At 50.2% G+C, this 107,830-nt stretch overlaps 1 protein-coding gene and 1 long non-coding RNA gene across 3 annotated transcripts; both read left to right on the forward strand.

Moving 5' to 3' along the window:
- Positions 1–2,179: 2,179 nt before the first annotated feature.
- On the forward strand, positions 2,180–36,443 carry OLFM1 (olfactomedin 1). 2 transcript variants are annotated; one of them, XM_077787912.2, is made up of 6 exons: positions 2,180–2,709; positions 16,689–16,838; positions 22,425–22,580; positions 24,932–25,151; positions 31,070–31,176; positions 34,621–36,443. In XM_077787912.2, the coding sequence occupies exons 1-6, from the start codon at positions 2,644–2,646 to the stop codon at positions 35,293–35,295; spliced, it is 1,374 nt and encodes a 457-aa protein (XP_077644038.1). In that variant the 5' UTR covers positions 2,180–2,643; the 3' UTR covers positions 35,296–36,443. The 2 variants fall into 2 exon arrangements, with proteins under 2 accessions (XP_077644038.1, XP_021399259.1); XM_021543584.3 differs by lacking the exon at positions 2,180–2,709 and adding an exon at positions 14,201–14,600.
- Positions 36,444–36,889: 446 nt separating this feature from the next.
- On the forward strand, positions 36,890–90,496 carry LOC144247408 (uncharacterized). Its single transcript, XR_013341112.2, has 3 exons — positions 36,890–42,055; positions 44,918–71,679; positions 83,809–90,496. It is a non-coding gene; the product is annotated as an uncharacterized LOC144247408 (long non-coding RNA).
- The last annotated feature ends 17,334 nt before the right edge of the window (positions 90,497–107,830 follow it).

A 107,830-nucleotide genomic window follows, 5' to 3' on the forward strand; every position in this document is an offset into this window, starting at 1 on the left:
ACCTTTTATTTCTCTTGGTTTCTCTGATTTGTGCCCTGGGAGTGGAGCTCCTTGGGGCAGGGCTCTTCCCTGGAGGAAAGACCATGCAAGGCCTCCCCCTCTGCAGCTCCAGCTCAATAATCAATAATAATATTCATTCAGAAATACTTCAAAAGAGGAATCAATTAAACCAACTGCAGGGCTGATGTTTTTGCCCAAGTGCAAGCCACGAAGGTCAATAAAACCGGATGTGTATAAACCCAAAGGAGGGGGGAAAAAAGAGATTTCCCCCTTGGTGCTTTGGGGAAAAAATCCATTTCAGAGCCATGTCTGTGTAAAACAAGCTGGGGTTTCATCTTTGAGGTCTGAAATCATCCTCCATGGGCACAGCAACTTTCCAGGTGAAGTGGAGCTGCTTGTTGAAGGTTTTTGTGTGAAACGAGCTCTCATTGCTGGGTCTGCCTCTCTCCAATCTATTTTAAGCCTTGGCTGCACCTGGAGCCTCCTGAGCTGCAGCAGCCTCGTGGGCAGGCTTGGTCAGGAGCTGCTCAGGTAGGTTTTGAAGGCACTTTAAACACTGAAATACCCACAGAGGAACTCTCTCCTCCTCCTCCCTCTGAATTTGGGGTGGTTTTTTTTGTCCTGCTGTGATCCCTGCCAGGGGGAAGGCGCTGCCTGTGGAAATCAAACACTCCTGGGGTGCCAGGGGAGGAGGTGTTCAAACCCTCCACTGATGCTTTTGGCCTCCTTGTGCTGCTCTCCATAAAGTCAGGAGGAGTTGAATGCTTTTTTTTTAATATCTTCAGCTTTTATGGGCTCTAAAGCACCGAGTTTAAAGCAGGTGCTGAGGGAAGTATCTCAGGAGTATCTCTGTGGGACAGTCAGACATTCCAGCTGCTCCATGGGCTGCTCACTCAAAAGGGATGGGATGATTATTCCCTGTCTGGAGCTGCTAAAACCCTCCCAGGACTGGCACAACTCTCCATTAAATATTTGCTGATGCAAACACACAGAAAGCCTTTTCCAGTTTGCTCCCAGCTCAGTCACAGCCCTGCAAATTTCCTGGTTCCTGCTGAATTCTGTGGTGCCAGAACTTGGGAAGCATCAGCTCATCCCTGCACAGATCCTGCTCCACTTCCAAGGGCTCCAGGTGAAGAAACCTTGGAGCAATAACGGGGGGAAATCCTCTGCTGGGGGCTCTGCTAACCCTGGACAAGGAATTTGGGTTGTGTCATTAAATAATCATCACCAATAATTATCTCTGGAGCAGGGGGAGGCGATGCTTTTCACCCGCAGCACCACAAAATAAAATATCTCATGATATTTATGGGGTCCTGGAAGAAATTTGGGATTGGGAAGCATTCATGGGGGGGTGTGAGAGGGAAAAATGAGGGGCAGAAGCTGCCAGAGAGGGGTGGGCACTGCCTGCAGCCCCCGGGGCACGGCAGGTGAGGAGAGAAGGATTCCCAAATCCCCCCGAATCCCCCGGGAGCTGAGCCTGGCACAGGAGGGAGCTCGGAGCCTTCCCGGGGGCTGCTTTGGGGTTCTGGGGGGATCAGAGCCCTGGGCACCCCCCTGGCCCCGAGGGATCCCCGGGAGCGCAGGGATGGGAACTCAGGATGGGGATTCAGGATGGGAACTCAGGATGGGGCTCAGGATGGGGATTCAGGATGGGAACTCAGGATGGAGATTTACAATGGGGATTCAGGATGGGGATTCAGGATGGGGATTCAGGATGGGAATTCAGGATGGGAATTTAGGATGGGGTTCAGGATGGGACTTTACAATTGGAATTCAGGATGGGAATTTACGATTGGAATTTACAATGGGTATTCAGGATGGGAATTCAGGATGGGAATTCAGGATGGGAATTTACAATGGGAACTCAGGATGGGAATTTACGATGGGAATTTACAATGGGAATTCAGGATGGGGCTCAGGATGGGAATTCAGGATGTTTTTAACCCCCTGCTCCCCGCGGGGTCCCCGCAGCCTCAGCCGCGCTCCCGCGCCTGCTTTTCCCTGCTTTTCCCCCTCTCCCTTTGCCGTGTTTAGTTAAATTTCCCCCGCCTTACTTGATGTCACATCCTGTTCCACAGCCATCCCCTGCTAGTAGCCAGCCCTACCAATTCCTTTCTTTTTCTTTTTTTTCTTTTTCTTTTTTTTTTTTTTTTAAATCCCTGTCCTCTCCCCATCACCCCCCTTTTCCAGGCAAACTTTTGGCAATAGCAGAGATAATCGCTGCGTGCTCCGCTGAATTCCCCTTCGCAAATGTCTTTGGAGCAGGGGAGCCATTAAAAAAAAAAAAAAAAAAAATTAAATAAATTACCAGACAGCCAGCACCGAGAGCAGAGGAGAGAAACTGAGATCCCAATAAATATGCAAAGTGAAGGCTCTGCTGAGCAGATTTCTGGCATCGCATCCCGAGGGTGCTGAGAGCAACACGCAAAATCAGGCTGGGTTTTTTTTGCTATTTTTTTTTTTTTGCTATTTTTTTTTTTTTAAATAGCGTTTCGTTGTGTATGTTTTTGTTTTTTTTTTTTAAATACAAATTAAAATATTCATAAGAATAAAGGAGCGAGGAGGCAGCGAGGCTCGGGGACGGCGCAGGGGAGGCTCGCCCGGAGGAGATCTGCATGCGAGGCGCTTCGAGCGGAGCGAGAGATGCAACCGGCAAGCAAGCTGCTGACCCTCTGCCTCCTCATCCTGATGGGCACAGAACTCACCCAAGTAGGTGCCATCTCTTCCTCTTCCCCACTCCCCCATCCTCCTCCTCCTTTCTCCCCCAACGCCATTTTCTGCTCAAGCCCGGAGAGCCGCCGGGAGCTGCCGCACCTGCCCAGCATCCCGGGCATCACCTGGGCACCGCCCGGGGGCACGGGCCGGGGGCTCGCCGCCCTGGCACCCCGGCCCGGCAGCGCCTGGGGGGCTGCGGGACCCCCGCTGGGGCTGGGAGCTGCCGGGAGGAGGTGGGAGTGATGTCCCCTCCTTGTCACCCTCGCGTGCTGCTTTTAGGTGACATTTAAATGTCCCTTGGTGCACTTTGTTCATCCCCCTCGCTCCACTCCACCTCCTTTTTTTTTTTTTTAATCTTATTTATTTTTTTTTTTTTTCGCCTGGATTTCCATGCTTTTCTCTGCTGTCCCGGCCCCTGGGTTGTGTGGAGGCTCCCAAAATCCATCTCTTGCAAGTGGAATTTAAAACTCCATTTGACTTCTTGAGGCTGGCTGGGGAGAAGCAGGCAGGGTGATTGTCTTTTGTCTTTTTGGGGTTTTTTTTTTCCACCAGTCGCTGAGGAAAGGAAGGAAAAAAAAAAACAAAGTAATTGCAAGAGGATGCTCCAGATTGTGGGGTTAATTGTGGCGCTGCCTGGAAGCACAAAAAAAAAAAAAAATAAATGAAAAGGAAAGAAAAAGCAGCTATAAATAGGAGGGGAATGGAGGCTTCTTAGTGTAGGAGCAATTAGCAGCTGGGCTCTCATCCTGGATGCTTTCTGGAGATTATTTTCCCTTTTCTCCCAGTGACAAAGCTCTCCCTGCCACTGCCCTGCTGCTGAAGTTTGAGCCACCAAAACCTCCAGGGATTTCTGCTGCCCCCAGAGCAAGGAGAGCCCAGAGAGGGGAGGCTGAGCAGGCCGGGATGCAGGAGGGGGAGGAAGGTGAGGGATCCCGGGGCTGGGAGGATGAGGAGGGGTGGGGAGGAAGGAGCAGGAGCCCATTGTGTGTGCGAGGATGCTGAGGCCGCGCGCATGCGCCGCGCTGGACAAAGAGCCAGGACCACCAGCACGGCAGCTCCTGGCCACCTGGGCATGGCTGGTGGTGGCCACCGTGCCAGGGGGGTGCCAGGGGTGTCCCTGGACTCAGTGTCCCTCCAGATTCCCCCCAGGGGCACAGGCTGGGTGGGCACCTGGCTGCTCTCAGCCCCTGGCCGGCCCTGTCGGCGTTGAGCTGCTCTGGGGGCTTTTCCAAAGGGGAAAGCAAGGGGAAAGCAAAGGAAAAGCAGGGGGGATTGAAGGGGGAAACCAAGGAAAAAATGGGGAAAGCAAGGGGGAAAGCAGAGGGAAACCAAGGGGAAACGAGGAGGAAACCAAGGGGGAAACCAGGGGAAAAATGGGGAAATCAGGGGGAAAACCAAGGAAAAACCAAGGAAAAAATAGGGAAACCAGGGGGGAAATCAAGGAAAAAATGGGGAAATCAGGGGGAAACCAAGGGAAAATCAGGGGGAAACCAGGGGGGAAAACCAAGGGAAAATCAGGGGGAAACCAGGGGGGAAAACCAAGGGGAAAGCCAGGGGGAAGAACAAGGGAAAAGCAGAGGGAAACCAAAGGAAAAGCAGGGAAAACCAAAGGAAAAGCAGGGAAAACCAAAGGAAAAGCAGGGAAAACCAAATGAAAAGCAGGGAAAAACCAAGGTTTCTGCCCTGCCTGCCTTTCTCCTCTCCTCGCTCCTTGGTGACTGCAGCACCTCAACTTTGGCAGCAACTTTAAATCAGGGTGGGCACGGGGAGCCCAGCCCGCCCAGCCCCTGGGCAGGGAGCCCTGCCCGGCTGCTGGCACGGGGTCTGAGCCCTGCTCAAGCCGGGCTGGGCTGGGCTGGGCTGGACTCACCCTGCAGTGCCCAGCCGGGCAGGTGCCCGTGCCCTGCCCTGTGCCCGCTGGCTGGCCTGGCGCTGCAGAGCCCTCCCGGAGTGCCAGCTGCAATCCCCAAATCTGCTTTTCTGCCCAGCTGGGTGCCAGGCTGCCGTGGGGAGCCCCAGAGAGAGCCTGGGGGGGCTGATCCCAGCAGCTTTCCCTGCTGGTGCAGAAGGTGCTGCTGTCCCCTCCTGTCCCCCGCTGCAGTGACAAGGGAGGAAGGGCTGGGGACAGAGCTGGAACGGGGCTGGAGGGGCGAGCAGGGGAGCCCTGCTGGAGGGAAGGGGGCTGTCTGCAAGGTGGGGGTGCTGCAGCACCCTGGGGTGCCCTCCCAGCTGGGAGGGAGGGCGCTGGGGGCACAGGGGTGATGCACAGCCCGGGGGCTGCACGCCTGCTTTGCTTTCGGGTGGTTTTACCTGTGTGTGGCAAGGGGGGAGCAGCCCCTAAACCCCCCCAGTTCTCTGTCCTGTGCCTCGATGCCCCCTTGGCAGGGCTCAGAGGGTGGCAGGAGCCCCACAGCGAGACCTGCACGAGGCTCTGGCATTTCTTTGAGCTGCTTTGTGCCCCGGCCTCTCCACGGCTCAGCATCCCACCCTGAAATGCCCCACTTTGGTGGGGTGCAGCATTTGGGGTGCTGGGCTGGGGGGCAGGGGTGCTCTGGGCACCCTGGGGTGCAGCCCCTGCCTCTGGCCGGGCACTCAGCCCTGGGCAGGGCCAAGTGTGGGGCTCCCCGTCCTTGTCCCCATCGTGGGGACACCCAGGGCAGCTCTGCTGGTGTCCAAGGAGGAGCAGAGCCAGCTGCTCTCCGAGGATCTGCGGTGTGCTGCCAGCAGGGCAGAGTGTGGGGGGATGTCTGGCTGGCTGTCTGTCTGTCTGACCCGTCCTTTTGTCCTTTTGCTGGGGCATTTCAGTGAAAACCTCCTGGTATTCCTCAAAGTTTCCTCAGCAGCTGTGCTCCCACATCCCTGGTAATTCTGGGAGCGACACCTCCCTGGAGCAGGCAGAGATGAAACACTTGGGGCTTCTGCAAGAGGGAAAAAAAACCAAAAAAAACCACCCTAAAATATTAATTATCTTCATTTACCCATTGATTTTCCTAAAAGAACATCAAGTCCCTGGTTTGCAGGAGAAGGGAGAGCCCTGCCAGGGCTCAGCAATGCCCAGCCCAGCTCCCTTCTGCCCGTGCAGAACTTCCCAGTGCCCAGTTTGGTGCCCAGACTCTTCCTCCCCCTGCCAGGGAGGAAAAAGGGGTAAGATTGAGCTGCAAATCTGCAGCCTGGAGCAGGAGGCAGCTGTCTCCTAAACCAATTTGTGCCTCATCTGGCTAACTTCAACTGGAACCAATAAAAAACAGAGGTAATTTCCAGCCCTGGGTTGTATTTATTGCTGGAGTTATCAGTCCTTGTAATCAGTATTAGCATCATACGTAGTACAGAGCTAATTACTATCAGAGGGAATTAAACAGAGCAGTGGGGGAAGCTCCTTCTGCAGCTGGGAGGGGGAAGTGTTGCCTTTGCTGTGCAGGGAACCAGGCTGGGACACCCCAGCAGTGCCCATCTGGCATTTGTGACTTTTTGGGATACCTCAGGCAGGCAGGGGAAGGTGGGCTTGGAGAAGCAGAGACACAGAGATGTGCCTTGGGGCCAGCAGATCCCAAATGTGGGGGGACAGCAGCTGGAAATTCTGGTTTTCCTGCCTTTGTGGGCTGGAGCTGTTGGATGTTACTGTTCTGCTGGAGCTGAGCCCTGCTCCCAGCCCCCAGACTGGCTTTAGCTGGAGTCCTGACCCTTTCCCCTGCTCAAAACCCTTTTCCCCTGCTCAAAACCCTTTTCCCCTGCTCAAAACCCTTTTCCCCTGCTCAAAACCCTTTTCCCCTGCTCAAAACCCTTTTCCCCTGCTCAAAACCCTTTTCCCCTGCTCAAAACCCTTTTTCCCTGCTCAGAACCCCTTTCCTCTGCTCAGGGACCTTTTTTTCCCTGCTCAGGACCCTTTTACTCTATTCAAGACCCTTTTACCCTGCTCAGAACCATTTTTTCCTGCTCAGGGACCCTTTTTTCCTACTCAAGACCCTTTTACTCTGCTCAGGGACCTTTTTACCCTGCTCAGAACCCTTTTTCCCTGCTCAGGACCCTTTTTCCCTGTTTAGGACCCATTTTTTCCCTGCTCAGGGACCCTTTTACCCTACTCAGGGACACTTTTATCCAGCTCAGAACCCTTTTCCCCTGCTCAGAATCTTTTTACCCTACTCAAGACCCTTTTACCCTGCTCAGAACCTTTTTTCACTACTCAAAACCCTTTTACTCTGCTCAGGGATTCTTTTACCCTGCTCAGAACCCTTTTTTTCCCTGCTCAGGACCCTTTTACCCTATTCAAGACCCTTTTTCCATGCTCAGAACCCTTTTTTTCCCTGCTCAGGACCCTTTTACCCTATTCAAGACCCTTTTTCCATGCTCAGAACCCTTTTTCCCTGCCCAGAGGGACAATATCAGAACTGTCTTTACTAGAAAGCAGCACAGGGAACAATTCTTCCTTGGGAAGTCACTCTGGGACTGGAGGCATGTTCCTGACCCAGGGAAACGTGCCCAAAAAAATCCTCCAAAACCAAAAACCTGGGCTGCTTTTAAGGTCTTGGCACCTGCTGTAGATCCTGGGCTTAATGACAAGAGCAGCTTTAGCTGAACACCGATTTAGGAAGGGGATGTTTCCTTCCAGAATTCTTCTTCCCAAAAAAAGGAGAGTTTGCAGAGGGTTTTTCATGCAGTGTCCAGAGCTGGGAGTTCATTTTCCAGAGCAGCTTGGGTTTGCCTGATCCCAAAATGTGGTTGGCCCTGGAGTCAGAAACGATTTTCACACGGAATTTTAGCAGGAGCTGGCAGGGATCCCCTTCATGGTCTTAAATTGCCACTTTCTCTCCTTCCTTCACTTTTATTTCCTGTCCATCCCATCATGAGGGGGAAAACTCTGTGATCTCCTGGAGTCAGGTTTGTGCAAAAAAAAAAAAGTTACAAAAAACAGGCAAAACCCTCGGGATATTTGAATTGGGACCCAAAACTGAGGGGAACCCAGTGCCATTTCTTGTTGGAAATTTTTTTGGGGTTTTTTTCAGGCTTTTGGGGGTTTTGGGGGGGTTTTGGGGATTTTTTGGGGGTTATTTTGAAGGGTTTTTTTTGGGGGGGTTAGAGGATTTTGGGGTTTTTTGAGGTTCTTTTGGGGGTTTTGGGGGTTTTTTGGGGGGGGGGGTTGGGGTTTTTTGGGAATTTTGTAGGTTTTTTGGGGGATTTTTTAGGGAGGTTTTTTGGGGGGTTTGGGGGATTTTTTGTGGTTTTTCGGGGGGTTTTGGAAGAATTTTTTGGGGTTTTTTTGGGGTTTTTTTTTTGCGGTGTGCTGTATTTACAATAACATGCCAATGTAGCATCCCTCAGTGGGATGTGACAAACATTAAATACCAGAAACTCCCTGGGCTGCATTTACAAGAACGTGCCAATATCTGTCACCTACGCTGGACAGTGTGTCCCCAGCCTGAACCAACAGAAAAATGCCAACACCACAGTGAGACATGGAGGGCGTGAAGAAGGAGAAAAAGGACAAGGCACACCCAATTTCCTCCATCTTGTCCCCTTTGGACCCCTCATCTAGAATCCTAAAATTTTACTTTTGCACCTGTGCCACACTTAATTATGACTTCTATCAAACCCTCAGAGCTGGTAATTCATGCTGTAAGATTGAAAACTCTTTTCCATGGCCAGAGATCACAGCCAGTGTCTCTGGGGGCTCTGTCCAGGGGGTCCCAGACCTGCCGGGTCCTTGCAGGGAGGATGAACCCCAAAATGCCCAGGGCACCAGCCAGGCCTTGGGGCTGTAAAATCCACCCGGCTGAGCCTTAGAGCAGGAATTCTCTGCTTGGGGCTGTGGTAAGACATTTTTCTTCCTTTCAGGATTTTTTTTTTATAGAGGTGTATAGGGGTTTTTTAGGTGTATAGGTTCAGGGGTGTTTTTTTTATAGAAAGAAATGAAAGAGAAAACAATTTCTATTTCTGCCCCTTGATTTTTTTTTAAATTTTTTGTTTGTTTGGGGTTTTTTTTGTTTGTTTGTTTTTGTTTTGTGGTGGGGTTTTTTGTTTGTTTTGGGGTTTTTTTGTGTGTTTTTTTTTTTGTTTGTTTGCTTTGGTTTGTTTTTTTTTGTGAGTTTTTTGGGTTTTTATTTGTTTTTTGGGGTTTTTTGGTTTGGGTTTGGTTTTGGTTTTTGGTTTGGTTTTGGTTTTGTTTTTTGTTGGTTGGTTGGTTTTTGGGTTTTTTTTGTGGTTTTTATTGTTTGGGTTTTTTTTTTATTGGAGGTTTTTTGGGGTTTTTTTGTGGTTTTTTTGGTTTGTGGTGGGGTTTTTGGTTTTTTTTGGATTTTTTTTTTTCTTTGGTTTGGTTTGGTTTTTATGGGGTTTTTTGGGTTTTTTTTTTTTGTTGCTTTTTTTTTTTTAATGTGGAAACGTGTCTGCAGAATTGTTTACCAGCAAGTTGTGCGAGAGAGTTTCCTACAAGAACGCAAACTCGGAAAACTTTAGGAAAACCTTAAAAATCACTGCGACTTGGGCATCATCATCCCCAGCAAAATTTGGGAGCAAAATTTGGAGGAATTTGGGCACTTTTTCTCGGAAGCAGCCAGGAGAGGGAGACAGTGACCGCCGTGTCCCCGCGCTGCCACCCAGGAATTGTCACCACTGACCCTCGCGGGGTCCTTTGGGCACAGAGCTCTGGCCTTTCCCTTCCCAGCGGCGGAATTTTGGAATTTTCCACCCAGCAGCTAATTTGGAATTCCCTCTTCTCTGCTTTTATCTTTCTCTGCGCGGAATAGATGAATGCAAAAAAAAAAGAAAAAAAAAAAAAAAGGATTTTTTTGTTCCCTGAGCAGCAGGGGAGGGATGGAGGAACCTCGATTTTTTGGGGGCACCTCCCCAGCTCTCGTGGGAGGGGACAACAAAAACAGTGACAGCAGAAGAGTTTTCTTATTAAAAAAAAAAATAAAAATAAACCAAACCCAAAGTGCCCAGGGGGAAGCTGAGCTCCAGCAGTTCAGGGATTCCTGCAGATGTGGTGATGGAAAAGTGGATTTTTAAGGACCAGGATCCAGCTGTGCTCTGGAAAGCCCCACCAGGAATCCATCAGGTCAGACAGGGCCACCTGAGGTTTTCCTTACTGGTTTCACCCTGAGTTCCAGCATGAGGAAAGGCAGGAATCCCACCTGAAATTCCCTGGATTTTTGGTCAATTTATTCTTTTTTTTAGGTTTTTTTTTGGTTGTTTTTTTTTTTAATTTTGAATTTTGGGCTTTTAAAAGCAGGCAGATGATCAGGGTAAGGCAGAGTTTGTGTTTGCACGTCACGTGTGCCAAAAAGTGACAAAAGTCATTGTCCTGCTGCTCCTCACCACACACCACCAACCCCAAATCCTCCCCCTGCACATCCCTAAAAAAGGGCAAGGATGCTCCTGGGACCTCTTTTCCCACCAGATCTGAGCTTTGGGGCAGCTGGGCTGGGTTCAGCTTCCATGGTGCTGCCTTGGGGAAGGCTTGGGACCCTTCCTGCTCCTGCCAGGTTATTTGTGCATTATTAATTTTCTAAAAAGGTCTGGATTTTTGATGTCCCTCCTTTAACTCCCTTAATCTCATCAGAAAAAAAAAAAAATTCCCCCAAAAGTGCTGCTTTTAATTCTTTCATGAACACTGTGAGGGAGAGAGAGAAAGAAAATCCCCCAGGATTTCTTTTTTCCCCCCATTTTTACAGGTGCAGCTCCTCTTTCAGCTGACATGAAGGGGTTTTCTGCAGGGAACCAGAGCAGTTCTGCCTCCCTCCCTCTGCCAAACGCTGGGAAAACATTCCCAGTAATGTTTGAATGTTTTAAAGGGACCTGTGGCTGCTGCTCCTTTTTCTGTGCTTTGCTGTTTGGAGGAGCTTTAATCATGGCAAAGCACTGGAAGGGGATGGGCATGAAATCACCTGCCTGCCCTGCTGGGAAAGGAGGTTTTAGCCCAGCTGGCACCCAGGGCAAGGCACAGGAGGGATTTTTATCCAGGAAAAGGCACAGGAGGGATTTTTATCCAGATCAAACCCAGGATGAGGCACAGGAGAGATTCTTAAATTGAAATACTGAAATATCCACAGGATTAATTCCTGTGTATGCGTCTGGAGCAGACAAATATGAGGGATAAAATTCCCTGACCAACTCTGCTCCCAAATGGACCTCGGGGTGATTGGGACATCAGCACCTGGGTGTTTGATAGGATGGGAAACCAGAGGGGCAAGCAAGGCCTGGGCTGCCCTGAGCACAGCAAGGAGCTGGGAGAGCAGGGATTTGGGATTCTTCCTAAAAGTGGAACCATTCCGAGGTTTTATTTCCCTGTGGAAGCCGTTCCTGCCCCCGCAGGTACCACCCTGCACGCCCAGCAGCAGTGCAAGGGATGAGGATGCCTGGGCTGGGCGAGGCTGATCCCAGGGAGTGGGGGCAGCTGGTGGTGCCCAGAGCAGGGCAGGGGGTGCAGAGGGCAGCAGGAATTCCCCCCTGACCCCAGGAGCTGGAATTCCTTCCTGACCCCAGGAGCTGGAATTCCTTCCTGATCCCAGGAGCAGGAATTCCTCCCTGATCCCAGCAGCAGGAATTCCCTCCTGATCCCAGGAGCAGGAATTCCTCCCTGATCCCAGGAGCAGGAATTCCTTCCTGATCCCAGCAGCTGGAATTCCTTCCTGATCCCAGGAGCAGGAATTCCTCCCTGACCCCAGGAGCAGGAATTCCTTCCTGACCCCAGCAGCAGGAATTCCTTCCTTATCCCAGCAGCAGGAATTCTTCCCTGACCCCAGGAGCTGGAATTCCCTCCTGATCCCAGGAGCAGGAATTCCCTCCTGACCCCAGGAGCAGGAATTCCCCCCTGACCCCAGCTGGGCAGCAGGAATTCCTCCCTGATCCCAGCAGCTGGAATTCCTCCCTGATCCCAGCAGCTGGAATTCCTCCCTGATCCCAGCAGCAGGAATTCCTCCCTGACCCCAGGAGCAGGAATTCCTCCCTAACCCCAGCAGCAGGAATTCCCTCCTGACCCCAGCAGCAGGAATTCCTCCCTGACCCCAGCAGCAGGAATTCCCTCCTGATCCCAGGAGCAGGAATTCCCTCCTGATCCCAGCAGCAGGAATTCCTCCCTGACCCCAGCAGCCGGATCAGGGCTGGGGCTGGGCAGCTGGCAGGGCTGGAGGGAAGCAAGGGGCGGGCTGGGAGCTCGGCGGCCGCAGCCTGGCACAAAGCAGCTGCCAGTGCCCGGCTGTGCCAGGGGTGCTGCAAATGCAGGTGAACCCCGCGGGAAGAAATGCTGATGTCTGACTCCAGCTCAGGAGGCTGAATGATTTCTTTATTTTAACTATACCATAATACATTGATATACTGCTTAAAGGAGATACTAAAACTACAAATCCGCTTTTTCTAACTACCACATGTAACTCACAACTCGTGACCCTGAGAGTCCAGCCCCAGGTGGGTTGGATTGACCACCAGGCTCAAACAATCCTCACCAGAATCCAACCCAGCAATCACCCCAGGTAAACAATTCTCCAAACACATTCCACATGGCAAAAACAAGGAGCAGAAATAGAAATTGTTTTCTCTTCTCCCTGTGCTCCTCTACAAACAAATCCTGAGAGAGAAGAATGAGCTGCCACAGCACGGGTTTGTCACAGGGACAGCAGCGCTCCTGCTCAAACTCCTCTCCACTTCTCCACCTGCTGGAACTGCTAAATGTGCTTTATTTGAGAGGGATCCCAGCCCTCCCTGCAGCAGCTGCACTGGGCCCAGCCTGGCTGTGCTGGGATCATCCCACACCCAGGGCCACCAAGGTCCTGCTGAGGTGGGACGGGCCAGCTCAGCAGGGATGGCATTTTGGGGCTTCCTGCTTCCCCGCTGGGATGTGCTCTGCCCATCACACGGTGCTGGATGTGAGCAGGCACTGGGGGGTCACAGGAATCCACACCATGGGAACAGCAGCTCTGGAGGGGTCGGACTGGGGCTGGTCAGACCCCAGTGGGAATGTGGCAGCTCCCAGGGCCAGGCCATGGAGGAGCTGAGGCTCTTGCCACGGCTGGGGCTGTGCCACAAGCAGGGGATGTCACTTCTGTCCCCTGGAGTGGGACAGGGGATTCACTTCTGTACCCTGGAGTGGGACAGGGGATTAATTTCTGTGTCGTTTTGCACAGGGAGTTCCCAGGTTCTCTTAGGGAAGGATGCAGGAGCCGTGGAGTTGTGCTGGGGGGGAGATTTGGCTTCTGAAATCACTGGGGCAGTTCTGCAAGTGGCTTTGGGACAGCTGAGTGGTGACCAAGCCCGGGTGACATTCCAGGCTGTGTGCATCCCTCGGCAGGGAATTCCCGTGCTGGGAATGAGGCAGGAGCAGGGCTGGCAGTGACCTTTGCTTTATCCTTTGTGCTGAGGAGGTCCTGTCGTGGCAGGACGTGGCGAGGTGACAAGCGGGGGTTTGGGGGATGCTGTGACAGCTCTTTTGGACCTGGGGACCGCAGGGGACCCGCAGGGGTCCCCCAGCCCGCGGGTCTCTGCGGGAGAGGTGCGGTCACTGCTCCGGCTGCCCTGGGTCCTGGCACGGCTCCTCGCCGCCGCTGTGTCCCGCTGTCCCCGCTGTGTCCCTCTGTCCCCTCTCTGACCCCCCTGTCCCCCCTCTGTCCCCTCTGACCCCCCTGTCCCCCCCTCTGTCCCCTCTGTCCCCCCTCTGTCCCCCCCTCTGTCCCCTCTGACCCCCCTGTCCCCTCTCCGTCCCCGCGACCACCGAGCGACCCCGGCCCGCAGCGCCGCCCGCAGCCGCCAGAGGGCGCCACAGCCCCGCAGCGGGGGAGCCGCGCCCCCCAAAATCCTTTTCCATCTCCCCAAAACCCCTTCCACCTCCCCAAAATCCCTTCCATCTCCCCAAAACCCCTTCTATCTCCTCCCCAAAATCCCTTCCACCTCCCCCCCAAACCTCTTCCACCGCCCTCAACTTTCCCGCTCTCCTCATTCCCCCACCCAGTTTATCTCCACAAACCTTCCCTCCCTGAAACCTTTCTCTTCCTTTCCCATTCCTGTTTGCCTCGGCTCAATCTTTCCCTCTCTCCCCAGTTCTTTCCTTTCTCCCCAAACCTTTTCCCTCTGTTCCTTTTACCTCTCCCCACATCTTTTCTCCCCAAATCTTTTTTTCCCTGATTCTTTTACCTCTCCCCAAATCTTTTCTCCCCAAATCTTGTTTTCCCTGATTCTTTTACCTCTCCCCGCATCTTTTTTCTCTCCTTCCCTCCACTTCCCTATCCCAAATCTTTCCTCCCCATAATTTTTCTTCTCTCCTCCTTCCCCAGACCTTTCATCTCCGGAGATCTTCCATCCCCAAACATCCCCCCCCCCATCTTCCTCCCTCCATCCCTCCCCTCTCTCCTCCCACTCCCATCTCCCCAAACCTTTTTCCCCCCTCCCTCCCCGCACTCCGCCGTCCCCTCCCTCTCCCGGTGTCGCCCACCGCAGTGTCCCCGGCTGGTTGGGCGCTGCCGGTCCCGTCCCGCCCCGGTTCCGCCTCCCGCCGCCGCTCGCTCCGGCTGGGGCGCGGCGGGCGCAGGGCTCAGCCCCGCTCGGCTGCGGCTGCACAGGGGCACAGCGGGCACAGGGGCACAGCGGCAGCGCCGGCCAGGGCGGCGGAGGAGGAGGAGGAGGAAGGAGGAGGAGGAGGAGGATGGGCCGGCGGCGAGCGGCGGCGGCGGCCGGGCGGCAGGCGCAGCCCGAAGGCAGCGGCATGGAGCCCGGTGCAGAATGAAGGGTGCCTGCCGCCCTCCCCCGCAGACATGTCTGTGCCTTTACTCAAGATTGGAGTCGTCCTCAGCACCATGGCCATGATCACCAACTGGATGTCGCAGACGCTGCCCTCCCTCGTGGGGCTCAACACCACCAAACTCACGGCGGCCACGGGCGGCACCTTGGACCGCAGCACGGGAGTAAGTGCGGGGGGCTGCGGGCTACGGGGAGGGCTGCCCGGGGCATGCCAGCCTCCCGGGGCATCCCCGGGCATCCCTGCATCCCGGAGATCCCTGCATCCCGGGGCATGCCAGCCTCCCGGGGGATGCCAGCCTCCCGGAGCACCCCCGCATCCCGGAGCATCCCTGCGGCCGCTCCCCGCCCGGCTGTCCCCCGGGCTGTCGCATCTCTCCTCGCCCAGGTGTCCCCCCTGCAGGATCTGCAGTCGGGGCAGGCTCGCCGCCCCTCGGGGACATCGCGGCCGAGTGTCCCCGCGGCGCTGCAGGAGCGGGGATGGGGCGCGGAGGGGCCGGGGATGCTGGCAGGAGATGGGGGTGACGGTGCAGGGAGCGTCTCTGCCTCTCCCCTCCTCTCCTCTGCTTCAGCCATCCCTCGTTCGTGCCTGCGGGAGGCTCGGCCGCCCCTGCGCATCGTCCCTGCAGCCGAAGGGATGCGAAGTTTCCCTCGGGGCCGCTGCAAAGCCGCCGGGAGAGCGGCTGCGAGTCCCGGGCGGCTCCTGCGCTGCCCGCTCCGCCCTCGGTGGGATGGAGATGCAGCCGGGAATTCTCCGTGTGCGGCTGGACATCCCCTGTCCCTGCTCTGCCGCAGGGCTGGGGCTGTGCCTGAGCTTCCCACTTTGGGAATGGCTGGGAAAATCGTTCCAGTCTGTCTGTCTGTCTTCCCTGAGAAGGGAAAATCGGGCACCTTCCTCCTGCAGGCTGCACGCTCGTGTTTTCTGCCAGAGCCCCGCTACTGCAGCTCTGCTGTTCCCGGACTATTCGTGTAGTGGTTGTGCTGCTCAGTGAATGAAGCTGGGATTTTTTTTTTTTTTTCCACGTTGTCAGGGTTTATGAGATCAATTTATTATTTTTATTTTGTTTTTCCCCGGTAGTTTTAGCCAGGAAATCCAATTGTGCGTCTGCCTGGGCATGTCTGTCAGCGTTGGGCATTTGCGAGGTGATTTGTTCTGTAGCGAAGCCGTGAAAAGAACCTTCCCCCTCAGGCTGGGGACACGGTGACACCCTTCAAAGCGCTCCCAGGCTGGTTTGGGATTAAATAATGGAGGGAAATTAAGACCGGAGAGGGGAATGCGCTGTTTGGGGTGGGCTCCGTTCCGCGGCGTGCCCCAAGGACTGCATCCCATCCCCGCTGGAATTCTGCAGGGCTGGGCTCCGGCCTTTCCCTGCCTGGCACGGAGGGCAGCGATTGCTGGGGAGGCTCCTCATGCCCGGGGAATGTGGCAGAGAGGGGGAACGGAGCTCGGGGTGTCCGAGACTCGGGGGTGTCCGTGACTCAGTGTCCATCCCTCCCGGTGTCCGTGCCTCCCGGTGTCCGTCACTCCCGGTGAGCAGAGGGCACTGCTCAGCCCTTGGCAGGACTCTGTGCCCTCCCCAGTGGCTCGGTCCCTCTCTTGTCCCGGTGCTCGGTCCCGTCTCTCTTCCGGTGCTCCGGCACATCCCTCTCCCGGTGCTCGGTCCGTGTCCCGGTGTTCAGGAACATCCCCCTTCGCTCCCTGTCCCGGTGCCCGGTCCCTCTCCCAGTGCTCCGGCACATCCCTGTCCCGGTGCCCGCTCCCTGTCCCGGTGCCCGCTCCCTGTCCCGGTGCCCGCTCCCTGTCCCTCTCCCAGTGCCCGGTCCCTGTCCCGGTGCTCTGTCCCTGTCCCGGTGCCCAGTCCCTGTCCCGGTGCCCGGACCCTGTCCTGATACCCGGTCCCTGTCCCGGTGCTCTCTCCCTGTCCCGGTGCTCTCTCCCTGTCCCGGTGCCCAGTCCCTGTCCCGGTGCTGGGGCACACCGAGTGCTCGGTCACCGCAGCAGGGCAGGGGCTCCCCCCGGGCTGTGCTCAGCACTCGGAATTTTCGCTGTCTCCCCGTGTCCCCTGGCGTTGCCTTCGCGTTTTCCGCTCTTCCTCTCCTTTTCAGACCCTTCTCCGCTCCGTCCCCAATCCATATTTTTGCATTCCAAGTGAATTTTGCCAGCCAGGCCTTCGGAGGAGCCTCCAGCTCAGCTCCGCTCCCATGTCCATCCTGCTCCCCTGCTTAATTAACCCATCTTTCCCTGTGTTAATTAGGTGTTGCCTACCAACCCAGAGGAAAGCTGGCAGGTGTACAGCTCTGCCCAGGACAGCGAGGGACGTTGTATATGCACAGTGGTGGCACCTCAGCAGACGATGTGCTCGCGTGATGCCAGGACAAAGCAGCTGAGACAACTCCTAGAAAAGGTAAAGCTTGGCCCCTGCTGGCAAAAGTGGTTCTGTTTGGTGGGGTGGAAACCTGAGCTGAGCTTTGGTTTCCAGGGAAAAGCCCTTGGGATGGTTTTTCCATGTGTAGCTGTCCCTGTGTGTGTAGTGGGGAATAATCAGCTGCAGGCAGGAGGAGAAATCTCTTCAGTGTTTTCTGAGAGGAAAGCCTGGCCTAAGGTCAAGGGAAAACTGCTGAGATCAAAGCACCAATATTGAACCGTATCTCTAAAAATAAATTTTAAAAATACATTTTTTTTAAAAATCCCCTTTTTTCATTCCGTTGGCAGAAGCAGTTTCAGCAACAGGAGAGGAGAGAGAATTAAAAGCCTAAAGCCAAGCTTTCCTAGGCAAGGTGCTGTTAAAAAGGTCAAATAAAACCCTGCAAGCTGTCGCCAGCAGGTAGCACAGAGATGACACTCAGTGGTTTTCTGCCTAACGTTGACATCCTCTTGATTGGTTTTTAATAGTCTGCTGTCCAAAAAGATCAAAAAATCTCATTAGGGAAACATCCCCAACAACAAGGAATTTTCCAGATAATAGATTTCAGTGAGGAAATGCTGTTTCATGTGAAATTGTGCTCTTCTCTTGCAAATATGAGCTGGCTCCTGTGCTGGATATATAATTAAACCCCATCCCCTAATGCTATATTGGCCTGTGCCGTGCATGACAAAAGAATTTTCATCCTGCTGCTTTGGGGAATGCTGCTGTATTAATTCCCTCTAACAATATTAAACCTCCACTTAACTGATTTCCCCATGTGCTGAGGACAATAAAACCAGCCAGGAAACATTCAGCCCTAAAACAATTCTTTGGGTTGTCAGAAGCTGCTAAAAATAATCCCAAGTCAGGCTTTTCTTTCTGGCAGCAGTAACGCCCCAGGTGCATTTGAGAGGCAGCAGGGTTTATGAGCAGCTCAGAGGTGCTCCCAAAACTCTTCATCCACTCTGAAAAATCAGGATTTGACCCGATGCCCTCTGCTGATGGGCAGGAGTTGGGGATGGGAGACCTGGGATCACATCAGGAGGCTGGAAGTGCTCCGTGGGGTTGTTTTTTAATGCAGCTCTCTGGCTGCCAATGGAGAAAAAGTGAGGGAGGAGCAGGATTTCTGGGCATGTGTTGTGGGAAATGTTACCTGCCTGCTAATCTGGCTGCATCTCCCTCCCACGCTAACCTAGATGAAAAACCCCAAAATAAGGAATAGGCTCTCAGTGCCAGACATCTGATCTTGATGGGGGCTGAACTGATAATCCCTGGAGGTACAAACAACAGCCAGGAAGGACTTCAATCCTGAAAACTCCTTCCCTCAGCTGCCATTGTAACCCCAGCTTTGTGATGGGGGGAAATTCTCCTGCTCTCTCCCTGGCAGCAGAGGAAGCAGCACAAGGTGTCAGGGAGGTAAATTGTGTTTGGGTTTTCCAAGGAGCAGATGTGGGATTCACCCATGGAAATGATGCTGCATGTGTGTGCACACCAAGAAGCAATTCCAGCACCTTCAGGGGAATCTCCCTGCAGAATCTTTTGGGATTTCGAGGTTCAGAGCTGCCACGCTCAGTTGATAGGGGTGAGGATCTGTGTAGGAACTGCAGTTCCTGTGGCTGCTGGGCATCCTGACAGGCTGGGGAGGGGAGGGGAGGGTGGCCAGGGCTGCACAGAGTGTTCAGCCCATGCTTTGACACTCGAGGTGCCTGAGCTCATCCTTGGCTGGGCTGCACAGAGTCCTTCCAGCCTCCCGCGTGCAGGGGCTGAGTCCAGACCTTGGATTGCACCCAAGGCACCACCTCAGTCCTGCTCACCAGCATCAGATTGTGTTTGATCTCCAAGCAGAATCTGATTGATTGATTGATTGATTTGTTCTGGCCCCGTTATTGGGGACGACTTCCTTCTCTGATGGTGAAACCATTCCTGGTTTCCTGCCAATCCTTCCTCTCAGCCAGTGCTGATTTCCAGATTTAACAGTGCTTTTTGTTCCTCTGATGGTCGCTCCCAGGTGTCTACGGGGAGACATCTCAGCCATCACTGCCTCCTGCAAACCTTATCAGATGAACTTTTCATTTCCTGAACCATCAGCTGAGTCCATTTCTCTGCTGATTTTTCCCCTAAACATTGAAAATCTCCCTCAAGATTCCTCTTGCTGTTGCTCCATCAGTTTGTGCAGCTGCCCAAGGCTGAAGGTTCAGCTGAAACCCCAAAGCTGGGCTCAGCTGGCAGGAAAGGCTGAGGCACAGGGATGCTTGAGCAGGGTTTAAACCTTGGATTTGACTTTATAAACCCCACTGAGGTCATCAGGCCAATACTGACTCCCTGGGACTCTGCTTTAATTGTGAATCAACTCGTCAAAACAGGATGACAAGAGCAGCACTGGAAGAGCTTCATTTGTATTAATTTCCTATTTCAACTGCTAAAAATAACTCTTTCCCCCCAGACAGCCACAGGTATCTGTCTCACATTATCTTGGTGAAAATGAGATTTCAGGCTGAGAGAGGAGGCAAAAAGCATTTTCAGGCGATGTTTGAGGGCTGCAGCTGATGGATGGAGCTGAGGGAATTTAAGAGGCACCATCCTTGGGCCTGAGTTCATTAGAGCACTTCTGTGCACGCTTCAGCCTGAGCTCCAACGGGCTCATTGAAACCTAATCATGTGCCAGAGCACTTGGCTGGATCAAGGGCATAATATGCTCATGAGGGACAGCAGGCAGATCCTCAGCTGCTGGAGCACAGGGATGTGCCAGGGATGTGCCAGGGATGTGCCAGGGATATGCCAGGGATGTGCCAGGGGTCTTCCAGGGATCTCAGGCTCACTCCTTACAAATCTGGCCCAGATCTTGCCCCATGGAAAACAACAGGGACAACAAATACCCACCCTGGGCCTGTGAAATCCTCCCCAGGACAGGCCAGCAGCTCATTTTAGGCATATCTCTTCGGAGGCACATGAGGAAGTTGTTTTCCTCTGCTTCGGGGAGGAGCAGAAACACTCCAGAGGTGTTTGAGGGAGAGATGCTCTGAGAGCAGAGTGTGTCTCTCCCTTCCCACCACCTGAGAAAGAGCCAAAGGAGCCCCTCCAAATTTTACTGAGCAGGCTCAGGTATTGTTCTGTCATTACAGAAATGCTCTTTTCTGATTATTTGCAGCTGGGGTTGGGCACTAGTGGAACTAATGGGATAAATTTTGCATGAGCCCTACAAGCAGTGACATCATCCCTCTCTCTGCTCCTTGCAACAATTCTGCTGCTCAACTCCAAGGATAGGCTGGAAAAACAGAATAAAAGCAGCTTGGCAGCCCAGCCATGCTTGTCTAAAGCTTCTCTTCTCCTGCCTCGGGGCACAGAGAGGTCTCCAAACTGCTCCACATGCAGCCCAGAATTAACACCCACCGAGAGCTCACATCCCCTGAGGGGGCACAGCTTAATGGGAGCTGACCAGGCTCAGGCTGAGCTCAGAGTTGCTCTTTTCTCCTCTAAACCTTGCTGTGCACTCCCCTGCTCCTCACACCTCCCTGGGCAGGTCCTGGTTCATCTCAGAGAGCACAAATGGCTTCACCTTTGCTGAGGAACACTCTGGCCCCCAGAGCACTTGGTACAGAGCACTCCAAAGCCTGGTGGCCTTTGCCATACAGGTCATCCACACATTTTTTAATAGATCCCTGCAATAGTTTCTGTGTTGCCCTGCACGAGCAACGGGCACTGTGATGGTTTTTCCAAGCTGGAAGGGCACAGTTGGCATTTGCCCTGCACAGGTGTCCTGCCTTGCCCTCACTCTGCCACTCCAGGTAAGTCCCAGCCCACCAGAGTGGGATTTGCCAGAGGAAATGTGGGATTTTCACTCCTTGCCAGAGGGAATGGGGGATCTTCACTCCTTGCCAGAGGAAATGTGGGATTTTCACCACTCCTTCCTTCCCCACGCCAGCTTGGCTGCGGCGAGGACGCGGATGGGAGCGGATGTGGCACCCATGGGGGGACGGGGCTGGCTCCTGCTCGGGGATGGCTCAGACACCCACACCTGAGCTGGGAGCTGGGACAGGCTGGGAGCAGGCTGGCTCCAGAGCCAGCCCTGACACAGCAGCAGCAGCAGCAGCAGGCTGAGTGCCTGATTCAGCCTGGGTGCTGGTTCAGCCTGGGTGCTGGTTCAGGCTGGGTGCTGATTCAGGCTGTGTTCCTGGTTCAGGCTGTGTTCCTGGTTCAGGCTGTGTTCCTGGTTCAGGCTGGGTGCTGATTCAGGCTGGGTGCTGGTTCAGGCTGGGTGCTGGTTCAGCCTGGGTGCTGGTTCAGGCTGGGTGCTGATTCAGGCTGTGTTCCTGGTTCAGGCTGGGTTCCTGGTTCAGCCTGGGTGCCTGATTCAGGCTGGGTGCTGGTTCAGGCTGTGTTCCTGGTTCAGCCTGGGTGCTGGTTCAGGCTGGGTGCTGGTTCAGGCTGGGTTCCTGGTTCAGCCTGGGTGCCTGATTCAGGCTGGGTGCTGGTTCAGGCTGTGTTCCTGGTTCAGGCTGGGTGCTGGTTCAGGCTGGGTGCTGGTTCAGGCTGGGTGCTGGTTCAGGCCGGGTGCTGGTTCAGGCTGTGTTCCTGGTTCAGGCTGTGTTCCTGGTTCAGGCTGGGTTCCTGGTTCAGGCTGGGTTCCTGGTTCAGGCTGGGTGCTGGTTCAGGTTGGGTGCTGGTTCAGGCCAGGTGCTGGTTCAGGCCAGGTTCCTGACTCACTTTCCCCACGGACGTCATCGCGGCGCTGGCACTGCCGGGGTGACGTGGCGGTGGCAGGAGCAGCGCCCGTGGGCTGAGCCCCGTCACGTCCCCACCCGTGGGACAAACACTGCAGAGCCCTGAGACACGGCTCGGTGCTAAAGAGAAGCTGACATCAGAGCTCGCTCCACCTCTCCCAGCCCGGAAAACGGGAGGGGATAGATATCTTCATAAATCAGATGGTGGCCAACCTTCCAAATCAGGTCAGCCTCGCTGGCGGGGCCCTCCCCTCCTCACAGCTCCAGCTCGTTTTCTCACTGCCAGCCCAGCCAGGCTCCCCAGCCAAGCTCCTGCATCATCCCCCAGCGGGGCCAGATGGGCTCGGAGCGGGAGGGCACCGGCGGGTACCAGCCCTGCCCCGGGTGCCCTCCCTGCCGCTGGGCTTGCCCTGGCAGATGCTGGCAGAGCAGGCTGGGTGGGCAATGAAATTCTGCTGGGTTTGTGCTCAGCAGGAGATGGAAATGTGCACCTGGGCTGAAGCCTGTCCTGCCAGCCAGGTGTGCTGCTGTCGCCTCTGAGCCCTCCTCGTGCCACAGCAGGTGCCTGGCAGAGAGGCCAGCCTGAGTTTAACCTCAGCCTCATCTCCACGTTGGATTGCTGAATTCTTCTCTTCAGCACGGCAACAGCAAAAAACAAAAAAAAATTCATTTATGAAACCGGTTTTGCTGTGTTTTAGAGCACGGGGTCATAATCTGGGAGCTGCTGTTGATGAGGCAGTAAATAATGCAGGGGCTGATTGCCCTTTAGCTGTGCTGAGTGTGGGGAAAGGTCAGCCTTGGGATGCAAGGGGGGCTGCCTCGCTGCTGGCAGCACCTTCTTAATGAGTCCCTTCTCGTTTGGCAGGTGCAAAACATGTCCCAGTCGATAGAGGTGTTGGACAGGAGGACTCAAAGAGACCTACAGTACGTGGAGAAGATGGAAAACCAGATGAGGGGACTGGAATCCAAATTTAAGCAAGTGGAAGAAAGCCACAAGCAGCACCTGGCAAGGCAGTTTAAGGTAGGTCTGAATTCCAAACTGCTGCGGCAGCTGTGGCCAGGGAATGGTGGGCAGGGGCCACTGCAGCCCTGGCTCCCTTCAGGGCACCAGCTGTGGGCTCCTGCCTGCCCAAAGCACAGCCAGACCCAGCTGTGGCCTCACATCCTCAGCCCTGCTTCTTGTTATAATAGGGTAAATCACAAATCTCTGTGCTCCCACACCCGCCTGCGTGCCCGAAATTGGGGTGATTCCATCAGGGGGGTCTGCAGGGAGACACCTGGGTGAGGTGGGTTCCCCTCTGTGGCCAGGCAGCTTCTCCGTGCCATGCCCAGCACCTATTTCTAGGGAAAAAAAACCCCAGGAACTGGGGCTCCCTTGGCATTCCTGCAGAGTGTGGCAAACCACAGTGAGCTCTCACCAAACCCCATCTGCCCTGGGGGTGGCTGGAGAAAGGAGTTCATCAATCAAACATCACCCCCTCTGAAAAAATACCCCAAAAATACAATTATTACAGCTGTCCTCAGTCTGGCCAACTGCACATCTCAAGGATTTGGTCCAATTTTGGGTGTTGGCAGCAGAGGCAGCACCTTTTGATGGTTTTGTGTGGTGTCGTGGTGCTGGGCAGAGGGGGAGAGGAGCTGCAGCCTCTGGAATGCAGCTGGCACTGGGAGCAGTGGCCAAAGCCTCAGGGAGTTGCTTGAGGATGAATGAAAGTGCCAAAAAGATGTTCTGAGCAATACTGGAATCCTAAATTTTAGCAGCGCTGTGGGTTAATAGATATAAAAAAATCAAACAGAAAAGATTTCTGGTGGAATTTGGGGACTTTTCTGATCAGCCACCCAGCTGATCCCACCCTCATTTGCAGGCAGCTGGCTGGTATTTTAAAGCAGATTTTTTTAATGCTAAATACTGAAATACCATGATTATCTCATAAAAAGCTGGGAAGATGGTTCTTAAAACTTTTCACCAACTCCACCTCCTCCGCTCCCCATCTCCAGTTACTGCAGGACCCTAAATTTAGCTCTGCAGTCTGGATGGAAGGACTTGAGCATGAGTTTCCTTTATTTAATTATTTCTTTATTTCATTTATTATTGTTTCCCCCCCCCACCACCATTCTGATGAGTTCAACCCTCCCCGTTGTCTACCCAGGGAACTTTAAATGAAACAAAATTAAAACATTCCCCAGGTGCAAAGCGCAGGAGGGAAAAAAAAATCTCATGGCTTAAATAGGAGGGGATGGATGGGAAGAAGGCTGAGGAGGAATTCCTGATCCTGTTCAGCCCCAAAAAAAGCTTCAGGACTGGCAGATGTCACAGCCCTGGGTGCTGTGAGTTGGCCACTGTAATTTGAGCAGCACCAGGGATTTTTGGGTGTTGTAACATGCTTCACTAGGAGTAGGTGCATGCATATCAATGTCTACTCATTAGCTGCTGGAGCAAAGCATCTGCAACAAAATGCTGCATTCTGAGCCTTTAAATGAGAAAAAAAAAAAAAAAAAAAAAAAAAAAAAAGAAAAAAAATTTCTGCAAAATCCATCTGATAATGAATTTTATTTTTCTGTTCCGTGCTTGAAATCAGTGAGGAATTTTTGTCCAATTTGCTGCCAAAGCAGCATTTGAAAGAACAGCCACAGCATTTTGTTCCTGCTAATGCCAGCATTAAACTGTGAGTGTTTTAGAGCTCTTGTGTTGGTTTTTTTTCTCTCTTTAGTGCCGTAAGAGTATTTGTCTATGAATGGCTATCTATATAAGGCAGGTTAGTGAGCTAGATCCTCAACAGTATTTCATTTTCTTGCTTACAGGGCTAACTAAAAAGCAAGTTTTTTCAATGCTGCAGTGACTGAAGAAGCAGTTCACTCCCATGTAACCATGAAAAGAGGGCCACAGAGCATTTTGCACCATGCATTGATTTTTTTGATTATTTTCCAAATTAGCACCATATCTCACTAAGGAACCTTGAACCACACAACCGAGATCTTCCTTTGCATGCAATTGTAGATGCATTTCATGAATAGTTTGAAACCCTTGTCAATGCATATATATCTTATTTTCTTTTATTTTTTGGAAAGAAAAAAAGAAAAAAAAAAACAACAACTCTTTGTGTATGTGATCTGAAGCATGTAACCCTAAGATGTTGCATTCTAAAAATGACAAATAAAGGCCTTTCCCAAATATTTTGGTGTTCTGCAGCCTGTTTAATATGTTCTTGCCAAGACATCATTCGGACCAAAAATAATAATTGAGCTAATTTTAATGCTAATAATTGTGGGATATGTGAACATTTCGCTCCCATAGGAAGCACCCAGGTCAAGGCAGAGTGTTGCAGATTTTTGCACGCATAGCACTGAACCGAGCTTATTTTAACCTTGCAGGCAATAAAAGCGAAAATGGAGGAACTTAGGCCTTTGATACCAGTGTTGGAAGAGTACAAAGCCGATGCCAAATTGGTATTGCAGTTTAAAGAGGAGGTCCAGAATCTGACGTCAGTTCTAAACGAACTCCAGGAGGAGATTGGCGCCTATGACTACGAAGAGCTTCAGAACAGAGTGTCAAATCTTGAAGAAAGGCTTCGTGCATGCATGCAAAAATTAGGTAGGCTCAGAACCACCATGGTGGCTCCAACGCCACCGGCGCCAACGCACGCATCCCGGCCGGAGGCAGAGATGCCCCGCTGGACATCTGGTGCCGTGCCCGGCCGCGAGGGATGAGCTCCACGCAGCCAGGGGCGATCCTGCCAAGAGTTGTGCCACCAGGAACATTCCTCCTGGCAGCGGTCCTGCCCAGGATTCCTGGCAGGAGCAATGCTGCTGGTGGTGTGAGCGCTTCAGGATCCTCCTCCCCTCCCAGCGGGCGCGTGGGCGGCGCTTGCATAAGCGGCAGCTCACGCTTATGCAAAGCCAACACTTGCACCCCTTTTGCTTCTGCATCCCTGGACCTGGCCCGTCAGCAAAGGGCTCTGCTCGTGGTGGGGGGTGTGTGGGGCTGTGCCTCGGTTTCCCTCGGTTTCCTTTCTTTTGTTTGTTTGGTTTTTTTTTGCATCTTGCCAATCCCCCCGGAGCAGAGCATGAGGAGCTGGCGCGCGGTGCGGTCCTGCCCCTGCGCGGGATGCGAATCCTCCCTCTCCCGTTCCCCGAGGGAGCGGGGAGCCATTGCCACCAGGCTGCTGCTAAACCACCAGGGATTCATCTCTGACCTCCTCCAGAGGCTTTGCATTGACTGAAACTCTCGGGGCCGTTGTGGGGAGGCTCGGCTGTCCCCAAACCCAACACACGACCCCAAAGACAGGGGGAAGGAGGAGGGCGCTGCCTTCCGCAGCCGCAAGGACTCTCTGCGCCATTTGTTGGGCCAGCTCTGACTTGATTTAATTTCTCCTTCCATTATTGACTTTCTTGCCACGCCATTTAGATAATCCAAACACATTAACTGCTCTGCAGTCTATTTTGGTAGCACATACGAAATTACACTCTCAGGTAACTTCACGGAAGATCAGATCTCTCCTGAGCACTTGATATCCTTGGCAAGGTAACGCTTTGTTTCTCTCTTGGCTCTGCTGCTGGGGTTGCTTTTGCTGGTTTCTAGATACCTCCACACTGTGAGCAGCCACCTCCCCTCCATTCCCTCTGCATTTCCATCCTCTGGTTCCTTGGACATCCCTTGTAGGCTCCATCTCACCCAGAGAGTAAAATTCCCATTTAAATGTGGATGCTCAGAGTATTTGAACAAGCCAGGCACCGAGGCATCCTTGGGACGGGTAAAACTCCCCTGGCCAAGAGAGACCAGAGCTTGATTTCTCATTAATTAATAAGTGCTGGTGCCCCAGGTTTGGTTTGAGAGCAGGACAGGCTGGGGCTTTCTGCCCCTTTCTGTTGACCCTCACCCCGTGCTGGTGACAGGGAGGGCAGCAGGGTTGGGCAAGGAGGGAAATTCTGCCCTCACCCTCTTGAACTTGCCCCTGAAAGCCTAATGGGGACAGGAACAGGCAGGGCTGGTCCCCAGCTCCTGGAGCTGTGTCAGGTGGGCACTGTGCAGTGGGGATAAGGGAGGATGAACAGATAAGAAGGAAAGAGAATTAAGGAGAACAGGCCCAGGAGGGTGGGGTGGGCACACACAGACCTCCTGGCAGCCCCACATCCCCTGCACATGGATCCTCTCAGGTGCCCTAGGAGGGATCCCCTTGCTGCACCCAGAGCCTTCAGCCCATCCCTTGAAGATGAGGAGGAGCTGTGGGTCACAGGGACAGGGAGCAGGGATTTGAGACTTCAAATCTGGGGACAGTTCTTTAAACAAAGCCATCCTGTCCCCCTCTCCAACCAGGGAAGCTGGGACAATCCTCCCACTGACCCTGGGCACACCTTAAGGAGTAGCTCCCAAACCATTCAGAGCTCCAAAAAATGACAATTTGCCCTTGGACCATTAACCCCTTCTGCTCATCCCATCCCCTCACGCTCCAGTTGGGACCAGTAGCCCAGGTAAGAATGAGGCAGGTAGGAATGCTAAGCTCTTGCAGATAACCTTGTCTAGAAACTTTTGGGTGTTTTTTAAAATCTTTTTGAGTCTTTATCTGGGTTTTTTGGCTTCTCCCTGCCCTTGCTCTCTCTCTGGGGTCAGGGCAGCTCTTTTGCAGCAGCCCTGGGTGCTCACAGAGATGGATTCTGTGCCTCCAAAGGCTCATCCCAGAGGATTTGCTGCTCACTCAAGATGGTGATTTATTTGGTCACTTAAAAGAAACAGCACAGATTGAATTTCCAATGCTGTTTATCTCTCTGGCATGTAAACCACTGGAAATGGCTGCTAATTGAGTTAAATTCAGGTAACAGCCTTACAAATGCTTTGCTGCCACACAATGAGGCCCTGATTGCTGAGGAATTCACTTTGCTGCAGGTTTTCTGCTCAGCTGGGCTCTCTGATGTCTCAAGGAGAAGGTTCTAGCTGGGATTTGCTGCTCCCCTGGAGTGTGTGTGTGCCCCAAACAGGCTCAGGGAGCTGCTGCCACAAGCACAGGCCAAGGGGAGGGGAGGGATGTGCCACATTCCCACCCCGTTCTCCTCTCCAGGGAGCTCTGAGCCTTGGCAGTGCCTTTTCCTCAGCCAGGGTCCTCTTTTGCATTTTGGGTTTCCTAAGCGTTATTGATGGATCAATAGTGAAAACACTTCCTGACCCTGGCATGTGTGTGGAGGGGAGAAAAAAATCAATAATGGCAGGTTCAATCTGTGTTTCTGTTCACACTCCTAAAGATCCCTGTTTATACAGGGATTTTAGCCTTTCCATCAGTATTCCTAGGAGGAAATGAAGGGCTTGGCACTCCTTGGATCTAGGGGGAATTTAACTCGGGCAGGACAAGATTTCCTTGGGAAAAATCCTGGTGCAGGGATGGGGATGGAGCCCCATCCCTGATGGGTTTGGGATGGGGATGGAGCCATCCCTGTTGGGTTTAGGATTGAGATGGAGCTCCATCCCTGATGGGTTTGGGATGGGGATGGAGCCCCATCCCTGTTGGGTTTAGGATTGAGATGGAGCTCCATCCCTGATGGGTTTGGGATGGGGATGGAGCCATCCCTGTTGGGTTTAGGATTGAGATGGAGCCCCATCCCTGATGGGTTTGGGATGGGGATGGAGCCCCATCCCTGATGGTTTTGGGATGGTCATGGAGCCCCATCCCTGATGGGTTTGGGATGAGGATGGAGCTCCAACCCTGATGGTTTTGGGATTGAGATGGAGCTCCAGCCCCAATGGTTTTGGGATGGGGTGTTCCCAACCAGGGAATAGAGATCCAGGCCCAGCTGAGCTGCCACAGCCCCACCCTGGGGTGGGATCAATCCTGATCAATCCTTGGCTCCCTGGGGAGCTGGAGCAGGACGATCCCGGCCGTGGCAGCAGAAGCACGGAGCCCAGGAGGAGCTGGTGCCCGTGCGTTGGTGGAGGAGCTGCTGGGAGCTGCCAAGCAGGACCCGTGGGCAGGATCCAGAGCTGGAGAGGAGGGGAGAGCAGAATCCACCAGCTCCTGCTGGAAAATTCCTCGTGCTGCTGAAGGAAGGGGCTGTGTGGGGATGCATTTCATGGCAGGCTGCAGGACAGAGGGACACGTGGGAAAAGGCTGATTTGTGGCCAGGAGGAAGGATCTGAATAGCTCTGGGTGAAGAGGAGTGAAAGCAGCTCCTCTGTGAGGCCCTAAAATCTGCTCCCCACAGGTTTGCCCTGTCCTGGACCCCTGGGTGAGCACCAGGATGTGCTTTTCTGTGGCACAGTTATCCCTGAGTGATCTGGAATTCCCACAGAATCCCACACTCCTGCCATCCCAGCAGGACGGGGGGCTTGCAAAAGGCTCAGCTGCTGATTTTGTGAGTGTGCTGTGGATCTCCTCAGGTGGGTGAGAATCCCAGGGGCTGGAGTTGTCCATGCCTGGGTGGCAAACCCAGCAAAGCTAACTCAGGATCTTCAAAATCCGTGTTAAATTCCCCCCAGCAGCCCGGGCTGGGTTCACAGCAGGAGAGAGAACAACCCTCCTGCACTGCTGAGGAGCTGGGCTGTGTGTGCCTCTAGCTAAACGTGTAGGAGATGTTGCAAACAACACTGCTTTACCCTTATCAGCTGCTGCTTTTTTTTTTTTTTTTAACCGGGTTGTTTTTTTGGTTTGTTTCTTTTTTTTTTTTAATCAATGAGCTTTTATAGCACGCTCCTCTCCAGGGAAATGAGAGGAAGAGATAAAGTGACAGCAATGTAAGGTTGTGATAATGGAAGGCAGATCTGGGATTAGGGGAAGGCTGGACCCCTGCAAGACATTCACATTTGTTATTTTAACCCATTGCATCTCTTTGCTCTCCCCCTGAGCTGAGAGGTTTGGGGTGCAGCAGGCAGGAGGGCAAATTCCTGTGCCTAATTCCCAGCAAAGCTCTGCTTTTTGGGGGCACCTCTCTTGATCTGCCTGGGTCTGGAGGCTGTGGGGGCACTGATGGTGCCCTTGCTCATGTCCTGCTGGTGCACATCAGGAATCTTTTCCTCTGTTTTGTGCCCTGGGCTAAGGGGATCCCTCTGACCACAGCTCGGAGCTGAGGCAGGTGGATGTGTCTGATCAGGAATTACAATGCAGGTGAGAACAGGCCAAGGAGAGAGGCAGCTGAGAGGGATTGCAGAGTTCTGGGAATGCTCAGGGTGTAAAATCTATGATTCCATGAAGGTCAGGTTGGACAGCAACCTGATCTGGTTGGAGACATCCCTACTCATTGCAGGGGGCTGGACTAAACGACCTTTAATGGTGCCTGATAACAAACCATCCTCTGATTTTACTTGGTAATTTGGAGCAGGGTGACCTTGTCCTGAGCTGGCAGAGCTCTCCCTGTGTTCCAGCAGCACCTGCAGGGGCTCCCACCTGCAGCCCAGCCCTGGGTCCTGCTGAGCAGGTACTGCAGTGCAGCTCCAACACTGCACCCAGAGCAGCTTCTCCACCCCAGCACTGCCTCCTTCCCCTTCCCCAGCCTGCCAGAGGCTCCCACACCAAAAAGGAGAACTCAGGAAACCCCTCCTGAACTTCAGACGGTGCCTGTCCCCCGTTGCCTCTGCCCTGGATGTGTCTGGGTTTTAAATGAGCTCTCCCTGCCCAACAGGACATCCCCCACCAGCCCCAGTCCCTCCCGAGGCATCTTCATCTCTTCACCTGTCACTCCTCACTGCACTCACGTTAAATTTTGGTGGGGCAGGGAACCAGAGTGGCAGCTTTGCTGAAACTTGGAGATATTTTTGGGAAAAGGAACTGGGATGTGGCTGCACCTTCCATGCTGAGGCTGCGGCATCCCACATCCACAGACAGAGCCAGGGCTGGGAAATGAGCTGGAGGAGAGGAGCTGCTGCTTCCCCTCGTATTTAGGGCTTGAAAACCCAGCAAGGCGCTGAACTGGCTCCCTGAATTCAGCAGATTTGGAGCACCTGAGCGTGCCTCAGCCCTGGCTGGCAGTGCTGTGCCCATCCCTGTGCTGGAGAGGCTGAGCTGGGCAGGATTCCCAGGACAGCATCCTCGGGATGCTCCCACCTTCGTCCTGCTGCGTTGGGGTTCCTGTCCCAGAGCTGCCTGGAGGATCCATCAGTGTCTCCTGAGTGTGTAACACAGGGAAAGCAGCTGATAAATGATCTTTGCAGGGAGGAGATTTACACTGTGGGTCGTTTTCCACCTTCCTCTTTTCCCTCCTCTGCATAACCTGTAACAAACGCGCATTTCCAGCAGGGCTGCAATGGCCACGGCTGCCTTTTTATCTTGGCTGCAGCCGCTGGATCAGAGCAGCTCTTCAGCTCCTTCCTCCACCTGCCCGCTGCTCTCATTCTCCATTCTGTGCCACTCGCCAAGGAGCTGCAGCCAAGCTCCTTTTCTTGGGGACAGCGAGAAGGACAATTGTCATTAAAAGGTGTGAAACAAAAGCATCCCACACTTGTTCCTGAGCTGGTTCCCTGGAATGAGGAGAGGGTGGGATGGTGCCTTCAGGGGCTGTCGTGGTGCTCACCAGCTTTCCCCTCTTTTCCAGCCTGTGGGAAGCTGACGGGAATAAGTGACCCGATCACAATTAAAACCTCGGGGTCCCGCTTTGGATCGTGGATGACGGATCCTCTGGCTCCTGAGGGAGAAAACAAGGTAAGGCTGTGACAGCATCACCCGTGTGCCTGAGGACAGTGAATATTCATCCCAGCCCAGGCTGTGCCCTGGGAAACCTGGGGAATGTCCTCCTCCAACCCCCAGGGCTCTGCTGGCAGCGGGATGGGGCTGAGCATCCCCCAGGGAGGGAGGATGAGGAGAAGTTGAGCAGCCCCTGCACTGCTCCCTGTCCTGGGCAGGTGAATGAGGGTCCATGGGCTCAGAATTGTCACCACGAGGTCTGTGCTGGGGGGAAAAAAAAGCAAGTTTTGGGTTTCTAATCTGTGTTTGGCAGCCAGGAGGCAGCTGGGGCTGAGCAGAGGGAGCTGTGGTCCTGGTCCCTGCTGCTCTTCTGCTGGCAGCACCTTTGATAATGTCATCTGCCTGCATTTGCCCTCCATCCTCCAGCTTCATTGTTGTGAGGAATTAACTGACTGCAGCCAGAGAGAGAGATTTGTTTTGCTTTGTTTTGGTCTTTTATTTTTTTCCATTCAGACCATTCAATTTTGATCCCAAGAAGGTAGGAGGCCAATAACTGGCTGAAAATCAATCCCAGCTCCCCATGACTGATGGAATGGAAAATATCTCGAGTGTTTGCCGAGGATTTGCAGGCAGCAAAACAAAACAAAAAGCACAAAGCTTGGCTGCCTGTAATTCCCTCCTGCATGCAGCATCCTTCAAAGGATAAAGGCACCAGCAAGGGCTGGATCAGGGCACCTATTTTGGGATCTGTGTCCTGGCATCAGCTCTGTAGCTGAGAGGACAAGGGATGCTCTGGAGAAGTCACCCCTGGGTGGTTTCTTTGAAGGTGACTTGAGTTGTCAGGCTCTTTCCCTCCAGCAGCCAACTGGTTGGCACTGGTTCCCCAATTCAACACCTCCATATTTTACAGTTATTAAGCAAAATTTCACCTCCAGCCCAAACAAAACCCTGCTTAGAGGTGAGATGGGAAGGTTTTACCCACATCACGTCCCATTTTGCTCAAGAGAGGGGACAGAATCCTCCCCTTCAGGCTGTGCTTGCTGCTTCCATTGGCACTAAGACAATTTTCAGCTGAAGCTGGTGGTTCAGATGCTAAAGATCCTCCCGTGTGTTCAGAGAGTTTTGTCTCAAACCATTATTTTTTGGTATTTTTTTTTAGCCACGCCTTTTTCTGCAGTATATTTTTGTTGTACAAGTGGGCTGCAAACCGGAGCTGGAGCTTCCCGAGCCTCTCTGTGTATTTAATATATGAAACCTGCTGGGAATTTTATTAGGAACACACCATTAAGTGAACTTCATTGGCTGCTCAGCAGAGTGGGAAAGTGAGGATGGGCACTTTATCATCCCCAGCTCCTGTCCCCGAGCCCCAGGAGGGCTTTGGTGTTCCTGTGATCATTTGTTCATGTCATGAAACCACGGAACACAACTGGGACAGATTTGTGAGTGCTGTGGGAGCAGCAGGTGGATGCTGAGAGCTGGGATTGCTGTGTGTGGACAGGAGGAGGTTGCTCAGAGCCTGCTGCTGTGCTGGGACGTCGTTCATCCATCCATCTCTGCTTTTCCAGAGCTTGGAATGCTCGTGGGTCCTGCAGCCCCTGCATGGGGACACAGGGCTCTGCTGGGCTTTAAAAACTGAGCACAACACATTTGCATGTTGAATTTTTAACACCAGGTAATGAAATGGAAGCAGCAAAGAGAGAGTCATGTTTTGGATATTTTTCCCCTATAATTTCCCAAACTGGTTCCGCTGAAGCTGAAGTTCCACTTCCAGCTCTGGCTGTTCTCTGGTGCTTTTGCAGCCACCCCCAAAGCCCACCAAGGTTTGGGGCTGAGGGTCAGAGCAATTTGCCACGTGTCCATTCCCCACCTCTGCAGCCTCTCCAGGGAGGTAAAGACAGAAGGTTGAAACTCCCTCCAAAGTTTTTGGAAACCCCAGTTGACTTCCCAAAGGCAGCTGCCAAATGCTGGGCTGCCCTTCTCAAAACTGATGATCACACCCCAGACACAGAGCTGTCAGATTTTGCAAGGGGTTTGCAGAAGAAATCTGCACTACATCACCCAAATCTGCAGCCTTAAAGGCTTCCCTCTTGCTAAATTTACCTTTTCTCCTTCCTAAATTTACCTTTTCTCCTTCCTAAATTTACTTTTTCTCCTTCCTAAATTTACCTTTTCTCCTTCCTAAATGGCTCTTACAGAAAGCAGCTCTCTCATTTTCAGGCAGCAACTGCATCCAGAATGTCAGTGGTTGGCTGGATATTTCTTGTGGATATTAACTGCACAGCTTGGTCATTTGCCTCGGAATTGGTTTCATATAACAAAAGCTTTTTTTTTTTTTTTTTTTTAAGGAGTCTAGACAGTGTCCCCAGTGAACTGGCACTTAAATGATGATCTAAAATCTCTCCCCAATCTACCCAGAGCAAGATTTAGATGTCTTTGTCTCTTATATCTCAGCAGCCTCGCTTTAAGCCTTTGATGCAGCACTGTATGATTTTTAAACCAATATGGACTTTTTGCCTGAATTTGCCTGACAATGAGTGATTGCATCCCTCGCTCCCGCATTCCAAATTAATGGAGTTGTGCACAGCAGCTGCTGTAATTTACTGAGTGCTACCGCGGGAAGCAAAAGCAGCAGCAGCAGCGACAGCAAATGCTGGGTTTAGCCAGGGAAAAGCTGCTAATTGCCCTCGGAAAGGAAGGGTGGTGCCAGCCACCAGCATTCCCAGGAGAGCACTAAAGCCAAGGAGATACCAGGTTATCCCCCAGGGAAAGCTTTGCTGCTCGGTTGATTTCTTGGCTGATTTGGGGCTCCAGAAGTTGGGGGTATTTCTGGATGTAGGGGACAGATGTTGCCTGGACTCAAGGCCAGATTGGATGGGATTTGGAGCAGCCTGCTCTGGAGGAAGGCGTCCTTGGCAGGGATGAATTTTAATCTCCATTCCCAACAGTTTTATGACAATTCCATGACTCCTGGATGTAGGAATGTGCCCCCTGTTGACAGAGTAAGCAAGCTGCCCTTTGTCTCCTTAAAAAGGGCAAAAGCCCAGAAGTTTCTCTCCTCAATTTGGTTAAAAGGCACCTCATAGGACCTTGGGGACTTCACCTCAAACTTAAGGATAGCCAATTGGACAGGAGCCAAAAAGTCCTGCCTAAGCAATTCCCTAGAAAAAGAAGAGAACGAAAGAAGTAAATCGCTTTTGTGAAGTGTTTTAGCAGGAGCAAGAACCTCTTGCCCTGGCTCAGTTTTTCCCTATAAAGAGGTTTTTTTATTTTGCCTTTTATTAAAACTTCCTTGTTCCCAACACTGTCACAGGAGCCATCCTGGCTACTTTATGGCACTCGAGGTAGCTGAGCTACCAAGGGTAGGGTGTTTGTGTATATGAGAGCATGAGAACCTGGCTGTGGATTTCTCCTCAGCGGTTGCAGAGGTGATCCCTAACCCCGGCCCGTGTTTGCGTTGCGCAGGTTTGGTACATGGACAGCTACCACAACAACCGCTTCGTCCGCGAGTACAAATCCATGGCGGATTTCATGAACACCGACAACTTCACCTCCCACCGCCTGCCCCACCCGTGGTCGGGCACGGGCCAGGTGGTCTACAACGGCTCCATCTACTTCAACAAATACCAAAGCCACATCATCATCAGGTTCGACTTGAAGACCGAGACCATCCTCAAGACGCGCAGCCTGGACTACGCCGGCTACAACAACATGTACCACTACGCCTGGGGCGGCCACTCGGACATCGACCTCATGGTGGACGAGAACGGCCTCTGGGCCGTCTACGCCACCAACCAGAACGCCGGCAACATCGTCATCAGCAAGTTGGACCCCAACACCCTGCAGAGCCTGCAGACCTGGAACACCAGCTACCCCAAACGCAGCGCCGGCGAGGCCTTCATCATCTGCGGCACCCTCTACGTCACCAACGGCTACTCGGGCGGCACCAAGGTGCACTACGCCTACCAGACCAACGCCTCCACCTACGAGTACATCGACATCCCCTTCCAGAACAAGTATTCCCACATCTCCATGTTGGACTACAACCCCAAGGATCGGGCTCTCTACGCCTGGAACAACGGGCACCAAATCCTGTACAACGTCACCCTCTTCCACGTCATCCGCTCCGACGAGTTGTAGCCCGGCCTTGGTTCGAAACTGGGTTTAGAGCGGGGGGGAAAAGAAATAAATAAATTCAAGTGAAAATTTAAAAAAATAATAATAATAATAAAAATGAAAAAAAAAAAAGGGAGAAACTAATTTAAACAAAAATGCTATTAAGGAAACATACTTTAAATAAGTAAACATATAAACAGCTGCCAAAATTAAGACCAACATCATGGAGGATTATTCAGCATAAGCCTGACAGATCAGCATTACCTCTACATTTCTAGAAGTCTGGCCCTGTGTTATAGACTCACGAGCAACCGTGTACTTGCAGCTGGAACTGCACTCAGAGAACCACTTCAGTTTGGGGTTTTGTTTCGTTTCTGTTCCGATAGCAAACCTAGAGAACATCCTCAAGCAGTAAGGCAATGACTGTTGGAAGTTCACCCCCGGGAGCCTCGCTCTCCTCCGTGTGTGGGTTGCATGGACATTCCCCCGGCGCCACGGGCAGCTGTGATGGATGTGTGGAAAGGAAAAGCAGGAAAAGCTGACCCGTGAGGAGCTCTGGCTGTCTCAACAAGACCCATCACAGGTTAGTTTTCTTTGCCTTCCATTGCAGCTACTGTCTCTCTCAACTGTGTTCTTGTCACTTAGATTAACTGTGCTGAGACCCGAAGTAGCTCATGGATCTGTGTCTTAGTAACTTATTAAACACGATGGTTTAAGTATGTATTATGAACAAGTTGTTGTACCCATATTGTTTGAACTTATGTATTCAGCAACTATATTGTATAATGTATGTCTGTTATTTACCAGAGGTGGCAAAACTTTGTATGTCCAGTTTATGCAATGAATGTTGTAAATGCAATGATGTAGTTTGGATTTAATAAATGATGGTTTTTTCGTTTCTAAAAAGGCAAAAAAAATTAAAAAAAGGTCAGTGTTCACCCTTATACACAGGTAACCAATTTCATGTTGATAATTACAGGAATATTCTCTTACTGTTATCTATCTACATAGCATTATGGTGGTTGGAAATCGCTTCCATGGAGATTCTGTGGCAGCAGGTTCCCATGGGAAGCTTTGTTTATGGAAGTGTGAAGGTAATTAATTTTTTTTAAGAGGAAAACTTTGTACTATCCACAGTTATCTAAGGAACAATAAAACTATTAGGAGACTTCCCTGCTTTGTTTGTTGTCTTCTCTGTGTGAGGGAGACAGTGCAGGGGAGGGAGAACAGGAATTTTTTGGGATAAATGCTGAGCAGCCATCCTGAGTTTCCTTCCAGGGAATATTTCCTGATGTGTAGCTGGGGCTGGGAGGGTGGAGGGTTGGCTCTCTGCTCTGTAGGGATTCCCTCCCCATTTTCATCTGCAGCAGCCACTGCTTCAAGGAGATAAAATCCTGTGGCTGCTCCTGCTGTGGGCAGGATCCGGCCATCCCCTCAGGGACTGACAGTGTCTGGTGTTGGTGCCACCACAGGAGGAAACCTCATCACCTGCCACTTCTGTTGGAGCTGCAGACACTGCTTGGGACCCCCGAGAGCAACTGGATCCCATTCCTTCTTGGATTCCTGGAGTGCTCCCCACCCTGAGTTTGCTGCAGGCTTGTGCAGGTAAAAATCTCCTTTATTTAACTTGTTCTAAAGAGTGACTGTCACAATCAGCCCTCCTGGTCCTGCCAAAGCAGGGCCCTCAGGGGGTACAGGATGCTCTCAGGTGGGAGATGTGGGGTGTCATCTCTCTTTGCTGTGAGATTTGGGGCCCCATCTATCTCTGGTGTGAGATGTGGGGTCTCATCTCTGTGGGAGACATGAGATCCCATTCCCCTCAGTGTGAGATTTAGGGTCTCATGGCTCTTTTCTGTGATATTTGAGGTCCCATCTCTCTCTGTGTGGGATTTCAGGTCCCATCTCTCTGCTGCTGTGAGATTTGAGGTCCCATCTCTCTCTGCTATGATATTTGAAGTCCCACCTCTCTGTTTGTGAGATTAGGGGTCCCATGTCTCTCTGCTGTGAGATTTGGGGTCCCATCTCTCTCTGCTATGAGATTTGAGGTCCCATCTCTCTCTGCTGTGAGATTTGGGGTCCCATCTCTCCCCTGCACCTCCAGAAGAACAATATTTAGCAATTCCCCCTCCAGCCAGCTCCTGGTGAAGGGCCAGCACCTTCCCCAGCCGTGCAGGGAGCCCCCAGAGCTGGATCTGGAGGGCAGCTGGGCCATGGTCCCTGTGCAAGCTGCAAAGGCTCGTTGGGGTGGTGTTAGCTCCTCCTTGCCTCTTCCCCCACAGATTGGCCACTTTTAGCACCACCAGCAATGACAAGTTTTCAGCCAAGTGGCCCAGTGAGGCTCAGCCTCTGGGCTCAGCAGATGGATGGTTTAGGGCCCTGGGAAGGAGCAGGGATCAGCAAGGTCAGGAAATTGAATCTCAGCAATCGGTGTTGGCTGCAAGCTGCACATCCAGATTTCAGCCTCTCAGCAGCCTTTGCAGCAGTTCCCTGCTGGGCTCTCCAACAGGAGGAGGGAAAAAAGGGAAAACCAAACCAGCGTAGTGTGGTTTCTCAGAGCTGGATTAAACCACAAGCACCGAGCAATCCTCCCTGTGAAGATGTTCCAGGGCTGAGCCTGCCCTGTGTCAGCTCTGCTGCTCTCACTGAAGCCTTGGCTGGATGCAGAATGGGGACAGCTCTCTGAGGACTCATTCCTCTGCTGCACTCTGCAATTCCAGCTCTCTGGGCTGCCAGCTTTGTGGAGAACTTTGCTGTTTAGCAGTGCTTTTCCCTCCAAGAAGCTTAAAAAGGGGGGCTGGAGACCCACGGTGTAATTGGCAGCAGTATTGATCCTCAATGTGCAGGAGAAATCTGTTAAGCCAAAAAAGCAGGAAGGCACCTGCAGTCATTTCTATTTAATTAATGTATTTCTTCAGTGCAAACTCGCTGAAGGGCAGCACAGTGGCACTGTAAGGGCTGGAGCTGCATCCAGGGATGCTGCAATCGATGGGACAGAGGCTGGTGATGGCACCAGGGCTGGGCTTGGCACTGGAGCTGCTCCTGCCCAGCTCCTCGAGGGCTTTAGGGTGGAAAAGTGGGTGGGAATCCTGGCTGTACCACGTGCTGGATGGCGTTTTGGTGTGGTTTATTGTCCCAGCAGCCGGGCTTTGTGTCCTCCATCCTCAAAGATGTTCTAATGAGGGGTGGTTCCTCTCCAAGACCCCAAACCTCGCAGCAGAGGGAAATGGGACCCCAAATATCACAGCAGAGGGAAATGGGACCCCAAATATCACACCAGAGGGAAACGGGACCCCAAAACTTGCAGCAGAGTGAAATGGGACCCCAAACCTCACAGCAGAGGGAAATGGGACCCCAAACCTCACACCAGAGGGAAATGGGACCCCAAACCTCACAGCAGAGGGAAATGGGACCCCAAACCTCACACCAGAGGGAAACAGCACCCCAAAACTTGCAGCAGAGGGAAATGGGACCCCAAAACTCACACCAGAGGGAAATGGGACCCCAAACCTCGCAGCAGAGGGAAATGGGACCCCAAACCTCACACCAGAGGGAAATGGGACCCCAAACCTCACAGCAGAGGGAAATGAGACCCCAAATCTCACACCAGAGGGAAATGGGATTCCAAATATCACACCAGAGGGAAATGGCACCCCAAACTTCATAGCAGAGGGAAACAGAACCCCAAAGCTCACAGCAGAGGGAAATGGGACCTCACACCTTACAGCAAGACCTCTGCAGGTGTTGACAGAGTTTGCCCCAGCCAATGTGTCCAGTTTTGGGGGGAGGTTTCAAGCAGAGCACAGCACGTGGCAGGGCACCACTGAAACCTGCACGGCCCACCCAGGCACACCAACACCACCCTGTGCCACATTCCCCACAGCCAGCATGGTCGTGAGAGAAGGAGCTGAGGGCAAAAGAACACGCCTGCTTCAAAACATCGATCTGCAAAAATAAATCGAATTACAGAAAGGCAAAATAATGCTGTTTGCTTTAGGACACGGCTACATTTAGATTCTAATTTTCCGAGTGCAATTCATTTAAGACAAAGGCTCCAGAGCACAAAATGTCCTTGAAGGCAGCAGAGCAGGAGCAGCTCCTGTGGAACATGTACCCAAAGTTAATGAGATGAGAGGAACGCTTTGAGGGGTGTACCTTTGTCCTATTTGCCTGTAGTGCAATATTCTATAAATGGATGCCATATGGCCGTACCCTTAATGGTATGGATCAGATTGGAAGTGGATGAGCCACTCAAAGACAAGAACATCCCCGAGGATTGCTTTCTATAGCCTATGACTTCATTATTTGATGCACGAGGCTTGTTGCTCCAAATTTAGTGCTGGGAGTCAGTGAGCTGCTTCAGAGGAACATCTGACCACGGTTCTGTGCGAGCGTGTGTTTATGTGTTGTTAATGTTTGCCATAGTATTTTAATATCTATATAATTATTTGATATTTGCCATATATTTGTTAATATTTGCCAAGGTGTTCCTTGGGAAGCCCTGCTCCAGGGATTTGGGAGGGTTTGGTGCACAGCCCAAGCTGCCCCACCAGCCCAGTCCCAGCTCCGCAGCTGGGACAGATTTGATGGAAAGGGAATTTTTTATGAATGACAAGACAAGGGGGAATGGCTTACATTGAAATAAGGGAGATTTACATGAGATATTAGAGAGAAATCTTTCCTGGGAGGGTGCTGAGGCCCTGGCACAGGGTGCCCAGGGAAGCTGTGGGTGCCCTGGATCCCTGGACATGTCCAAGGGCAGGTTGGATGGGGCTGAGAGCAGCCTGGGCCAGTGGAAGGTGTCTCTGCCACGGCAGGGGTGGGATGGGATGATCAGTAAGTCCCTTCCAACCCAAAATTTCCATTATTTAATTTTGCCTTCATCCCAGATGAAGGGGGCAGCTGGTGGGATTTGCTCTCATTCCTGCATTTCTCCAGGCTGTGACCCTGCCCTGCCCTTGGCTCTGACCCATCCTCCTCCCAATCCCTCGGCTCTTCCCAGGGGATCCTGCCCAGCTCAGGGCAGGGAGATGCAGCTCAGGGCAGGGAAATGCAGCTCAGGGCAGAGAAATGCAGCTCTGGGCCTTGAAATGCAGCTCAGGGCAGGGAAATGCAGCTCTGGGCCTTGAAATGCAGCTTTGGGCAGGGAAATGCAGTCAGGGCAGTGAAATGCAGCTCAGGGCCTTGAAATGCAGCTTTGGGCAGGGAAATGCAGCTCTGGGCCTTGAAATGCAGCTCTGAGCAGGGAAATGCAGCTCTGGGCAGGGAAATGCAGCTCAGGGCAGTGAAATGCAGCTCAGGGCAGTGAAATGCCCCCCAGTCTGTCCCAGGAATTCAGTGAAGCTCACTCAGCACCTGGCCTCGAAGCCAGGCAGAAACCCTGGCTGTTGTTTAGCACCATCATAACTCTGAGAGCTGAAAATTTCCCTTTCTTCCTTCGCTGTCACTTCCCTGACCTTCATTAGTTCTGCAAGCACCGAGTGCTGAGCCCATATGGAGACAGTTATCATAAAAACCTGAATCCTGGCCCCTTAATTAGCTCCTCATTATCTCACAGCACCATATTGAAGCATTAAGAACTTGCGAAGCAATTTGTTGAGTTTCCAATTAAAACTTTTTTTAGAATTGTTGAGCCTTTTAATACTTTGTGTTTACAAATTGCCTTGGACCCACACCAACACACACATTTCCTTCACTGGGGAAATATAACTGAGGAGCTGCTCGTTATTTATATAAAACCCCAGGTTTTAATAAAGTCATAAACCATGTCAATGAGGCTGCTCTTTTCATACCTGATACAATAGAGATGACTCTGAATGAGTGCAGAGGAGTAAGAATCATTAAGAGGGCAATTAGAGGCTGATTTCCTAATAACTCCACTTTTACAGCACTGTGAAAACAAATGTACACATCCCTCTTTATATTCCTTTACCTTGGATGTGCTCCTGCCTGTTGACAGGTCCTGGGACCTCCTGTTCCAGCACTTTGCAGCCTCAGGATCATCAGGAATAAATAAAAGCCAGCTGAGCATGGATTATATTCAGTGATCACAGCAACTGGGAGCTGGAGGAGTGCAGCCACAAACACAGGAGGAAAATTTGCTCTCCTTTGAGGCACAGATGGGTCCATGGGTAGATTTACCACGTGTGGGAATGCAGAGCTTCCCTCTGGCTGCCCTGGCAGGTCTGGGACCCTGGCAGGGTCAGGAACCCCCCTGGACAGAGCCCCCAGAGACACTGGCTGTGATCTCTGGCCATGGAAAAGAGTTTTCAATCTTACAGGATGAATTACCAGCTCTGAGTGTTTGATATCAGTAATAATTAAGTGTGACATGGGTGCAAAAGTAAAATTTTAGGATTCTAGATGAGGGGTCCAAAGGGGAAAAGATGGAGGAAATTGGGTGTGCCTTGTCCTTTTTCTCCTTCTTCATGCCCTCCATGTCTCACTGTGGTGTTGGCATTTTTCTGTTGGTTCAGGCTGGGGACACACTGTCCAACGTAGGTGACAGATATTGGCACGTTCTTGTAAATCCAGCCCAGGGAGTTTCTGGTATTGAATGTTTGTCACATCCCACTGAGGGCAGAGCCCCACACGCTGCCCTGCAGGACAGAGCTGGGCAGGGCAGCAGAACATGTGAGAGATAAACAGAATAAACAACCTGGAAACCTGCACAGACCAATTATGGCTTCTGCTTTGGCAGCGGGGCTGACAGACAGAGACTTTCTACAATCTCAGAATCATCAATACCTCAGATTCCAGCAACCACGGTGCCCAAGAATTTGGGGAGGTGAGTGACCACTTGACAAGCCCAGGGATGAGCTGTTCCTGAAACCTGCAGGGAAGGGGAGCAGCAGTGGCTCTGCTGGCCTGGAGAGGGATGAGGGATGTGCTGAAAACCTCTCAAACGTGGCTCCCAAGGTTTTTGGAAAGGATGGTTACGTTCCCATCACGGCCATGGGGACAAAGGAGGGGTGCAGCAGAACAGGCAGCAGCCCTCAGGGCTTTAACTCCCCTCAAATTACTTCTTCCTCCTGAAAAACAGAGCCAGGAAGGACCAATTGATGCTGTCAGGGGTATGTTGTGTAACCAGCACAGGAGAAGTGGTTTTGGGGTGTGGCAGAGCTGTAACAGCCTCGGGAGCCACAACCTGAGCTGGGCTTTTGTTCCTTGTGATAATACAGCACTTATCTTCTCTGGGATGTTGTAAAGCCAGAGCTGATCTGGATTGAACATGTCATTTGTATTCCCACGCTGTTTTTGAAGCAAATCTGTCAAATCAAACAAAAAAAAACCAAAAAAGAAAATAATTAAAAGAGGAGTGGTTGCATAAGGAATAGTCTGGGCAGGCAGCTGTGGTCACTGGTGGCTTTGGTGTCCTGGGAGGGGAGGCAGAAGTGACCCTCAGGGACAGGGAGCAGCACCCCAAACCAGCTGGACCCCCAGAGAGGCTCAGAGCCATCCCCACAGGTTTGTTCCCTGCTGGTCCTCAGCCCAGACAAGGGCTGAGCTTTTCCTCACCCCCCTTCTGCCTTTCTGACCTGGCTTTTAGAGAAGCTCCTCACCTCGAGGAGAATTTTCCCCTTTGTCACATTTGGGCACTTCCTGAGCTAGCAGAAAAGTGTCTGCAGACAGAGCAGCACCGTGGGCCCTTCTTCAAACACTCCCAGCACCAGAGGAAACCCAAATGTGCCATGTGTGGTAATTCAGCATTTCCCAGTCACACTGCACTGGGCCCTGTCACTGGGAATGAACATTAGAGCTCCTCCTCTCCTTTCCCACCAAATTGGCCCTGGAATTCTGACCAAACACACACCCTGTGGCTGCAAGGGGTCACCCCAGGGGCTGGCAGCCACCCAGGAGTGCCCTCTGCAAGGAGCAGCTCGGTTAAAGTTGGATTTCAGCTCTGCAGGGCGGGTGGATTTTAAATGAGCAGCTGGGCAGGAATTTGCCAGTGATCCTGGCTGGGAGGAGCAGGCAGCTGTGCTCTGATGTGGGAGCAGAATCCAGGGAAAATCCACTGGATAGCTCGGGATCACCTGGCAGCAAACACTGGAGCGGGGAAGGACAGATCTGCAACTGTGAGAGGGACACTGGTGGCTTTGGGAGCTTTGAGAAGGGAGAGCTGGGTGAGTCCTGCAATCCAGGAGGAGTTTTCCTGGAGAAAAGGGGGTAGATGAGGCCCACTGTCTTGGAAAACAAATATATTTGTGCCCTCAAATAACATTTCCTCTTGCAAACCCCACCCGAGGCTGGCAGCGGCAGAGGAACGCTTCCAGACATCCACATTTCTTCTTCCCTGTCGTTTCTGTCATTTCCCCTGGAACACCTGGAAAAGGCAACACAGATCACAGGGGCAGCAGTGGCTTTGGGATTTGGGATTTGCAGGGGATGGAGACAAGCAGGGCTGGGAGTGGTGATGAGGATGATGAGGATGACACCAGGCCAGGAGTGCAGCCCTGTCTCCTCACTGCACACAGGAGGATGCTGGATCTCCTCTGGGGATTTTAGGATTTCCTATCCCTGGGAAGGAAACCAGGTGCTGGAAACTGAGGATGTTGTGCAGGAGGAGCCCCCAAATTCTTGCTGAACATCCCCCAGTCCGTGGCACAGTGCAAGTGTTTGCAGATATTTGGGGTGTGCTTGCAGGGTGTTTGGGGTGTGTTTGCAGATGCTTGGGGTGGTTTTGGAGCTGTTTGCATGTGGTTGGGGTGGTTTTGAAGGTTTTTGGGGTGGTTTTGCAGGTATTTGGTGTGTTTGAGGTGGTTTTGCAGGTGTTTGGGGTGGCTTTGCAGGTGTTTGGGATGTTTGAGGTGTTTTTGCAGGGGTATGTTTGAGGTGTTTGCAGATGTTTGAGGTGGCTTTGCAGGTGTTTGGGGTGTGTTTGGGATGGTTTTGCAGGTGTTTTGGGTATGTTTGGGGTGGTTTTGCAGGTGTTTGCAGGTGTTTGGGGTGGCTTTGCAGGTGTTCCCTGCATTCCCAGCACAGCCCTCGCTGCCCCAGCAGCAGAGGAGAGTGAAGCTCTGTAAACCACCAGGGCTCCGTGCCCAGATTCCAGCCACAACATTTTGCTTTGGAAAACTCGATAAACCAGAGGGGTTTAAAAAAAAAGAACCCCAAAAAAAAACCTGTCAGCCATTTAATTAGCAGCCCTCATTACTGCATCACCACGATGTTCACATCCCTGCTCCTTCCAGCAGCACTGCCCGGGCTGGGAGCCGGGATAAAGAGGTGGAAAATGTTCCAGCCCTGGGTGTAAAACCAGCCCTGTGCAGCTGGAGCAGATGGGAGAAAAGCTGCACGGGACAATCAGCAAAGGGTCAGCAGGAATTTTGTCCTGGGGGCCACGGTGTCTAATGGGCTGTGTGAGCAGCTGAAATGCTCTCTGGAAGCACAGGCTGCTGCTGGAACAGGGCCACCAGAGCTGCAGAGCCGTGCTCTAATGTGGCTTCTGGAAATGATAAATCGAGTGTGAACGCTGGGATTGCCACCAGGATTTCTGTGGGTGCTCTGCTGTCAGGTCAAGCTCCCACTTGGAGCCTCACGGGAGTCCTGGAGCACTGCAGAAAATCCTGGTTTGGGTTTGGGTTCGTGGATTCCTGCATTGGTTTGGGTTGGAAGGGAATTTAAATCTCATCTCTTTCCACACCAGAGACTTTGCCCTAGCCCAGGCTGCTCCGAGCCCTGCCCAGCCTGGCCCTCAGCCCAGCTGCAGCTGAAACTCCACGGAACTGTGGTGGGTCATTAATTGCCTCCTTCCTAATGAAGGGAAAAAAGGATTCTCCATGAGGACACCCCCAAAAATGTCCTTGCACGAGGAACAAGAACCGCCTGGAAGTGGAAGGGAGAAAAAGTACAAACCCAAGGAAGTCACTTCATCCCATAGCAACAAGCCCGTTCAACAGGAGGAGCATGTTCACAGCAGAGCCCTAAAAAAGGAGCTGTTAAAATAAACATTGGCATATCTCACACCTCCCTCTTCCCTGAAGGATGCTCCCTGGAAACACATGTGGACAAACTAGGGAAGGGAAGGAAAATAGGGATGAAGGGGGAGATGAGAGGGATTCTAATTAAGTGCTGAAATTAATCTCTGTTGTCTTTCAGTATTAATAAGTTTAATGATTTGGTGTCTCTGTTGTTCACTGACAAATCCAGAGTCTTTTACAGAGGATCTGATCATGTTATCCCTTTGCTTTTTATATCCTAAAATACTCCAGCACTTTCTGTGGAGTATTTGCCCTACATTTCACATTTTAGAAAGGTGACAGAGGCCACATAACCTCTCTGTGAGTGCCCTTCAAGCTTCAAGTTCCAGGGGGTTTTCCCTGCTTTATGTGTGTTGCTGTGCTATGTGGAGGGATAAAAAAATCCCATTTTTTCTTTTATGAACTGGAACAAAACTCCTGGAGCCTTTACAAGCCTGTGCTGGCCCTGCTTTGGGTGTCCTAGGGTGGATACTTGGAGCAGCAAAAGTCTCTGCTCTGGGAAATCCATTTCAGTTCTGGGAAATCCATCTCCCCTCCCTGTGGGAAATCCATGTCCCCTCCCTCTGGGCACAGCTGGGAGGTCACAGATGCTTTTTGGAAAGCCCAAAATTTCCTACCTGCGGGCAGGTATCGCACCTCATCTCCAGTGACAGCCCAGACAAGCAGAGTCAGGTTTGCACATGCTGATCTCCCAGGAAAAGGCAGGATAATGGGATTTTGGAGTTACCATCACACTTGCACTTCCATCCCTTCCTCTTTGCCCTCTCTTTGTTTAAATCTTTGGATCAAGGCAGGCCCAAACACCTGGAAATGTGATCAGAGAGTGGGGCAGTGATGAGACAGTTCATCTTCCCTCCACACACAGCGCTGGGAAATAAAAGAAGCTTCAATAAATCAAATTGGCCCTGCTGTGGAAGCAAAAGCAGCAGCAGGTGGAGGGGGAAGTTTGCTCTGGCTCCTGTTCTGGGGTGCCGTGGGTTTTTCCATGCTCAGTCCCAGCAGCAGGGCTTGGGAATGTGGGAGACAGCCAGGCCTGGAAAGGCTCACTGCTGCTGAAGTGTGGGCTGCCATCCACACCTTTGGGATAATTCCCTTTTACCCTGGGAACGGGTTTAGCTCTGTCATGGGGCTGTTCTCAGTGGAGCTCAGTGGGCAGCAAGAACAGCCAGGTTTTCCTCGCTCTCCCACCATTTCTGATGGATGCTCAGGTGCTGAGAGATCTCCTCCCAGCCCTCAGTCCAGCTGCTTTTGGAGGAGCACCAAGCTGGGCTTGAAGCTGGGAATAGCAAAAATTAGGTGACCCCTGACAGGAAGAAATGATGATGTCTGCTTTAGATTAGAAGGTTGAAGGATTTGTTTTATTAAAATTACACTATATTACATTAATATACTATTTAAAGAGATACTGTGCTATTCTACGTACTTCTTATTTATCCAACTAATTAACAAACTGGTGATTCTCTGCTGAGAGTCCAACACAGCTGGATCCCATTGGTCACTGATCCCAAAAATCCTTCCAGAATCCAACCCAGCCATCACTGCAGGTGAACAATCCCCACACCACATTCCACATGGGCAAAACAAAGGAGCAGAGAGAAAGATTGTTTTCTCTTCTTCTCTCTGTGCTTTTCCTGAGAGACAGAATTGTGTCTGTCTGTCCAGAGAAGGTGAATGCCACATGGGAGCAGGGTGGTTTGGCACCTGCACCCTGGGGAAGGCGACCTAGGGGGGTGGCAGAGCCTTCCCTGCCCTCCAAAAAGCCCAACCCTGCAGGACAGAGCTCCAGCCCCACGCCGCAGGTTGGACACTCCACCTCCCCTTGCATAATCACCGGCCTGAGGGGGGGAAAAAAAACCTGCTAAAACTTCCCACTCACACATCCAACCCACCCCGAAGGTGGCCCTGGTGGGACAGGAGCTGGTGAGGCTGCCAGGAATAGGTGGCAATCCAATCGTGAACGCTGCAGCCCACTCCCATCTGCCAGAGCAAAATCCTGCCCGAGGGAAAGCCGGGAGGGACGGGCTGCTCTGCATCCTCCCCTGGGCACAGCACCTGCTGCACTGCCCACCTTCCCATCCCCAGCAGGGTGGGCAGAGCTTTTCCCGAGGCAGGAGGAATTGCTGGCTGCAGATGGGATTGCTGGAATGCAGACATCTGGCTGCCACCGCCACGCTTTGCTCCAGAACGCGACGTTGGCAGTGGTGTGTGAAAACATTGATGGAAGATGAAGCCAGACACTGGGAGGAAGGGAAAAAAAAACAAACGTGTAAAACTTTGGAATTCAGTATTGTGCTGTTTTGAACATCACCGTGTGGGTTTGGAGTAGGAAACAGCAAGGGGCTGGTTGTGCTGGTGGAAAAAATCAGCAAAAATCAATGTATGAATCAGGGTCCCTTTGCAGCAGCTGTGCTGACACAGCTGTGGCTGCTCCAGGGGTGTGGGACCACCCTGGGGTCCTGTTTTGGGGCAGATCAACAGCTCTCAGCTCCCAAATATCCCCAGGCTGCCTCCTGCCCAGCCCTTTGGGTGGCTTTGCTGTGGCCTGGGTGGGGTTGGGCTGAGCGAGGTGGTGATGTCCCCACCAAAGCCTGGATTTGCAGGTGCTTCTGTGGGTTTGTCAGAAGGGGGATGGATAAATGAGATAAAAGAGACCTCAGCTCTCCATCAGCCACCTCTCAGAGGACACCTGGCTTGGCCTGGAAGGTGAGAGCAATCCTGTGGGATTTGGGATGGTGCACAGGACTGGGGATAACCACCAGAGGAAAAAATAAATAAATTTAACCCCATAAATCCTTTTCATCAGCTGCTTTTGTCTCCTGTGCCTGAGAAGCTGGAGCAACCCAAGCTCCAGGTGATTTATGGTGGGTCCCCCAGGAGGGAGGGAGAGGCAGGAGCAGCTCCACTTGTGCTGCCACTCTCTGCCCCGAGTGAGCCCATCATTCCTGGCAGTGCCCAGATAATTCCTGGCAGTGCCCAGATCATTCCTGGGCATTTCTTTACCCCTCAAAGTGCTGCCTTTACTTTTCTCCTCTAGGGCTGTGTTATCTGTTATGTGCAGTAGATATAATTTGCACCATTTCTAGTATGTGATATTGAATATTTGTTGGAGTATACATGTTTGTATTAGGAGTCCCCCCCAGCCTCCAGGAGAAATCTGGTGTGTGTTGAAACCTGATTTACAAACAAAAGGATGTGGCTGGCCAGGAGATGGGCCATGTCCAACATGGAATTCAACAACTCAACACTGAATTGTTCTCCCTCATCACCAAAAAAGAAAAACTTATTAACCTATGGACTCTGAATGGAAGAAAAGATTGCCGAAATCTTGGCCTCAGGTGGAATTTTCCCTATAAAAACCACTTGTGCCAGGATGGAGGTGTGTGGGTGTGGGATTCCTTCAAATCAGAGGGTTTGGGCACATTGCAAAAGGCAGCCTCAGAAACAGCAGGATGGTGATTAGAGATAAGCAGTAGCTATAAGATTTGTCAGCAGAAAAATTATACAAGAAGTAGAAAGAAAGGACAAATAGAACAATGGTCTGTGTATTAACGTTTGGGTAGAATAACTCCCTGAGTTGCCAAAAAGTATCTCTGGTGAGATATTAGGAAGTTTTAAGCTTAATAATGGAGCTCTGTGCATTGTATCTTGAGGTTTACAAGCAAGTATTGTATTCTAAATAAGCCAACATTGTTTTAACCAAAAATACATGTATTTATAGTGATTAGATAGAACTGCTGTCAATATACTTTTGCTTTGTGTGACTGGTCAAAAAGTTTATAAAGTAAGTTCTTGGTTTGCTGCCTGGGATGTGAGCTGCTGGCATCTTCCCATTGTTATAACCATGTAATGAGAGTGATGATAAAAATAAACAGCTCGAGATGCGTTCCCAGCAGTCCTGCCCCGTTGGTGATTTGGGGCATGGGGGAAAAGCTCTGCTGAGGCTGACTCCTTGTTGCACACCCAGCACCAACCCCAGGTTCTTTTCCTTGTGGCTGGCTAGCTAGAATTGGATTGCAAACGCAATATTTTATTTTTCCATTTGAATTTTTGGCTGGACGAATTTTCATTTATAACATTATCAAAGCCGCGCGGGGAAAACGCAGCGCCGGGAGCTTGGGGTCAGGGCAAACACAGCCCCCTTCCCCTCCCAGGGATTTTTGGCAGCTGGGAAGGTGAGTTTTGAGGAGCTGGTCCTGGGCAGAGACCTTGCATGTGTACAGCCAGTGCTGATTCATCTGCCTGCCACTGGAGACAAAAGAACATCTCATTAAGTCACCCGTGTATAAATAAACGTACAAGGTACAAGCTCGGGAGCACAGAACAGCCCTGGAAAATCTCAGAAATGCACAATTTGCTTTTCTTCTCTCTGGCAGGGCTGCAGCTCACCACTGGGACCACCCTTTTGTTCAGAAATATCAAAGAAGGGGATTTTTCTTATTATTATTTTTCTGTTGCAGTATTAGTTTTTTAACATCAAAATTCAGTCATTTCCTCTTTCCCTGCAGTTCAACCGAGTCTCAGGTGCACCAAGGCTTTGATAACCCTCAAATACTCCGAGCAGGACTCACTTCCAAGGGTGTGTGGGTTCTGCATCCTTTTTTTTGGTTTTTTTTTTGGAAGAGGGAAAAACAACAGCAAGATCAAGAAAAACAGAGCAATTAACTGCTGCCCTAATTGCAGCGCTGATGGCCAGGCTGATGCGCCCGCAGCTGCGGGACAGCACCAGCTCTGTGTGTTAATTAACCTCATTAAAGGCCCTTGAATTGGGCTCAGAAAGGAGTGGGACCCTGCATAGTCCAGAGTGGGAGTTGAGAATAATTTGGCTTTTTTTCCCCTGCAATCCCCAGTTTGGGAATAATCTGACTTTTTTTTCCTGCAATCCCCAGCTTTGCTGTGGGGGTTTCCCCTGCACATCCCTCTGCTGCAGCTTCCCAGGATTTTCCCATCCTGAGCTGAGTTCTCCTGGCCTCTGAACATGCACAGGAATCAACCTTTCCCCGTGGAAGTCTTTGCCATAAATCCGTTTATTTTTATTTTTACGGCCCTTTCCCCTTGCTGTTAAGGCACCAAGAGATGCCTTTGTTGTGTTTTGAGGCAATTAATTTTGATGGCATAACGAGGCTGATAAATTACCACTTCAGCCAGGAGCTTTAGGTGTTTGTGAGTGTGGGAACTCAAAATGTCCCTCAGACATTTTTAGAGGTTCCAGGCCCTGGTCAGAAGCATTTGAGACCCTGGCAGGCAGCTGGAAACAGCTGTGATTTTGGGTTTGAACCATGGAATGATTTACCAACTTTGGAGGTGGAACAAGAAGTCACAAAAGTTTAGGTATTATAGTAGAAGTAGTCACAAAGTAGAGGGAAGAATTTTTTAGTGCTGTACAGGGGGGTTTTAACATCTGTACAGGGGGGTTTTTACTTTGTACATGGGGGTCAGAGGTTTTAAGATGGAGGAAAGTGGGCTGATCCTGTTTCTCCTCTTTCTCCTTCCTCACCTCCATGTTCTTGGTGATGTTGGCACTCACAGATTGGTTTAGAGTAGAAAAGCACCATTTAACATAGGAATAGGCATTGGGAAAAACTGTGAACATGTAACACGTAATGTACCATATAAAAAATAGAAAATCACCATTTAATACAGGTAATAGGCATTGGGGGCAAACTGTAACCATGTGCACCCCCCCTGCTGCTTTTTGGGGTGCTGCTGCTCCAGCCCACGTCCCACGCTGGCCCTGCAGGAGTTGTCACAGTTCCAGGCTCAGAGGCAGCTGCCTAATTGCACCAGCGATGTTTTTTAAACTTTTCCTACCTTTCCTCCATCTGATAAGGTCAAGCCCACCTTGAGGACAACTGCTCTGCTGTCTTTTCCTCTTTGGGATCCACGGATTGTGCAGCTGCTCTGACCTTTTCCATAAACCTCGTTAAAGGTGACCAAGAAATGCATAAAATGGATCTCCCAGAGCAGTCTGAAGGAAGGGCTTTGGGTGTGTTTTATTTGTCATGCCAGGTGTCCCAAAGGATCATTCACAGGGGGAAGGTTCTGGCTGCTTTTCATGGAAAATTAAGGTAAGTAGGGACAGGCAACCTGCAGGAAGAATATCCCTGGTTAAACTGGAATTTTATGGCTAGAAAATACAAAAATAGCAACCAGACTGCTCTGGGCTCTTCAGCAAGGTGGGTTTTTCCTCCAATTTTTTTTTTTTTTCAAGTTGGGACTGACTCTGCTGAAGGAATGAAAAATTGGGCTGGATTTTCCAACGTGTCCTTGCAAGGCCATTGCTGTGACCTGGTGGAGACTTCCAAGGGCTTGGCCGTGCTCCAGGTGTGAGGCTGAGAGCTCCAAAATGCCCCTGGGAGGCCCTGGCTCATCATCACCTGGCTGCTGGTGCAAAGCAAGGCCACCAACACCAACACCACGAGCTCAGGGCTTGTTCTGCAAGGGAGGAACCAGATCTGGGACCTGGTGACTGCAGAGAGCTACACTGACCCATTTTCCTCTGGCTGGTGGATCCAGGCACTGGGAAAAGCTCCATAGCAACTGGATGTGCACAGTTTAATGATGAAATCCCCACGGTGCTCCCTTGGAAAGATAAATGGATCCAGGATGTTTTCCCCCCTCGCAGCCATTAGGAAAGGTCTATATTTAGAAGGTCCTGTCCCACTTTGCCGTGTGCCAAACAGCAGCACAGCCCGGGGAAGGGCAGTGAGTGGGATGAGCAAGTCCAGGACAACACGTGGAACATCCTTCCAGGAAGATTTGGGAGCCTGAGGAATCTTGCTGGTTATCCCATGGCATTTTGGGCGGGCGTTTTTCCCTCCCAAAACCAGCGCCAGGCACTCCTGATGGTGGTGGTGGCATCTCACACCCTCTTGAACTGTGCAAATATCACCAGGTGACCCAAGAGCCCCATCCCAGGTGTTAATCCCAAAAGGAGGAACAGATCCAGCAGTGCTGGATCTGTGAGTGTCACCCCTGGAAGATCTCAGAAAAACAAGGCAGCAGAGCTGTGTTATTGAGAATATTTTGGGTTCTTTCCTGGTTGTCTTTTCTTCAAGCTCTCCACAGCAGCTCGGGTCAGCTCTTATTACCTTCAGCTGTCCCTGCTGTCCCCTGGCACAGAGCAGTGAGCCACAGACAGTGAGAACTTTGAGATGGCACGATAAATAAAATAGATGCTGTTATTGCAGCCCTCTCCTGTTTGCTGCTGCCATGGTTTCTCGTCTCTTCTCTGACTTATTGCTGATGTCTCCTGTCAGCCCAGCTTGCCTCTCTCGGAGATGTGATTTATGGGCCGGGGAGGCAGAGCAGAAACACGGCAAAATTGCAAATGAGGGTGCTGGAGCCTCAACTGCTGCGGAGCCACCCCGTTCCTTCTGCTTCCAGGAGTTTGTCCCCTCTCATCCCCGTTCCCCTGCAGCCAAGGTGGTTTGGATGCGGGCAGGAGACGCAGGAAAGAGAAACCAGAGCTTTGGGAAGTTTGTCCTTGCTGGCAGCCCCTGCAGCACGGCAGGGTGATGCTATTTTCACTCCCTGGGCTGAGGCTCGTGATAATTGAAAGCTGCTCTGCTCCATCCTGCAGCATCCTCAGGCTCCAGGCTCCTCTCACCTGCTGCCAGCCCAAAACCTGCGAGGAATGTGAAAGTGCCGAGCAAACAATCCTCGATTTTTGCTGGATTTCATTGTAAGAGCAGGGCTGGGGAGGGGGGACTCGTGAGTCCTCCGTGTCACCCTGCAGAGCATTCCCAGGAGTGTGAGCGAGTAACTGCGTGCTGGGAAGGGGAGAGAGAGCCCAAATCATTCCCTGTAGAACTCGGGGAGAAGATGAGAAATGAGGATTTGCGTTAGAAATGAAAATTAAAGCAGTGCATGGTTTCATTTCCTTGCACCGAGCAGCACAGGAATTCCAAAGGCTGCTCCGAGGCAGATGCTGCTGCTTTAATCTGGCTTTTTGGCCAGTTGTGCACACATGTACCAGTCCTGCTTGGATTACACTTTTCAAAGATTACAGCTCAAATCCAGCAGGGCTTTTAATGCCTGGAATGGGGCAGAGCAGCTGACATTAATATATTCCAGAAGTGCAAACCCAGGCAGCGCTGGGATCATCATTAGAAAGTCTGATGGAGGATTATAATAAAACTTGGAGAAATCAGCCACACTGCTGGGGATTTTTTTTTTTTTTTTTCCCCCTGGGCCATGGCACCCACTCATCGAACAGTTCTAGATCCTGGATAATTATTCCAGGGAAAATCTGATGAGTGGAGCCACTCTGGAATGCTGATGGAGGCTGCTGAGCCTGCCCAGGGGCTCCCACGCAGGGAATCCCAATTGGTGCCCTTGGGAGCCACCTGAGTGGGAGCCAGTGGAAACTTCAGCACGGGAGACTTTGCAAATGCACAAATAAACAGCAATTTCCAGGAGCTGGCAAGAGGAGCCAGGGAATTCTGCTGCTTTGTGTTGTGTTTGTGGCTCTGGTCAGTTGAACATCCAGCTGAAGAGATAAAGCTGCTGTATAGGTGCATTTATAGAAATGATATCTAAAGATTAGGTCATTTGGGGTGCCCTAGGAATCCTAAGATCCCCAGGGGATTCATCCTTTGGAATCCAGGCATCCCTAGGAATGACTGTATTTTCCCAATCTTTTTCCTGTTTCCCAAGATATGGGACAATTGTTGCAGGAGATGGAGTTGTGGGGGTGACTGAATTACCATTTATCAGCCACGATGTAGAACCTTAATCAAAATACACAAAGAAAAAAAACCCAATTTCTTTATTTTCCAGTCAGCTCAGGAAAATCCGGGTGGTGCAGAGATTCCCCACTCCTAGATCAAAACATGTTTGCCAAAATACAAACCTGACAGAGCAAAGCAGGTAATTGTCCCTGTCAGCTGAGCAGGGGAGGAAATCTGTAGGAAAATCAGAGTTTCCTTGAGCAGGGAATGCCAGCTGGAAGTGAAGCTGCTCTGCAGCCACGGCAGCAATGCCATGAGCAAGGAGGTGCCCCCAGAGCCAGGAAATTTCCTTTCCTGGGGTGTCATTCCATCTTTTCTGCCTTGGGAAGGGTTAAATCTCTGCTGCCCAGGCTTGTTCCTCCTCCCATGTGGAGAGGGTGCTAATTGAACTGAAAGGCCCAGGGATTTGCAGGAGAAACAGGTGAAAATTAATTGAGAAATGAGGAAATTGGCTTCCATGTGCCCAAAACCATGAATTCCCCCACAGTGAGGAACACCTTCCTCTCGGTGGTTTGGTCAGGAAGCTGGACCTGGGACCAAATTTGGGACAGTGTGCTCAGTCTGTGACCTGGACAGAGGAATCCTGGGGTGAGTACATCCCTCCACAATTTGTCCTTGGAGCAGCTCCAGCGTTGTGGAAACACAAGAAGTCCCCAGTGTTCCCTCTCCAGAGCCTGGGTGTGGAGGCTGTTCCAGGGAATAAACTGGAGATCCTTGAGGTTCATCCATCCTTCTGTCTGCTTTGGGTTTGGGACATTGGTGGTGTTGTTGTGACATGGGGGAGGTGAATGTCACCTCCAGTCTGGGTGTGCCCCAGTCACTGGAGGAGGGACACACCAGGTGTGATGGCACCAGCAAGGAAAGGTCAGACTCCTGTTAAAATGTGTTAAAATCCTGTTAAAATCACCTGGGAAGGATTTTTGAGGTGAATCAAAGCGAGTTCAGTGCTGCTGTGTAACTTCTCTGAAGCAACAATTTTAGTGTTCAGTGGAGCTCTGTGCATTCTATCTTAAGGTTTACAAGCAAGTGTTGTATTCAAAATAAGCAAGCATTATTTTAACCAAAAGTACGTGTATTTATGGTGATTGGATAGAACTACTTTAGCTTTGTGGTCCTGGTCAAAAAGTTTATAAAGTAAGTTGTAACATTAAGTTCTGGGTCTGCTGCCTGGGATGTGAGCTGCTGGCATCTTCCCATTGTCATAACCATGTAATGAGACTGCTGATAAAAACAAACAGCTCGAGATGCGTTCCCAGCAGTCCTGCCCCGTTGGTGATTTGTGCACAGCCCCCAGAGCATTCCTTCCCTGGCTGGGCTGGGGCTTGCACAAGGATTCGTGGCATGAGGACACCTGGCAGAGCTTCAGCAGCTCCGTGGCTGTGGCCAGCACTGGCAGGGATGAGCTGAGCTCAGCGGAGCCCTCTGAGAGCTGAACCCTTTTATCCCATCCCTGTCTGAAGGTAGACAGGGCTCAGGATGGCTCTGCTGCTGCAGAGTGAGGGGAGTTCAGTTGAGGACTCTGCCTTGAGTCATCTTGGCCGAAAATCACTCTGGGTAAACTTTCCATTCCAGCAGATTGAGGAAAGCAGAAATGAAGCTGCTTTGGGGATTTTGGGGGATGGCAGAGCCTGATAAAATATTGAAGAGCCAGGCCATCTGTAACTGCTGCATGGGCTGGGGAGCACAAACACCAACTGGGCAGAGCAGGAGGCGCTGCTGGCCTGGCCTGATGGACACCCATCCTCCAGGAAAAGTGGCCAGGGTGACAGATGGCACCGTTTGCTAGGAAATACATCCATTTTCCCCCGTTTTTTTGGCAGTCTCACAGTCAATAATGTGCAGATGAGAGGTGGGAAGGCCCAGCACTGGACTTGGAGCAGAGCTCTGCTGTAGGGCTGTAACTTTATTTAAATAGATTGTTGTTACACACGCTCTTATCACAGCAAAGAAGCGAAGGAAACTTTCCCCGTGGATTTGGGGTTGATGTGGGACAGAGGAAGGAGTTGTAATGAGATTTCCATCCTGGGATGTGCAGTCCTGCCTCCAAGCACTGTGATGAGGAATTGATGTCCCCTTGCTCCGATCTCTCCCGGGGGGCACAGGACACTGCGAATGCTCTTGGGTCCATCTAGTGGAATAATTAGTCTCAAGCAATGTGAGAAGCCAAATTAAATCCTTAATTACCATTTCAGCCCCGAGACGAGATGCTTCTTCCCATTTTTTTTTTGCCGAAGAACGAGCTAAAGTTGGGTGCAACGCCAGGAAAGGCGAGGAAGTTTCAATTTTCACACGCAGATTGGAGAATCCTTGGGGGAATTCAGCTCCTTGTTCCTGCTGGGCTGCAGGGAGGGTGGAAAGAGCAGCAAAATTTGCAGCACAAAGGGATTTCTCAGGTGCTGTTTGCTTGAGGTGGCCCGTGGCGACCAGCCACTGGGTCCTCCTGCAGAAGGTGACAGTAAACAGGCTGCTCTGCTGTGTAAAGATGTTGAATGGGTTAAAAAAAGGAGGAAAATCAACAAATATTTACAGCTGGGAGCTCCTAAAGGCAGGTCTGAGAGGCAGAAGTGGGGTGAAGTGGTTGGAGAGATCTCCCCTGGCTCTGCTGGGATGTGGGATAGAGAAAAGGTCAGCAGGGATGTGGGAACTGGGTAAAGAAATTTCCCTTCGTTGGAATCTCTGCGTGGCCAATAGGGCAAGGCTGGAGCAAAATATTTCAGGTTTCAAGTGTGATTTAAAAGAAATGTAGAGTTTTAAGATGATTCTTTTTGACATAAAAAGCAAAACGTTTCTCCCAGAGTCCTACTTGTGCCCATGGGGATTTTGGAAATCCTGGAGAGCCCAGATGTCCCAGGAGGGTGAGAAATATTTTTTGGCAGCATTCCTCCCAGCTTGGATGCAAGGACAGATCAGGAGCTCAGGAGAAATTCCAATCCCAAATTTCCAGGGCACATTTTCATCTTCCTCTGCTTTTGTCACCCTGTTTGCACCTTGCCAAATAAGAGCTTTGTCCTCTGCTCTGTTGGGACTCCCGCAGAGTCTTGCTCAGCCTAAAGTTAGTCTGGGTCTGGAAAAATAAACCTGAAGTGATCTTGGACTCTACCTGAGGAATTTGCTTCAATACCACAGCATGTGCAGGATTTAGGAGCTCCCAGGTGAGACTTTGCCTTGGTGACCTTTTGGTGCCTTCCATCCTTCCAAAATTTGGGATGGAAGGATTCCAGAGCCCCAAAAATCAGTGTTCCCAGGCCTTTCCTCTGCCTCCTTTCCAGGCAGCTCTGGGAACGCATCAAATCTCTGATAAATAATGAGCTTTTTCCATTCTTCTCCCCAAATATTTTGTTTTCCTGCCAAGCTTGCCACAGGTGAAGCGTCTCCTGGCAGAGGGGAAAATTCCAGGGGCTCGCATCACGTTTTTGCATTTTCTCTTCCCTGTGTTTCCCAAACATCTTTTAGACTTTCTTTAACCTTTTCAAACTCCTCACTAGCAGGGCTCGCGCTGTTATTTCCACATCGAGTTGGCATTTTCACAGGAAAATAGCCTTCCCATAAAAATTGGGCATTTATTGAAGAAAAGAATGGATTTTTCCATTGGGGGAATGGGAATATTGGCTCCCCAGCCAGGTGGGCACCTTGAAGCTGTAAACTGCCTCCCTCCAAAGACATTTAATTATTCTGGAATGATTTTTTTTGTTGGTTTATTTTTTTTTTCTGTAAAATATTCCACCTTTTTATTTTCTCTTCCAATTTCAAGCCAACAAATACAAAATAAATCAACTCTCAATTATTTCCCCCCAACTGCTTCCCCCAGGGCTGTGCTGCGATTATGTGGAGAGAAATAAATTTGGTTAAACAATGGTAAATTGTCCTGAGCTGCCTTTTATTATCAGGAAGTTGCTTTGGCAACTGGATAATTTGCTGATTTTTTTTTACATGATTTTAGTCCCTTGCATCTATTCATGAGATTATTCCAAATGTTATATCAGTGCATTTAAATTAAGCATGAAAGTGTTTTAGGGCTTTTTGCAATGATTGCTTATTTATTTTATTATCAATAATAAATTTCAACCCAAAGCTTGAAGCTTCCCCTTTCAAGGACAGTAAAAAGGCAGGAGAGAAGCAGCTGGTGGCACATAAAGAACAACGAAACAGGGCTGGGGGTGTGGGGAGGCTGCAAAGAAACTGAGCTGGGATTTCTGGGTTCTTCTCCTCAATTCTTTCTCTTTTCAAGGGAAATTTGTCTTCTCTGGGCTCCAGAGCTGTTCCAAAGGAAAGGAATTAAGTTGGGCTGAGGTTGCCGTGCTGTGAGGGGAAGAACTTTTGGTAGGACTGGTTGGAAATGTGGCTCTGTTGATGTTTTTAATGACAAAATTTTGATTTTCATAGAATTGCCGGAGGGTTTGGGTTGGAAGGGACCTCAAAGCCCATCCAGTGCCATGGCAGGGACACCTTCCAATGGCCCATGGTGCTCCAATATTGTAAATGCAGGTGAACCCAGTGGGAAAAAATGACTCAATTCAGAAGGCTGAATGATTTCTTTATTATAACTACACTAAAATGCATGAATATACTATATAAAAAGAGGATACTAAAACTACATACTACTTTCTCTGACTCTAACACAACTCGTGACCCTCTCTCTGTCCAGCCCAGGTGGGTTGGATTGGCCACCAGCCTCAAACAATCCTCACCAGAATCCAACCCAGCACTCACCCCAGGGAAACAATTCTCCAAACATATTCCACATAGGAAAAACAAGGAGCAGAAATAGAAATGGTTTTCTCTTTCATTTCTCTCTGTGCTCCTCTATGAGAATCCTGAGAGGGACAGAAATGTTTGCCACACTCCAAGCTGACCTTGGGCACTGCCAGGGATCCAGGGGCACCCACAGCTGCTCTGGGCACCCTGTGCCAGTGCACAGAGTAAATTTCAGCCACATCTCTATTTCCTCTGATATTTTCCTAGTCTTTAATTCATTACATTTATGTCAGAGTATTTTTTTGGATTCATTTTTCCATCCAGGCTTCTTGGAGCAAGGAGAGAGGCAAAGCAGCTTCAGCTCTGCCTGGTTTGGGATTGTCAAATATTCCCTTCCCCAGGTAAATCAACATCCTCACAGAGAATCAACCAGCACAGCTGGAGCAGCCTTGAGCTCCTCCTGCACTTCCCTGGGCTGCCCAGCTCCCCCCACACTCATCCATGGGCTGCCTAATTGGGAAATTGATTAATTGACTGGCGAGATAATGGCCTCTCTTCCTGCATGGCTGCATTAGACTCTGCTCCTGCAATGGAGATTCCAGCACAGGAGCCTTGGAGCTGCACTGGCTTCAAAGGAAAAGGATTTCTATCGGATTTCCCTGGGGTTTATAGGATTGCTTGTAGAGAATTTGCAGCCCCATCCCTGGCAGCGTCCAAGGGCAGGTTGGATGGGAATTGGAGCAGCCTGGGAGAGTGGGAAGCGTCCCCATGGCAGGGGGTGGAGCTGGGTGATTTTTGAGCTCCCTTCCAATCCAAAGCAGTTTGTGATTCCAGGATTTTCCTGCACGAAGGGGAATGAATTAAAAGAGAATAAATTAAAAAAAAAAAAAACAATCAATGCACAAAAGGCACTCAGATGTGGCTGGAGTTGATGTGGGATTTTCCCCCCACAGGAGCCGAGGCCAATCCTCCTGCCAGATGTTTCATTCCAGCAGAACAATGTTGACACAAACCTTATTTCCCTGGAATATTCTGCCCCTTTAGGTCTTCCCTTCCCGGCTCTGGTTTTTCCTGCATTCCCAGCTCCAGCAGATGTGTAATGAAACCCCTAATGGGTTATGACAGCCTGGTGCTTAATGCTCCCTTTCTTTGGGGTTTGGATCCTCTGCTGGTTTGTTTTTCAATTACCAGCTACAGTTTTGGTGACAAGGACACTGTTTCCAGCATTTGGTAATACAATCTTTATTATAATAATTATTTAAAATTAGAGGGCGAGTGGAAATGCTGCTGACAGTGAGGGATTATATTAGTGCTGATTAAAGCCACTGGCAGTGCAGGCAGGTATTAATAGACTGTTCCCTGCACATATTTCCCCCAGTCTCTCTCCTGGCTTTTATATTTTATATTTTAGCAGTGCTGCTGTCCAGGGCATTTAACAGCAGTGTCAGGACCCAGCAGTGGGATTATTCCAAAGGAGAAGGCATCAGGCTGGGCAATATTTTTCCTGCAAGTTCCTGGGCTGTTCTGGTGCTCTGGTCCAGCCCCAGCAGCTCTGAGGAGCAGGTGAGGGATGTTTTGGGCTCTTGAGGAACCAAACTGGTCTCTACTGGAGCATTGCAGCGCTCAGGTTGGAGCTCTGTGGGATTTTTGGGTGAGATTTTGCTAAGATCCCACAGAGGTCACTTCCCCCCTCACTCTTGCCTGATTTGAAAATGAAATCTCAGGACTGGCAGGTCTGAACACACTTTGTGAATGTGATTTGCTGTTTTGTTGGTGTTCTGGAGCAAACCCCTGGCTTTGTTTAGAATCGTGGAGTATTCTGAGCTGGAAGGGACCCACAAGGATCATCAAATCCAATCCTGGCCCTGCACAGGACCCCCTAAAAATCATCCCCTGTGCCTGAGAGCCTTGTCCAAGTGCTTCTTGAATTCTGGCAGCTTTTCCCTGCCTTGAAGCCATTTTAAGTTCTGTGTATCATGCCTTGATCTGATCTACTGCCACTTTTTCCTGGTGCCATCAGCATTATTTTCCCAGGACAGGAAAAGAGGCTCCTTTATTTCACAGAGAAAAAGACTTAACCCTGTCAGAGGAGGCAGCAGAGGGACAATTCTTTGGGGACAGCAGGAAATAAATAACCCAGCCACTGCCAAAAGTGGCTCTGAGTAAAGACCAGGGGGGCTGAATCACCTTGGGGCAGTGTAGGAGGAAGAGACAAACCTGAAAAGTTCCTGCAGGGCTGAAGGATGGGGGGAGCAGACAGGGAAGGAACAAGAAAAGCTGGATGGGGTCAGCAGAGAGGGAAGAATCAAGGAAAGCTGGAGATGGGGTGAGCAGGGAGAAAAGGATCAGGGAAAGCTGGATATGGGGTGAGCAGAGAGAAAAGAGTCAGGGAAAGCTGGATATGGGGTCAGCAAACCTGGATATGGGGTGAGCAGAGAGAAAAGGAAGAGGAAAAGCTGGATATGGGGTCAGCAGAGAGAAAAGGATCAGGAAAAGCTGGATTTGGGGTGAACAGAGAAAAAAGGGTCAGGGAAAGCTGGATGCAAAGCAAGCCAGTTGTTTGCTGCCCCATAGGATCCTGAATTTCTGCTCTTTGGTGCAGATTGGCAGGAGAAGTCCCCAAAGCCCAGCCAGCCTGGCCTTGGACACTTCCAGGGACGGGGCAGCCAGGTGGGAGATGGAATTCTCTGTGCTGGAGCAAAGCTGCTGCTTGTGGGCTGAGGGTGACTTTTCCCCGAGGTAGGATGGCTCCTGTTCCCAGTGTCAGGTTGATTTATGCTCCTGGAGACAAAGCTGGGCTGAATTCCCTCTGTATGAGAGGCACGTGAGCCTGCCCGTCCCAAGCTGGCTGCCAAACTCTTCATCTTGCAGGGCCTGTCCTCCTGTCATGCCCTCGGGGCTTTCCTAAATCTCCTTGGCTTGTCTAGTAGAAAAAATAAAAAAAAAATTTTTAAAAAATTAAAAAAAGAGCAGAGCTGACAGCAGAGATCTTCCTGGAGGCTTTCTGAAATCCAAATTAATGATGTCACCTGTGACAGTGCAGAGCACTCCCTCCAACACCTGTGAAAGACAAAAAGGTTAAAGAAAAAGGCTTAAAAATCAGGAATTTGGGGTCTGTGATTGCACTCTCCACTGTCCTTAAGGTGGGATAGTCCCCAAATGCCCATCACAAAAGAGCAATGCCTTGGGATAAGGTGAAGTCCTGCCTCTCACTCCAAGTGTAGGAGATGAATTTTAGCAACAGGGATGGAGACTCTCCTGTTTCATCTGTGCTGCATCTTGTCTTTCCCTGGGGTAACGTAGAGGTGAGGACAGAGAGGAACCTGCAGGATGGAGGCTGGGCCACCTCAAAACACGGGCCAGAGGCCAATTAAAGAGCAGCTGGACTGGAGCTCCAGGCCAAGTGGCACACTGCTCACTTGTTCCACTGTTTCATAAGCAAAATGCCCTGCAAGGTTAATGAAAGTGCCAGGCAAGCTCAGCCAGGGAGAGGCCAGCTGACAAAAACAGGAGCTGACACTTCCCAACCAGCTCAAGAGTGAGAATTTGTTTAAATGTAATTAGTTAGTGGAGAAAAAAAAAAAAAGAAAGAACAGAAGAATCCCTCTGGAGCCCAGGCCCTGTGAGTGTTTGCTGAGCCTTTAGATTGAACCAATACATCTTCCTGCACTCGGGGAAAAATCCTCTCACCTCCTCGGGGGGATGGATGAAGAGCTGGTGCCTCTCCCAGGGTCACACCAGAGTCCTCCAGTCCCTGAGGTGCCATTCCCAGTCCCCGAGGGTGCCCAAGGGGCAGGAGTGCAGGGCTGGCACTCCCAGGGGGAATTTTTGGTGTCATTTTCCGAGGGGCACTTTGGCCCCAGGTGTAAAATGCTCACACAAGCCACTGTCACCAAGCCCAGCCCCGTGGGGACCTGCAGCTCTGCTGGCGACTTCCTCAAACCCTGCTCCGTGGGGACTTTGTGTTTCCAAGGGAATTTTCCAGCCAAATCTTTTTTTTTTTTTTCCTTTTTTAACTCCTTCTGATTTCCCAGCCATCCCCTCCCTTCCTTTACCTCTTGCTGGTTTTTGTTTTGTTCATCCTTTCATTTTGGATGGTGAGATCCCCACATCTCTTCCTGGCCACCCCAGTGATGTCACGATTGCCAGCACGCTGACAGGTTTTTGGGGTCCCTGGCTGCTCTCAGCCTGGCTCCAAGCCCTGAAGCTGCTCTGCCCCAGGGCTTGTCTGATCTCCAGCTCAGGAACAACCTCTCCATCCCCTCCTGTGCCCCTCCCAGTGAAGGATGCCCCTCGATGCTTCTGTTCCCACCTTTCTGAGAGTGCCAGGGAAATTGGGATTGCTGGGCTGCCCAGGGGACGTGTGTGACAGAAACACGAACAAATGGCCGTGTCAGAGCAGGTGACAAGCACGGGAGCAGATGGCACCATCATTCCTCTCCTTACTTGAATTCCCTTCAGAAGGGAGGAGAGCAGAGGCTGCAGGGCTCAGGAGGTGTGGGGCTCTCCCTGGCACCTCAGCACGCTGGGATTTGGGAAGAAGGGAGCTCAGAACTCAGAGGGATGAGGTGATGTGGGGCTTTAGCTGGTGCCCCCTTGGATGGGAAGTTTTGAGGATGCTGTGAGGCCAGGAGGGTGGAGGGGTGTTAAAGGTGGCACCCCCAAAGACCCCAAGGAAAAATTCAGTGGTTCCATCTGTCCTGAATTTAGAGGGGCTGAGGGAAGCCCTGCACATCCCCCACAGCCCCTTCAGTGCCTTTCAGCAATCCTTTTAAACCAGCTTGGGTCAAATACTGAATTTTACCCTCCTCTCCCCATCCCTTCCCTCCCCCACCAAGCAAAGGGCGTGAAAATTGCACGTTCTGGCCAGAAATTAAAACAAACCTCTCGCTGAAGCCTTTCATCATTAAGTGTTCATCACTTTGGAGTGTCTCCTAAGGTCAAGAGCATTTTGCCAGAGCCATTCATCAGCCAAGCTTCTGGTGCACTCTGCAGAGCTGTCCCTCAGGTGCCAAGGTCGTGCAGAAATACCCCGCTGAGGTGACCTGCTCATTACTCTGGGAAACAGCTTTTTGTCAATGAACGGCCCTCAGTGAGCATTTAATTTGGATTTAATAAGGCATCTAATGTTTGTTGAAAAGGACACTGTACCTTCAAGGTGTTTGTCATAATTGGATGGAGGATATTTACCCACAGCGTTTATTAATAAACCCCTCAGAAGATGGAAATTGAAAGCAGCTCCTTTAATGTCCTTGCTACCCAGAGGGATGGTGCTTGAAATCAGAGGAATCCCAGCTCCCAGGCTGCACCCAGAACTGGCAATGCTGGAGCTGGCCAGGGTCTGCATCTGATTTTTGTCACTGTGCGGGGAGATGGGGACACCCAGGGGGATGGGGACACAGGGACATCAGGACACCTGTATGGGCACGCACATCCCGGGGCTGGAGTGAACCCCCCTCAGCCTGAGCCTGTAGGATCTGCCGTGCAAGGAGGAAAAAGAGAAAGCCCCGAGTTTATTTTTGGTGTCTCTCCTTCCACACCTCCTTCCAGGCATCTGTGGTGGGCAGCTGAGGCGCCTCTGCCCCCGTGCCAGGGCTGTGGTGGCACCAGGGGGATCCCAGGGAGCTCTGCACGAGCTGTGCCAGGGAATAGCAAAGCCTCATTGTCTTTTTATTGCCCTTGGGATGTGGAAAACTTTAGGACTTGAGAAAATGGGGGGGGAAAAAAAAGGAAAATAATGCTTTAATGTGATGCCTCAGCCAGTGAACCGGTGAGGTTTGTACTCCACAGGAACAGGGTGGGATCAGGACTGGGCTAAAATAGGGATGGGATTGTCACTTAAATAGGGACAAAAATGTCACTTAAATAGGGACTGAATTGTCACTTAAATAGGGACAATATTGTCACTTAAATAGGGACGGGATTGTCACTTAAATAGGGACAAAAATGTCACTTAAATAGGGACGGGATTGTCACTTAAATAGGGATAGAATTGTTGCTTAAATAGGGACAGAATTGTCACTTAAATAGGGACCAAATTGTCACATAAATAGGGACAGAATTGTCACTTAAATAGGGACAGGATTATCACTTAGGTAGGGACGGGATTGTCACTAGGGACAGGATTGTCCAGGTGTGCTGCAGGCTGCAAAATCCATTTGGGAATGGCACAGCCTGCTGAGGAACCAGCCCTGTGCCTATCCCACATCTCAGCAAGGGCAAGAAAAGATCCGTCTCTCAAATCAGAGCTACTTCCTACCAAAACCCCACCAACCATGGTGGCAGAGCATCAAAACGTCCGATCCTCCTCCAATAATTCACTTTATTTTATCCACTGCTAAGTGAAGAACTGCTTGTGTGCCATCAACACAGAAGGGAAAAAAAAAAAAAAAAGCTGATATTTAACTCCAAAACGACGTTGCCAAAATGCAGAGATTCATTCCGAGGATCATTAGGAAGAGTCTTAAAACAAGCCAGACTAATTTCAGGCTGTGTTGTTTGGGAAGCCCTGACAGAGAGATGGATGCTGTAGGAAACCATTAGGAATGGCAATTCATTTTTAATCCCATTACCCTGCCACGCATCAGTTTTTAAATCAAGGGCTGCACCTTTCCAGATAATTCCTGCTGTTATTAGGTGCCGCTAAAGGGGGGGAGAATAGGTAGAATTAATTCTAAATATGTGCTATAATGTTAGATTGATTCCTTTATTAGCACCTTTTATAGTCAATTCTCTCCGTGGAAGGGCTCTGTCATATCTCCTGAAGACACAAAAAGATGGCCAGGATGGTTTCAAATGAAGCCAATAAACGGAGGAATTGGAGAATGTGGGGTATTTAACAGCAAATCGTTATGGATGGGCCACCAAATTGGGGAAGCAGGGACTGAATTAAGGCTCCCGAGATCTGACATCTTATTTGCAAGATAAAAAGCAGGTCCAGCTTGGGGACTGATGAATAATTCGGAGGTTTTAGCTGCATTTCTGATGGTCCCTTCAGTCGTGGGCTGCTTTGTTCTAAAGTGATGAATCACCCCAGGTTTCCTTGTATCCTCCCTCACAGCCACTGTCCCAAATTTTAACCTTTCTCCTCCACCCCGTTCCTGCAAAGCACAACCAAAATTCTCTCTCAGATCAGCTTGTATCCATCCCAAATCCCAAGGGCCACGGAAGCAGCTACAATTTATTAGCAGCATCAGTGTATTTTACTGCTCATCTAAGAATATCATTAATATTCTTTCATCACCTTCTCCACAGCTTTAAAACCTCCTTCATAACATTGAGCTCACGCCTGACGAGGAGTGAGCGAAATTTCAATTTTTTATCGCTCAGAAAATCCCTGTGTTTTCACATTTTGCCATTGTGTCATAACATCTCGGAGGATGGGATGTAAAAATCCCCCAAAACCAGATTTCAGGTGCCCTGGAACATTTCATTTGTGATTTTCCCCACTTGTGCATTTTCTTACTCCAAAGCTGAAATGATTTGGAGCTGGTTGATTCAATTACCCCACTGTCACCAGATTCTGAGTCACTTCAAGATTGGTTTAATATTGAAAAACAATATTTCCCTCCATCAACACCTTCCTGCTGAGGGTGGTGCCCAGGACCTCAAGGTTTTAATCATCCCTCTGCCTGGCTTAAAACCCTCTTCTCCTTTTTTTTTTTTTTTTTTTTTTTTTTTTAGTGTAGGAAAATGACAATTTCCATGGGAATGTTGTTCCATGCCACGGATGCTGGTTTGTAGGGATTTATTCCTGCAATGGGAGCTCCTCAGCAGGTTGCAGCACACAGGAGGGAGGGATGCAGGGATGCAGGGATGCAGGGCAGGCAGCTCATGGCCAGGAATTTCACCTTCCTCATCTCCTTTCTCCTATTCCAGTGCACTTGGAGCCAGCTTTCCTAATTGTTTTGCCCTTTGGTTTGGGCTCAGAGGTTTTTTTTTAGGTGAGGATTTGTCCCCATCCTGCAGGAACTGGGCTGCTGGTGGCCCTGGGGTGTGTTTGGGCCACAGGAATTCTGACTCAGGATGATCCATGGAGGAAACACGAGGCCTCTCATCTTCCCCACAAGCATCTTTTAGGATCCCTGAGCTGTTCCCGATGAGCAAATCCCCTCAGACACCCCCTGGGCTCCCCCAAACTCACCCCAATTCCCTTGCGGGGAGCATCGCTTGTGCCATGAGGAATTTGGGGTGTCTGGGTGGGATTCCTAAAGGAGCAAAGTCTCCAAAGGCCAGGGCACCTCTGCAATCCAGCAGGAATCCAGGGGGTTGGAATCCGTGTACTTGTCATGTAAATGAGTGTCCTCAGCAAGCTGCAACACAGATCCGGGTTTGAATTCCAGAGCAGAGTGGGGAAAGGGCATCCATCATCCTGAGTAATGGATTTCCTCGGACTAATAGACCTGCTCCTGCATTTTCCAAGGGCAATGTCTTCACTCTCCCTCCTTGCCCTTCCTCACTGGAGGCTCTCCAGGGGGAGAGAGAGAGAGGGAGATGAGGTTGGGATGATCCCGGAGTGCAGGAATTGCAGTAGGGCTCTGAGGGACCAGGGAATGGGAGAACAAGTTTCCCTGTGTTCCTTGTGTCCTTCTGAGGGACAGGGGAATGGGGGAAGAGTTTCCTTGTGTTCCTTGTGTTTTTCTGAAGGATAAAGCAATGGGGAAAGAGATTCCCTGTGTTCCTTGTTTCCCCCTGAGGGACAAGGCAATGAGGGAAGAGTTTCCCTGTGTTCCTTGTGTTTTCCTGAGGGACAAAGCAATGGAGGAAGAGTTCCCCTGTGTTCCTCGTGTTTTTCTGAAGGATAAAGCAATGGGAGAAGAATTTCCCTGTGTTCCTTGTGTTTTTTCTGAGGGACAAGGCAATGGGGGAAGAGTTTTCTCTGTGTTCCTCATGCTGCTCTGAGGGACAAGGGAATTGAGGGAAGCATTTTCACTGTGTTCCTTGTGTTTTTCTGAGGGATAAAACAATGAGGGAAGCATTTTCCTGTGTTCCTTGTGTTTTTCTGAGGGACAAAGCCACGGGGGAAGAGTTTCCCTGTGGGGATCCCTGGATGTGGACGGGAAGAGGTGCCTCAAGCAGCGGGCAGGGAGGAAGGTTCCAGCAGGAGCTCAGTGTGATTCTTGCAGTGCAAACATTGTTCTGTTAAATCTGGGCACCTCCTCCAATAAAACACGGGCTGGGAAGAAGCTTTGGCATCCTCCTGGGAGTGGGAATCACCAGCACCTCCATCCCACGGAGCTCTGCCCGTCCCCTCCATCCAGGCAGGAACGGGACCTGGTGCCTCCTCCTGAGGGAGAAGGTTCCACCACTGGCCCAGCAGCAGTGGGGATTTTGTGGATGATTTTATTTTATGGACGGTTTTGTGGATAATTTTATTTTATGGATGATTTATGGATGAATTTATGGAGAAGCAGCAGTCAGGAACTCCAAGGCCTAGCCCAACCTGGGCCTGGGCTCTGGTTTATCCACAGCTCATTCCCATTCCTGTAAAACCCAGGAATTCTGGTGCTCCATGGCTTTGCAAGACCCCACAGCAAATGATTTATTCCTGGGGAAGTGCTGCAGGTGCTCTGGGTGGAAGGGAACGTTGTAATTGTAAAGCAAAGCCATTAAGTGGCAAATTGGATGAAACCTTCCCCTAAATGAACTGTGTTTCAAAACACGGCCTTTGCAAAGGCTGTTCCTGCGTAAAATGAATTTACTTTTGAATGTTTCTTGCTTTAATCTCGGTTCTTAAAGAAGATTTACAGTCTCATCAAGTCCTGAGAGTCAATGTTAAATTATTGTAATTTATTCCACATTATGTTGCGTTAGTTTTTGCCACATATGGTATGTTACATTAATTTAGCTAATGTATGCTAATTTTGAGCTAAATTTAAGTCACAGTACCCAAATAGTGTGGAGATTGATGGCTTAGAAATTAATGTCATAATAGGAATAATTAATAGTAATAATATGGAGACTTTGGCATTGCTGCTTTGGAATCCTGAGCGTTCCAGCTGAGTTTATTGTGTCTTTGCAGCGTGACTACTGACTACTCAAAGAGGAAAGAAAGAGACCTTGTCTCTCCTTTATGGGGCCATATATCAGCCCCATAAAACACAATCCCAATTCTTGATAGCCCCGTTGCAGCAGAAATTGTTGGTCCCTGTGGCAAAGGACCTCCGAGCTCAGTAATCTTTTATGCCTCTAAACTCCACAACAGCTGGACATTAAATCTCTGGGTTAATTCAACAAGTTTCTGCATTTCTCTCCATAAAGATTTTTTTTTTTTTTCCCCTTGGGAATATGCAATGGCAGGGCAGGGCTGTGGCTCTCTCCATCCCCTGCTGGCACTCTCATGATGTCAACGTTGCTTTCCAGCCTGTTCCAGGTGTGATTTTCCATCTTCTCCAGCTCCCAAGGGGCTGTGGAGGAGTAAAACACCCGCTCAGGCTCCTTCCCACCTCCTGCCTTTTTCTGGCACTCCTCACTCACCAAATCAGGTGGGATTTTGCCCAGGAAGAGTTTGACTGGTCCATTGTGGTGTGAGGGGAGCACAGCTCCTTCCCTGGAGCAGCAGCCTGGTGGCTCTTCAGAAAGCCCCAAACCACCCCAAACTGCATTTTCTGGTTAAAATTCCATTTGTGCATTCAACCTGCCCTGCATTTCCAGAGTTATTAGCGTGCACATTAATTACAACAGGCTTTGATTAAAGGCAGGGACTGGAAAAGCAGATTAACATCCTCCTGATTTTAAGCTTCTACGTGAAACCCAGCTCAGAAAAACCCTCTTGTTTTGGGACAAATAAATCCTGCACCTTGCAGTGGGCAGAGCCTGACCCACCCTGCAATCCTGTGTCTCTTGGCTCTGCTGAATTATTGGGACCTCTGGAGATTCCCTCTGTTGCTCTAAGCCTTTTTGGTGTTGTTATTTAAGAATATTTAATCTCGAGGACAACAGGGAAATATGAAATCGTCCTTTGTCCCACTTTGGTGGCTGAAATGTTGTTATGGGCAGGGAGGGAGGAGGGCTGGGCCAGGGGATGGAAATAGCTGCTGAGAAGGGAAATTTCCAGCAGGGAGAGGAGCTGGAGAGAGCCCAGCCCCTCCTGTGTGCAGCAGGGGTGAGAAATTGGGGGAACTGAGGGAGAAATTGGGGGACTTGAGGCAGTTCAAGTGCATTCCCTGAACAAACCATGCTCTGAGCTGTGCCCTGGAGCTCTCTGGCCCATAAATCTGGTTGTGGCAGGAAGGAAGGAGCAAGAGGATGCTCAGTCCCTCCTCCCCAGGGCATCTCCACCAGGGGCCATCCCTGTCCCAGCCTGGGGAAGTTGTGGCTTCAGGCCAAACCACAGATTTGTTATTTGATATTTATAGCTGCAGAGCAGCCTCCTGGCTGTTTCAGAGGCATTTTTGGGCCCAGTGCAAGCTTTTTTGGGGCGTTTTTTGACCTCTCGCTCCTCTGCACAATCCCAGTTGGCATCACCAGGGCATGTCCAGGATCTGCACTGGCTCCTCTGCCACATGGAAAATCCACAGAGCAGCAAAATCCCTCCTCGGCCTCTCAGCAGGAACCTGCTGAAGCCTCCAACACACATCCCTTTGTTTTTTTTCTGCAGAGGGGGAATGGAAAAATATCATATTTTGTTCCAAATAGGATATCTGCAAACTATTGAAAACCCGTTCCCTGGAAGCCCAGGCTGATGTGAATAATAGGTTTTGAAAATTCAGTGTAGGCAACCCAAAAGTGGGGAGGGGGGGGATGATGAAAGGAGCAATAAAACTTGGCCTGAGGCCCACGTCTTGGTGGCCCTGCAGGAACTTGCCTGGTGACAATGACAGAGATTTTGTAAATGGATCTATTTGTTATTGGCAGGCACCAGCAGAGAGCAGGAAAATCAGGCTCCCAGCAGACACAGCCCTGTCTGTTCTGCAAAATATTGTGTGAAATATGTGCGTGGACATGGAGCAGCTTTAGAGAGATGGCCTCATCTGATCTGCCTTTCTGGGGACTGAAAATCACCCTGAATATCCAGTGTGGCCCTGCTTTCTCCCTTTCCAGGTGCTGGATCTGCACTGGGATGCTGGGATGTGCTCCTGGCCCTCAGATCCCCATTATTGATGAGAGTGAACCCCACAGAGTCATTTTTTCAGAATTACACACCAGAAGAAAGGACTCTTTGAGCAGCCAGGCTGGGAATAACTGGAATAAAATTCCCCAGCCTGTGGGGAGACAAAGACCCCTCTGGGTTTGCTTTTTGCTGCAGATTTAGGCAATGACACCAGTGGCTCAAGCAAAGCCAGGCAGCAGGAGCCTGAAGGAAAAACCAGCTCCCACTTTGCCTTTTTTCCTCCTCCTGGCAAAGCCTCTGATGGAAAAGGATTTCAGCTCCTCCTGCCAGATGGTGAAGTGAACCAGGGGCTGCAGACAGAGCTCGCCTCCAGGCTGAATTGGAAATGCCTCAGTACATTTATTTTGGTCCAGGATGCCTCCCAAGAACTCGGCTCAGCCATCCCAGAGCAATCCCACGGATGAGCAGGGAGCTCTTCCCACAGAGATTTTCCATCAGTGGTGGCTTGGATTCCCTCAGGTGGCTTTAATTCCCCCCTTTAATTCTCATTTGCTCTCCTGATATAACAGGACAGCTTTTTCCTCTCTCCTTGGGCTCCAACCCCTGTGTTGTCAAGAAAATCTTTAAAAAATCCTTTATCCCTTTGGAATTGTTTACAATCTCCTCATCTGTGCAGCTCTGCAGCTTCCCAAGGGAGGGCTGGGAATGGGTCAGAAGCTGCCAAACCATTTCTCCAAATTCTTTCTCCCCCTACCAACCCGTTGGATGCCTTGGGAAGGGATGTTCACCCTCAGCAGAGGGAAAAGAAATTTATGGAAAGCAGTGCTCTGCTGTTCCCTCAGTTTTCTGTATTTCCCTCTCTCCTGCAGGATATTTGCTCTGAGCAGAGGCTCCTCCTGAGCTCAGGTGCTGCCGTGAAGTCATGTCCCCACACTTATGACATCAGTGGTTGGTATGGCAACAGCTTGGGGGGAAAAAAAAAAAAATTCCTCTTTTATTATTGTTTAAAGGGAATTATTCAGCGTGTCCCAGATCAAAAGCGCAAATATCTTGGGATGCGCCTCTGAGGAGCAGAGAAACTCAAACAGAGCCCAAAAATAGCAATATTTGGATAAGCTGGGTGACAGCCAGATTGTCCTGTGCTCATCTTCCTGTCTACATTATTCAGGGCCTTTTTTTGAAGCTGCAGGGAGCTAATTCAGGGGATGAGAGGCACCTTCCCAGGAGTTTTCCATGAGTTTTCCAGGAGCTTTGGCCTGGAGCCTCCTCTGCATGGCCCAGGCTGGCTCCAGCCTCCACTTGCTCATTGCCAGCCCCTCTGGATTCAAGGAGAGTCATTTTCTGTCTGGGCCACATGAGAAGTACTCCCCAAATATTGCACCAGGGCTCTGAGGGAGCGCAGGAAACTCCTGGAAAACTCAGCCTGGAATGTTCAGGGCCAGGCTGGGCAGGGCTGGGAGCAGCCTGGGGCAGTGGGAGGTGTCCCTGCACTGACCCTCAGTGTCCCTTTGTGAAAAATGCATTTTATATGGCTCTATGCAGGTAGTTACTATATGCACGATGTTATATTGATTAGTTGTGCTTTTGTAGTTAAAATGAAGACTTTAGTAGTTAAAAAAAAAAAAAAATAGAGACTCTCTATGTGTGTGGGGGGGGGGAAGTTTTTTTTTTTTCTTTTTAAGGATAAAATACTTTGAAGAGCACCTAAATCTTCCAAAGGAAAAAAATTGATAGCTTCTTATCAGAAGGAACTAATTTCTTCAAGCCTTGCTCAGACTGGAAGATGCCAGGGGATTAAAGGAAACAGTTGACATACAACAAACAAAATTTCTTGTTTAGAATAGAATGTATACATAGCCATAAGAGGTGTATAAATATGCAACAAGTGTATTGGTTTAAGGGTAATTCTTTATTCACAAAACATGCTTTTCAGGACTTAATGTCCGAGAGCATCCTCACGTCCGTCATTCTTTACCTTGTATTATCTTGTAATTATCCCAACACTAAACTTCATTACTCTAATTGCATTACTATTTTTATAACCATGTTATTATTATTAAGCTTTTAAAATTTTCTTAAAAACCAAGTGATGGGCGTTTTTCACACCTTCCAACCCAAAGCAGCCTGGAATTTGTGACTCTCCATCATGGATGGGCTCTGCAGTCCTCAGCAGCTGCCTACAAAGGCAGAAATTTTGCTGCTGGAAGCCTGGAGCCCAGGCTGGCTTTAGCAGGTGCTGCTTAAAGCAAGGTTTTGTTGGTGTCCTGGCTTGGAAGATGAGCATGGATTCTATTTGCCATCTGCTGGAGGTGGGGCAGTTGTCTTATCTCTCCCAAGAACAATGTCTCCCTCCAGGAGATATCTTCTGTTAATGGACCATGGAATGACTCCCTGCATGGCTGGGAAAGTTCCATCAGCCCATGGGGTGATGCTCCGCCCAGAGGGAGGAGCCAAGCACTCCTACCTGCAGAAAATCAGCAATTTTTGGGACATCAGGACAGCCCCTTTGCTGGATTCCCAGAGGAGCAGCTTCTTCTCTGCTGGATCCCCAGAGGGAGACCAGGCCCAATTCCTCCATCCCCAGACTCCAGAGAAAACTCCACCCTTCTCCAGATCCCTGCTCCAGCAGCATTCCATCTGCCCCTCCAGGAGGAGCAGCCACCATTTCACTGGACTGTTCCCAACACCCTGACTCCTCAGGGCGTCAGGTTTCTTACTCCATCACTAGTTTCGTTTGTACTAATTACATTTTTATTATTATTTTTTTAATTTAGTTTTTCTCCTAGTAAAGAACTGTTATTCCCATTCCCATATCTTTGCCTGAGAGCCTTTTTTAAAATTGTGGTAATTCAGAGGGAGGGGGTTTGCATTTTCCATTTCACAGGAGGCTTTTGCCTTCCTTCACAGACTCCTGTCTTTTCAAACCAAGACAGCTGGGAATATCAATCCCAGCTCCCAGCCCTTCCCTCCCACCTCTCCCCCATGGCGCCACTGGAATTTCCATCATTTCCCTGGAGGTCTCTTCCAAAGGTGTTGCTGCTGCTGAGGACAAATCCTCCTGTCAGGAATGGGATGCCCAGCACCATCCACACCCGTTGTTGATACACCATGGCGGTGTCCAGCTCCCAGACCTGCTGGGAATTGGGTTTTCCAAATGGTTTTGATCCCATGGAAATGCCAGCTGCACTTCCCAGCCCCTCTCCTGGGGACAGTCCCCAGGGCTGGGTTCCCTTCTCGCCCATCTCCCCACCTTCCCTCACCCCAAATCGTCACCCTGAGGCTCCTCTGCAGGAAATCCCATCTGATATTCCCTGATGCCAATGGGATCTGCTTCCCACAGCTTCCCAACCCACTGATGCCATCTGAATTTTATATTTTACATCAAAAAGACCCCAAAAAAACCTGAGGGCATTTCAGCAACACAAAACCACCCATCACTGTGGCTCAGGAGGGATTTTTTTTTTTTCTTCAAGTAATCAAATGTTTTCTTCCACAAATGAAGGGTTATTTCTTGCTAAAGTAAAACCTTTCCATTAGGAAAATATAAAGTGTGGAAGGGTGGGAGGGTTTGTGTACGTGCCGGGGCTTTTTTTGAGGAGAAACGTTGGAATTACTACTCATCATCAAAAATAGAGAGCTGCTCAGAGGCTGTGGGTGAGAAAATTGCCAACTCTTATTGAATCTCTTATTTACTTGCAAAGTAAAGGAGAAGGTAAATAAGGAGCTCTGCAAAATATCTGCATCCCTGGCAATTTCCTTGTGGGCAATCACAACCCCCACCCACGGGCTCTGCAGTAAATTGGAATCCCAGGCGTTGCTTTCCTCTCCTTCTGTACATCCATTACATTTTTTGGCTCAGCAATTTTGCCTTCCACCCACTTTTGTGGCTGGGTGGAAAGAGTGGGGAGCAGGGAATAAAAAATAAAACAAAAAAAAAAAACCCAAAACCCACTGCTGTGTTTTCAGCAGGACAAATTACAGCCAGTGTTTTATTTCCAGCTGGAATGTTCAGTGATAAATAAATGTTTGTGCTGTTGTGTCTCCAGTGAGTACCTGGATGTTTTATCTCAAATTTCCCTGCACAAGGTCTGTGGTTTTCCCCAAGTGAGATGGAAATCAAATCCTGACTTTTCTACTTAAAAGGGATTTTTTTTTCTGCTTAACACCTTCCTTCTGTCCAAATCCATCAGATTTCTGATGGTCCAGCTGTTTCCCTCTCTTCCACAACCCTGCTTCAGGTCTGGAGCAGGCACTGAGCATGATTTGAAGATGGGCAGGTGATGGAGCCTTGTCTGGCTGGAAACCTCAGCTGATTTGTCAGAATCTGAGGTATTGATGATTCCCAGATTGTAAAAGTCTCTGTCTGTCAGCCCCGCTGCCAAAGCAGAAGCCATAGTTGGTCTGTGCTGGTTTCCAGGTTGTTTATTCTGTTTATCTCTCACATGTTCTGCTGCCCTGCCCAGCTCTGTCCTGCAGGGCAGCGTGTGGGGCTCTGCCCTCAGTGGGATGTGACAAACATTAAATACCAGAAACTCCCTGGGCTGCATTTACAAGAACGTGCCAATATCTGTCACCTACGTTGGACAGTGTGTCCCCAGCCTGAACCAACAGAAAAATGCCAACACCACAGTGAGACATGGAGGGCATGAAGAAGGAGAAAAAGGACAAGGCACACCCAATTTCCTCCATCTTGTCCCCTTTGGACCCCTCATCTAGACTCCTAAAATTTTACTTTTGCACCCATGCCACACTTAATTATTACTGATATCAAACACTCAGAGCTGGTAATTCATGCTGTAAGATTGAAAACTCTTTCCATGGCCAGAGATCACAGCCAGTGTCTCTGGGGGCTCTGTCCAGGGGGGTTCCTGACCCTGCCAGGGTCCCAGGACAGCCAGAGGGAAGCCCTGCATTCCCACACTAATTCAGCTCCATCTTCACTGCTTTCATTCCAGTCAGGATGATTTTCTCACATTTCTGCGTTTTTGGCTGCATCCTCAGCCCAGCCAGCCCAGGCTGTTCCATCAGGCCCCCAAATCCAGCACATCTCACCTGAGCCAGACCTCCCTGGGTCTCATTTGCAGCTCTATTAGAGTTTGTCAGATTAAAGTTTGCTGGAAAAATTGACAGGCAAAAACTTTGAGGGATCAGAAGAAGTTTAAATTGAAATCCTGTGTAAAACCTGTGCTAATCCTCCCCCACTGACAAATTTTAATTACCTACAGTTATTAAGGAAAAGCTGTGGTTTGTGCTTGCTGGCTTTAATTATGATTTTAGGCTTCCTTAAAGGGACAGCCCCAAAGGGAGCAGTTTAAATCAGCACTCTGGGATGGAAACGCACTTCCTTTCCCATCCTCCTCCTCATCTATTTTGCTTGAAATTGTCTTTAGTAGGATTCCCATTGGATCAGACCCCAAAAGACAACCTCAAAACCCCTCCAGGCTGAAAACACCCCCAGGATTGGGCAAGGGCCCACCTGGAGCCTCCACATTTCATGGATGTGTTGGAGACTTCGTGCTGTTAAATGGAAACAGTGCAGAATTTCTCAGAGTTTGCACAATAATTTTATAATAATATATTAATAATATAATAATATTTTTCCTTGTGGGCTCCAAACCCATCATTTCTTTGGTGTTTGCTCCCAAGTGATCCAAGCAGGGCCCTGCTGTCCCCTCCCAGTGTTCCTGGTGGGATTTTGCTGGTGCCACCCTGCTCTGGCACCTCTGGAGCTGCAGAATAGAAATTTCATTTCCAGCCCCAACAGCCTGGAACCAGAATTGTACAATCTCAAACCTCCAGGGCTTCTCCTCGCTTCCCATAAAGATTTCATGGCCCAAGTCAGAAATCCCTCAGCTCTGTCCTTCCCCTGTTCCACTGCTGAGCTCAGCCCCGGGCTCTGCCCAGCACCAGGAGCTGCCAAGCCCCTCTGTCTTGGTTTGAAAAGCCAGGAGTTTGTGAAGGAAGGCAAAAGCCTCCTGTGAAATGGGAAAGGTTCTGTGCCTCCTGACCCCCCATCCTGAGCCTGTTTGGAGCTGAGTGAGAATCACTGCAAAGCTGCACCTCTGATCCCAGAGATTTTGTAGCTTGTCCAGCTCATCCCTCCCTGGAGCCACCTCCCAGCTTTGTTTACTCGTGTGGAAGCCACGGGAGGGACTCTCAGGAGCCATCCTGCCTTCCGAGGGCTCTCCACGGAGCCATCGGCTCCAGCTGGAGCAAGGCTGGTGACGGGGCTTCACTCCGTGATTTACTGCATCCAAAATTCCTTTCCTGCAGGCAAAATTCCCACCAGCGCCTGTGGATGTGCCCCAGCTCATTAATTGGATGGTGGTGGTGTTTGGAGGGAAGGGAAAGGAAAAGAAATGTTGTTTTTCCCCAAGCCATCACTCTCCTGCACGCACGAGCAGCCCGAAATTAAAGCACTGCAGCTCTGCAAGGGCTCTTAGCTTCACATCCTAATTGCTTAATTAAGCTGTCTTGATCCAGGTAATAATTGCAAACTTTCTATCTGAGGAAGGTTTGCTGAGTTAAGCAAGAACTGATGAAACATTTGGGGTTTTGATGGAGCTGCCTGCTCTGTGTTTCCTTCTGTTTTCTGGGAAAAGCCTCCTGGGGCCAAACTCTGGTTTTCTTTCACCCAAATTGAGGTGTGGGACCAGTTTTAGTGCTGGGGGAGCCACAGAATGCTCCTGGCACAACCATTCCCTCACCTGGGAATGGGAAACCCAGGAACAGCAAACCCAGCCAGCTCTGCACTTACCTGAGACTTTGGCACTTGAGCAGCAATAAAAATCGATTTTAAATTGTATTAAAACACCCAGAGAAACAGCACAGTACAAATTTTTCTGCTGCTTCCCTCCCAGATGAACCAGGCTCCCCTGTGTTGTCAATGCTTTGTGTCAGAAAAGGGGAGAAACCAAAAAAAAAACCCAAATAAGACCTTGCAGGGTCAGGGATGTGGCAGCCTGGGCAGTGCCCTGTGACCCTCCAGCCTTGCAGTTCTGGGTCACCCTAATGCAGAGTTAAATTGGATTGTGGGGGGAAATCCTTCCCTGGGAGGTGGGCACGCCTGGCACAAGGACTGCAGAGCCCATCCACGATGGAGAGTCACAAATTCCAGGCTGCTTTGGGTTGGAAGGTGTGAAAAACGCCCATCACTTGGTTTTTAAGAAAATTTTTAAAAGCTTAATAATAATAACATGGTTATAAAAATAGTAATGCAATTAGAGTAATTAAGTTTAGTGTTAGGATATTTACAAGATAATACAAGGTAAAAAATTATGGACGTGAGGATGCTCTCGGACATTAAGTCCTGAAAAGCATGTTTTGTGAATAAAGGAATTACTTTAAACCAATACACTTGTTGCATATTTATACACCTCTTATGGCTATGTATACATTCTATTCTAAACAAGAAATTTTGTTTGTTGTATGTCAACTGTTTCCTTTAATTCCCTGGCATCTTCCAGTCTGAGCAAGGCTTACAGAAATTAGTTCCTTCTGATAAGAAGCTATAAATTTTTTTTCCTTTGGAAGATATAGGTGTTCCTCGAAGTATTTTATCCTTAAAAAGAAAAAAACTTCCCCCTCACATAGAGTCTCTCTTTTTTTTTTTTTAACTACTAAAGTCTTCATTAACTACAAAAGCACAACTAATCAATATAACATCATGCATATAGTAACTACCTGTGTAGAGCCATATAAAATGCATTTTTCACAAAGGGACACTGAGGGTCAGTGCAGGGACACCTCCCACTGCCCCAGGCTGCTCCCAGCCCTGCCCAGCCTGGCCCTGAACATTCCAGGCTGAGTTTTCCAGGAGTTTCCTGCGCTCCCTCAGAGCCCTGGTGCAATATTTGGGGAGCACTTCTCATGTGGCCCAGACAGAAAATGACTCTCCTTGAATCCAGAGGGGCTGGCAATGAGCAAGTGGAGGCTGGAGCCAGCCTGGGCCATGCAGAGGAGGCTCCAGGCCAAAGCTCCTGGAAAACTCATGGAAAACTCCTGGGAAGGTGCCTCTCATCCCCTGAATTAGCTCCCTGCAGCTTCAAAAAAAGGCCCTGAATAATGTAGACAGGAAAATGAGCACAGGACAATCTGGCTGTCACCCAGCTTATCCAAATATTGCTATTTTTGGGCTCTGTTTGAGTTTCTCTGTTCCTCAGAGGCACATCCCAAGATATTTGCGCTTTTGATCTGGGACACACAGGTGGGCAGGTCCTGGCACAGGTGCCCAGAGGTGCCCCTGGATCCCTGGCAGTGCCCAAGGCCAGGCTGGATGGGGTTTGAGCACCTGGGACAGGGGAAGGTGTCCCTGCCCATGGGATGGGATGAATTTTAATGAGTTTTAAGCCCCTTCCACCCCAAAGCACTCCGTGACCCCATGGGAGCAGCACGGACCCCATCAGGTCCATCCATCCCCCATGTTTTCCTCACCCTGTTTTCTCCCAGTTCCATTTGTTTCCACACTGGGACAAGGATCTGCAATATATTTTCACTCAGAGATTTGGATCAGAAAGCCACCAGCTGAGATTGATATTGTCATGCTCTGACTTTGCAGGGGCCTCCAAAATAAATTTCTCATTATTAGACACCAAGGCTGCCGTTGCAGCCCCTCCATCCTTGTTCCTCCAGGGAATTTCCCCCAGAACCCACCTCAAGCTGTGCTTTGGTGCTCAAGGTCCCTCCTGGCTCCTTCTCCCACGTGTGAGAGCCAGGAGGGAATTTTCCAGCAGCTTCCCTGTGCCTGCTGCTGTTCCCATCTCCTGCGGATCACAAACCACATTAATTTCCTTGTCCTTTCCTTGTCCCTCCCCTGGCAGGGAGCATCCTGCAGCCCCTGGGGCTCTGCTTTTGCCCCCTGTGTTCCCATCCTTCCCCTCCCGAGCATCTCCCCCATCCCAGAGCGCTTTTTCAGCAGGGGTGGCAGGAGATTTCTTCTCACCGAGGCCACCGGGGTCACAGGGCGCTGTTTAGGATCTTCCCACAAAGTCCATTGAGCAGGATTTACACACAGCAGCTCCCGGCCATAAAACCCCGATGATTTTCACCTGCTTTACACCCAGGGCCAGCAGCATTTTAGGGCAGTTTAAGTCCGGCACATTTCTGCTTTTCTCCTTTCCCAGCTCCGTGTGCTGCCCCAGAAACAAGCCCAGGATAACTCGGAGGAATCCCCTGGGATTCAGGAAGAGCCTTTTTTTTTTATTTTATTTTTTCCAGCAGCTCCACCTTGAGAGCCTGGGGGCATCTCCAGCGCTTTCCCCTAGAGAGGAGCCCCCCAAACCCATCCCTGGCACTGCTGCTGCTGGGGAAAAATCCCAGGCACAGCATCCCACCAGCTGCAGGGAGAAATTCCAGTCCCTCACCCAGTTCCTAACGATTTTCTTCAGCTGAGAAGCAAAAAAAAAGGAGCAGCATCTCCTCGCCAGTCGGGCGAGAAGTTCCCTTTAAAATCCAGCTGTCAGGGATAAAATGCAAATAGGTGCACGCAGGGCAGCAAAGAAGTGATCTGATGCCTTTGATTGTTCCTGCCTGAGTCTCGTAAATCATCGCTGCCTCAATGCTGTGCCCTGCTTGCTAATTCCTGCCATTACTGCTCCATTTATCCACGAGCATCGTCGGTTTGAATTCCAAATGTTGGTTTAATATGGTGCTGATGAGATGGCAGGCATTTACTAAAAGTACAGCGGCAACCTACTTTGGGGAGAATACAGATTTTATTGGTTTTTTTTTTCTTCCCCCCCTTCAAATAAGTAATAACACAAAAGGAAGTAGCATCTCTGGCAGCAGTTTCAAAGGCAATTGGAACAATTTTGCAAAGGATTTTCTGCTCTCTGTAATCATGCACTTTATTCTTTTGATTTGCCCTCGCTCTGATGCTCGGGGTGCCTGGGGGGAACACGGCCCTTCACCTGTTTTATGTGCAGAGATTGTCTCACACGGGGTTGGAATCACATCTCAGTCCTCACACGGGGTTGGAATCACATCTCAACCCTCACACGGGGTTGGAATCACATCTCGACCCTCACACGGGGTTGGAATCACAGCTCAGTCCCCACACGGGGTTGGAATCACATCTCAGTCCTCACACGGGGTTGGAATCACATCTCAGTCCTCACACGGGGTTGGAATCACATCTCAATCCTCACACCGGGTTGGAATCACATCTCAACCCTCACACAGGGTTGGAATCACATCTCGACCCTCACACGGGGTTGGAATCACATCTCAGTCCTCACACGGGGTTGGAATCACAGCTCAGTCCCCACACGGGGTTGGAATCACATCTCGACCCTCACACGGGGTTGGAATCACAGCTCAATCCTTCCCACTGGGTCGGGTATTGCCCATGGGGTGGGAGGGATGCTCGGAGTGTGGGAGCTCTGCCCCTCAGCATTCCCGGTGTCCCACACCGGTGAGTGTCACCTCTGCAGGAAATCCCGGCTGATATTCCCTGATGCCAATGGGATCTGCTTCCCACAGCTTCCCAACCCACTGATGCCATCTGAATTTTATATTTTACATCAAAATGATCCCCAAAAACCTGAGAGCATTTCACAAAACCACCCATCACTGTGGCTCAGCAGGGATTTTTTTTTCTTCAAGTAATCCAATATTTTCTTCCACAAATGAAGGGTTATTTCCTGCTAAAGTAAAACCTTTCCATTAGGAAAATACAAAGTGTGGAAGGGTGGGAGGGTTTGTGTGCGTGCCGGGGCTTTTTTTGAGCAGAAACGTTGGAATTACTACTCATCATCAAAAATAGAGAGCTGCTCGGAGGCTGTGGGTGAGAAAATTGCCAACTCTTATTGAATCACCTGTGTGAGCCACTCCTGGGCACCACCAGGAGCCTGGCATCCTTGCAAATGATGTGAGTGAGGCAAAAAGAGCTCTGGGAAAGGACTGGAGTCACATCCCAGTGCTACATCACCTTTTCCTACCTCCCTCTGATAGTAAAAGGGTTTTAAAATCATGGGGATTTAGGGTTAAAAGGAAAAATAAGCTTAGTAGGCCCTGGAAAAAGAAACACCCTAAGCACATGAAGAACCTGTACTTGCTAGAACTGCACCTGTGTGGCTAGTACACGATAAATGATATAATTGTTAGATGTGATGATTGTTTAGTAATTAAATATAATTACTGTTTAATGATAAGAATAATCATGAGAAACTGTGGTCAGGGGCCTAAGAAAGATCACGAGAAACTCATGTCAATGTATACAATAGAACAATATAAGTTTAATATGTAATTTATGTAAGGATAGAATATAAAATACATTCAGCTCGAAAGCCATGTCAGAATCAGATTTGGGTCTGCACCCCTGATTCCCAGAGCTCTCAATAAAAGCACCTGCAGATAATGATATCCTGTGATTCTGTGTGTTCCTGAACGCTGACACCTCCCTGCCCCACGTCCCCGGTGCTGATGGAGCATCAACTCCCTGGGAGCAGGAGCTGTCTGCAGGCTGATGGAAAAGCAAAAAAAAGCCAAATATCCAAGGGGCTGGAGGCAGCTGGGAGCGTTTGATTCCGCCGCAGAGCAGGGATGAGTTCATCCCCCTGCAGCCCCTTCCTGGGGAGCGATCGCCCAAAGCTCAGTTAATTCCCATCGAGCGCTGTCTCCTGGATTAAAGGAGGGGTTTTGATCCGAGCTGTTGTGAATCCCTCTCACGCAGGAGGGCCGGGGCTGCTCTCCCGGGATATTGATCCTTGTCCTGCCCGCAGGCAGCGGGGCCGGCACTGCCTGGGGCTGGGAGCCGCTGAGCATCGCAGCCAGGTGAAATTCCAGCTTTTCTGAGGGGAGAATCACAGCCAGGTGAAATTCCAGCTTTTCTGAGGCGCAACATCACAGCCAGGCACAATTCCAGCTTTGCTGAGGGGTACCATCACAGCCAGGTTCAATTCCAGTTTTTCTGAGGGGCAACATCACAGCCAGGCACAATTCCAGCTTTTCTGAGGGGTAACATCACAGCCAGGTGAAATTCCAGCTTTTCTGAGGGGAGAATCACAGCCAGGTGAAATTCCAGCTTTTCTGAGGCGCAACATCACAGCCAGGCACAATTCCAGCTTTGCCGAGGGGTACCATCACAGCCAGGTGCAATTCCAGCTCTTCTGAGGGGTAGCATCACAGCCAGGTGCAATTCCAGCTCTTCTGAGGGGTAGCATCACAGCCAGGTGCAATTCCAGCTTTTCCAAGGGGAGAATCACATTCAGGTTCAATTCCAGCTTTTCCAAGGCGTAACATCACAGCCAGGCGCAATTCCAGCTTTTATAAGCGGGAAGAACATCACAGCCAGGTGCAATTCCAGTTTTTCCAGAAGGGACAGCATCACAAGTGGAATTCCAGCTTTTATAAGGGGATACCACACAGCCAGCTGGAATCCCACCTTTTATAAAGGGGAGCATCACAGCCAGATGGAATTCCAGCTTTTCCAAGGTGGAGCATCACAGCCAGGTGCAATTCCAGTTTTTCCAAGGGGAGAGCATCACAGGTGTAATCCCAATTCTTCCAAGGTAGGGGGGAGCATTACAGCCAAGTGTAATCCCAATTCTTCCAAGGTAGGGGGGAGCATTACAGCCAAGTGTAATCCCAATTTTTCCAGCAGGGACAGGGTGAGAGGAGCTGGGGGAAGTGCAGCATCTCCCCGTCAGCACCTGCCCCAGCTGCTCTGGCAGGGAACAGCAGGCTGGCAGTGTTTCCAAAGTGAAAGGAAATGAATGTTCTGGGGGCTTGGGGAGGCACAAACCCCAAGGCAATATTTACACCGGGCTGTGCTGTGTCAGGCGTGGGTTACTCATCCCTCCCTGCAGGTACCGAGTGACAGCAGCAGCCTGTGACTCACTGGCGGGGTCTGCTGTGCTTGGAATGACCCCAAAATCATAAAAGTCCCTTTTTCCCCTAGCCCAGCAGCTGAAAAGGTCTGGAATGCATGAAGTTGAGCTTTCAAGGTTGTTTATTTTTCCTTATCTATAACATTTGCTGTCTGACCTGCCAAGGTCCAGCTAGTACAGAATCCATGGCAGTCTGCCCCAAGTCTTGTGTGGCTCCCACATGATATACTCAAAATTATGTGTTATGTTTACAGATTTGTGCCAATACCCACCACCTATGTTAGACTGCGGATCTCTACCTTAAACCAATAAAAAGTGTCACCATCACACCAAGACATGGAGGACAAGAGAAGGAGAAAAAGGTCAGGACACAAATCCGTCCATCTTGTCCCCAGAACCCCATTCTAAAACCCCCAAAATTCTACTTTTTCACCCTGTGTTAACTCAGCTACCACACTACTCAAACCCTTGTGGCTTGTAATTCCTCATACAGAGTTGGCAGCTTTTTCCATGGGCTAAAATGGAAGCCACAGCTGTTTTTGACTTCATCCCAAGGTCCCTGAGCCCCCTGGCAGGGTCTGGGGACAGCCAGGGCAGGCAGAGGGATGTGCTGGCCTCTGCCATCTCCTGCCAACACCCAGCACTGCCCCTTCCCCAGGCCAGAAACAACCCCAGGGAGCAGCAGCCACTGGATAACTGCAAGAAATGTGCTGATAACTGCAAGAAATGTGCTGATAAATACAATAAATGCGCTGATAAATGCAATAAATGTGCTGATAAATGCAAGAAACGTGCTGATAAACGGGCACAGCAGTGCCAGGGCTGGAGCAGCCCCTCCAGGCTGGGCTGGTGCTCTGCTGTCACCACCTGACACAGACAGGGCAGCTGACCTGGCACTAATTTGTCCATTAAAACATCACAGCCAGGAGGAATTCCAGTTTTTCCAAGGGGAGAGTATCACAGCCAGGTGTAATTCCAGTTTTTTTTAAGTGGAGAGCATCACAACCATGTGCAACTCCAGTTTTTCCAAGGGGAGAGAAACACAGCCAGGTGCAATTCCAGTTTTTCCAAGGAAAAGCATCACAGCCATGTGCAATTCCAGTTTTTCCAAGGGGAGAGCATCACAGGCAGGTGTAATTTCAGGTTTTTTTAAGTGGAGATCATCACAACCATGTGCAACTCCAGTTTTTCCAAGGGTAGAGCATCACAGCCAGGTGCAATTCCAGCTTTTCCAAGGAAACCTTCAGATACCTAAGGTGCAACACAAAAAGGGAAAGCAGGGTGGGATATTTTCCAGGAGCTGTGTGGCAAAGGGGCTCCCCAGGAGCAGACAGAGCTGGGCCCCACTCTGCTGGTTTAAAATGCCTCAGGTCGCTTTGAAGCACCTAAAAATCTGCTCCAGCCTGGAACACAAAGCTGGAGGGGCTCACTTTGGAGATAACACCTTCACCAAAAGCCCAGAACTGGTGCCTCAGTTTCCCCACTCCTCCCACCATCACCTGAGCAGCATCAAGGGAGGTCCAGGGGGACATAAAACACCTCGAGGGTTTGGCAGGAGCTTTGCATGCAAACATTAATCCCCAAGAATGATTAATTACTATTTGCCTCCTATTATTGTTTGTTTTCCATCAGCATCCTTGCTTTGGTTCTCTGCTGAATCCCACTCCTGATGCCAAGCCAGGGATATTTTAGGAAATGCAGATTATATAATATTTACATCTGTGCCACTTGTTTATTCCTCTCTGTTGGTTAATTTTATTACTGCTCCTCTCTCACGAAAGCAGTGATTTGCAGAGCCAAAAGCAGGCTATGTGATTTCAAGGATGCACTAATTTTAATAATTAAAAAGCTGCTGCCTTCCATCTGCCCAGGGAGGGAAGGAGAGGCAGCGGGAGGGCACGAGGCTCTGGCTGGGAAATCCTGCTCTGAACCAACCCAATGCTCCCTCAAAAAGTGATGGGTCCTCACCCAGTTGTGAGGGTTTCTCTTGGTTTTCTTCTCTGGGAAGAGAAAAGAGATTCTGAGAAGGGAGAATAAGTAATTATGGGATTTTCTGAGGGCTTGAGGAGGAGCTGAAAAACTTGGAGTGAAATAAAGATGCGTTTCCCACTGGTCAGAACCGTCTCCTTTGACAGAAATGTGAAGTTTGCAGCTAAGCCAAGGTTCTGCTCCTTGGTGTGGCCACAGAGGAGCAGCCAACTTGAGGGAAATGTTCTTGTCCCCATCAAACAGAGCCTGGGGACCCCAAAATGCAGCCCAGCCCCGTGGGGACCCACCCCCAGAAAGGACAGGGACACTGGCACAGGGCCACCAAAACAGGGGCCGTTCAAAACAGCCCCACAGGGGACCAGCGGGGCACAACAAAGCCCATTTTGCAATTCCAGAGTGGTTTAAAAAGCCCCAAAAGCTGTCAGGTGTGGAGCAGCCCTGGGGCTCTCCTAGAGCTGCTCTTGGGTTGGGTGGGTGGGTGCTGGGATGGGGACTCCAAAGAGCAGAAAAAAGCAGTTCTGATGGTCAGGGAGGAATTCACACCGCTGGAATTGCACTTTCCGAGGATGGAAATCCCACAGCCATCCCTGGGTTTGCTCTTTTCCAGGCCCTGGGTGCTCAGTTGCCCATCAAACCCAGCCCTCCCCACATTCCTGCTGTTCCCTGATGGAAAAGCTCCAGGCATGGATGGAAAACCCCACCGAGCTGCCCAGCACCACTCCAGAGCCCTGAACTGAGCCTCCACCTCTCCTGTTTGACAGAATTCCTGCAGGATTCCCTCTGTGACCACAAAAGCAGCACCTGGGGAGGGCTGAGACAACAGAGGTCAGAAGCATTTCAGGAAACAAACCCCCCTGGCACTGCTGGCACAGCCCAGCAGGGAATCTGAGGAGCAGAATGCAAAGAAAACACAAAATATGCAGATCAGAGCAGGGAGGGGACAGTGGGACACCAGGCAGGGGGGTCTCTCCATGGCAGGAGCTCTTTGCAGATGTCTGTGCTGGCAGCAAGGGGAAGAGATTTGTTTGTGGAGAGGAAAAATAATCTTTTCATTCGGCTGGTGCATCAAAACCTGAAAGTTCATCCCCGAAAGACACAAATCACTGGCATGGCTTCCCACAACAAAAGCTGGATGGTGGCAGGGCCACCAAACACGGCTGCTCAGGGGACACTTGGTGGTGCCCAGCACTGCAGCATCCCACACAGCCCCTGCTCCAGCCTGGCCACAAAAATAAATAACCCTGAGCATGATGTTGGCTTGGATAATTGCTGCCTCTCCTCCTTTCCTGCTTAGGAAAATGAGGAGTCCAGCAAGGGCTGCTTCCCCAGGCAGCCAGCTCATAATTACACAGAATGCAGGAACACTTCCAAGGCTCTGCTGAGAGCAGGAGCAGAGGGAGGGGAGATATTCCACTGAAATTCCCACCTCCAGGCCAGCCCGTGGTGTTTGCAGCAGGGCCAGGGCAGGGACGGGCACTGCAGCACCAAACTGTGCCCCTGCTCCAGCTCGGCTGAGGGGCAGGAGGAGATCTCTGAATTTTTGGGTTTTTCTGGGAGCCAGCAGGGCTGAGGAGCAGGAGAAGATCTCTGAATTTTGGGGTTTCTCTGGGAGCCAGCAGGGCTGAGGAGCAGGAGAAGATCTCTGAATTTTTGGGTTTCTCTGGGAGCCAGCAGGGCTGAGGAGCAGGAGAAGATTTCTGAATTTTGGGGTTTCTCTGGGAGCCAGCAGGGCTGAGGAGCAGGAGAAGATCTCTGAATTTTGGGGTTTCTCTGGGAGCCAGCAGGGCTGAGGAGCTGGAGAAGATCTCTGAATTTTTGGGTTTCTCTGGGAGCCAGCAGGGCTGAGGAGCTGGCAGGGAGCCACAGGAGCTCTGTGCCTGCTCCCTGCACGAATCCGAGCCCTCTCCCAGACCTGCAGCAGGGGCAGTGCCCGGGCAGGTGCCCGAGCCCTTCCCAGCTCTCCCACCTCGTCTGGGCTGGCAGAGAAGGGCAGAGCTCCAATGCCCTCCCCTTCCTGCTCGCCCCAGGTGCTCAGGCTAAATCTGCTGGTGCCCAGCATCCTTCTGGCACGGTGAGCTGCTCCTGCTGCCACTGAAATTTGTCAAAAAAAGCCCTTTTCTCCAAGCAAGAGCCAGGAGGGCACCTCCTCAGGTGCCAGCACCAGCTGAGGGCCAAAAAGCAAATAAAGGATAATCAGAGAGAGGGCAAAGCCCCTGGGCATGGGGGGCTGTGCCCTCCCCGCTGGCACATGCACTCACAATTTCTTTCCTTTCCATTTGTGTACCAGAAGACAAAAAAACCCAAAAAATGCCCACAGAAATATTTTTGGAGCAGATATAAAATGAGTAGCAAAGCTCAGAGGACGGTGAGATGTTCACTGGCTCCTCCTTCATCCTTCCAGGGTGACAGTGACATCCCACACCCCAAAAACCTTTGGGGACAACAGACAGTAGACAGAGATCCTGTGAGGTCCCAGGGATGCACAGGAAGGCTCAGAGGAGGAAACTCTGCTCCTGATTCCAAACCAGCCTTCATCTCCCTCCTCTTTCATCTATTTAATCATTTAATTTTAATTGTTGGTGTTGGAGCAGTGATGTTGGACCAGATGACCCCACTGCTGTTCCAACCTCACCCTTTCTGTGATTCTGTTATCAATAAATGAACCCAGGCTCCCTCATTTTCAAATGCAAAGGGCTTAACCTGAAAAAATAAAAGTTTGGGTTAAAAACCTTCAAAATGGCTTCAAATTTTCCTCAGCAGTAATAAAAATCCTGTATTTCTTCCCCTAAAAAAGCAGGTGGTGTTTGCCATGAGGGTGCAGACTGCAGTGATGTTCCCCAGCCTGTGTCTATGGCAAAAAAAAAAAAAAAAATATGTTTGCCAAAGACATTTTTATTCTGCTCCCACACAAGCTCTTTTTCTGCTCAGCAAAAGGGAATTTTCCCATTTTGCAGGAGGAAAGAAAAGCTCTTTGCTGTTCAATCACCCCAGCAGGCAGACATGAACACAGGGCCCAGCAATTCCCCTGGATGAGCCCTCCAAGAGGTGACACAGAGCATTGGTTCCCTCAGCTCCACGTGCAAAAGTAATGAGCTATGTTAATTGAGCTCATCTTTGCAAATTGATATTGCTGCTACAAATAGACAACAACAACAACAACAAAACCCTTAAATATGTTTGCACATCACCTGCACGGAGCTGGGATGCAGCAGCAGCAGGATCATCTATTTAATCATTTAATGTTAATTGTTGGTGTTGGAGCAGCGATGTTGGACCAGATGACCCCACTGCTGTTCCAACCTTACCCTTTCTGTGATTCTGTTATCAATAAATGAACCCAGGCTCTCTTGTTTTCAAACAAAGAAGAGCTTAACCTGAAAAAATAAAAGTTTGGGTTAAAAATTCTTCACTTTGCTGGGGGGAGCAGAGCCCTGAGTGACAGCAGCTCTGACCTTCATCCCTGCAGGTGATCCAAAACCCCATCCTCAAGGTTCTGCTGCAGCTCCACCCCCCTGCACCTCCCCAGCCTGACCACAGCACCCTCCAGGCTGAGTTGAAACCCTGAAAATAAAATCCTCAGGATGCAGGGACTGCTTTGTCCCCCCATTCTGCCCCTGCAGCCTCAGCTTGTGTGAAAAATGCATATTTTTTGATTGGATTTCGCAGATATTACAATGAATATTAGATGAGTAATGTTAGAAAGTTGTGCTGTATTAATTCTCTTAAGTAGGATGTTAAATGTAGTTTTAGGTTCCAACATAATGTTAAAATAGAAACTATGTATGTAAGCTTTTTTTTAGGAATGAGATACTCGCTTCAAGGAACACCTAAATCTTCCAAAGAAAAGGAATTTATCCTTTTAAATACATTTTATTTATTTTCTTATCAGAAGAAACTCATTTCTTCAGGCCTTGCTCAGACATCCATGGGGATTAAAGGAAAGAGTCGACACACAACAGAATTCTTGTTTTAAATAGAATTATGCATAACCATGAAGGATATATGAATATGCAACAGGCTGTTGTTTTAAGGGTGATTTCTTTGTTCACAAGGGATGCTTTTCATGCCTTAGTGTCCCAGAGTATCCAGACATCCCTGATTCTTTCCTTTTTATTGTCTTGTAATTGTCCTAACTCTAAACTTTATTACTCTAATTGCATTATTATTTTTATAACCATCTTATTATTATTAAACTCCGATACCCCATAACCCCCCCAGCAGCGCCTCAATTCCCAATGAGAAAGAACAAAACAACCCAACCGTTTGTTCAATCAGTCATTAATGAAGGCACAAATCATTAGCAGAATAATTGTTCCCAAATTGAATTACTCCTTTCAATTACCTGGCTTTTTCTCTTTTCCCTCCTTTCCTTCCATGCCTTCATTCCCCAGGGAGCTGAGCAGAGTCGGTGCGTGGGAATTCGGCTCAGCCAGGCGGGTGCTGCTCCAGCACTTGTTGCCTCCTTTCCCTTTTTCTCCTCACACTGGGGCAGGAGAAAATGAAAATTGCCATGTCAGCACCCCGTGGCTTCCCAGGAGGATTTACCAGAAAGGTTTGGGTCTTTATTTACCTTTGCATGGAGTGAGTCCTTCTGGAAAACAAAGGGACTTTTTTGGGAATCCAGAGCTTCCCTCTGGCTGCCCTGGGACCCTGGCAGGGGTCAGGAACCCCCCTGGACAGAGCCCCCAGAGACACTGGCTGTGATCTCTGGCCATGGAAAAGAGTTTTCAATCTTACAGGATCAATTACCAGCTCTGAGTGTTTGATATCAGTAATAATTAAGTGTGGCACGGGTGCAAAAGTAAAATTTTAGGATTCTAGATGAGGGGTCCAAAGGGGACAAGATGGAGGAAATTGGGTGTGCCTTGTCCTTTTTCTCCTTCTTCATGCCCTCCATGTCTCACTGTGGTGTTGGCATTTTTCTGTTGGTTCAGGCTGGGGACACACTGTCCAACGTAGGTGACAGATCTTGGCACGTTATTGTAAATGCAGCCCAGGGAGTTTCTGGTATTGAATGTTTGTCACATCCCACTGAGGGCAGAGCCCCACACGCTGCCCTGCAGGACAGAGCTGGGCAGGGCAGCAGAACATGTGAGAGATAAACAGAATAAACAACCTGGAAACCAGCACAGACCAATTATGGCTTCTGCTTTGGCAGCGGGGCTGACAGACAGAGGCTTTCTACAATCTCAGTATTATCAATACCACAAATTCCATCAGTCTTTGATTTTATCTTCATGAACATTACTGAGTTCCGAGCCTTTCAAACCTTATCAGCACCTGAGACGTGCTAAAGAGACACAGCCAAACCAGATTTCATCTGCCCAACATTTCTGCCTCATCCCTGATGGAATCTCTGCTTTGCTGCAGCAGCAAAATCTCCTCCTGGTCCTACCCTGCTACTGCTCCCTGCATTATTCTGAAATTTAAAGGGGAATCCTAGGGGTAGTTTTAGGAATTTTCCTTTCTCCTTTCCAGGTTTCCCCCCTGTAACATTTATCAGCTTCTCCCCAAGCCCCTGCAGGTCTTGCAAAGCAGAGATTTGACCATTACATCTTTTTTTCCCCCCACAAATTTCTTTTTCTTCTGCCTCTGACATTAATGAAGGGATTAAAAAAACACATCTCAGTTTCTTCCCTTGCCTTCTGCACTGACCACCATCAGCTCTCCCAAGCTGTACTTGAAAAAAAAAAAAAGTTAATTCTTAATTAAGCTCTTCCATTCTGTTTGATATTCATTATTCTTTTCATTACTTCTTAAATCAGCTGAGTTTCTTGCCTTTTTTTTTTTAATGCGACTCAGCCTATTCTCCATTCACTAAATCCTTTGAATCCCTGAATTGCATTTTTGTTATCCTTGCTGTTATTGCTTACATTCTGTCTGGGCCATTGTGGCATTTAGGGTTTGTTTTTTGTTTTGTTTTGTTTTGTTTTTTTCCCGAGGCTTGGATTTGTGTATGTGATGTGTGTATGGATAAATAATCCAGAATTTGCTGAGCAGCATGCAAATTGCAATCTCTGCGAGAATGGCAACCTGCACATTGCCAAAATGGGCATCAGTGAAATATAGGAAATTAATTTAGCCCGCGTGAAGGAGATAATTACTATTTTGCAGATTGAGAAAGTGGGGCATAAAGAGATTAAGGCCTAAGGACCCAATCTAGCCAAAACCCAATCATATGCTTAATTTAAAGGAGATTAGATAGTTCCCTTAAAGGCAGCAGGAGCAGGCACTGCCTGGTGTCAGGCACACAGGGAATGTTCGGGGTGAGGGAGGCAGGGCCAGGGCTGGAATTGGCACCCCCAGCCCTGCCCCGGCCTGAGCTGCTGCTGATTTTCCAGATTAATTGCTATTACCTCCTAATGAGTGTTAAATGCATGGAGGTGCTGAGTTAAGCAGCTTTAGGAAACGCTACAAGAATTAATATATTATAAACTGCTGCTTGCCGGGGTTAATCCAGCCACACTGTTGCTGCGTGTGAAACTGCAGGGAAATGTGATTTTCATGGGTTTTTTTCCCATTTTCCCTCCTCCCAGAGCTCTGGGGGCCAGGGAAGCTCCCTCCTCTCCATCCTGCCTGCTGCAGCTCGGGGCTGGGCTGGTTTCCCTGCCTCCTTTCCAGGAGAAAGCAGCAGGAATCAGGAGCTCTGCTCACTGATCCCCCTTTGCCACCAGCCCCCCCAGGGACAGAGGGGGCTGAAAGTGGCACCTCCAGGGCTGAAACCCTCCTGGAGCCAGGGATGGACAGGGCTGAGCAGCCTGGCCAGGGGGATGCAGGGGGAGGATGCAGGGATGAGGGTGATCCCACCGAGCCAGAACACTGAAATGCCAAACCTGACACGCTGCTGACACATTTGGTGGCCTCTCCCTGAAGTTCCACCTCAGCTTTAGAGCTGGCCTGACATTTTAATGCTGAATTTTTTTTTTTTTTAAAATACATTTTGAGAACAGCTGAAAGCACAGCAAGGACATCTCCTCCTCCTCCTCCTTCTCCTCCTCCTCCTCTGGATGCACATCCCAAGGAATCCACGTGTTCCACCTCCACCCTCGCCCCCCATGTGTCTCCTCGAGCTGCAGCCATGGCCAAGGCTGCTGTGGTCCATCTAACTCGTCATAAATCTTCCAAACTAATGTACAAATACAGGTTTCCATAAAACACCAGTGCAGGAGAGTTATGCCAGTCTTGTGGGAAAGTAATACCCATCTAAATAAAGTGTGTAAATACATATTTATTTGCTAGACTGGAACCAAAGAAGCTGTTCTGGTCTGCTGGAGAAAAGAAATACACATTTTAAGACTGTCTAGGTACATAATTACCTCAGAGAGAGAGCAAAATAAATCATCAATGTCATCCAGCTCTCTGGGAAGGAGCTGCCCTGAGCTCTCCTTTCCCAGCAAGAAGCATCCCCTGGAACTGTGCAAACCCACCCAGTGATGGTGAGTGGAAAATCAGTGTACAGAGGGGTAGGGCAGAGCCCTCCTTCCCCTGAGCCCTGGAAATGCCTCTGGAAAGCTCCCAGCACAGGATGTATTCATTGCTCCTGACAGAAGGAGACAAAGTGAACTGAAGGAGAATTGATTTGGGAAAGATATCCTGGCTTTACCTGGCTGCCTCTGAGTGTTTAAATGAGTAATAATTAAGTGTGGCATGGGTACAAAAGTAAAATTTTAGGATTCTAGATGAGGGGTCCAAAGGGGACAAGATGGAGGAAATTGGGTGTGCCTTGTCCTTTTTCTCCTTCTTCATGCCCTCCATGTCTCACTGTGGTGTTGGCATTTTTCTGTTGGTTCAGGCTGGGGACACACTGTCCAACGTAGGTGACAGATATTGGCACGTTCTTGTAAATGCAGCCCAGGGAGTTTCTGGTATTTAATGTTTGTCACATCCCACTGAGGGCAGAGCCCCACACGCTGCCCTGCAGGACAGAGCTGGGCAGGGCAGCAGAACATGTGAGAGATAAACAGAATAAACAACCTGGAAACCAGCACAGACCAATTATGGCTTCTGCTTTGGCAGCGGGGCAGAAAGACAGAGACTTTTACAATCTCAGAATCATCAATACCTCAGATTCTGACACTTCCCTGTCTCCTTTCTCCCCCTCTCCCCCTCCATGCACCACAAACCCCAAACCTGTGGCCAGCCAGCATTGGAACACAGGGACAGAGCCTTGAATGAGGACTCATCTCCTTTTTGGTCGCTTTTCAAACCTCTTGGCTCCTTCCTGAGCTGCTGGAAGCTGGCTCTGCACGGGAGATTCACCAGGAAAGGCTGGGGCGAGGGGGATGTGCGGGGAGGACCAGGGATAAACTTAGCACATCCCTCGCCAGACTGTCACAGCCACGGGAACACCGAGGGGCCAAGCTCCCTGCTCACCCAGATGCCCAAGTTGCTTTTTCTGAAGAGCTGGGAGGTGCCAGACTGGGCTGGGCTCTCAAAAAAATATGAATTATGCATCACGGCCCAGCCTGGGGATGCTGGGTGATAAACGATTCTAAGTAGGAGCTTGCTACATGCCTCAGCTGCAGCCTGCCCCTAAAAGAGCCAGGTTTTTCTATTTTTATTTACTTTTTTTTTTTGGAGTAATATGGATCAGGGAGCTCAGTTTGATGGGATAAATAGTTTTTGCAGTGCTTCTTTAGGCTGGAAGTTGCACCTCGTTTTACAGAGCTGCTGGGATTGTCATCCTTCAGTCATTGCTACAAGCTGTGGGTCGAAGCACAGCCCGGAGAATCCAAACCCTGGGATTTGTTCAAACCAATGAATTTTGTGTTATTTTGATGGCAAAAGAAGATTGAGCTTTCCTCCAGTTCTCCCCTGCATCTCCATCCCACAGTTCAGGCAGCTCAGCCCTGGCTGTGCAGCCCCAGGTGCTCAGAGATGCCTTCAAAGGGTTAAAAAGCATCATTTTAATTAATCACTCCTAATGACCACTTGCAAATGAAGGCACAGATGGGTGCCCCCATGCCCAACTTCTGGCAGTGCCCCAGGAGCTGTGCAGGAGCCCAAACCAGGTGATAAAATGTGGGACTGAGATTCAGTCAAAGGAAGAAACGGAGAGTTTCTAGCCAGGCAGAGGCCTGGGAAAGAGCTGGGGAAGAATGTAAATAATTCTTTATCTCTCTTGTTTTTCGCATTATAGTCAAGTTCTATCACTGTGGTGATAGAACCAAAGGTGGTGGGCTGTTTTCACTTCAGAAACAATGGAGTTGATCCTTGCGGAGCTCTGTATAAAAGAGCAGTGTATTTTGAATAAATCAGAGTTTTACTCTCACAGCCTTCTGAATCAGAGCTTCTTCATTCCCATCCTGCCTCGACAGCAACAATTAAAACTGGTTTTTTGCTTAAAAGGTGTGGGAACTCAAAATGTCTCTCAGACATTTTTAGAGGTTCCAGGCCTTGGTCAGAGGCATTCTGGACCCCGGCAGGCAGCTGCAAACAGCTGTGATTTTCGGTTTGAACCATGGAATGAATTACCAATTTTGAAGGTGGAACAAGCAGTCACAAAGGGTTAGATAGGATAGTAAATGTACTTACAAAGTAGAGGGGAAAATTTTTTAGTATTGTACAGGGGGATTTTAACACTTGTACAGGGGGGTTTTTACTTTGTACATGGGGGTCAGAAGTTCTAAGATGGAGGAAAGTGGGCTGATCCTGTTCTTCCTCCTTCTTCTTCCTTGCCTCCATGTTCTTGGTGATGTTGGCACTCACAGATTGGTTTAGAGTAGAAAAGCACTTTGTAATATAGGTAGTAGGCATTGGGGAATAACTATAAACATGTAATACATAATATATCATATAAAAGACAGCAGCAGCCCTGGGCAGGGAGGGAGGAGAAGAAGACACCGGACAGTCAGGGTGTGTGTGTGTGTTTCTCTGCCCAGGCCGCTGACCAAAGGGCCGCAGCCCGAGAACACAATCTGTTAGATAACTCACAATAAATTGTCTTGAGACCGAACACCCAGAGGCTGCAGAGTTTTTCTTTGGGAGCACGGGCTGGAGGAGAGACTTTACCACCACACGAGACCCCAAACCAAACCCGGGGTTCTCACAAAAAGGAATTTGCTGGTGTTTGCTTGGAAGGGATTTCAGCGGAGCAGCTGTGGAAGGACAGCCGGGCTCTGCTGTCCCTGCAGCCCTTTGACAGGAGCTGAGTGACAGAGAGAAACGGGCCCATTTCCCCTCTGCCCACACCTCTGCCAGGAGAAACACCCAGAGGAGCGAGCAGGGCACAGCTCAGAGCTGCTGTAATTCCTCCCACTCACAGAGAGCCCCGGAGCTGCAGCCCCAGGGCAGGAACTGCTCCTGTCCACCCGTTTCCAAACCAGGGGGGCTGCCAGGAGGAACCTGCTGGGCTTTCTCCAAGGGGAAGGGCACCTGGAGTCTCGGGGTCTGGGTGTTGGGGTGACCCCAGCAGTGTCAGAGTCCTCATTTCCCAGCCAGAGAAGGAGTCTGAATGTGTAGGATCAGCTCCTCAAGGTTATTTATTTTTCCTCCTTTCTCCAGCCTGCTGAGCTCTGTCCAGAGAGTATATTTTATACTCAAAAAATATATTTTATACTCAAATATTTATATATTTATATATATAATATATTATAAATATATAATATATTATTATATATTATTATACATTATTATATATTATTATATATTATTATATATAATAATATATTATTATATATTATTATACATATAATGATATATAATATATTTATAAATAAAATATATTTATAAATATATTTTATACTCAAATATTTTGAGTATATTTTATACTCAAAACTACCTGGACTATATTTACAATAACATGCCAATATCTATAATTTATATTGGACAGTGTGTCTGTACCTTAAACCAACAGAAAAGTGTCACCATCACAGCAAGACATGGAGGGCAAGGAGAAGGAGGAGAAGGTCAGGACACGCCCAAATCCATCTTGTCCCCTTGAACCCCATTCTAAAAACCCCAAAATTCTACTTTTTTCACCCTGCATCAGTTCAAATATCACACTACTCCAACCCTTGTGGCTTGTGATTCCTCATACAAAGTTGGCAGCTTTTTCCACGGGCTAAAATGGAAGCCAGAGATGTTTTTGACTTCATACCAAGGTCCCTGAGCCCCTGGCAGGGTCTGGGGACAGCCAGGGCAGCCAGAGGGATGCTCTGGACTCCGACACTGGAAGAGCTGGAATTGCACCTCCTCCACCGAGGCTGATGGAGGAATTCCCTGCTCCTTGTGCTGGCAATTGGGGACATGAAGGAAGTGCCACCTGCCAGCCTGTTAGACAGGGCCAGCACAGCTATGGGGACGTGGCTGTGCCTTCCCTGCCCTTCCCAAAGTCACCAAATCCCACAAATCCCAAACTCGTGCGGGCTCAGCGAGCCCAGAGGCCATGGGGACAGCAAGAGTGTGGCACACCAGGGCTGTCCTGCAGCTGTGGGCGAGGATTTGGCCTTGGCAATGCCCCTGGGTGAGGGGAGCATCTCTCTCATTTCAGGATGACTCTGAATTGCTGAATTCCCTTTTATTCACCATCCCAGCAAGCCAGAGGAACCCTGCAGGCTCCTTCCCACGAATATGAATTCATTCCTCCCCAGCACTGGGCAGGAGAGTTGTGAACCCAGAAAAATGAAGCAGAGGATGCTTTCCAGGCTGTGTTTTCCAACTGGTGCACCCAGAAAAATGAAGCAGAGGATGCTTTCCAGGCTGTGTTTTCCAGCTGGTGCTGGACCTGTTGTCCCCGTTGACGTCAGAGAGAATTTGGAGCCTGCACCAGCTCTGAGCATTTAATCAGACGTGACCTCTCTGGAAAAGCAGCAAATTAGGGGCAGAGTTAAGAGCAGAGCCCAGGAGTGCTGATCCCCACCTCCTTCCTTTAATCACAAAATGAAGCTTTGTCCTGATGGAAAGCAAACAGAGGAGGGCAGGAGCAGAGCTTTGGTGAACTGGAAATGTTCTGACCATTGCTCAGGTTTGAGATGTTCATCCCAGGTGCTCTTCACTCATTCCCATGAAGGGAACAAACAGATGTGGCTCTGCAGGAGTTCCTGGGTGTTGCAACCCTCAGCATGGAGGATTTTGGAGGATTTTGGAAGCCCAGCCTCAGCCATTTCCTCCACTGACATGGGAGTTTCTTTCCCCTCGAGCAGGATGTGCTGCTTGCTGGGATCGGGGTATCTTCAGCCCTACAAATTTTCAATGCAGCTTCACCTGCTCCTTCCAGAGGAGCTGGGCTTGTCCAGAAGGGTCTCTCAACCCTGGGATTCCCCTGCACCCCCAAACCAGCTCCATAACCCAGAATTAATCTGGGATATCCCACTGTGCCATTCACAGAGAGTCACCAAATATCCTGAGCTGGAAAGGACCCACAAGGATCGAGTCCCTGCACAGGACAACCCCAAAAATCCCATCCTGGATTATTTCTAAGAAAGCTCCCCCAGCCTGTGGGTCACCAGTGGTTTGGCTCTGGGACAAATCCCTGCCTGACCCTTTGGGGATGACTCTGATGTGATAAAACATGAAACATGACATGTTTTTCCTGGAGGAATCTCCATCAGGGTTAAATCTGGGGTTAAGGAAGCTCAGACTGCCTGACACAAGAACAATCTCCCTTCAGAAAATGCAGCCCTGCCGTGGTTTGTCTTGCACAAGAAGCACTTGGCTTTTCTGTGCATTCCTGTGCTGCAAAGCAGGGAATTGACTCCGTTTCAGCTGCTTTAATTAAACGGAGTTAAAATCCATCGGCGCAAAGTTTCCTGCCATGCCTACACAAAATCTGTTCCACGAGAAAGCAAAAATACAATGGCTATTACTTTCTGTCAAGTTCTACAGGATTTTCTTTTTTTACGAGAAGCTGAACAGCTCATCCTGCACCAGTTAAATTCCGGCTGCTGCTCCTGAGCTTTTTATTTCCGATGGATATATCTGTGTGAAACAAGGCAGGCTGAAATCTTGCCTTCCCCATCCATCCTCTTAAGGAGCTTGAGGGGTGGAACTGCACCAGCACAGCCCGGGGAGAAGGATGGAGGGAGAGGGAGAGCAGGGGCAGCAGGGGGTGGGAGGGGAAGCAGGAATCCTGCATGGAATGAGCAATGGGATCCCCCTTTCCCAGCAGAACGAGGGCTCTGTGTGTCACTGTGCACCCAGAGCAGGGCACTTTTGGTCCCCAACATCATTTCACGTCTTCTCTGAGTGACCACATCCCTCCCAAGTGACTGATCCATGGATGTAGAATGGGAAGCTGCTCTTGCCGATCTCAAATTTATTTTTTTTCTCTTTTTTTCTCCAAGGAAAGACTCATTTATACACCCCAAGCCACACCATGGGATGGGGGAGGTGTGATGGGGGCGGCTGCCCCACTCACCCAGCAGGGTCTGCACTCTCTGGATCCCCATGGAATGCCCTGGGAGCTGTCAGGAAAAGCCTCTTCCAGTCTAAGCTGAGGCACCAGGCTCCATTTGCTGCTCTCTCTGTGATAGGTGCCATTTCCAGAGGGGGAAAGGGCAGCTCCTTCATGCAAAAAGAAGCACGTGGGGCTTCAAATATGCCAAGTGCTGTTGCTGAGCATCTCCTGGTATCATCTTCCACCAGCAACCCCTGATGGGGAGATTTCCAGGAGGATTAAACTGCAAAAACCCTTTTCCAGCAGCTGCTGCTGGAGGAGAGGAAGTTGCTATGGCAACCACATCTGGCCTATTCACATGAGTTTTCTAGGGAGAGAAACAAATAAAAAAAAAAAGCAAAAACAACACGGGCGGCACACGAAGGAGAGGTGACTTTGTCTGCCTTCATCAAAGGGACAATCAGAGCCACGAGGAATAATCCAGCCTGGATTTGTGTCCCTGTTTGCCACCAGCACTCCTGGATTCCCTCGAAAGCCAGGGGCTGGGACGTGGGGGAGTTTGGCAAGGAGAGGAGGATCCACGCTGGAATTGGGGTGTTTGTGTGTGTGCTGGGGGTGCCTGGGGGTGCCTGGGGGTTCCCCGATTCCCAGGGCAGGACTGGAGAAGATTCCTGGCTACACTGAGATCTCCCAGTTCCAGCCATGGGGTCCTTCCATTGCCTGCACCCCCAAAATCTGACCTGTGGTAAGGACTGTGGCTTCTCTGCAGGGCTGGGGCCAGCAGAGCACAGAGGTTGTCAAAGTGATGAAGTTTTTCCAGGAAAAACAGCTGATCTGGATGGGGAGGATCCCAGATATTCCCAAACTGTTAGAACTTTGGTTACTGAGAATTTCAGGCTTTCTGTGCTGCCAGGCACTGACCCCCAGGAGAACACTGCTTTGACCTGAGGCTGTGGAGAAGCTTCCAAAATGGAATGACAGAACTGGGATTGTGGCTGTGGAGTTTGAATAGAAGTGTGTGATATCATAGGGTGGAAAACTCAGAGTTTAAGGTTTTAGAATGTAATAATATATATCAAACAAGATGGAGCTTTTAGGGCAGAAGCTAATCTTTGTTTTTCACCTTCTTCTTCATGGCTTAGGGTGGTATTGTGTAATTAGATAAAAAATAGATAGACCAGTGTGAACTCTGGTGTTCCACACACTTTAAGGAGAATTTTCTGCTCCAGCACAGCCCAGCACGAGGATGAGCCATCCCTCTCCCATCCCAGGAGAAGATGGGTTTGGCAGGAATGCTGTGGGGAAGGAGGAGGGATGGCTGTGCTCTGGGTCAGGCACCTGCTGCTCCCCACCTTTGGCAGTGGTCTCACTTTGAACTGGAGAAACGATGCTGGATTCTCTTTTCCTCAGCTTCATTTGCATCTCAGGGCAGAGCTGCAGATATTTGTGGTGCTTCCAAGGCAGCACAGTTGGAGCAGGGTCTGGAGAAGCTCCACGTGTGAACTTCTGGCCCAGCACTTCATCCTGGCAAAGCACTGGGCACAGGCAGAGCTTTGCCAGGATACACATGAGGTGCCTGGAGGTGCAGGACTTTCCTGCCAGGGGCTCAGGGAAGCTGAATCCCAAATCCTGGCAGCCCTGCTGCGGGTCTGTTCCACACTGGGCACAGGGGTGGGACACAGAAGGGCAGTCATTTACTCAAGGACATAAAATACAACTGGATCAGGGCACTGAGCTGTGCTGGATGAACACTCCTGGGGGGCTGCTCCTCCTCCACACCCAAAAGCAGATCCAGAACCCAGTGCCATGAAGCACCAGGGCTTGTTCCCAAGGCCAGGCAGGATCATCCCAAAGACCCCACACACCTCACAGACTATTCCTGTCGTTTTCAGGAACACACACACTCACACACACAATTTACCATCTGGCCTGGAATTCTTTATGCTCTGAGCTCGATGCAAATCAGCCCAGCTCCACTAATTGCTGGGATGTTAATGATGCTCACAGCGAGGCAGGGCTGGCTGAGCAGGGCAGTGCCAGCTCTGCACCACGCTGCCCTGCAGCCTGCCAGATGCCACGGCCCCACAGGCCTGCTCCCTGCCTTTGCCAGGCAGGATTCTCATGCCTTGGGATGCTCACGGAGCCTGAAATGCAAAGGTGACAACAAAAAGAGCTGGGAAAGGGAAAAAAAAAAGAATGGCGATGTAAAGCAGGAATTGAGCCCTGCGGATAAGCTGACCTATAAATGGCTGGGAGTGGAGAGGGTAGGTACTGAGAGACCAGTGCTGGGGGAGTGCTCTCTGCAGCAGATGGGCTGAAATCCCCATCAGCAGATGCAGACAGGGAAAATACGGGAATCAGTGCAGGGAAAATGCTGCTGCCTGCGCAGGGAGGCTGCACAATCAGCATCAGGATCAGGCAGGATGGAGCCTGACCCTCGTGCCCAGCACCTGCGGGGCTGGGGCTGCCTCTGATAGTCACAGACAGCACCCCCCAGCCCCCAGGAGCAGCCAGTCCTTCCTCCTGCTGCTCCAGGAGTCCCTGGTTCTCCTTCAAGCAGCTCAAAATGACCTCTCCACCGCAAATCTGTGGAGCTGTGGCCAAGCAGCAGAAGGGAGCCCAGTGTGGGAACCCAAACCCAAAGGATTCCCATGGCTGGTGAGCAGGGAGAGGCTCAGAGCAGATGGAAGGTGCCTCGTGTGTCTGTGCTGGCTCAGGCCTCTCTAGAACCTGTGGATCCTCCAGGTTCCTCTCTAGAAACTTTCCCCTCTTCTTCATTTTGTCCTTTCTCAATCAGATTTCTTTTCCCAGCACTGGGAACAGAGAGTTGGAATTGCAGGGCACCCTGCCAGACCTGTTTATTCCCTGTCCCCGTGGAAAAGGCAGTGGTTGTTTCCACACCCCAGCAGGATCACACAGGCAGGGTGAGCATTGCCAAAAAAAGCCCTGTGGGGAGCCCAGGTTGTCCTGAGACCTCTCCTTGCTCCAGATTTGAGCTTGGAGGGGATGGAATCACCCAGGGCAGGGTTGGGAGCTGCCAGGGGTGGATCAGGAGCAGTGCAGAGGGAGCTGTGACCTTCCCGTGGCCTCCAGGCAAATTGTCCCTAAAGGATTTCTTGTTTCCTTTCATGAGGCTGCTCAGGTTCATTAATTCAAAGTGCACTGCTACCAGGCTGGAAAAAAGCAAACTGAGCAGTCAGTGAGGTGGCGCTGGGCAGAGTGGGCAGGGCTGGCAGGGACACAGGGGCTGCGGTGGGAGCAGGGATGAGGAAAAGCTGATCCAGCTCCCAGGATCTGCTCAGCTTCACAGGACCTGGCCTCTCACCCAGCTCCTGGTCCCCCAGGGCTCATCCGTGCAGCCCAGGAGGGTGGCACCAGCCAGGCTCCACCAAACCCCAGCTAGGTCATGCAGGAATGATCCCAGGAACAGCTCTGGGCTGGCACCAAGCTGGTGCCCAGCTCTGCTGAGCCCTGCCCAGCCCAGGGCTGTACAAAGTGCCTCAAAATTTCCTGTTCTGTTCTTCCCTTCCTTTTATTATTCCTAATTCATCAGCAGTGGCAGGAAATCCTTGAGGAGTTTGCCACAGATGCCCTCTGAGGACGAGGCAGGGCTGCTCTGGCACTGCCCTGGTGTTTGCCCAGCCCTGATTTACAGCTTCCCTGAGAGCACAGAGCATGGAGCAGAGCCAGGCTGGTGCTGCTGACCACTGCAGCACTTCTCTCCTTTCCCTCAGCCCTGTCCTATTTTGGAGCTAACAAATCCTCCCAGCAGCCTGCCAGCTCCTTCTGCTCAACCCCAAAGAGTGGCAAAGAGAGGAGAGGAAAAAAAAAAAAAAACCAAACCAAAACAGGGGGGAAAAAAAACCCAAAACAACCCTGGCATCACCATGGCAACCTGCTCTATCCTGGAGATGCAAACCCTGAAATCCCCACTCCCCATTTTCCCCTTGCATTGGAGCAGGCAGGGATGACAGTTGGCAGCACTCTGTGTTGTGTCAGATGGAGCTGTGCTTCAAAGCAGGTTGGTTTTGAGCATCCTCCCTCAGGATCAGGTCTCTGCAGGACCCTCCAGGGGTGGCTGTGTGCTCTGGGGCAGCAGGACCAGGATTTCTGGGGCAGGGAGGACCTTGCCAAGCTTTGTGCCAGCTGGGCTGTGCCCCTTTGCCCCCAGTTCTCCTCCCCAGTGGGTGCTGCTGCAAAAAGGGTTTGATTTCTGCCCCATCCCCCCTTGCCATGTTCATTACCCCGCTCTCATCCAAGGACAGACCCCTCCAGCTCCATGGGCTGTGGCAGCACATTTCTCTCCCTCTCAGGATTTTTCACAGAAGTGCACAGAGAGAAATGAAAGAGAAAACCTTTTCTATTTCTGCTCCTTGTTTTTTGCCATGTGGAATGTGTTTGGAGAATTGTTTACCTGGGGTGATTGCTGGGTTGAATTCTGGTGAGGATTGTTTGAGGCTGGTGGCCAATCCAACCCACCTGGGGCTGGGCTGTCAGAGAGGGTCATGAGTTGTGTTAGAGTTAGAGAAAGTAGTATGTAGTTTTAGTATCCTCCTTTTATATAGTATATTCATGTATTTTAGCGTAGCTATAATAAAGAAATCATTCAGCCTTCTGAATTGAGTCAGACATCAGCATTTCTTCCCATTGGGTTCACCTGCATTTACAATATTGGGCTGCTTGTCCTTCCCACACCCACTCAGCCTGGGGCTGGAGGTGCAGGGATGATCCCAAAACCCTGCAAAACCTCCCAGCCAGCACAGCAGGGACTTGTGAGCCTCGTGAAATCCTGTGTGCGGCTGGAGCTGCCGCACTGCTGTCCCGGGGTGTCGGAATCTGAGGTATTGGTGATTCTGAGATTGCAAAAAGTCTCTGTCTCTCTGCCCCGCTGCCAAAGCAGAAGCCATAATTGGTCTGTGCTGGTTTCCAGGTTGTTTATTCTGTTTATCTCTCACATGTTCTGCTGCCCTGCCCAGCTCTGTCCTGCAGGGCAGCGTGTGGGGCTCTGCCCTCAGTGGGATGTGACAAACATTAAATACCAGAAACTCCCTGGGCTGGATTTACAAGAACGTGCCAATATCTGTCACCTACGTTGGACAGTGTGTCCCCAGCCTGAACCAACAGAAAAATGCCAACACCACAGTGAGACATGGAGGGCATGAAGAAGGAGAAAAAGGACAAGGCACACCCAATTTCCTCCATCTTGTCCCCTTTGGACCCCTCATCTAGAATCCTAAAATTTTACTTTTGCACCCGTGCCACACTTAATTATTACTGATATCACTCAGATCTGGTAATTCATCCTGTAAGATTGAAAACTCTTTTCCATGGCCAGAGATCACAGCCAGTGTCTCTGGGGGCTCTGTCCAGGGGGGTTCCTGACCCTGCCAGGGTCCCAGGGCAGCCAGAGGGAAGCTCTGCATTCCCACACCAGTGCCCCTGAGCTCCAGCAGAGGGGACAGGGCAGGCAGGGATTGCTGCAGGAATGGGCTCTCCAAAGGCCATTCAAGCCTCATTTTGTCTCATTTATTGCTTATTATCAGCCCTGCTGTGCTGGGAAAAGCAGCCAGAGGTGTAAAGGAGTTGGCTGTGCCCCCTGGCAGAGCGGTGGGATGCTGGATTGCTCCACAACATCCCAGGCTGGGAGCAGGAGCAGGGCTGGCTCATCCCACAGGATGAGTGATCCCAGAGGATCCTCACCCTCAGCAGCTTCCCCCTCATGCAGACCCTCACTCAGGGTCACTCACCGGGGCACTGCCACCACCCTGACCCACCTTTCATCCCCACAGGAGGAGATGTTGCTCTGGGAGCTCAGCAGATGGGCCTGAGCAGAGAGAAAATTTTTTAGCTCAGGCAGCAGCGCTTTATTTCTCCATTTATATCCCACCCCCATCATCTGCAAACCCATTTCCCCTCTCTGGCAGCACAAAGTATCACCAGCTGGCCCCTGGTGTGCCCACAGCCAGCTGCCCACCACGGCTGCCCCGCCGAGCCCGGGATTTGGGGTTCATGGAGCTGGATCCCAATCTTCATTTAGGGAAAATGAGATGCCAGGCGTGCCCTGCTTTTCCAGCAGCCTGGCACGGGCTGCCTGTGCTGCAGGTTTGATGAGGGCACAGATGCTGCACTTGGCTCTTGGTGCCCCTCCAAGGTGTGGAAAAGGGGTCTGGAGCCATGCAGGGGATTTAATCGCTGCTTTAAGTGAGGGCAGAGCCTCAGTGCCTCCTGGCACAAGGTCTGCAAGCAAGGTGTTGGAAAAAGCCCAAAAATGAGCTGGGTTTGCAGCACTGCAGGGGGCTGGGACAGAAAACCTGGCAAAGGGCAGCACTGAGGAGAGAAATATTTCATTATTTGCTCCTGGGAGTTGTCTGCTCCAACATCCCGTGAGTTAAACTCTTCAGTAATGCCCAGGTGGGGCAGCACCTTCTCCCTGAAGTGCTGCTGCCTCAGCACCTCTGGAAAAATCAGCCCACAGCTGAAAATTCCCAGTTTGACTTCTTCCACAGTCCTGCAGGTCAGAATTAGCTCCCAGTCCCCTTCTGCATGGAATAGTTGAGCTGTCCTTTGCCAGCAGGGAAACTGAGGCACAAGCTGGACCTTCCTCTCTTGTGGATGACACCACAGAGCAGCCCCTTCCCATCTGTTCCCCCTGCTGTGGAAAGCAGAGGCTCCAAACCCATCCCATCCTGCCCCAGCAGCCACCACATCTCCCTCAGGATTTGCTTAATGAAGATTAAAGAAGTGCTGCTGCCAATATGTCAGTCATAAAATCACCGAAAATAATACAAGGAACAAAGCACCGTGGCTATCAGCCCGAGTGGAAGCCTCAATTAGCAAATATATCCATCACTGATGACATCTTAAGTAGCATTTGCAGGGAGAGCATTACAGAAATGATCTGCAGTTACAGACCTGCTGGCAGCAGAACTTCCTGGGAAGTGGGGCTGCATTCGGGGTGATGCCTTGAGAAGGCTGAGCTAGAGCAGAGGCTGGATAGAGTTAAAGAATAAAGTGTTTATTCAAGAATAAAGGGTTTATTAAAAGGATCTCCTCCATGGATCCACCTTGGGCAGCACAGGAGCCCAGTCAGGGCTACACTCAAGGTGAACCAAAATGGTCCCAAAATGGTCCCAAAATGCACAACCGGTAATGAAGTCTCTCACTTTGATCAGTTCTGCTCCATTGGCACCTTGGAGTTCATTGTCCCATTCCAGCTCCAGCCCAGGCAGTCCCATCCTGCTTGTTTTTCTCTCTCCAGCCCACGCTGTTTGTGCTCCTGGGCTGAGATTTGGATCATTTGTCCTTGGTGCCCAGCTGGAGAAGGAATTGTTTTGTCTCCCTGCTCTGTGCACAGAGCTCACATCCCCTCATAAGAATCCCAGACCCACACACTAAAGCAGCACAGAATGTGAAAAATATAAAAGGCAAAACCTGAGATATCAAGGGAAGCATCACCCAGGCTCCCAGGGGATATTTGTGGGTGTCTGTGACCCCAAGAATCACTGTGACCTTGTCACTCTCTGAAGGGTGATAGGGGGGCTGTGCTCAGCTGGGGCTGGGCTCTTTCTCCAGGAACTGACAGAACCAGAGGTCACAATCTGAAGCTGTAACAAGAGAAATTTAGGTTGGATATTAGGGAAAAGTTTTTTACAGAAAGGGTGATAAAGTTCTGGAATGGCTGCCCAGGGAGGTAGTGTAGTCCCCATCCCTGGGTGTGTTTAACAAAGCCTGGATGTGGCACTGGGTGCCAGGTTTAGTTGAGGTGTTGGGGCTGGGTTGGACTCAGTCTTGAAGGTCTCTTCCAGCCTGGTGATTCTGTGATTCTGTGTGAATTTCTGTGTTCACATTTGCCAGGACAGAGCCGTGGAGGATGCCCAGGCTGCCGTGGCACAGCTCCATGGAAAAGGAAATCTGCTGCTGCCTGGGCTGGGGACAGCACAGCTGGGTCACCCACCAGGGTTTGGCTGTGCAAAGCCTCCAAAAAAGCCTTGTGGACAGGTCCCACCTGGGAGTCAGAGCCTTGACAGCAAGGAGGGGACAATGGTGAAGCAATCCTGGCCAGCATCACCCCACTGGTGACCACCAGCTGGCCGTGCCCAGGCCACTGGGGACAGAGCCAGAGCTGATTTACAAGGCCCAGGATAAAGAGGGATTGGGAGAGGTGCTGGAACGTGCACAGGGAGTTATGAATATTACTGGATTACAGCACCTTACCCCGCTGGGCAGCACAGAGGTGAAGGCACAGGAGGAGCAAAGTCACTGCCAAAGCTCCTCCAGCCCTGGGATGTGCTTCTGTACACACACACCCCCCAAAACAACAGCCACGAGACAAAAAACAGCAAAAAACCCACTGCTTGTTTGTTTTATAGGTGTAGGATTGATGTCACCCCGTTAAGGTGGCATTACTGAGCTGACAGAACCTCTGCAGCCTGCACAGGCTCCCAAAAAGTCCCTCAATACTTCTAAAAGGGATTTCTTGGTCCCAGCTGCATCCCTGCATCCCACAAACCCAAAATCACAGGGCTCCCATCCCACATCGCTGCCGGGCTGATTTGGTTTCCAGGCCTGAGGATCACTTGTCTTGTTCAGGCTGGTGAATAATTTATAATTTGCTTATGAGCAAAGGCAATGGGGAGTGTGGGGAAGGGGAGGGAGAATAAATATATATTTATAAAATATGTAAAAAGCTAAAAAAAATCATAATAATGCCCAAACCAGCCCTGTAAACTGTTCCTTTGATCTAATCCAGAATAAATTATACATAATGGAGCTGGATGGGTTTGCTTGCCGCCAGCATGAATAAAAAAACCAGAAAGCAAGAGAGAAAGCCAAATCATCTGAGCTAATAACAATGTGCTCGCTGTAGATGCTTCAGCTGGGATTATTTTGCAGCAGCCAGCACAGATTTCCATGGAAAAGAAAGTAATTTTTTAACCAGGAGGTGCTGTGCA

This window comes from Lonchura striata, chromosome 17 (assembly GCF_050655825.1).
Source record: "Lonchura striata isolate lonStrDom1 chromosome 17, ASM5065582v1, whole genome shotgun sequence".
Lineage (NCBI taxonomy): Eukaryota > Metazoa > Chordata > Aves > Passeriformes > Estrildidae > Lonchura > Lonchura striata.

Excerpts from the sequence above, each read along its gene's own strand:
- OLFM1 (XM_021543584.3), top strand. The coding sequence starts at position 14,451 with ATGTCTGTGCCTTTACTCAAGATTGGAGTCGTCCTCAGCACCATGGCC. Across the intron at positions 22,581-24,931 it reads ACCTGGCAAGGCAGTTTAAG|GCAATAAAAGCGAAAATGGA; the intron begins GTAGGTCTGAAT and ends TTAACCTTGCAG. Across the intron at positions 25,152-31,069 it reads TGCATGCATGCAAAAATTAG|CCTGTGGGAAGCTGACGGGA; the intron begins GTAGGCTCAGAA and ends CCTCTTTTCCAG.